At 45.4% G+C, this 142,839-nt stretch overlaps 2 protein-coding genes across 2 annotated transcripts; both read right to left on the bottom strand.

Moving 5' to 3' along the window:
* Positions 1-42,995: 42,995 nt before the first annotated feature.
* Positions 42,996-90,312, bottom strand: DDRGK1 (DDRGK domain containing 1). The gene is made up of 9 exons (XM_063135396.1): positions 90,203-90,312; positions 82,022-82,186; positions 71,601-71,707; positions 69,643-69,744; positions 62,407-62,529; positions 56,326-56,364; positions 47,117-47,173; positions 46,008-46,056; positions 42,996-43,321 (listed from the first exon to the last, which is right to left on the bottom strand). The coding sequence occupies exons 1-9, from the start codon at positions 90,288-90,290 to the stop codon at positions 43,149-43,151; spliced, it is 903 nt and encodes a 300-aa protein (XP_062991466.1). The 5' UTR covers positions 90,291-90,312; the 3' UTR covers positions 42,996-43,148.
* Positions 90,313-113,912: 23,600 nt separating this feature from the next.
* LOC134405011 (vomeronasal type-1 receptor 92) lies at positions 113,913-114,920 on the bottom strand. The gene has a single exon (XM_063136069.1). It carries the CDS (start codon positions 114,918-114,920, stop codon positions 113,913-113,915), a length of 1,008 nt encoding a protein of 335 aa, XP_062992139.1.
* Positions 114,921-142,839: the final 27,919 nt, after the last annotated feature.

Raw genomic sequence — 142,839 nt, 5'->3', positions numbered from 1 at the left:
TGGGCCCCAAATCCCCATGAATTAACTAACTGCAACACTGCCCCCTTCCTGTAACTTGCAGAAGAGGTTGCAACGTTCCAAGCCGTGCATTCCATGCACAACCTGTCATGTGCCATGGACTCACGCTCACCCCCTGGCCATCCCTCTTCCTTCGATGTGGGCTCTCCCACACTAGAGGCCTTCAAGAGGCAGCTGGACAACCATCTGTCAGGGATGCTTTAGGGTGGATTCCTGCACTGAGCAGGGGGTTGGACTCGATGGCCTTATAGACCCCTTCCAACTCTGCGATTCTGTGATTCTATGAGAGAAGACAAAGATGTTCTTTCAACATTAAAATGAGTATACTCTGAATAAGTTCAAGCCATGATTCATTATCCACTGTTTATGATAAGAAACAGTAAACAAGGGTGTGATGTGGTAATCTGACGGGTAAGAACAGGCTTGCAATTAGCCACTTGCCTGTTCACCTGTAGATGGTGGTTTCTGCATGTGCCTCCCTCCAGCAACTATGTCAGGGATGCTTTAGGGTGGATCCCTGCATTGAGCAGGGGGTTGGACTCGATGGCCTTGTAGGCCCCTTCCAACTCTGCTATTCTATGATTCTATGATGCACATGTGCGACACTGCCAGAGAATCAAAATCGAGTATCACCAGATGTCAAACCACGGCTAGAATCACACACTCAGTAAATATTCTCCAAACATCTGAGCTTTCAGAGAATATCTGCAGAATATCTGACATCAGTTTTGGGCACGGCGGGGAACTTTCCGAAGCCAGCGCCTCTGCCACTTCCGCGAACCCCCAAGTATAATGAATAAAAAGTCGTTGCAACTACCGGGCCTGCCTCTCCAATGCTCATTTAAACAGCTCATACTAACGAGGCGCCAGTTGCTGATCTTGTCTCTGCATTGTTCATCCATTCATACTTAGGCTTGATGGTGATATGGAGTGACAAGGCCTCCGAAGCAAAGAGAGACAGGACTGATCCTCCGTCATGATCTGGCTGGTCCTGGGGCCAGAGCGAAGCCAACGGAGGGCTCCACGGTGCCGGATGAGAGAGGAGGCAGACCGAGACCTCTGCTCTGCACTTCACTGCCTTGGTGACTTAGCGAAAGGGCGTTTCTGCCCCCAGTTCCACAGCCCCACCTGCTTCCCGTGAGAACTTAGCAACGGCCAAAAAACCCAGACTGGAACCTCTTAAATGGATTCTTGGCAGAATGGTGATTTTTCACTGTTGTCGTCTTTTGCAGTTATCATGAAACTCAACTGAGACTCAATCCAGACAAGACTGAGATGCTGTTAGTAGATGACTCCGCTGACAGGATGGGGGGGGGGTGTTCTGCCAGTTCTGGATGGGATTGCACTCACCCTGAAGGAGCAGGTTCGTAGCTTGGGGGTTCTTTTAGACCCATTATTGTCACTTGAGGCTCAGGTGACCTCAGTGGCATGGAGTGCCTTCTACAAACTCCGGTTGGTGGCCCAGCTATGCCCCTATCTGGACAGGGATAACCTGGCTTCCGTTGTCCATGCTCTGGTAACCTCCAAGTTAGATTACTGCAACACACTCTACGTAGGGCTGCCTTTGAAGACGGTTCGGAAGCTGCAGTTCGTGCAAAATGCAGCGGCCAAATTGATTTCGGGAACCAAAAGGTTTGACCATATAACACCTGCTCTGGCCCGCTTGCGTTGGCTGCCTATACGTTTCCAAGACCAATTCAAGGTGCTGGTTTTGACCTATAAAGCCTTACACGGCTTGGGACCACAATACCTGACGGAACGCCTCTCCCGACGTGGATATACCCGGTCACTATGTTCAACATCGAAGGTCCTCCTCCGGGTGCCTACTCCAAGAGAGGCTCGGAGTGTGGCAACGAGGGACAGGGCCTTTTTGGTGGTGGCCCCCGGACTATGGAACAATCTCCCTGACGAGGCTCGCCTGGCACCAACGCTGCTATCTTTCCGGCACCAGGTTAAGACTTTCCTCTTTGCCCAGGCATATGGCGGCACATCTTAATCACTCACACGTTTAGTTTTTTAACGGTTTTTAATGCTTTATGTGTGTATGTTCTGTGTTTTAGAATTTTAAATTTTGCATACTCGTTTTTATCTTAATTTTAGAATTTCTGTAAACCACCCAGAGAGCTATGGGGGCGGTATATAAGTGTAATAAATAAATAAATTAATAAATCATCACCATCATCATCATGGTATAGGCTGCCCTATAATGAAAGGATCTCAGGGCAGTTCACACAATAAACTACTATAAACAAACTTCTCCGTGAGCTAAAGGAATTGAGACAGGTGGCTACCAGGAGGAGGGCCTTCTCTGCTGTGGCACCCCGGCTGTGGAATGAGCTCCCTAAGGAGGTTCGCCTGGCACCTACACTATATTCTTTCAGATGCCAGGTGAAGACCTTTTTATTCCCTCAGCATTTTAACAGTCTGTAAACTTAATTTTAACTTGGCTGTCTTAAATTTGTATTTCTGCACTGCTGCTGATTTTATCCTGGTTGTGCTTTTATATTGTATTTGATATCATGTTTTATACTGTTTGTTTTATACTTTGAACGGTTTAAATTTTTGTGAACCGCCCAGAGAGCTTCGGCTATTAGGCGGTATAGAAATGCAAATAAATAAATAAACAAACAAATAAAATACTATTACCATAGTTTAACATTCGCCCACAATGTGCTGGTACCCAAAGCCAACCTGAAACATTATAAGCTTTATCACACCAGCGTTATACTGTGCAATCACTGCGAATTGCATGCAAAGGACTCAGAAGTTTTCCACCTTATAATCTGCTTTGATTGTGAAGTACTCCCATGCATCCTGCTTTAATTGTGCTTTAAAGCCAAAAGGTTCACCACATTTAGCCCCTAATTTCTCAGCGTATCTTCCGAGCCGCCGCTGGGGCACAGGAGCAGGATTTTAAAGAAATGCTTGCATCTGCAGCATTTATTTATTGTATAAATAAATATTTATTGTATAAATATTTATTGTAATAAATAAATAAATCTGCGTAAGCTTTAAAGATAAAGACACCAAAATTGGCACATTAATAGATATTAGGGAGAGCTTTAAGCATACCAAATTTGAATGGAATTGGGTCATCCGTTGATTTTTTTACATTTCCCCCCTTAAACTCACTTCCTGGTATGCAAAGGATCGCTGCCTCCCGGTAGCAAAAACAACAACAACCGTGAAAGCTTAGCGCTACGGGATAATCCGAGGGAAGCAGGTGCATGGGATGAAGCTCTATGCTGTCTGAGGTGAAGGGTAAGATGGCACCCTCTCCCCCCATTCTACATACAGCAGCTGACTGGACTTTGCAGCTGAGTTGTGCCTCAGCACAGGCTGACAGGACAAGGTCCTCCTCTGCTCCTGAAGTAGGGTGGCCATCTGTCCTCTTTTACAGAGGACGGTCCTCTCTTTAGAGGGCTGCCACAGGGCTGTCTCCTATATTGAAAGCATCCTCTGCTTGAAGGCCGGTCCGGTCCAATTCCAATTCAAAGATAAAGAACCGGAAGAACAGTGGATAATCAACAGCACCTGGACAGCAGGCAGAAGGGGCAGGCATCCAGATTACCTGGCCACAGTCTTTTGCACGATGGCGAGATTTACTGTATTGCTCTTTAAATTATCATAATTATTTATAAATTTGCATCTAAACATATACATTAAACTCCATCCGACGAGCGTTTTATTGCACGCTCGTTCCTGGGCATTCACGGAGTTTGCTCAGGTCCCTCACATGACGTCGTCTGCCTCCCGCACGCCTTCTGACCCTTCTGGCCTTCCTTGCATGACAAAAAAAACAAACCCTAATTAAGTCCGATGTTTTTTTAAACTGGGAATTGCTGCTCTCTCCTGCTGTGTGCAGGAGAAGCAGCGCCATTAGAACAGCAGACTCAATGGGCCCTCATGCTTGTTCTGTCCTTCCTCTTTTGAAAGAGGAAGTAACTTGAGGAACGAAAACACGGGCCGAGAAGCGACGGTAGGGAGCATGTTAACCCCGGTGTGATGGAGCTTATTAGCACCTGCAAGTTCGTGTCCTCTTTTTCGGTGCTTCGTAAGTGGTCGTTGTAACCTGAGGGCAGCGGGACTAGTTTATGGGGCTCAGACTAGCTTAGGGTCCCCTGACACTTGGCTGTCACTCACACACCCGTTCCCTTAGGCATCCAGTACATTTCATTTTGCCTAACGGTAGGGCTGGGACCGTTCTGATGCAGGGTTTGCAATTCATAGAACAGGGGTGGTAGACAGAGGCACTGGTAGAGCATCTTATTTATTTTTAATTTTCATTGTGAATACCAACAAACAAAACAGAAACACATCGTGAAAATGGGAGACACACACACACACACACACACACACACACACACACACACACACACACACACACCATAGATTGTATATATAAAATTATCATCATTTCCATCATATAAACTGGGGGGAAAAGGTGGGGAGAGTTATACAAAGGTTTCAAGAAAAGCAAGAAAAGTATATTTCTCCTCTTGCAAATTGCGCCTGTATAACACTCGTTCAAAAGTTGATAATGTTATTAGGTCCTCGATCCATTGCATTATAGGAGGTGTAAATTTGTCCTTCCACCCCTAAGACCCAAACAGCAGTGAGACAGACTCTTCAGTCTCCGAACGTCAATCAAACCTAAATCACTCATATAGGACTGAGAGCATCTTGCCGGGAGCCTCCTCCAACCTGGCTTTCTACTTCCATATTTGGAGAAATGGTTGGCCTCTGGTCCTGCTCCACTGAAGCCTGTAAATTTGGTACTTTTTAACTTAGAATCATAGAATAGCAGAATTGGAAGGGGCCTACAAGGCCATCCAGTCCAACCCCCTGCTCAATGCAGGAATCCACCCTAAAGCATCCCTGACAGATGGTTGTCCACTTCAGAACCTACACCAAATTGGTCCGGAACACCCTGGTGGGTAACCAGTGCTCATCCAAACAGACAAAATCTAATCCCAACCGACAAGCCGGAGGAAGAGCGAGCCGTTTGCATCCAGGTGTTTTTCTTCCACAACTGGTGCTCATATTCCTCCACCAGCTTTGTAGTTGGGGGTGCGGAGCAGGGCAGAGTAAATAAAATCAAGCCCCTGGACTGGCGTCATCGCCTGAAGCTGACGGCTGGGAGATTCAAGACCGTTAAAAGGAAGGAGTTCTTCACACAGCGCGTGGTCAAACTATGGAACTCACTACCACAAGATGTAATGATGGCCACCCATTTCGATGGCTTTAAAAGGGGGTTGGATAAATTCCTGGAGGAGAAGCCTAGCAATAGCTACTAGTTCTGATGGCTATATGCTACCTCCAACATCAGAGGCAATATGGTTTGAGTTTGGTTTAAGATAAGACCTTCACTCATAATTGAGCCTGCCTATATATGCCAGTTGCTGGGGAATATGGGTGGGAGGGTGCTGTTGCACCGTATCCTGCTTGTGGGGCCCTGGTCGACAGCTGGTTGGCCACTGTGTGAACCGAGTGCTGGACTAGATGGACCCTTGGTCTCGCCCATAGGACTCTGCTTATGTCTTTTGAGGATTTTGACACTGTGGCAACTGGCAGGCAAGAGAACGTGGTAGCCCACGTTACAACAAAGTTGAACAATCATTATCCTACCGAATAAGCTTATTGATACACGGAGACAGCTGTTGGGATGTTGTTCTGCATTCCTGAGAAATCCCAGATGTGTCACAGAGGCATCTGCTAAATTTGGTTGCATAACCACATTAAAAAAACATCTAATATGCACTGGTATTTTTAGCTCTCTTATCCAGAAAGCACATACAGGAAGCATATGGTTCTTTCCCTTAGCAAAGTGCTCCTGGCAATCGTTGGGAAACTCCAAACCTTCCATTCCTGTTGGTGGAGACCTAGCATGAGATGGCATTGAAATTTGATAATGCCCCCTCATTGAACCTAAGCAAGGCAGAGGGAAATGTATAGAATCATAGAATAGCAGAGTTGGAAGGGGCCTACAAGGCCATCAAGTCCAATCCCCTGCTCAGTGCAGGAATCCACACTAAAGCATCCCTGGCAGATGGCTGTCTAGCTGCCTCTTGAATGACTCTAGGGTGGGAGAACCCACAACCTCCCTAGGTAGCTGATTCCATTGTCGCACTGCTCTAACAGCCAGGAAGTTTTTCCTGATGTCCAGCCGGAATCTGGCTTCCTTTAACTTGAGCCCGTTATTCCGTGTCCTGCCCTCTGGGAGGATCGAGAAGAGATCCTGGCCCTCCTCTGTGTGACAACCTTTTAAGTATTTGAAGAGTGCTATCATGTCTCCCCTCGATCTTCTCTTCTCCAGGCTAAACCTGCCCAGTTCTTTCAGTCTCTCTCCATAGGACTTTGTTTCCAGACCCCTGATCATCCTGGTTGCCCTCCTCTGAACACGCTCCAGCTTGTCTGCATCCTTCTTGAATCGTGGAGCCCAGTTCAAGAAGGACGCAGACAAGCTGGAGCATGTATCTTTTCGTGGCTCTTTATAAAAAGTGAAACCGCTGCATGGGGCTTCCACAGCTGCAGCATTAGGTCAATGCGTAGGTGCGTGGAGGCATCCTTTCACTGCTACGGAGTTGAGCAGCAGAAGACAAAATACTTTCACAGCAATCCCACCTTGAACTGACACACAATTCCTGGACATGAGAACCACGTACCCACGGGCCCTCTGTCTGGTTGTGAGTCATCCATTAATTTGCTCTTTCTCACAAACACAAACCCCACACCCCATTCACTCATTCACACACACACGCAGCCCGTCCATCCATTTCCATCCAGCATCCATTCATTCTTTTATGAACACGCGCACACAGATACTTATACTCCTGCTTCTCTTCACTTTCTATTCCCTCTCTGGACTGTGGCCACTGCCTCCGTGAGTATTAAGGAAAACAACGGGAGATGCTAGAGGCATTGGTAGGCCACACAACAACAAGGCCAAGGGCAGCGAGAAAACGGTTGTGCTCCTGGGCCTCTCATAGTCATGTAACAGTGCAGGACACAGAATAACGGGCTCAAGTAACAGCAAGCCAGATTCCGGCTGGACACCAGGAAAGACATACTGAATTTAACAATTTTTATTATTTTCTACAGAACAAAATGAAACAAAACTTCACAAACAATATAATACAATACAATACAACTTGTGAAAGCATACATACAAAACATATACGGCCATATTCCATTTAAGGCATTCTTCACGGCAGACATATGGGCTATCTATTCTTACTAGTTAGTTCCCTAAATACTGTAACTTTATATCATTCTGACTTAGAATCATAGAATCATAGAATCATAGAATAGCAGAGTTGGAAGGGGCCTACAAGGCCATCGAGTCCAACCCCCTGCTCAATGCAGGAATCCACCCTAAAGCATCCCTGACAGATGCTTGTCCAGCTGCCTCTTGAAGGCCTCTAGTGTGGGAGAGCCCACAACCTCCCTAGGTAGCTGATTCCATTGTCGCACTGCTCTAACAGTCAGGAAGTTTTTCCTGATGTCCAGCCGGAATCTGGCTTCCTTTAACTTGAGCCCGTTATTCCGTGTCCTGCACTCTGGGAGGATCGAGAAGAGATCCTGGCCCTCCTCTGTGTAACAACCTTTGAAGTATTTGAAGAGTGCTCTCATGTCTCCCCTCAATCTTCTCTTCTCCAGGCTAAACATGCCCAGTTCTTTCAGTCTCTCTCCATAGGACTTTGTTTCCAGACTCCTGATCATCCTGGTTGCCCTCCTCTGAACACGCTCCAGCTTGTCTGCGTCCTTCTTGAATCGTGGAGCCCAGTTCAAGAAGGACGCAGACAAGCTGGAGCATGTATCTTTTCGTGGCTCTTTATAAAAAGTGAAACCGCTGCATGGGGCTTCCACAGCTGCAGCATTAGGTCAATGGTTTTCAAATGATGAACTGGGGGCAAGCGGCATTCCTTTGAAGCCTGTGTATTGGCGCTCAAAGATGAGAGCAGTAAGGGCTGACTGCAGGAGCCTCATGTGATTCAACCGTCATGTCAGCTGACCTAGAGAAGCACCATGTAAGTGTGTTGGGTGACCCTTTGAAAAGGAGGACAGGGCCCCTGTATCTTTAACGGTTGCATAGAAAAGGGGATTTCAGCGGGGGTCATTACGCCCGTCCTTTTCCAGCTTCATTGGCTGCCAGTCCAGGTCCGGGCCTAATTCAAAGTGCTGGTATTAACATTTAAAGTAGGGGTGTGCACGGACCCCCCGCTCCGCTTCACTTGCAGATCCGCCATTTTCCGGTCGGGCCGCTCCGCCCCGCCCCTGCTCTGCCCACTTCCGCTCCGCTCCGCTCGGCGCTCCGGATCCGGATCCGGAGCTCCGTTTCCCCCCCCCCCATAGGCTTGCATTGAAAGCTAAAAAATTATACAACTTTTTTTCTGTTCAAGTTAGAAACCTCATGTTTGGCACCATGACACCTCATGGGGATATACACACGCACGCCAAGTTTCAAAGCAATCCCATCATCCCCTGATTTTTGGCGAATTTTTGAAAATCGGGCACCCCACACACAACATCCCTGCGAGGTGGGCAGGGGAGGAGGGAGGGAAGGCAGGCAGGCATGCAGCTGGCATTTCTGGGGGCATAAGGAAGTGAGCCAAGGATAAGCCAGTAATGCATATAAAATGGAATAAATCAATAAATAAACAAAGGAGGGGTGGAATTAAAAGCAGCAGTGTTGCTCAATAAACAGCAAGAAGAATTTTTTTTAAAAGGCTATATCTGTCTTTTACCAGCAATAGGGGGACGTGCCCGGGGGAGGGGGAAGTAGCTGCCAGTTCAAGACAGCCACCAACAGCTCTGAGAAGAAGTAAAACGCTCACTTCAACTCATAACAGGCATTGCTCTACCACTGAAAAGTGACCATTCACTTCAACTCATGATAGGCATTGCTCCACCGTTTTACTCTCTTTGGAAGGCTCTAATGGCCTTCCAGTGCAGGAGAGAGTGGGGGCACGTCCACGATGAGATGCCCTAGGGGAGCTCATCCCCTTGCACCACATCTATTCAGTTGTTCACCAAGGTTAGGGTGGGGAGCAGTGCTGTGTTTCTATCTCTTATTCTTGGCTTAGTATATGATTTCAGGTTGTGTTTGTGCATTTGGTGGGGCTACTGTGTTAAAAAACACGGGGAAAAGCCCGTTCAGATGAAGAAAGAGAAGTTTCCCAGAATCCCAAGTTACCTGTTTTGCCTATGCCCTCCTCCAACTTTGGGATCATCATGACCGGGAGCTGACTCTGCCCCTCAGCCCTTTGAAAAAGGTATTTTTCCCGCCGATTTTTTAAAAACTTCTAGCGCGCGACCCGTACGATGCAGAAAGTTGAGAGTAGTCTCAAAATGACCCCATCCACGACTCTCTGTGCACAAGAATTTTCAGAATGATAGCTTAAACCGCCCCCCAGTTATCCCCGATTCTTTCCCTCAATGCAATCCTATGGGCGAAAAGCCGAAAACGCCGTTTGAGCCGCGCGGTTGACCCGATTTTCACAAAAATATAGCACGCGACCCAGACAACGCAGAGAGGTGAGAGTGGTCTCAAAATGACCCCCATCCACGACTCTCTGAGCACAAGAATTTCTAGAACGATAGCTTCAAAAACAACCTAGTTATGCGCGATTATTTGCCGCAATGCAATCCTATGGCGAAATGTTTTCAAGATGGCGACCGGAGCGCTCCGCCTGAACTAGGAGCTCCGAAAAATGGCCGCTTCTCTTCGCCTTGCTTCTAGGGGGTCCGCGGTCCGCTCCTACTCCACCTCTGGGTAAGGCGGAGCAGGCCAATCCGCTACTGCTTCTACGCTCCTAATCGGAGCGGATCACACCCCTAATTTAAAGCCCTAAACGGCTTGGGGCCAGGCTATCTGAAGTAGGGTGACCATATGGAAAGGAGGACAGGACTCCTGTATCTTTAACAGTTGCATAGAAAAGGGAATTTATGGAAAACCTGGTGAAATTTCCTCTTCATCACAACAGTTAAAGCTGCAGGAGCTATACTAGAGAGGAAATTTCACCAGGTTTTCTATATATTCAAATGACACCTGCTGAAATTCCCTTTTCTATGCAACTGTTAAAGATACAGGAGCCCTGTCCTCCTTTTCATATGGTCACCCTATCTGAAGGAACGCCTCCTCCCGTACGTACATGCCCAGACCCTAAGGTCATTCTCAGGGGTCCTTCTCCACTAGCCCCTGCCAAAGGAAGTGAGGCAGGTGGCTACCAGGAGGAGGGCCTTCTCTGCTTTGGCACCCCGGCTGTGGAATGAGCTCCCTAAGGAGGTTCGCTTGGCACCTACATTATATGCCTTTAGACACCAGGTGAAGACCTTTTTATTCTCCCAGCATTTTAACAGTCTATAAATAAATTTTAACTTGGTGTTTTAAGTTTGTAATTTTGCATTGCTGCTGTTTTTATCTGGTTGAGCTTTTATATTGTATTTTATATTATGGTTTTATACTGTTGTTTTATACCTTGAATGTTTTTAATTTTTGTGAACCGCCCAGAGAGCTCCGGCTATTGGGCGGTATAGAAATGTAATAAATAAATAAATAAATAAATAAATAAATAAATAAATAAATTTGTAGGCTTGCAGCACCTGGTGAAACCCCCTCTTCGTCACAACCATTAAAGCTGCAATGAGCTACACTAGAGTGACCAGATAAAAAGGAGGGTGGGACTCCTACAACTTTTAACTGTTGGGATGAAGAGGGCATTTCACCAGGTGCTGCATGCATACAAAGGACACCTGCTGAAATCCTTTTAATGCAACCCTTAAAGATACAGGTGCCCTGCCCTCTTTTGTATCTGGTATGCTAAGCAAGAGCAGTTGGGTTAAGTTCTTTTTTTAAATTAGGTCTGTGGGTTCCTCAAGGTGCTCCGGCTTACAACCCCCCCCCCCCCATGCACCATGGATGTGCAAAGGTATATGCAAGAAATGACCTTAGCGGCATGTGCTGTGTTAGCTGCAGCTAAGCAAGCCATTAAACGTGCATGCAACAAGGTCCTTTTCAGCGTCGCTCGTTGCCACCCCCCTGACCCACACATAAAAAGATCTCTGACTCCGGTGTGTGATTATAGATTTCAGTGGCCCCAGAGTCAGGGCAACCCTTTCATTTTGCACAGCGATGGCAGCTGAAAGGGTAAACAGAGCACAAAAGCACCACGAGGTGGGTGCAGAGGGCTGAATTGCAGGCCCGCCGTGGTGAAATAATGCACACAGCTGCCGGCGGCATAATTTAATTAGCCTTTTCTAGGCATTGAGCATAGAACACGGCAGACCTCCACCCGAGCCGTTGTGGCTAGCTGCGGAAAGTCAGATGTGAAGAGGGACCCATGCTGAATAATGCGATGAATTCATGACCCCGGAGTTAAATATAAGCAGGGCTAAACTTAGGGACCAGGCTGTGGTGGCTGTCCCTCCTCCCAAACTGCTCCTCAGCCAATCAAAGCACACCTATATGGTGGATTTGCATACTCCTTTCGGTGCCTCCTGAAAACGTCATTATTCCATTATTCTCTTAATGACCAGTCATGGTTCACTGTACATTTTGCTTCTTTTAAAATCTATTTTAAAGTGTTTTATTCTGTCTTAATTTTATTTTATCTCATATGCCACTCCAAAATTTTGAATGGGGAGCGGTACATAAATATTGTAAATAAATAAATAAATAAATAAATAGAATCTCGACATCAGTTAGCACCAAACTTCCGAAATCTCAAGAACGCCATGATTGGGTAGGGTGACCCTATGAAAAGGAGGACAGGGCTCCTGTATCTTTAACAGTTGCATAGAAAAGGGACTGCCAACTGCCCCAGGCAGCAGGGCCATTGATAAGGGATTATGGGAGTTTAGAGAGCCAATCCTGCCAAGAGCAACAGTATTCAGCTAGACGGATCAAAAGGTCTGACTCTGAATACGGCAGACTACATCCCACCTTGTACCACAAGTGAATTTGTTGACAGCACAGCCGTGTCCATATATCCCATACACCAAGGGGTTGGAGCAACTCCACTATGGGTAGGGTGACCATATGGAAAGGAGGACTGAAATGATTGTGTGCTGATTGGGTTCATTGACTTGAGTGAGTGTTCTAGTGATTTGTATAAATGCATTCACCTGACATGGGAGAGGCAGTTTTTGAATGTATCGTGACTCACTTGAAATAAAGGTTATTCTTCATTTGCTGGCTGTAGGAAGTTCTTCAGATATATGAAACCATAAATACTACATGGTGTCAGAAGTAATCAAATGGATCAGCCAAAGCCTCCAGAAAAGCTTTTGTTTGAAGGTAATGTGGCTGAAAAGTGGAGAAAGTGGAAGCAAGCATTTGAATTGTATTGTATAGCAAGTGGAGCTGATAAGAAAAGCGAGAAGCTTCAAGCTGCTTTACTTTTGCATGTGATAGGAATGTAATTAAAAGGGCTCCTGTATCTATAACAGGTGTATTGAAAAGGGAATTTCAGCAGACGTCCTTTGTATGCATGCAGCACCTGGTGAAATTCCCTCTTCATTTCAACAGTTAAAGCTGCAGGAGCTATACTAGAGTGACCAGATACAAAAGAGGGCAGGGCTCCTGCAGCTTTAACAGCTGTGATGAAGAGGGAATTCCACTGGTTTTTGTATGCATGCAGCATCTGGTGAAATCCCCTCTTCATCACAACAGTTAAAGCTGCAGGAGCTATACTAGAGCGACCAGATACAAAAGAGGGCAGGGCTCCTGCAGCTTTAACTGTTGTGATGAAGAGGGGATTTCACCAGGTGCTGCATGCTTACAAAGGACACCTGCTGAAATTCCCTTTTCAATACAACTGTTAAAGACACAGGAGCCCTGTTCTCCTTTCCATATGGTCACCCTATTCCTATCTGTTGGGACTTAAGTTTCCCGCCCGTGTTAAAGGATGTGCTGGAAAACAGGCCTATATATCCATATCCCTTTATAAAAGCCAGAAGATTGAATCCCCACATTTCCAGGGTATGTGTTATTAAATATATTATTTATGATTATATTGATAGCCCACCTTTTTTCCTCTTCCAAGGAACCCAAGGCGGCCTACACGGTCCTCCTCCTCCTCTTCATTTTATCTTGTTCTACACAACTAATAACAGCCCCAGAGAGTATAGTGGCCAGATGTCTTACTTCACAGAGGACACAGGGCTCATCTACACCAAGCAGATATTCCACTATGAAAGTGGTATATAAAAGGCAGGAGCCACACTACTGCTTTATAGTGGTATTGAAGTGCACTGACAACTGTCGGGGCCCATTGACACATGCCATATTCCGCTTTCATACCACTTTCATAATAGAATATCCCACTTGGTGTAGATGAGCCCACAGTCTGCCATTTGAAGGGTTGTCTGGCTCAAGTCCAGTTTAAAGATAAAGGCCCTGTTCGGACAATGGTGGTTAAGCAGTTTTGAGCAAAACATGATGGCTGAGGGTGTCATGTGATCCATGGCTTACGCAGCCATCCTCAACCTAGGGCGCTCTAGATGTGTTGGACTGTATCTCCCAGAATGCCCCAGCAGGCTGGGGCATTCTGGGAGTTGTAGTCCAACACATCTGGAGCGCCCCAGGTTGAGGAAGGCTGGCTTAGAGTGTCGTGTGAACCATTCCTAACCATGGTGGCTGCATAACCACAGTTTGAACACATTCACTAGGGTGACCATATTTTGGAAACCAAAAAGGAGGACAACATGGTCGCCCCCAAGGGGGCGTGTCCAGTACCAAGGGGGCGTGCCCACCTGAACATAGCCTTGGTCATATGTCTGATTTTACAGCACATATTTAAGACAAATCTGTTCTACATAACATCTTAATGTTAAAATCACTGAAATAAAGAACAAGTGAGAGATTCATCACTCCTACTTTTGTAGGTTTTGCTGTACTTTGAAGCTTTTGCTATACTCTGTTACATTCTCCCCTTCCCTCAAATATCTTTTCTGACTGTATCTTCACTCATTGCAAGCTGCTGTTGTTGTTAACAGGGTTTGCTACTGGCCCCAGATCTGTTTCAAATTTGGTATGGCTAAAGCTCTACCTAAAAGCTATCATGGTGCCAACTTTCAGCTCTTTATCTTTAAAAATGACAGCTTAAAAATAATAATTTTAAAACCTCATTTTTTAAAAAATTCCTAAAAAATCAATGGATGAATGGATCTGTTTCAAATTTGGTGTGGCTAAAGCACTACCTAAATCCTATCATGGTACAAAGTTTAATCTCTTTATCTTTAAAAATGACGATTTTAAAAATAATAATTTTAAAACCTCAATTTTTAAAAAATTCCTAAAAAATCAATGGATGAACGGATCTGTTCCAAATTTGGTGTGGCTAAAGCTCTACCTAAATCATTTCGTGGTGCAAAGTTTCATCTCTTTATCTTTAAAAACGACGATTTTAAAAATAATAATTTTAAAACCTCAATTTTAAAAAAAATCCTAAAAAATCAATGGATGAACGGATCTATTTCAAATTTGGTACGACTAAAGCCCTTCCTAAGAGCTACCATTGTGCCAAGTTTCATGTCTTTATCTTAAAAAATGACGGAGTTATAAGCATTTTTGTTAATTCCCATTAGAGCTGCTCTTTGAACAAATATCCGGATTTCCCCTCCCCCACCCGGATTTGCCACAGATCAAAAACCCGGACAAATCCGGGCAGATCCGGTCATATGGTCACCCTAAACTTGCCGCAAAAGGGTTAGCGGTCTAACCATGGTTTTCTGAGCAGGTCCATAGACATGTAAGAAAGGAGGAGGGGCATTGGTTGCCCATCAATAGAAAACACCTGGATAGTAGATTGAGCAAGCATAGAGATCACCTGGTGACAGCTTTCCCCACTACGGTGAGATGTATTGTATTTATATTTATAGTAATTTTGGCTAAATTTGCTCCTATGCATATAAATTAACATATTATTACTATTAATATTTATTTATACAGCGCCATCAATTTTCATGGTGCTGTACAGAACAAAATAAAACAAAATACAAAACGCCCTGTCCTATGGCTTACATTCTAAAGTCACAGTAACAAACTAACAGGGAGGGGAAAGCTAACCAGCATGGGGGACAACAAAACAAATACCGTATTTCTTCGATTCTAAGACGCCATCGATTGTAAGACGCACACTAATTTCAGTACCACCAACAGTTAAAAAAGCTTTGATTCTAAGAAATAATAAACACACCCGCGATTCTAAGACGCACCCCGTTTTTAGAGATGTTTTTATGGGGAAAAAGGTGCGTCTTAGAATCGAAGAAATACGGTAATAAAAACTAGTATCGTCACACTACAGATTATAAGCTTTTGAGAAAAGAAATGTTTTCAAATAAGATTTAAAAACTGTGATCGACGTCGCGGTTCGCAGATGCGCTGGAAGAGAATTCCAGGCCTAGGGGGCAGCGAGCGAAAACGGGCAAAGACGAGCGAGAGAAGAAGTAGAAACTCTTGGGCGAGTAAGAGACATAGTGTTATTAGAGCGAAGGGTGCGAGCAGGACAGTAAGGTGAAATAAGAGATGAGAGATAGGGAGGAGCCAGACCATAACAAACTTTAAAAGTCAAAAGGAGAAGCATGTTTTGAATTCTGTAGGAGATAGGGTGCCAGCGAAGGGATTTTAGAAGCGGGGTGACGTGATATGCACCTTTTATGCAGGTTGCTGTCCTCTTTCATAGAATCATAGAATAGTAGAGTTGGAAGGGGCCTATAAAGCCATCGAGTCCAACCCCCTGCTCAGTGCAGGAATCCACCCTAAAGCATCCCTGACAGATGGCTATCCAGCTGCCTCTTGAATGCCTCTAGTGTGGGAGAGCCCACAACCTCCCTAGGTAACTGCTTCCATTGTCGTACTGCTCTAACAGTCAGGAAGTTTTTCCTGATGTCCAGCCGGAATCTGGCTTCCTGTCACTTGAGTCCATTATTCCGTGTCCTGCACTCTGGGAGGATCGTGAAGAGATCCTGGTCCAACTCTGTGTGACCACCTTTTAAGTATTTGAAGAGTGCTATCATGTCTCCCCTCAATCTTCTCTTCTCCAGGCTAAACATGCCCAGTTCTCTCGGTCTCTCTTCATAGGGCTTTGTTTCCAGACCCCTGATCATCCTCATTGCCCTCCTCTAAACATGCTCCAGCTCGTCTTCATCCTTCTTGAATTGTGGAGCCCAGAACTGGACGCAATACTCTAGATGAGGCCTAACCAGGGCCAAATAGAGGAGAACTAGTACCTCGTGCGATTTGGAAGCTATACTTCTATTAATGCAGCCCAAAATAGCATTTGCGTTTTTTGCAGCCATGTCGCACCATAGTCAGCTTCCCAGAAGGGCCTAATTCCTCTGCTCCAGCTTTCTCACATCCAATCAGCCCTCACCTCTTTTGGGGGCAACTCATAAGTGGTCACCCAACTGGAAAGACCTCTTTTCCTTTGGATCCGGCCATCCTATGGCCTTAAGTCAGAACCTGGTAAGGCATGATGAAATTCCTTCCAGCTCTGTGATTCTGTAACTGCCTTACGATCTCCCATTCAGGCAAGTGAGCTGCTGCACATCAAAGATGAGAGGGAAGAAAGATTGCCATAGCAACCCTTCCTTCTGTGACTTGATGGTTTGCATCACAGGGTTAGGTGAGTGGGGTCACACAAGACGTGGCACCTTATTTTGCCAACAGCCCCCCTCCCCTTTTAGAGACCTTCCTTTCCCAGTCCCGGCAGTATCAACAGGCGATAACAGCAGCAAAATCACCCATTAGGAGGTAATAATTTTGCCACCCTTCCCTGCCAAAACCAAAGGAAAAAGACAGCTCAAGTTCTGCAAATACTCAGAAATCAGGTTTGAGAAAGGAGGTGGGGGAGTCATGCAATATGTACCAAATTTACACAATTGCATATTAAATGTTTTTATACGGAGCTGCTTCGGACATTTCCTTGCTGTACACCGACCTTGCCGTATACTAGGGTGACCATATGAAAAGGAGGACAGCACTCCTGTATCTTTAACAGTTGCATAGAAAAGGGAATTTCAGCAGGTGTCATTTGTATATATGGAGAACCTGGGAAAATCCCCTCTTCATCAGAACAGTTAAAGTGCAGGAGCTATACTAGAGTGACCAGATTCAAAAGAGGGCAGGGCACCTGCAGCTTTAACTGTTGTGATGCAGAGGGAATGTCACCAGGTTCTCCATATATACAAATGACTCCTGCTGAAATTTCCTTTTCAATACAACTGTTAAAGATACAGGAGCGCTGTCCTCCTTTTCATATGGTCACCTTACCATATACCAGCCTTCTCCTGCTCCTTGCAGATTCTGCATTAGGAAAGCTCAATTTCTGTATTTCTAAACACACACGATGGAGGGGAGACAAGCAGTTTCAGATCAGGACCAGCACCAGGCTTAATGCAAATCTTAAAGCAGTGTGGTCTAAACACCCACTGGTGGAGCTCATACCCACCGCACCCCACCCAGCATGGCCTTACTTCGGGTGACCATATGGAAAGGAGGACAGGGCTCCTGTATTTTTAACAGTTGTATTGAAAAGGGAATTCCTGCAGGTGTCATTTGCATATATGGAAAGGAAAGGAAAGGAACCTCTCGTGCAAGCACTGAGTCATTACTGACTCTTGGAGGGACGCCAGCTTTTGCTGACGTTTTCTTGGCAGGCCTTATAGCGGGGTGGTTTGCCGTTGCCTTCCCTGGTCGTTATTACCTTTCCCCCAGCTAACTGGGTACTCATTTTACCGACCTCGGGAGGATGGAAGGCTGAGTCAACCCGAGCCGGCTGCCTGAAACCAGCTTCCGCTGGGATCGAACTCAGGCCGTGGGGAGAGTTTCGGCTGCAGAAACTGCTGCTTTACGGTTCTGCACCACACGAGGCTCTTGTATATATGGGCAACCAGAAATTTCCTCTTCGTCACACCAGTTAAAGCTGCAGGTGCCCTGCCCTCCTCTAAATCTGGTCACTCTAGTATAGCTCCTGCACCTGTAACTGTTGTGATGAAGAGGGAATTTCACCAGGTTCTCCATATATACAAATAACACTTGCTGAAATTCCCTTTTCTATGCAACTGTTAAAGATACAGGAGCCCTGTCCTCCTTTCCATATGGTCACCCTACCTTACTTGGCTCAAAATGATGCTTACAATGGGCCAGAATGATGCTATGTTGGGGCACGGTGAAAAATTTAAAATGGCAGGTTGCAAATCCAGCTTATTAAATGATTTACACACCCACCCTATTGGTCATTGGCTCTCCTGACTGGGAATGATGGGAGTTGAAGTCCAAAAGATCTAAAGGGCCCCAGCTTGGAGAAGGCAGCCACTAAGCAATGGCATCTGCTCTCCCAGCGGAACCAAATAAAGAGGACAGAAGAGGCTATCAATTTGCATAAAATTAGCTCATTGATAATGAACGCAAAAAGCATTACAATAATTTAAATAGAAATATGATCACTGCCGTGGGGAAAACTAGAACTTATGTGCCTGCTCAGTCTGCTGTCGGGGTGCTGTTGATGGGGAATTTCAATATGGTTCTTGATCTTTAAACTGGACTTGGTCTGTCCAGCTCCCCAAATGGAGGACACCTTCAAATCGAGGACTGTCCTCTGTAAAATAGGCCACCCTATCCACATTCTTCAGATCAGTTTTACTAGTCTTACAGAAGTCCTTTGGTTTCTCCCCAAATTTCTCTGCTGTCCTATTAGAGCAAGACCCTCGAAATTCGTCTACCTAGTGAAATTTTAGAATGTTTTTAGAATGTTTCTAGGATGTTTTAATCATGTGTGCTATGCTTTTAATCAGTTTTTAGTGTTTTATATTCATTGTTGTTCCCCGCCTCGATCCAAGTGGAGAGGCGGGTAAGAAATAAATTATTATTATTATTATTATTATTATTATTATTATTATTATTATTACCATGTTAAGGTGGAAATGTGGTGGCAAACATACCTTTACAATGCTCCTCACCTCCCCAGACATTTCAGAAGTCTTGTTCCAACTCCCCCCCACCCCTTATAAACCTGCTTTTAGAACTACTTTGCTAATAATATTTGGCTAATTAGTTCCTGCCCAGTATAAGAAGATGGAAGCAACTTAAGGCTGTGCAGGGACGACAACGAAATGAATAAAAGTTTAGGAATTAGTAGGGTGACCATATGAAAAGGAGGACAGGGCTCCTGTATCTTTAACAGTTGTATTGAAAAGGAAATTTCAGCAGGTGTCATTTGTATATATGGGGAACCTGGTGAAATTTCCTCTTCATCACCACAGTTAAAGCTGCAGGAGCCCTGCCCTCTTTTAAATCCGGTCACTCTAGTATAGCTCCTGCACTTTAACTGCTGTGATGAAGAGGGAATTTCACCAGGTTCTCCATATATACAAATGACACCTGCTGAAATTCCCTTTTCTATGCTACTGTTAGATACAGGAGCCCTGTCCTCCTTTTCGTATGGTCATCCTAAGAATTAGTGACATGTGATACTTGGGCCTAGTCCTTCGCTATGCATGCCATTGCTCCACTTTGCTTTTTAACCGGGTTATTGGGGCTGTTGTTAAATATCTCATCTTTCTACTTTCTTTTTTTTTTCATTGCTCCATTGTTTAGGGTTATGGCTCAGTCCCACCATGCACAATGACTCTATTCATGGGAATCGTTTGCTTGACAAAAGAAAAAAGAAAAGAAGAAGAAGATAAAATAAAAGTGAATGAATAACCCTGAATGGATAAAGAGATCCGGAGACATGCAGAGAGAGAGAGAGGGACAGAGAGACAGAGATCATTGCCTTGTGGTGGGTGGTTGAATCATAGAAAAGCAGAGTTGGAAGGGAACTACAAGGCCATCGGGTCCAACCCCCTGCTCAATGCAGGAATCCACCCTAAAGCATCCCTGACAGATGGTTGTCCAGCTGCCTCTTGAATGCCTCTAGTGTGGGAGAGCCCACAACCTCCCTAGGTAACTGGTTCCATTGTTGTACTGCTCTAACAGTCAGAAAGTTTTTCCTGATGTCCAGCCGGAATCTGGCTTCCTGTCACTTGAGCCCATTATTCCGTGTCCTGCACTCTGGGAGGATCAAGAAGAGATCCTGGCCCTCCTCTGTGTGACAACCTTTCAAGTCTTTGAAGAGTGCTATCATGTCTCCCCTCAATCTTCTCTTCTCCAGGCTAAACATGCCCAGTTCTTTCAGTCTCTCTTCATAGGGCTTTGTTTCCAGACCCCTGATCATCCTGGTTGGGTACTGTGCATGGGTTTAAAGGAGATATTGAGGGGAGAATATGCAATGAAAGTTTGGAAGTGGCACAACTCCGAGTGAGTAAACCAGCTGTTTGAATTAAAGTCATGGAGCATCACGTAACCTTGCTGTTGCCCTCCAAAATTCCCCTACCATGGTTGTGCACGGTTGCTATAGTGACATGATACAGAAATAGGCGACCCGCTGCTGCCATCCCCTGGGCAAGTCACAGACTGCCCTTGTTTTGGGCCACAGTTTAGCACACAGCAGCCTGTTTGAGAGGGGCAATCCGTGCTTTAGCTCAGTGCCGCTTTTTTAAAACTGGGGTGAGACCAGCTCATTCCTTGACCTGTCACCCCAAGGGCTCTTCTGGACCGAGTGTGGCTCTTGACCCACCGCTTCCCAAGACCTCCGGTGTGATGCTGCAGCATAAAAACGTAAGAAGAGCCCTGTTGGATCAGAGCAAGGGTCCATCTTGTCTTGCGTTCTGTTCACACAGTGGCCGACCAGCTGCCCACAGGAAGCTCACAAGGAGGACGTTGCTGCATTGATGTGCGTAGGCTAACTGCCTCTGATACTGGTAACTTCCAAATTAGATTACTGCAATGCCCTCTACATGGGGCAGCCTTTGAAGACGGTCCGGAAGCTGCAGCTTGTGCAAAATGCGGTGGCCAGATTGATAGCTGGAACAGGGAGGTCTGAGCATATAACACTGATTCTGGCCTGCTTGCATTGGCTGCCTAAATGTTTCCAAGCCCAATTCAAGGTGTTGGTTTTAACCTATAAAGCCCTACATGGCTTGGGACCACAATACCTGACGGAACGCCTCTCCCGACATGAACCTACCCGTACACTGCGCTCAACATCTAAGGTCCTCCTCCGAGTGCCTACTCCGAGGGAAGCTCGGAGGATGGCAACAAGGGAGAGGGCCTTTTCAGTGGTGGCCCCCCGACTGTGGAATGATCTCCCCGATGAGGCTCGCCTGGCGCCAACATTATCTTTTCGGCGCCAGGTCAAGACTTTTCTCTTCTCCCAGGCATTTTAACAGCATTTAACAATGTTAAGTTTGTTTTTAATGGACCCCAGAATTGTTGTTTTTAAATGGATACTGTTGTTTTTATACTGTTTTTATGTTTTTGATGGTTTTTAAATTTTGTATACTTTTAATGTTTACTATTTTTAATTGTTGTAAACCGCCCAGAGAGCTTTGACTGTGGGGCAGTATATAAATGTAATAACATAAATAAATAAATAAATTAGCATACATATCCACCAGAACTAGTAGCCATTGCAAAGCTGCAGGAGCTATATACTAGAGTGACCAGATACAAAAGAGGGCAGGGCTCCTGCAGCTTTAAATGTTGTGATGAAGAGGGCATTTCACCAGGTGCTGCATGCATACAAATGACACCTGCTGAAATTCCCTTTTCTATTCAAGTGTTAAAGATACAGGAGCCCTGTCCTCCTTTCCATAAGGTCAACCTAATCTAGCCGAATATGGTTGGTGCTGCATGGCAGGAATGGCTCTCGAAGGTTTCAAGAACTCCCATGGCCCTGCTGGGTAAAGCAGATGGGAGTTGTAGTCCAAAACATCTGGAGGGCACCAGGTTGTCTACCCGTGTGCGAATCAGACAACTGACAAAGTAAACTCCAGTGCCAAAGTGCCAAAATTGGAATCAAGCAATATTGTCCGAACCAGTTGGCTCATAGCAAGACCTGCCTATTCATCCAGTTAGTAGGGCACGTTGATACGTGGATAAGTCTGAAGAATTAGAAATGGTGTTTTATTTGTTTAATTGAATTCAACATTATATTTGATTTGCTCTTAATACATCTACTTGCTTAGTTAAAGCAATCTAATGTCAGTCTGTTTATCTTTATCCTTTCAATAAAATGTCACAACAGAAAGTAATTTATTGTGTTTCAGTCTGAGTAGATTCTGAGCCAGTATATCTCACTTCATGTTGCTTCTTTGGGCTTCTCTGCCAAGGCACTGGACGGGTATGTATTGACCTAGGGAGGTGGTGGGCTCTCCCACACTAGAGGCCTTCAAGAGGCAGCTGGACAAGCATCTGTCAGGGATGCTTTAGGGTAGATTCCTGCATTGAGCATGGGGTTGGACTGGATGGCCTTGTAGGTCCCTTCCAACTCTGCTATTCTATGATTCTATGATTCTATGACCCTTTAAGGGAGCTGGGTGGGCAGGGATTGTGAGCTGGCAGAGGGATCATTCAGTTGAGAATAAAACTGCTAGTATCTTACTGCCTTTATACAAATCTATGGTGCGACCACACTTAGAATACTGCGTACAGTTCTGGTCACCACACCTAAAAAAGGATATTATAGAGCTAGAAAAAGAGCAGAAAAGGGCCACTAAACGATCAATGGGCTCCTATGAGGGAAAGTTACAACAGCTGATATTGTTTAGCTTGAAAAAAAAGTAGGCTAAGGGGAGACATGATGGAGGTGTACAAAATTACGCATGGTTTGGAGGATATGGATAAAGAGACTTTTTTCCCCCTTTCTCAAAATACTACACCCTGAGGTCTTCCCATAAAGCTGATTGGTGGGAGATTCAGGAAAAATAAAAGGACTTCTACACACAGCGCATAGTTAAATTATGGAACTCACTACCACAAGATGTAGTGATGGCCACCAATTTGGATGGCTTCAAAGGGGGGTTGGATAAATTCCTGGAGGAGAAGGCTATCAATGGCTACTAGCCCTGATGGTTATGTGCTACCTCCACTATCAGAGGCAGTAAACCTGTGTGCACCAGTTGCTGGGGAACATGGGTGGGAGGGTGCTGTTGCACCATGTCCTGCTTCATTGATCCCTGGTCGACAGCTGGTTGGCCACTGTGAGAACAGAGTGCTGGACTAGATGGACCCTTGGTCTCGTCCAGCAGGGCATTTCTTATGTTCTTATGTACCTCAGTCAGGTTTTTCTCCCTCAGGATTCTTATGAATCCTGCTGCTCTGTTAATTCAGTTGGTTCTGGCAGCAACTAATATGTTGGGATACTTTAGAGTAGGTTTATTTTTAGCTAGGGCAATCCCAAACCCATTGAAATGGGCTTACCTAGTGATCCCTTTCGAGGGCCAGGTTAAGGAAATGGATAACGGCTCTTGGAAGAACTGTGGGGTACATCACGGCCAGAAATAGAGAAAAACCAAAAGAAGAGACAAAGTAAAATGGATTTTTTCCTAGTTTATGACAAGGAGAAAGGTGGGGTGTTGTTGTTCCATTTTTATAATGAGGAAACAAGACACTGATGTATGCACATCTCTCTCTCTCTCTCTCTGAATTAAGTAACAGCCCTCATTTTAATGTACAACACAGCCTTCGAAAGAAGATGACAATTAGGTCATTTTGAGATGCAAAACAATAGGCAGAACAGCAGAAATCAAACATTATTTCAAAGGAATGGCACCATGGTACATTACCAGACAGCTTGATTGCCAAGATACCTGAAGTAAGAAGAGTTCTTTGAACGTTGCCCCACAGGTAGTCCAGGTGGCCTCTCACAATGTCTCCTTTCCCCGGGTAAACAGTGAACTGGAAGCAGGGGCTGCATTTCTTGAAAGCCCTGATTTCCGCTATCCTTCCTCTTCTTCCTACTGATCCCGAGCCGTGCTGGGCTGCCATGGGAATGTTCCCCCAGCCATGAGGGAGCCATGTATCTGTGTGCTGATCCCACACAGCTGGGCAGTGCATCATAATGGCCCAGCCACAAGCGGGAGGAGGACTGGTTTTATGGGTTTCTTGTGGGAATAGCCATGTGATCATCCCAACCCACATGGTGGCGCACATCCCAGCTCTGGGAGAATGCTGAAAGGGCACTGGAAAATGTCAATATTAAGAGCGCAATCCAGCAGCCACATCCCCCCATGCAAGGAAAGTGAGCAAGGGTTGCCCCCAAACTGGTCTTAAGTGCTTTCCCTCCTGCATGGCTCAAAGGGAGGTGAAACCTTTTGAAATTGCGGGCAGGGAGAAGAGCTGGAAGCAATTTGGAGTGGAGAAGCTGCAGTCAGGAATGGGTTAAGCACGTTCCTCCCCACACTCATGGCTTCTCTACCCCACCTTCCCTAGTCCTGAACTTTTCCTCGTTTCATGACATGGGGCTTCAGTCTCTGAATTGGCGTGCAATGTGCGCTTAGTCTGACTTCCAACAGAAAGAAGAGCTGGTCGGAGCTGATTTTTCTTGCTTCAATGCGACCTTGAGAGACCAGTTCCCCCCATCTCCACTGGAAGCTGCAAACACCATGCTACTTGATATAGACCATGGCCAAGGTTAGGGTGACCCTATGGAAAAGAGGACAGGGCTCCTGTATCTTTAACAGTTGTATTGAAAAGCAAATTTCAGCAGGTGTCATTTCTATGCATGCAGCACCTGGCGAAATCCCCTCTTCATCACAACAGTTAAAGCTGCAGGAGTTATACTAGAGGGGTTAGATACAAAAGAGGGCAGGGCTTCTGCAGCTTTAACGGTTGTAATGAAGAGGGAATTGAATTTCGCCAGGTGCTGCATGCATACAAATGACACCTGCTGAAATTCTCTTGTCTATACAACTGTTAAAAGATACGGGATCCCTGTCCTCCTTTTCATAGGGTCACCCTAGCCAAGGTTGCATCACAACAGGGTAGCAAGACGGGCTCCTGCCTGCTTCTGAAATGTTAAAGGCATAGGAACCTTTTGCCATTTGGGAGATGGCAACCTACACTGACTCCTGGTTGGATGAGAAAGAGTTACTACGACAGCCTAAAGCTGTGAAAGTGCATCTTCAATAGCCTCCTTCGCCTCACCCACCTCTCACTGGGTAGGATTTGTTGCCAACATTGCTCTTGGCTCCAGGAGGTGAGGGTATATAAATCTGGGAACTGGCCATTTTGGAACAAAATACCTTTGCTACAGGTGAGGACTGGGGTAGAACTGGCTTAAGAATTATTTTTGTAAGCTGCCTTGAGAGCCTTTATTGGCTAAAGGGTGGAGTAAAAGTGCTATAATAAATAAATAAACAAACAAACAAAGTTTTTTGCTTTATAGTGGCTTATTGTCTAGGTTTTATTTGTACACACTTTATTGAGAAGGATTGTGGTTTGCATACAGATCATAATATTGGGCTGGTCTGGATGTAAAGTTCTCACCTTTATAAGCCAGTTTTTATAAAGGGCTATGTTCTCCTCCCTTGCCCTTCCCTCTTCATTGACATAGGCTTTGACACTTAGATCCTGGTTTGTTTAAACCAGAATTCCTCATTATTTCCAAAACAGAGAATTGTGGCTTGATACTAATGTACAACCTTGCCTTAATATCTTGGTTAGTAAGCCAACATCAACCCAGGGTTGCTTACTAACCAAATAAAATGGGGGATTCTGGTTTAAACAAACCAAGATCTCCACATGAGAAGAGGAGTGAAGGAGTACGTGGGCCCAAGACTGGTTCCTGGCTTCATAAATGAAGCAGGGAACATTACATCCACACTGGCCTATTCTCCTGGTGTTTATGTATTGCAGGAGAGAGATACAAAGGAACGTGTATTTCTCTCTATTGTTTTCTGTGCTGCTGCTCTCCTTTTCCGCTGAGTTTCATAGACCAAACACTTAGCATGATAGCTAAGATGATGAAAGCAAAGGACATTAAGATGACATAAAAACTCTCTCCTAGGGCAATATATAACGGGAACTCCTTCCACTCTTCCTTGTCGAGCTGTTCCTTAGACTTCACGAAGCACCAAATACATATCGCTATTAAGGCTATAATAAAGATGGCTGCAAAGGGGGGGAGGGAGAGAAAGCATTAAAATGGTGTTTTAGGGTGGAATCCCTCCTAAAGAAACAGAAAGCACCCAACAAGTCCACTGGTTGTCATGACCTTGCAGTGCAAGAGTGACCCAGACATTGGGGGCAGATCTACACCAAGCAGGATACAACGGTTTGAAAATTGTATATGCAGTGGCCGTTGCTAGACAAGGGTTTAGCTAGACAATTGTATAGACAGTGGCCGGGGGCAGACTATTTTGCACCCTAGGCAAGGTGAGCTACTTTCAACTCCCCCCCCCCCCCCGCAAATCCCAACTTTGATTTTTAAGAACAGATGTTTCCTGGAAAAAATAAGAAGCACAAAACTTGAAACTGCTAAATTTATTTTAAAGTGCAAGAAATACGTCATGCCAATTATAGCAAACAAATTGGAAAGGAACGTCTATGGGTCTAAAATGCATTATTTAATAGGAATATCACCTCCAAATCATCCCCCCCAACTCACACACACGCGCGCGCACACACACACACTCAGCATCAATCACTCCAAACAAACACACGCATGAACACAAGCATTCACTCAAAGACCCCATGCATGCACCCCATTCACCCATACATTTTCTCTCTCTCTTCCGGGCGCGTTCTGGAAGTCTGAACATGGAGCCGTCCCACCCCAACCCCAGCGTCCCTGTCTTTGCTTCGGCTAGGTGGGCGCAGGGCGCCATCTCGCCCGCCCAGGCTCAGCTGAATCCTCGGGCCGGGCCGGCTCACAGACAACACACGTGAGTGCTGCACTGTGCCCGGTGCCCCTCTTAGCTTGGCGCTCTAGGCGGCCGCCTGAGTGGCCTCTATGGTAGCACCGGCCCTGGGTGTGAGGCCCGGGCTCCCTGCTGTGCGTGCAGATGACGCACAGGGGATCCCGGGGTCAGGCCAGGCTGAACCCTCCCTCGACCCGGGATAACCGGATCTGCTTGTGGTCCGGTCTATGGCTGAGCCCGGGGCTGCGGAAGGTCTAACTAGTTCCGTGGCTTTTCCCGGCTGCTCGCTTACTCACGAGTAGCCGGGAGAAGCCACGCACTGGGCACAGCGCTCTGGGCACAGCGCACTGGGCACAGCCATAGGAGCGCTGTGCCCATTGGGCCTGGTGGGGGACATCACGGATGGGGGGAGGGAAGGTGGCATCGGACATGGTGAGCGGGCAAGCAGGGGGGACATGTCGAGCGGGGGTAGACATGGCAAGTGGGGGTGTGGACATGTCGAGCGGGGGGTGGACATAGCGAGCGAGGGGACGGGTGAGGGAGGGGGTGAGCAGGGGGCAGTCTTCAAGGGGCAGCTGGACAGCCATCCGTCAGGGATGCTTTGAGGTGGATTCCTGCACTGAGCAGGGGGTTGGACTCAATGGCCTTAGAGGCCCCTTCCAACTCTACTATTCTATGATTCTAAGAGTTGTCAGGCTTGGAGCCATAAAAGAATTCCGATGAGAAGATGCTGCCTTCAGAACTAGGGTCTCTGCTCTCTGGGTTTTGTCTGGTGTTCTGAAAGAAGCCCTTCCTGTCTTTTGACTGTCCAGTCCCATTGTTCTAGGCTGTAGCCTCAAGTCTTGCCCATGTACTTGTCTATCAGCATAAGGTAGGGTGACCATGTGAAAAGGAGGGCAGGGCTCCTGTATCTTTAACAGTTGTATTGAAAAGGGAATTTCAGCAGGTGTCATTTGTATATATGGGGAACTTGGTGAAATTCCCTCTTCATCACAACAATTAAAGCTGCAGGTGCCCTGCCCTCTTTTAAATCTGGTCACTCTAGTATAGCTCCTGCACCTTTAACTGTTGTGATGAAGAGGGAATTTCACCAGGTTCTCCATATATACAAAGGACACCTGCTGAAATTCCCTTTTCAATACAACTGTTAAAGATACAGGAGCCCTGTCCTCCTTTTCATATGGTCACCCTAGCATAAGGTAACCCCCCCACCCCCAGGCAAGCGATAGATAAACTAGAATATTACCTGACAAAATGTGTAGGAAAGTGACCAAGGCGATTTGGAATTTGCCCAGCATCTGCAACTCCACGAAATCCAATAGGAAAGCCGCGAAGCCGAAGAACACGCCCAGGAAACAAAGGATGATCATAACTTGCGTGATATCCTCAGTGTTCACATCGTAGAAAAAAATCTTTCCTATCATAATAGAAAGGAGACTGAATACATGCCACCACAAATGACCGGCCATTTTTCATTTACTTTAAACATGGTAAAAGAAAACCATTGTAAACAAACAGATATAAAAGTGCAAAATGTTCCAGCATAAATCGCCAGCTGTGGTCACAAATGAGAGTACGCTACAATACCACTTGTGAACTGAGGCTGAACCAATCAGGAACAGCCCAGAAACAAGCCTCAGAAGAGAATAATAGTTAATAATTAGCACCTGTATTAAACAATCCATCAAGCTGCATTCATAAATGTCATGGCTTTGTTTCATCTGAACTTTCCCATGGATATTGATTTCCAATTGATCAATGAACATTGCCTCCTTAATCTTTCTCCTTTAAGAGCTCTGTGCAATTCCCAGCACAGAGAACTACAGATGGGCTACCAGCCCACTGCTCCGTCATATGAAGAAACCACAGTTGAGCACGTGTTTCATTATGCTGAATATCAGCCAGTTGCTCCCAGGACTACTCTACGATCATAAGAGGATTAGACCAAAGATCCATCTAGTTGAGCCGTCAGCGCCTGCAGGAAGTGGCCCTCTCCCACTGTTCTCCCCAAGCTACTGGTATTCAGTGGCACAAGGCCTCGGAACAAGGAAGGCTGACAGCTACTTTCCAGCGACTTGAGCTGGATCCTTGGTACCTGGGATCTTTTGAACCGGAGATGTCATGGTTTGAACCTGGGGCCTTCTGTCACAGAAATACGGTTCCTAACCTGAATATCATAGAATCATAGAATAGCAGAGTTGGAAGGGGCCAACAAGGCCATCGAGCCCAACCCCCTGCTCAATGCAGGAATCCACCCTAAAGCATCCCTGACAGATGGTTGTCCAGCTGCCTCTTGAAGGCCTCTAGGGTGGGAGACACCACAACCTCCCTAGGTCACTGGTTCCGTACTGCTCTAACAGTCAGGAAGTTTTTCCTGATGTCCAGCTGGAATCTGATTTCCTTTAACTTGAGCCCGTTATTCCATGTCCTGCACTCTGGGAGGATCGAGAAGAGATCCTGGCCCTCCTCTGTGTGACAACCTTTGAAGTCTTTGAAGAGTGCTCTCATGTCTCCCCTCAATCTTCTCTTCTCAAGGCTAAACATGCCCAGTTCTTTCAGTCTCTCTTCATAGGGCTTTGTTTCCAGACCCCTGATCATCCTGGTTGCCCTCCTCTGAACACACTCCAGCTTGTCTGCATCCTTCTAGAATTGTGGAGCCCAGAACTGGACGCAGTACTCTAGATGAGGCCTAACCAGGGCCGAATAGAGGGGAACCAGTACCTCCCGTGATTTGGAAGCTATACTTCTATTAATGCAGCCCAAAATAGCATTTGCCTTTCTTGTAGCCATATCGCACTGTTGGCTCATATTCAGCTTGCAATCTACAACAATTCCAAGATCCTTCTCGTTTGTAGTATTGCTGAGCCAAGTATCCCCCATCTTGTGAATAATTGGTTGAATAATTGGTTGGATAATTGTGAATAATTGGTTAGTTAAATTTGCCACTGAAGAAGACTTCAAAGTTGACATGCATCTGGCAATCAGCAAACAATGACATTGCTTTTAAACAGACTTTTTGTAATCTGATGTTGACATACATTAAGAGTCTTGCAGTACTTTTTGCATATTATTGCATGGTGTGGAAAATGTGGATGAGGAGACACGTTTCTCCCTCTGTCGTAATAGTAGATCCTGGGAGTTGCTGTTGCACCGTGTCCTGCTTGTGGCTTCCTGGTTGACAGCTGGTCGGCCACTGGATGGGCCCTCGGTCTGATCCAGCAGGGCTCTTCTTATGTTCTTACGGTATATGACGACTATTTTGGAGTAATTCATCCAATGTCTATAGAGTTTTACATGATTGTATCCTTTGTTGCGGGCTCTTAATCATTTTAGTTAACTTCAGGTGTAAAAACTGCAAAGTTTTCCTGATTGCCTGTTTGTTCTTAGTGAAGAGTCTCGTCTGCCCTTTGCAAATGCAACGTTCAGGGTTGTGTCTGCTCTACTAAGAGGGGAAAGAAATAACGTTCCTTCTGTGGTGAATACAATTTCCACCCCCACCCCCCAAGTTGTGTAATTTTCTGCAAATACAGCCTTTTGTAGCAAGCAAATGTCTGCGGGTGGGAGTGGAGCTTTTCAGAAGACTGCATGACAGTAGTCTTGTAAGCAATGAAGTATAACCTCATGGCAAGTATCCCCCATGCGCCAGAGGAATGGGACTAGAACCAATGAATGGAATTTGCAGGGAAGCAGATTTTAGCTAACTACTGGGAGAAACTTCCTAACAGTGTTTGGCAGTGGAAAAGAATCGGAGGTGGCTGATTCTTCTACCCTGGAGGTATTTAAGCAGAGGCTGGATGGCTGTTTGTCAGGGATGCTGCACTTGTATCCTGTATCGAAGAGCTTGTATTGAGCAGGGCAGTGGGGGAGGTTGGACTAGATCAGTGGTTCTCAACCTGGGGCACTCAAGATGTGTTGGACTGCATCTCCCAGAATGCCCCAGCCAGCAGAGCTGGCTGGGGCATTCTGGGAGTTGTAGTCCAACACATCTGGAGCGCCCCAGGTTGAGAAAGGCTGGTCACTAGATGATCTTCAAGGCACCTTCCAGCTCTATGATTTTGTGATATATGAGCCTTGTTTACACACGATACTGTGAAATCTGATGCCATTTGGCTTAGAAATCATCTAGAGGTCATATAATTAGACACTGTGTCATCATTTAACAGAGAAGTGCCAAATACGTATCTATTTAAACTTAATCTTTCCCCAGATGTGGCTCAGGGTGCATAAGTAGTAGAAGCATATAATAAAAACATATTTTAAAAGGCCATCTGTTCCTGTGGCTTGCCCTTATCCGTATGGAAAATCCATCCGTTCCTTTCAAAAGATACTCAGTTCATAGTTTCGATGGCAGGTTCCAGGATTGTGAGGTTTCCATTTCCATTCATTTATTGCATTTATATCCTGACTTCTTTTCCTCCGAGGAACCCAAGGCAGCCTACATAATCCTCCTCTCCATTTTATCCTCCCAACAACAACCCTGTGAGGTAGGCTGGGCTGAGAGTTAACGACTGGTCCAAAGTCACCCAGTGAGCTTCCATGGTCGAGTGGGGACTAGAACCCAGGTCTCCCAACTCCCAGCCCAACACTCTAACCACTACACCACTGATTTTGCATTTATTTATTTTATTTATTTATTACATTTTTATACCGCCCAATAGCCGGAGCTCTCTGGGCGGTTCACAAAAATTAAAACCATCATAAAACAACCAACAAGTTAAAAATACAAATACAAAATACAATATAAAAAGCACAACCAGGATAAAACCACGCAGCACAATTGATATAAGGTTAAAATACAGAGTTAAAACAGTATAATTTAAATTTGAGTTAAAATTAAGTGTTAAAATACTGAGTGAATAAAAAGGTCTTCAGCTGGCGACGAAAGGAGTACAGTGTAGGAGCCAGGCGGACCTCTCTGGGGAGCTCATTCCATAACCGGGGTGCCACAGCGGAGAAAGCCCTCCTCCTAGCATAAGAAGAACCCTGCTGGATTGGAGCAAAGGCTGTAGTTGGGGAACATGTGGCCCTCAAGATATCGTTGGACTGCAACTTCCATCATCCCTCACCATTGGCTGGGCTGGCCAGGGCTGATGGAAGTTGCAGTCCAAGAACAATTGGTGGGCTACACCTTCCCCTGATGTAGTCCAACTTCCTGCTTTGCACAGTGGCCAACCTGATGTGTCCAGGAAGCCCTACAAGAAGGGTTCAAAGATACGAATTCTATTGCCTTGTAATAGTAATTTATATGTATAAATAACATTATTATTATTATTATTATTATTATTATTATTATTATTATATTTATTTGTATCCTGCCTTTTGCCCAATGCTACGCCTCAAGGCGGCCTTACAAAGTTTAAAATATACATGCGGGCGGGGGGAGGGTAACAAAACCATAAACAATTAAAAAATACACAACAAAATTATAAGACATTAATGTAGATAGAGGGCTGGATTATTCTCCAAAGGCCTGCTTGAACAAAAAAGTTTTAGCCTGCTTCCGAAAGCCCATCAAGGAGGGAGCCAGCCTAGCTTCCCCGGGAAGAGAGTTCCAGAGCACCGGAGCAGCCACCGAGAAGGCCCTCTCCCATGTTCCCACCAAGCCTGCCTGTGAAGAAGGTGGGACTGAAAGAAGGGCCTCTCCAGAAGATCTCAAAGCACGGGCAGGCTCATAAGGGAGAATACGGTCTTTCAAATAACCTGGACCCGAACCATATAGAGCTTTATAGGTCATAACCAGCACTTTGAATTGTGCCCGGAAACAGACTGGAAGCCAGTGGAGCTGTTTTAACAGGGGAGTTGTCTGCTCCCTGTAACCAGCCCCGGTCCACAATTTGGCTGCAGCTCTTTGAACCAGCTGGAGTTTCCGAACACTCTTCAAAGGCAGCCCCACATAGAGCGCGTTACAGTAATCCAATCGGGATGTAACTAAGGATGTAACATATGATGGGACAGCCCACCCCACCCCCTGGATTCAAACCAGCCACCCCTGCAGTAGTGAGCAGAAAAGAACAGCTTAAGCACTCTTCAGGCTGCAGTTCACAGGTTCTTATTCAGGAGTGGTGGAATCAAGAAGGCCAAGGATGGGAGCAAGCCCTTGGCTGGTGCTGCAATCTTTGGAGTTCTAGTGAAGGGGGCAAGAGTTGCACAGAGAAGGGAGAACAATTCCCACCGTGGCTGCTGCCAATCCTATCCCTTGGTATTCCTTTTTTTCTAGGGTGACCATATGAAAAGGAGGACAGGGCTCCTGTATCTTTAACAGTTGCAGAGAAAAGGGAATTTCAGCAGGTGTCATTAGTATATATGGAGAACCTGGTGAAATTCCCTCTTCATCACAACAGTTAAAGCTGCAGGAGTCCTGCCCTCTTTCGTATCTGATCACTCTAGTATAGCTCCTGCACTTTAACTGTTGTGCTGAAGAGGGAATTTCACCAGGTTCTCCATATATACAAATGACACCTGCTGAAATCCCCTTTTCTATGCAACTGTTAAAGAAACAGGAGCCCTGTCCTCCTTTTCATATGGTCACCCTATTTTTTTCAGAGACCTTGAATGCCGTGCTTCATGTGAACTTCAGTGACTACTGAGGAATCACACCCATGCATGCTGCCACTCTACAGGAGGCCTAGCACATTGCTGCACATGCACAGAGCACAGAAATCAAGCATGCTTGATGTATATCTTCCATAAGTTCCTGCCCGATTGCTAAAATTGTATGATGGGTGGCTACCAGAGAAAGAGCCTTTTCTGTAGTGGCCCCTGTCTCTGGAGTGCCCTTCCCAGGGAGATATATTTATATATTTATGTTATGTATTCATATTTCTTATGCCCCATCTTTCCTCCAAAGCAGAGCAGCTTGCAAATATTAACAATAGAAATACCAATAGAAATACTAATAGAACAACAACAAAAATCTCTCTAGTACAGCCTTCCTCAACCTGGAGCGCTCTAGATGTGTTGGACTGCAACTCCCAGAATGCCCCAGCCAGCTGGCTGGGGCATTCTGGGAGTTGCAGTCCAACACATCTGGAGCGCCCCAAGATGAGGAAGGCTGCTCTAGTACAACAAGATAGTGAAAACATGACCATCTATGCTTCTGTATGCAGAAATTTACATTTTCAAGTATTCACCATCCATGAGAGGTGGCTGTCCAGCCTCTTCTTAAAAACCTCCAGAGATGGAGAACCCACAACCTCTGAAGGTAGACAGTTCCACTGTTGCACAGTTCTTACCATCGGGAAGATTTTCCTTACATTTAATTAGGGAAAACATGGCCCGTTATGTTAGGCCTAGTCGTTACAGGACAGAAAACACCGGGTGGAAGTTAGTCCAGTGGCACGACCAGCGATGAGGGTACACATGGTTGGGCATATGGTTTGAAAGACCATATTCTCCCTTATAAGCCTGCCCGTGCTTTGAGATCTTCTGGAGAAGCCCTTCTTTCAGTCCCGCCATCTTCACAGGCGCGCTTGGTGGGAACATGGGAGAGGGCCTTCTTGGTGGCTGCTCCAGTACTTTGGAACTCTCTTCCCGGGGAAGCTAGACTGGCTCCCTCCTTGATGGGCTTTCGGAAGCAGGCTAAAACTTGTTTGTTCCAGCAGGCCTTTGGAGAGTAATTTGGTCCTCCATTTATGTTAATGACTTGTAATTTTGTTGTGTATTTTAAACGTGGGTTGTTTTTTTTTTGTACATTTCCCTCCTAAGTTTTATAATGTATGTTTTAAACTTTGTAAGACCGCCTTGAGGCCCAGTATTGGGCAAAAGGCAGGATACAAATATAATAATAATAATAATAATAATAATAATAATAATAATAATAATAATAATATTCCTGGCCGTCTTGACTGTATAGGTTGAGACACCAGGTTAAGACCATCCTCTTCCAACAAGAATTTAATTTCTAATCTGATGATCTGATTATTAATTTTACTGCTGGCCCTTTAATATTTTAATATATCAATATTTTCCTTGTATCTACTGTTTGTTATTGTTGTTGTTGTTTTTTAAATGATTTTAACTGCCCTGAGGATACCTGCCAGTAGGATGATATATAAATTTAATAAATCAACAATGCAAAAACTATTCTGCTAGCTTGAACGCAAACACATTTTGGCATCCAGCTCTAATTTCCAGACTTTACACAAGATCGTTGTGGCAACGGGCCCAGACTTAAAGGAAAGAGCTCATCTCCCCCAAAGCCCTAGAAGATTGAGGGGAGACATGATAGCACTCTTCAAATACTTAAAAGGTTGTCACACAGAGGAGGGCCAGGATCTCTTCTCGATCCTCCCAGAGTGCAGGAAACAGAATAACGGGCTCAAGTTAAAGGAAGCCAGATTCCAGCTGGACATCAGGAAAAACTTCCTGGCTGTTAGAGCAGTACGACAATGGAACCAGTTCCCTAGGGAGGTTGTGGGCTCTCCCACACTAGAGGCCTTCAAGAGGCAGCTGGACAACCATCTGTCAGGGATGCTTTAGGGTGGATTCCTGCATTGAGCAGGGGGTTGGACTCGATGGCCTTGTAGGCCCCTTCCAACTCTGCTATTCTATGATTCTAAGATCTTGCCTTATGGCAAATGTGTGGGCTTTATTTCTAGTTATAGCCAACCCCCTTGGGGTACTTACCATTGGGGTAAGAAGCAAAGCAAAAATCAGCCCGTCTCCCAAGAGAATTTCATCTAAACCAGTTAAATTTCCCCACCTTTTCCCTGGGCAGGTATATTTTATAATGCTTTCAACCTAGTGCATAGTTTTCCAATTTCATAAATCAACATCGAAACATAAGAAGAACACCTGTCAGTTATCTGTGGCTATTTCCTCCCCCAAGGGACAGATGTCTGAATGAATGAATGAATGTCTCTTCATGCAAACTCCCCATTTGCCCAATGCATCCTCTTACGTGTTTCCATGTCGATGGTGATGTTATCCGAGATGTACACATCCATGTGGTGAGGGATTCCAAAGCTATAGGTCACCCAAGGTCTTGGCAGGTGGTAAAATGGCGACAGAGTCACTGAAACCCACTTGAGCAAGGAAATGGCCACACAAAGGCTTCCCAGGCTCAGAACCTGCATCAAAGCCGCCAGTAGACTGTAGATAGTGGATAAGGAGAGCTCATCTAACTGCTCATGGTCGGAGCGGGGGCGCAGGCCTGCTGCCGGAAACACGATATTAAGTAACTGCGAAGAATGTGTCTGCATCTGCTGTAGAGGTGATGGGGTGTTCTGTAATGAAGGAAAAGTACCAGATCAGACCAATACCTTACATATGTACTAGGCTGGCCATGCTCTCTAGTCCTCTATTTACAGAGGTCAGTCCTCTATTCGAAGAGCTGCCGGAGGACTATCCTCTGTTTTGAAGGCATCCTCTATTTGAAGAGTTGTCCAAATCCGGTTTAGAGATAAAGCACTTTCAGAAGGAAGAGCTATAATAATTATTTCTAAATTTCCATCTATACACATAAATTTGCATTTGCAAATCTTATGCAAATCGGAGTCTCTTTTGGGTAGGGTTGCCATGCATCCCGGAAAACCGGGAATGTCACGGTTTCCAAGCATTTCCAAAATGTCCCGGCCAGTCAGTCAAGAATCCCGGATTCCTGTTCCATCTGGCCGGAGAAATTCCAACCTCCGAAATGGTGCCTTGAGTCTACTCAGTGGTGTGTAAGTCTCCATATTGAAGTCTCCTCTAACTTTTGAGAACTAGTGGAGAAATGTAATTTAGTCTCTCTCTCTCCCCCTACCCCCCCCCCCCCCGGTTTGTTTGCTTAAACTCTTCTTTGCCTATTATTTATTTGCAGGTGCTTAAGTACTTTAGGCTGCAATCCTATGCATACTTCTCTGGGAAGAAGTCCCATTTAACTTAATAGGATTTGTTTCTGAGTAGACACACATAGGATTGCAGCTTAGATAGCTTTCTTTCTTTCCCTAGACTTTACATATTGCTCAGTTTTTTTAAAAAAAATCCTAGCCCCGCCTCCCTCCAAAATTGTCCCAGTTTTGTGGATTCAGAAAACGGCAGCTCTACTTTTGGGGCGATTCCCAACTGGCCACCCTAGTGTGCTGCCCTGCACGGCTGTCCATTAGCTGACCTCTTTTTCACTGTGACCAAAGGCCTACTTCTCATGCTAAATCCCAACTGATATTTGGCACAACACTGGCCCTCAGTCCTGCCTTCTGCCGATTCTTCCTCAAGATCCTCATTTTGTAGGCAATTCTTACTTTTCTCACACAGTGAATGTTCCTTCCCCACAACTATAATTCTGGACTTCTCAGGAAACTCCTCGCCCTGCCACCAAGTGCTAATGGCTGGCCTTCACTCTGAGTCTCTCGGTTACAGCTACTAGGCCTCCTGCGATTCAGCCCCACAGAAACTACATCGTGAGAACTTGAGGGTGGCTTCTAGTGGATTCGCATGCGACATTTGGTCAAGAAGAAGGCCACGTCTCATGGCACCCTGACATCTGGCAGTGTGTGGTGGCTGCAGGTGCCAATGCAGCCCAGGACACCTTCTTACCCTCCCCAATTTTTATTTAAAGAAACAACCATTTTCTTTCGGGCCGCAGGGACTGCTTCAAGGCAAACTGAGAGCACCACCTAGCCATTGCTTGTCTTCGTTTTCCATAAATGTCTCTCATGGGCGGGGAGTGTCAGGAAAACCAATCCAGGAAGGATTTAGAGAGGGGAGATTTTGGAGGGACCCTAAGAGGGTATGTGTTTTTGTGTGTGTGCGCACACACACAGAGGGATAAATGGATGACGAGTACATGGCATGTATGGGTGTGTGTGCGTACAGGTGATTTGACGTGTCAAAGAGATGGAGAGAACGAGGTGGGAGAAGCCTTCCCCACCTCCACCTTGCACTCTGTCTTCGGGGCAGGTTACTTGACCTTTGTGACTAGCCACACCATTTTGTGCAGGCTAGGGTGACCATTGGCACTGGGAAATTCCGGAAACCTCCGGGGAGCACGCGGGAACCGGAGGAACCGGAGTGGGCCACCAAAATACCAGGACGGGGAGGTTGCAGGTTAATCGGCTGCCGCCCAGAATAGTTTCTCAAATATCCAAAAATGTCCCTAGATCCAAAGCAAACAAATGCCGGAGATATTGCAGGTTACAAGTAGAAGTTGATGGCCAAATGGTAGAGCAAAAAGCAAATACTCAAGCCACTTTGATAATGCGTTTAGCACCCAGCGTTCGTCACAGAGACTTTTTCTTAACATAAAAACACAAGAAGAGCCCTGCTGGATCGCACCAAGGGTCCATCAAGTCCAGCATTCTGTTCACACAGTGGCCAAACAGCTGTTGACCAGGAACCCACAGGTAGGACACGAGTGCAATAGCACCCTCCTACCCATGTTCCCCAGCAGCTGGTGTACATAAGCTTACTGCCTCGGCTACTGGAGGTAGCACATAGCCTTCTCCTCCTCCAGGAATTTATCCAATCCCCTTTTAAAGCCATCCAAATTGGTGGCCATCACTACATCTCGTGGGAGCGAATTCCATAGTTTCACTACGCATTGTGTAAAGAAGTGCTTCCTTTTACCTGTCCTGAGTCTCCCATGGGATTTTTAGCCTTCCTCTCTTTTGTTGTTCTTCAAGTAAATTTGAAAACGTTTCCTATTTACATATTTTCTACAATGGAGCCTGTGGATAGGAATCTATTCATTTCGTTTTTGTACAGCGTGTCATATATTTTAGGTGGCATTATGAATTATCGTAAATTATGAGATAAACCCCAATACTAAGAAATGGTGTGTCATACAGTCAGCATAGGAACATAGGAAGCTTCCTAATACAAAGTCATGCCTTTGGCTTAGTACTAGGCCTAGAACCGTAGTATTCTACGGAACGGCAGTAAAGCATAGAGATGGGTCCCGAGGGAAATCGCTTTCCTCTTTTGCTTCATTCACCCTGAGATGTTACTCCCTTGGCTGGAGATGCCTAGGAGACGGCTCAAGCCCTAAAACCTATGGCCAAATCTTGAAACCTGTCAACCTGTTGCTATGGTTCTCAATGCCCAGTCCTCCAACCCTGCTCTGTCCCAGCCCTGCAGTGAAACCCACACTTACTAGGGTGACCATATGGAAAGGAGGACAGGGCTCCTGTATTTTTAACAGTTGCATAGAAAGGAATTTCAGCAGGTGCCATTTCAATGCAGGCAGCACCTGGTGAAATTCTCTCTTCATCACCACAGTTAAAACTGAAGGAGCTATACTAGAGTGTGCAGATACAAAAGAGGACTCCTCCTGCAGCTTTAACTGTGGTGATACAGAGGGAATTTCACCAGGTGCTGCATGCGTACAAATGACACCTGCTGAAATTCCCTTTTCTGTACAACTGTTAAAGATACAGGAGCCCTGTCCTCCTTTTCATATGGTCACCCTACACACGACAGGTCACATATACTGGGCCCAAGGGCCCAAATCACATCCATTGTTATGCAAGTTGTAGCCTTGTTTTGGGCCCAACCTGCCTATGACGTCAGCAGCCTCAGGGCTAGGGTGACCATATGAAAAGGAGGACAGGACTCCTGTATCTTTAACAGTTGTATAGAAAAGGGAATTTCAGCAGGTGCCATTTGTATGCAGGCAGCACCTGGTGAAATTCCCTCTTCATCACCACAGTTAAAGCTGAAGGAGCTATACTAGTGTGCGCAGATACAAAAGAGGACTCCTCCTGCAGCTTTAACTGTGGTGATACAGAGGGAATTTCACCAGGTGCTGCATGCATATAAATGACACCTGCTGAAATTCCCTTTTCTGTACAACTGTTAAAGATACAGGAGCCCTGTCCTCCTTTCCATATGGACACCCTACACACGACAGGTCATATACTGGGACCAAAACATGGCCATTGTTATGCAAGCTGTAGCCTTGTTTTGGACCTAACCTGCCTATGACGTCAGCAGCCTCAGGGCCCAGCCTGACACTACTAGGCCCTTGCTGGTTCCTAACATTCCTTTGATATCAGCCTTCACAGCTTAACCCGTATCAGCTCACTCTAGACTTAAAAATAGTCTTGGCTCAGCCTGCCCCTCATAACCCCCTTCACGCACTGAGGCCTAAGGCCTGGCCTTCTGCTATAAACCCACCCTCTGCCACATCCCCAATAATGCCACAGGCATTCCAGGCTCACCCCTCACGCCAAGCCTCAACTGTAGCTCCTTAGCAGTTACGCTCGCATAGGCCGCATTCTTCGGGCCCAATCCCGTCCCACACTTGCCTTAAGCCCTTTCGCATTATCCCCCTGCCTTTGCGCCTTCATTGACATAATTAGCTACGCACTGCCTTCCAGTCCCAATGCGTGTGGCGTAAATGCTCGGAATCGATAGCAGCGAGAGAACCTCTGTGACATGGTGTGTTGTTGAGGGAAGAGTAACTGTTCTAACTGGCATAGCCACCAACATTTAGCGTAGTAACATATAAATTCTTCTTCTAATCAGCATTAAGACACAAAGTCGGTTCTCAGAAGGCTATTGGTATGGAAAACCTGATTTCCCTGAGAATCTGTGGTTGACCCCTCCACACCCATGGAATAATTATGACAACACTTCAAATGTTCCTTCCCCTAGCAACTATAGAACACATAGCCATTAGGGTGACCATATGAAAAGGAGGACAGGGCTCTTGTATCTTTAACAGTTGCATAGAAAAGGGAATTTCAGCAGGTGTCATTTGTATATATGGAGAACCTGGTGAAATTCCCTCTTCATCACCACAGTTAAAGCTGCAGGAGCTACACTAGAGTGACCAGATATAAAAGAAGGCAGGGCTCCTGCAGCTTTAATTGTTGTGACGAAGAGGAATGGGATGGTTTGCATAACTGCTGGCTTTGAAACAATCCTTGGCTCACTTCCTTGTGCCCCCAGAAATGTCTGCTGCCTGCCTTCCCTCCTCCCCCTGGGTGCTGCTGTGGTGGGGCATCTGCCGGGACTGACTCCCCCAGAGATCTATGGCATATCTCTGCCTGCCTGGTGCCTGGGAGCTGTACTACATGATGGGCTTTGTGGTTCGTGCCCACAAGCCTCCAGCATGCTTGCTCCCAGTGCTGCCTGTCCTCCTCCTCTGTGCCCGCCTCGCAGAGAGGGTTTGTGTGTGTCTTGCTTTGACTCAGGGGATAAGTCCTTCCTGCGCTCACTTAGACTTTTTGAAGTTCCAAATAAATTTCTCAAGTGTGGAAGAAGATTCATATGTAGGTTTCTCTACTCCCCAATTCATGGCATATTGGGATTTCCATTGAAATGGTCATCTGCAGCTTTAAATCCCTGAGATACTGGGGTGTCCGATTTTCAAAAATTCCCCCCAAATCAGGGGAGGCTTGGATTTGTTTGAGGCTTGGCATGCATGTGTATACATGCATGAGGTGTCATGATGCCTAATTTGACGTTTCTAACGTGAAAATTGATGGAGTTCTAGCATGGGACTTGAATTGGGTGAGTTAAAAGGTTAAACCCCCGCCAAAAATCAGGGGATGATGGGATTTGCTTGGAACTTGCCATGAATGTGGATCTAGATGGCATCTGTGAGGGTGCCTGCTTCAAAGTTTTTTATCTGTCAAAATATCGGAGAAAATCCCATGTCTGAAAATGGGGTGTCCGATTTTCAAAAATTCCCCAAAAATCAGGGGAGGCTTGGATTTGCTTGAGGCTTGGCATGCATGTGTATACATGGATAAGCTATCATGGTGCCGAGTTTGAGGTTTCTAACGTTAACAGAAAAAAAGTTGTAGGCTTTTTTGGATTTCAATGCAAGCCTATGGGGGGGGGGAAGCGGAGCTCCGATCCAGATCCGGAGCTTCGCAGCGAAGCAGAGCAGACCATAGGCGGAGCGGAGCGGACCCGATCCGGAAGTTGTGAATCTGGAAAAGAAGCGGATCGGGGGGTCCGTGCACACCCCTACTACTGGGTGGAGATGGAAGTTGTTCCCCAATTCAGAAAGTTTGGATATCAGTTACAACCTGCTGGTAAAGAAAAAGTTGCTTACTAAAACCCAAGGGCCTCTTCTCGTTGGCTCCAGTTTAGTTTTGAAAGCAGCTGATGTAGGTGGGTGCAATTCAGCTTACGCATTGTAGTCTGTTAAGATTTGGATAGCCAGTTTTAAGATCTTTACATATAAGTTTTTAGGCATGGTATAAAATAGGAAGATCACCAAAACAAATTCAGGTGCCTTCTCCCACTGTCAGGTATTGCAGGTTCAATAAAGGAAGCAGAGTTTCTTTTTCAAAATGTATCTCTAACAAGGTCTCTTCCAGACAATGTCGTAGCTCTAGAGTGTATATGTCTGGCACAGAACCTATCATCCAGAATGACCACCCTTTATGAAAACTTTGGGGGAATGTATTCCTACTGGAGAATTTTTTGGTTTTAAGTGACAGTAAATTCTTGTTTGTAAATAGGGAAAATAATGCATGAACTTGTTCTAAACCTCAAGTATCATAAATGTAAATGTTAAAAAAGACACACACAGTCTGCAAAGATGGTGTGTTTATTTTACTCCAAACATTCACATTTATTCAAAGTCTTAAATGGAGTTAAGCTGAAAGTGTCGACATCTTTCAAAGCTTTACATTTACAAATGTCTCAGCTCTTGCAACTTTTCGTGTGCGCGGATTAGCATTTTTAACTGTGGTGAAAAACTCAGGATCAAAACTGAAATTGGGATCAACCTTTTGAACTCATCACGCATTGTATGTAAATGGAAAAAACGTCTAGTTTTGCACTCATTAAAAAGGCATATTATCATAAGATTACCCCCTTTCTGATTACAGCATGTACATCACAAATAGAGGGACTTTAGGTTTCATGTGGAGGAATCAAGTTTTTGAATACTCTCCTACACAAAAAGCTCCCTGAAAAGTAGAAAGCTAGCATGGCAGGGAGAGGGCTAGTTAGAATTTTTGTCCATAACATGGTAGATGGATTTTTTAAATTATTATTTCAGGACGTTTGTTACATGGGGAAGCACTCAAAACTGCATCCCTTTACTTGCAGAATGAAATAGAACAATCCAAAATTCTACCAGATCCTCATTCTCCTCATCTCCTGCGTGTGCAAATCATGCGTTTCCAAAGGTGACACTGAAAGGAAACAGGGTGTACATGTAATGCAACAAAAGTAGGAGAGCCACAAGTCTCTTTGACCCAAGAATCTTAGCCCTGGACATGTCTACATTTCTGTCCATTTATTTATATTAATACTTTCGTTGAGAAGAGAGAATAATGTAACCAAAAGACTTTTCCAAGCATTGTTTATATTGTATTCCGGTTGTTTCTATCATCTGAATGTGAGTATGCCGTTGCAATTTTAGAACACACACGTCTTTCTACTGTTCTGGAGTTACGTGGCGAAGTTACCCGCCCACCCCCCTGCAGAAAGAAAGTGGGTTCTCATGCCACCCCCTTAGTGACTGCTCTGGCCTCCGGTTGTAAGTTGATAAGAGAATTGCTTTGTTGAGCCAATTCTGTAATGGAAACACGTCCCCTCCGGCGAATGAAGTCAGCCACGGCGGTCATCTCCTCTGGTGTGATGTAGATGAACTTGCCTCGGTCATCGATCACGCCTAGAGAAAAGGCCGGACTAGAATTAAACTCCACAGCTTGCAGTTCATTCATTTAAAGGCCTAATTAGGACTTCCTAATCAGTCAGTCTCCAAGGTTTGGGCTGGGTTACAAGCTCTGAACACTAGGGCCGCAACCTTTAACTGATTAATGGGTACCCTTAGGGTTTTAAATGCGGCTCTAAGTGTCCCACTAATTAATTTTGGGTTGAGGCTTTTACTCTTACTTGGCAGGTTCACCTGCATCACTCTATCGTTGCTGGCCATGGGTAGAGCAAGGTGTGTGGACCAGAACATGCCACTCAGAGGTGGGAGAAGGAACGAATGGCCTCCGAATATTAATTCATGGATTAAAATGCGTAAGATTAATCGTTTAAAGAGAATCAATTGACTTCCCTAATGAATATGCGCAACGTATTTAAGAAAATCGGGCTAAATAAAACAGATGCTAAACCTCTGCTAGGAAGAATGCTGCTGGATCAGTTAGAGTCCATTTAATACTGTTTTAAATTATGGCCAGGAAGTTGTTACTGGGAAGCCCACAGCCAAGCATGAAGGCGTTATTATTATTATTATTATTTGCATTTTTATACTGCCCAATAGCCAAAGCTCCCTGGGCGGTTCACAAAAACTAAAACAATTCGAAGTGTAAAACAAACAGTATAAAAACATGATATAAAATACACATTAAAACGAATTAAAACATACCATACATGATTAAAACATCCTGAAAACATTCTAAAATTTCACTGGATAGGCCTTCCGGAATAGATCAGTCTTTATTGCTTTTTAGCTCTCATGCTGCCCCCTCCTCGTCCCTCCCAATATAACTGCTATTCAGATATTTGTTGATTTATTACATTTCTATCCTGCCTTTCCTCCAAAGAGCTCAAGGCGGCACACACGTTTCTTCCACTTCCTTTTTACCCTAACCACAACACTATGAAGTAGATGACATTGAAAGATGCCCCCTGGCCCAAGGTCTCCCAATCATCATCATGGCATAAGAACATAAGAAGAGCCATGCTAGATCAGACCAAGAGTCCATCTAGTCCAGTGGTTCCCAAACTTTTTCTGGTAACCGCCGCCTTGGTTCCACAAACTCATGCCCAGTGCCCCCTTTAAATGGGAAGCACCCGCCGCAGGCTTGCCAAGGGAGGGAGGGAAAAGAGAGTGAATGCCTCTGTTTTGCAGCCGGCGGGGCGGGGCACACCAAGCAGGGTATGTCTCTTCATTAGTGTTTTGGTGCTTTTGAAACATTTCAATTCACCGTTAAAAGGACTCTTCTTAAACGGTATTAATACATGTGTGGATTCTTCCCCTATATGACTTGGGACCAAACTACCTTCTCCCATAAAAATGTCCCTGGGTCTTAAGACCTTCTGGAGAGGCGCTTCTCAGAAAAGGCCACCTTGAGAGGCCCCCTGCTGTCCCTTTGCCTTTTAGCGCCCCCCTGCCTCTTAATGCCCCCCCCCATGCAATCCCACCGCCCTCAAGGGGGCAGTATTGCCCACATTGGGAACCACTGATCTAGTCCAACCAGGTATTGACCAGGGCCCCAAAAGCAGGTCGCGGTGCAACAGCACCCTCCCATCCATGCTCCCCAGCAACTGGTGTATGTAGGCTTACTGCCTCTGATACTGCAGGTAGCACATAGCCATCAGGACTAGCAGCCATTGATGGCAGAGGAGTTGGAATATGAACTTAGGTCTTGCCAGTCATAGATCGACACTCATTAGACGGAGCCTAGACTGTCAACGGGGCAGGCCAGGAAAGGAAGCACTTCAGAGAACGTTGTGCTTCCCTCCCAGGAAACCATCCACCCCGAAAGAGGTAGAAAGACCAGCTGGTCCCAGTTGGCCACATGGGCAACCCTGTGGGAAAAGTGAAGGGTGATGTGATTCTGTGTCATTCGTGTCACATTTGTTGCAATGACCAACAAATTTGAGTATTCTCTGAAGCAACTTTTTAGATCCCCCCTTAGTATTAGATTCTAAGTATTTAGATTCCTCCATGCAGACAAGCTGGAGCGTGTTCAGAGGAGGGCAACCAGGATGATCAGGGGTCTGGAAACAAAGCCCTATGAAGAGAGACGGAAAGAACTGGGCATGTTTAGCCTGGAGAAGAGAAGATTGAGGGGAGACATGAGAGCACTCTTCAAATACTTAAAAGGTTGTCATACAGAGGAGGGCTAGGATCTCTTCTCGATCCTCTCAGAGTGCAGGACATGGAATAACGGGCTCAAGATAAAGGAAGCCAGATTCCAGCTGGACATCAGGAAAAACTTCCTGACTGTTAGAGCAGTACGACAATGGAATCAGTTGCCTGGTGAGGTTGTGGGCTCTCCCACACTAGAGGCCTTCAAGAGGCAGTTGGACAACCATCTGTCAGGGATGCTTTAGGGTGGATTCCCGCATTGAGCAGGGGGTTGGACTCGATGGCCTTGTAGGCCCCTTCCAACTCTGCTATTCTATGATTCTATGATTCTGTTTGTTTAATCCATCTGCAAATATTTTTACCCTAACGGCTGACATTTGCAATTCTGGGATGTTATAAATTGAAACTGCAGCTGAATCAAAACTCGATTTAAAAATCAACAGAAGATGCTCAGGTGGTGCAGATATTGTGATTCAGACATCTGTTTCAATCTAAACAAGGCGATCAAACCCCATAATGTTTTCACTGTTACCTGTTAGCGTTCCATCTGCCATCAGGTCTTGCACTCTATTAATTGCATCCTGTTGAGGGAAAACAAATCAATCAAGCAGCAAATTTCACGTTTCCAGGTGCACTGGCATGCTTTCAGACAACACACCGGCATTTCTTTGTAGGCCTGGCAAGGGTGCGTGTTTTTGGGGACGCAGAGGAAGGACCAACGCCAACCAAGATAGGAACAGAGGAACCTGCTTTACATCAAGTCAGGCCAATGGTCCACCAGACTCAGCATTGCCTACACCAGCTTTTGCCAACCAGGTCCCCTTCAGACATGATAGACTACAACTCCCAGCATGCCTGGCTTGGACATGCCAGTGTTGTGTTTCTCAGAACATCCCGCCTTCTTGGGAAGCACTAACGAGGCCTGCTAAGTAATCCACAAAACTTTATTCAAGCAATAAACATGTCTTCCCACCTGAAGGGAGCCTAATCTCTAGGAACTTTCTCCTAAGCAAAACTATGCAAGCTAAGCGAGACAATTGTCCTTTCAAGAAGAATGGAAAGCCCTTTCCCAAGACGCATTAACTTCAGAGAGACTAGTTGTGATGTGGCTTCTGACAGGATGCCAGACGGGTTGACTTTCTCTCACCTTCCTTTAGCTCCGCTCATTTTAGTCTGCGGCGTACTCTAGGATCAGCTAACCTCTCCATGCTCTCCCCCTTGGAAGAATGTTGGCTTCCCACTGACTGTGTATTGTTTGTTCTTGAGGAGATAAGCTCTGGAGAAGGTTCATTCCCAGCTGGTGAAGAGCCCGTGAGTGCTTTCTCCCTCACTGGTATAGGCTGGCCTGTTTCTGACACCGACTCCTCTACTTCAGTGTTTGATTGATCACCTGAAACACTTTCTTCCAGCCCAGGGGGAGCAGGACTAGACATGACAGCCAGGAGTTGCAGTCCAACATATCTGGTAGGCACCAAGTTGTGGAAGGCAGGTTTACGCTGACTTGCAGCAGCTCGCCAGGATTTCAGGCAGGGCTCTTTCCCCCTGCTCAATCTGGAGACATCAGGGGTTGAACCAGGGACGTTCTCTGCACGGACAGGAAGTGCTCTAATGTCACCTACGGCTTAGCATGCAAACACATACCTGTGTCCTTATGCCCAGGTGGGAAGCCAAGTCTTCCAAAAGAACCACTTTGGCACTCTGTGGGGAAAAGGCGAGATCTGAAATTAGATAGCCGAACTTGCATGTGGTGCAGGTTTATTTGAACACCAGCTGGACTGAAATGCATTGACACGTGCGTTGAGATTTGATTAATGAAACACATTTATAACCTTTATCACAGAAGATCACAGGGGTGGGCAGATTCTGGAATCGTCTGATTTATTTGTTATCTACCAGACTCTGAAGGTCCATCGAATACAGCCAAGTGCAAAATACTAGCTTGGGGTGGAGCCCAACGCAAAATAGCTCAGGGCAGGAACCAACACACAGAGATAACTTGCATATGCAAGTACAAATCTGTATCTGAGTTACCACAGATCAGGGATTCTAACTCCTTAATTGAGAAGAAGATGGAGTGCTGTTGGGTTGCTGTTTCATTTGTTCAAATGGATTGTCGTTTCATTTGTTTTAAGATTGTTAATAAATATAGCGAGTCAGAAACACTTGCCCATCTACTGCAAATTATCCAGTGATCTACCAACAGATCCCAAGTTACCTTCTTGGGATCTGCATCCAGTTCTGGGCACCACAATTCAAGAAGGATGCAGACAAGCTGGAGCGTGTTCAGAGGAGGGCAACGAGGATGATCAGAGGTCTGGAAACAAAGCCCTATGAAGAGAGACTGAAAGAACTGGGCATGTTTAGCCTGGAGAAGAGAAGATTGAGGGGAGACCTGATAACACTCTTCAAATACTTAAAAGGTTGTTACTCAGATCAATTCTCCCAGATCAATTCTCCCAGAGTGCAGGACACGGAATAACGGGCTCAAGTTAAAGGAAGCCAGATTCCAGCTGGACATCAGGAAAAACTTCTTGACTGTTAGATCAGTACGACAATGGAATCAGTTGCCTGGTGACGTTGTGGCCTCTCCCACACTAGAGGCCTTCAAGAGGCAGCTGGACAACCATCTGTCAGGGATGCTTTAGGGTGGATTCCTGCATTGAGCAGGGGGTTGGACTCAATGGCCTTGTAGGCCCCTTCCAACTCTGCTATCCTATGATTCTCTTCACCACTCATGTACAGAAAGAGTGGGCAGAAGATAGATCAGAGTCTACCGGTAGATCCCTGGGTGATCTGTGATATAGATCAGCAAGGACTTCTGACTTCAAAAAGCTGAAAAACAGCAAGTACAAATGAAAGTAAGAAGAATTCCTGGGATTGTGTGTTCTCACCTGTAAAGTTGTGTCTTTGACCAGGTCTTTATGCAGCTCTGCAGGGCAGTTTTAGAGCTGCATAGATTTGTATATGATTGATATAAACTCAGGTGTAGATTTGTAGATGTAGGTCATTCCAGACTATGGCTAATGGATTGCTGTAGATAAATGGTTCTCCTCTCTTAACCAGCATTTTGTATCTATTCCATACACACGCACACACCCTCTCCCAATGTTTTGTATCTGGCTTTGGCTGACGGATTTGGAGTTTTAGTAAGAAACAAACTAGACCTCACAACCCTGAGGTCTGCCTACCTCTGATACAGAGAACAGCCAATGTTTACCATATCTCGAGGTATTGTAAAAGATCAGAATGGTAATAGGTACTGCTGTGCCGAAATGCAACACTACATAATCAATCCACTTTGGGCTCAAAGTCCATCTCCTCTGGCTGTACCCCCCAAGTGATTTTTTTCTGTGGGTCAATGGCCTTTCATAAGAAAAAATAGCCCAATGCAAAGAAAAATAGCTTTAAAATGGAAATTGCAATGGATTTAACAGCTTGAAATAGGTGGAAAATCTATAAAGAGGGAAACCACTACGTTATTTCAAAGCTCTAGACATATCAAAAGCTGAAATTCGATTTTTAGCAGCATAAGAAAGTGGTTATATATTGAAGGATGGTGTTGGGTCTAATTTGTAAAATATTGCAATTTAAAGTGGACCAGTATGCTTTTTAAACTTTGTTTAAAAATTGTGTCCTGTTAAGAAAAACTACGTCCAATTTCACGTTAGCTAGAATCGCTTATGCAAAAACATGGAAAGCAATCAACGGTCTAGTAAGCTTGAACTGTTACAAAAAAATATGGAAAAATATAACACCAGACAGAAATAAAATTAAAAGTGATAGCGTTTTTAAAGAACTCTTAAAAACTGCAGGAAGATTCTAAGGATTTGGGATTGCCAATATACAAGGTTAAAATTGAGGTTTGAAGAAATTAAATGTGGATTATATGCTACCGTATTTCTTCAATTCTAAGATGCACTTTTTCCCCCATATAAACATCTCTAAAAACGGGGTGCGTCTTAGAATCGTGGGTGTGTCTTAGGGGTTTTTTTTTTCTGTTGGTGGTACTGAAATGAGTGTGCGTCTTACAATCGATGGCGCCTTACAATCGAAGAAATACGGTAGAAAAGTATTGGCTGGGAACTAGACAGCAGTTTGAGGCGTGTGATATATTTAAAATTTGTCCAAACACATTCAACTGTATGTGTTTGAGCAATTGTGTAAATTTTGTTGTAAGCTGTATTTACGAAATAAAAAAAGGGAAAAATGTTCCCCAACTGTGCTGCACAATCACACTGTTACATATATAAAATACCTCTTTATTATCTTCTAGGAAAGGAAAGGAACCTTTCGTGCAAGCACTGAGTCATTACTGACTCTTGGAGGGATGCCAGCCTTCGCTGACGTTTTCTTGGCAGGCCTTATAGTGGGGTGGTTTGCTGTTGCCTTCCCCAGCCGTTATTACCTTTCCCCCAGCTAGCTGGGTACTCATTTTATCGACCTCGGGAGGATGGAAGGCTGAGTCGACCCGAGCCAGCTGCCTGAAACCAGCTTCCGCTGGGATCGAACTCAGGCCGTGGGGAGAGTTTCAGCTGCAGAAACTGCTGCTTTACCGCTCTGCGCCACACGAGGCTCTTTATTATCTTCTACCCTAATAAAATATGTTCAGCTATGGACACATATAGTGGGACTGTTGATTCATCTAGCCCTGCACTATCGTCCATTCAGACTGGCAACCCTCTCCAGAGCCTCAGGTAGAGGAAGGTTTTTCACATCACCTGCCTCACCTGGAACATCCCGTACAACAAAGCAGGTGTGCTCTACCACTAAGCTATGGCTCATCTCCCAATGAAAGTAACTCTCATCCTCTGGAGTCTATGGGTGCCCCTGAGCAGGGCTTCCTGATGTGCCATGGGAGAGCATCTAATCCCTGAAACCTCGAAATCTAACAGCGTTTGAAGAAGAGCGTTATGTGGCTGACACCCAAGAGCTGAGAAAGCACAGACCGGCACCTATGAGTGTGATCTGGGAAGTCCCTCACTTCAAATTCTCTCTCAGCCGCAAGCATATCACCCGCTCTCTCACAACTGTGCCATGCCACCTCCGTAATAGAGGACAATAACACAGGCCATGTACGGGAAGCAGTTTGAACATGCGCCATAGGAATGTATTTATTATTTAGAGTATTTTAATCCCGCACCTCAGCCAAAAAGGCTCCTGGAGCGGCTTACAATAAATCAGTAAAAAGACAGTCCCTGCCCACAGGCTTACATTCTAAAAAAAAAAAAAAAAAAAAAAATACACGACATGCGAGGAAAAGGGGATGAGGAGGGAAGAGGGGGGGAAAGAAATTAAGGAGACTGTTTAGCAAGGCCCTGCTCCTCCCTCTCATCTCCCAATGGAGGGCAGACCAACAGCTCCTTCTTCCCCACAGGGTCAAGATGACCGTTAACCCTGGAGGAGGGGGTCGAACTGAAACAGGCCCTGATGTTCTCTGCCTGCTCTCATGTCCCTCGCTGTTGCTGCTTCCCCAAAGGGTCAAGACGAGTGTTAGCTCTGTGTGTGGGGTGTGTGTGTGTGTCCAACTGGAGCAGCCCCTGATTTTATGTATGGTTGTTCTTATACCTCAAAGCCCAGGGGCATGTGTGGAGGTTGTGACAGATAATGTGAGGGAAAACACCTTGCCCACCCCGAAATGGGCTCTTCTTACGATTCCATGTGTTCAAGAGCTGAGGGCTAAAAATGGATTTGGAGACTGAGTCCTGGTTCAACTAGAGCTCTCTGGACTTTGAGAATATAACGCTGGAACTGGGGATGTCTCCAACCAACAGGGATGTCTGGGAGTCCTAACCCGAGAAAGGTCTCAATGCCATGTCTTCGGGGAAAGTTGTTTAAATCGATTTTTATACCCAGGTGGAAAAAAAACACCTTTTTTAAAAAACAAGAAATAAAAGATAGGCTAGGGAAATAAGTCCATCAACATCTCATTGGGTAAAACCCAATCCCACAAGTCCCTTAAGTTATGACGTCAGGTGCAGTCAAGCTAGAGAACTCAGTATTATGGACTGAACATGTTGAACTGGAACCAGTCCATGAAAACCAGTTCTCAGAGCTTGGAACTGCCAGGGTTCTGCATATCTTCTTTTTAAAAGGATATGGGCTAAAACATAAAGGACAGGCCATCGCTATGGTCCGAATACACCGGGCAGAAGTTTTGCCAGGACTACCGCCATCATAACGTAGTCAGGATCCTATGTACCTGCCACGGAAAAGTCACCAGCATAACAATGCCCACAGAAGCAGACACGGCACGCCTAGCAAGCCCACAGCCAATCAACTATCAGCACTCTTCAAATACTTAAAAGGTTGTTACACAGAGGAGGGCCAGGATCTCTTCTCGATCCACCTAGAGTAAAGGAAGCCAGATTCCAGCTGGACATCAGGAAAAACTTCCTGACTGTTAGAGCAGTACGACAATGGAACCAGTTACCACACTAGAGGCATTCAAGAGGCAGCTGGACAACCATCTGTCAGGGATGCTTTACTAATGGTTACTAACAGGGACTGGCCGACGAGACCACATCACGCCAGTCCTTTTCCAGCTTCGTTGGCTGCCAGTCCAGGTCCAGGCCCGATCCAAAGTGCTGGTATTGACATTTAAAGCCCTAAACGGCTTGGGGCCAGGCTATTTGAAGGAACGCCTCCTCTCGTATGTACCTGCCCGGACCTTAAGCTCATCTACAGGGGCCCTTCTCCGTGAGCCCCTGCCAAAGTGAGGCAGGTGGCTACCAAGAGGAGGGCCTTCTCTGCTGTGGCACCCCGGTTGTGGAATGAGCTCTCTAAGGAGGTTAGCTTGGCGCCTACATTATATGCCTTTAGATGCCAGGTGAAGACCTTTTTATTCTCCCAGCATTTTAACAGTCTATAAATAAAATTTAACTTGGTGTTTTAAATTTGTAATTTTGCATTGCTGCTGTTTTTGCCTGGTTGAGCTTTTATATTGTATTTTATATTATGGTTTTATACTGTTGTTTTATACTTTCAATGTTTTTATTTTTTGTGAACCACCCAGAGAGCTCCGGCTATTGGGTGGTATAGAAATGTAATAAATAAATAAATAAATAAATAAATGCTCTAAGGTAGATTCCTGCATTGAGCAGGGGGTTGGACTGGATGGCCTTATAGGCCCCTTCCAACTCTACTATTCTATGATTCTATGATATTGCCCTCTGACAATGCCGCTATAGTAACTGCAGGGGAAGCACCATTCAACACATGGCAATGGCTGGAACAATGTCACCTTTCCGTGCACACAACATCCCCAGACATATAATCCAGCAGCCAGGCAGGTCACACAGTGCCTTAAAAGACTCCTGCGGACTAAGGAAGATTTCTGATGTTGAAAAATAAAATAAAATAAAACCAGGATAATTCCCTGAGAAAAAGCTGTATCCAACTCCTCCCTGGGTTGTGTCCCTTCGGTGTTTTATGTTCAGTTAACCCCCTCACCACACACACAAACTTTTTATCCTCTTGGGAGGAGCTATTTGTTAGCAAAGATTTTTACAAAAGTTATGGTCTTCGCTTTTCATTTGGACGGCGTGGGTGGGATCGTTTCAAGTACTAACTTGGGTGATTCAGATTTTCAGGTTTGAAAACATGAAGGGCAGGAGCATGAAAGAGGAAGCAGTGTGAAAGGTTTGTGTGACCTTTATCTTGTAAAATGTGCTTTGAGAGGGTGGAAAACACACACACAGAGACAGACGCTGAAAACATAGAATACAGATTAATTCTCTGTAGAAACGGAGCAACATGATATGAGGTGATGTTGAGACTCCCATCTCTGTGTTAAGCATGTCCACCTGTTTTGCCCAACCCTGAAATATGTCACTGCCGATATAATGTGTTTTTAAAAAATCCCTTTTCAATTGAGTTTCTCTCTCTCTCTGATACACACACACAAACACAGGTGTCCTCAAACAAGATTCTACAGAGAGGGGTCTATGTGTTGTTTTTCTGCTATCGGCCCCGTCAGAAGACACCTTAAACCATGGTTTTAACTACGGTGGTAAAGCCAGAAAGCAGTGCCATGTTCAGAAGACACCTTAAACCATGGCTTTCAGCCCTTTTCACAATGGTTAAAGCCGTGGTTTAAGGCGTCTTCTGAACGGGGCCATTGAGTAAGCTCAATGCACCCCTTGACTTTGCCCCTCAAATTCCACACGTACTTATTTTCAAATCCAACATAGATTTCCTCTTTTTCTTTGTCCGTCTTGTCGGCCTTCAACGTTTTTTTGCCAAGCACATTACGTGCCTCTCCGATTAAAAACTTCTTCGGCACCTTGTTTAATCATAGGCACACAGGAAGGGGCCTTAGACAGAGCCAGGCTATTGGTGCATCTAGGCCAGTATTGCTGACACTGACTGGCAGCAATGGCTTTCCCGGGTTTCAACCAGGAGTCGTTCCTAGCCCTAACCTGAGACCTTCTGCATGCAAAGCGGGTGCTCTACCACACTGAGCTACAGCAACTGGATTTCTTAAGCCTGAAAAAACTGCTCTGGAGGGACTACGTGAGGGAGGGGGGGCGGAGGGGGGGTTGCGCTTGTCACACGGGCAATCAGTGCAACGTGAAGTCCCTTCAGGTGTAAACAGGTAAAACTGGCTTCCTCAGAACTTGGTAGTTAAGAGAAAGGTGGCTAAAATGGGATGCATTTTGCAGTGGGCTTATTCTTGTGCAAAGTATATAGGTCTGGATACACCCATTCTTCCCCTTCCCAACTATGTCCCCATGGAAACCAATAGCCGTACCCATGTTCTTGGATTCTTGCTATCTCCATTCTTTCATCCTTCTAGCACCTGCGTATACACATACTCAGGATACCTGAGAGAGGGCCTTCTCCCTTACTAACCTGCCTGATCACTGAGGTCATTAGAGGGCATGCTCCTGGTGGTTCCACATGGCCCTATGGCCCAACTGGAGTCCACCAGGAGAAGAGCCTTGAGTGTGGTGGCCCCCTTCTCTGTGGAACTCTCTGCCCCTGGAGGTCAGGCAGGCGCTAACGCTAGGCTGCTTCCGGTGCCTCCTGAAAACAACTCTGTTTCGAGAAGCTTTCCTCAACTGACTAGCCACTGTTTTTTTCCCCTGGTCCTTTATTTTAAATTGAACCATTTTAATTTTCTTTTTTAGTCTTCTTTCTTTTTACTGTTTATACCTACGTTCACCGCGCTGAAATCTTTTTTAGATTTGTAGTGGTATAGAAATATTGAAAATAAATAAGTAATAAATACCGCCCAGAGAGCTTCGGCTATTAGGCGGTATAAAAATGTAATAAATAAATAAAATAAATAAAAATAAATACTCGGCACTCATTTACTAAGATGACCTCAGGCCACGGAAGTTTAGTGCCAAGAATATTTATTTATTATTTATTTAGAATATAAGAGAGGTCCGCCTGGCGCCTACACTGTACTCCTTTCATCGCCAGCTGAAGACCTTTTTATTCACTCAGTATTTTAACACTTAATTTTAACTTAAATTTAAATTTTACTGTTTTAACTCTGTATTTTAATCTTATATCAATTTTGCTGCATGGTTTTATCCTGGTTGTGCTTTTTATACTGTATTTTGTATTTGTGCTTTTAACCTGTAGGTTGTTTTATCATGGTTTTCATTTTTGTGAACCGCCCAGAGAGCCTCGGCTATTGGGCGGTATAAAAATGTAATAAAATAAATAAATAAATAAATAAATTTATATACTGCTCCCCATTGAAAAATTTCGGAGCGGTGTACAAGGTAAAATGAAAATAAAAACAGAATAAAAACAGTTAAAACAAAATTTAAAAGAAGCAATAACAGTAATCCAAGGCTGCATGTTAGAGAAAAGCTTTGTGGAATAAAGATGTTTTCAGGAGGCGCCGAAAGGAGTACAAGGTCGGAGCCTGCCTGACCTCCAGAGGCAGGGAATTCCACAGGAGGGGGGCCACCACGCTGAAGGCTCTTCCCCTGGTGGATTCCAATCGGAGGATGGATCTATGTGGAACCACCAGGAGCAGGCCCTCGGATGACCTCAGTGACCGGGCAGGTTGGTAAGGGAGAAGGCGCTCTCTCCTGGTCCAAAGTTGTTTAGGGCTTTGTACACAAGTACCAGAACCTTAAACCTGGCCCGTTAACAATAGGCAGCCAGTGCAGCTCCCTCAGCAGAGGAGTTACATGCTGGAAAGGGGCAGCTCCAGACAGCAGCTGAGCTGCAGCATTCTGCACTAGCTACAGCTTCCGGAGCAGCTTCAAGGGCAGGCCCAAATAGAGCGCGCTGCAGTAATCCAATCTTGAATATGCTCCACAGCTTGGGTTAGGCTTAGAAGGCTTGCAGTCTATGGATACTGATGCCAGTTATGCAACTGCAGAGGAACGAAAACGGCTGAAGGTGCAGCAGCATCCCGAGTAAAGCCATCACAGGGCCATCGAGAGCCACCAAACTGAGGAGTGAGGATCAGTTACAGGAAGCCAGATTCCTCTTTCAACGTCCTCACTGTTAGAGCAGTACGACAATGGAACCAGTTACCTAGGGAGGTGGTGGGCTCTCCCACACTAGAGGCATTCAAGAGGCGGCTGGACAGCCATCTATCAGGGATGCTTTAGGGTGGATTCCTGCATTGAGCAGGGGGTTGGACTTGATGGCCTCGTAGGTCCCTTCCAACTCTACTATTCTACGATTCAATGATTCTACGCAGCGTAGATATCTGCTTAGATGTGACATGTCTCTTTGATGTAACATGTCTCTTTGAATTATAGCAAGATGCTTGGACAGCCAAGGAATACATCTTAGCTGTCCGAGTATCTTGCTAGTTATTCTTAAAAAAGAAGAAGCAAATAGTTAGGAAAAGAGTAAAATAAGAGAGAATAACATACCTTAATGTATTCGAGAAGTTCCGTTAAGAAGCTTCGGGACTGAGCATAATAAGAGAAACAACTATTAATTCAAAGGAATAAGCAGTAGAAGAAACTGCAATTGTGAAAACAAAGCAGATTAGAAAATCCGATTCTAAATCTACTCGAAATCTAAAGGACAAGTCGTGATGTGGCACATTTCAGTATACTCCGCCTTTGCTTGGCTATGAATCGGCGTTTCCAAGGCTGGTATCATCATTAGGAATGGTGGGATGGATATTTCTGCCTTGGGAAAAACATCCAACTACCCACCCATCAGTATCTTATGGATTTTTCTGAAGTGGCTTAAAAACCCTCCCAACACCTCCGAGAGCCGTGCAAAACATAATGCTTTTGACACGCCATAAAATTGGCCAAGTAATTCTTGGATTGGACTCACAAGAAAATAACGAAATGGGGGGGAAAATGCTAATCAGCACACAATTGCTAAAATGTTAAATAATATCAAAGCAGCTGGGGTGGTAAACAAACATTTTATATAAATTTATCATAAATGAACAAACATGTTCTATAATAACGATCAAACGTAAGTACTTAATGAAACTGAACAAATTGCTAGCAGAACCAAAATCAAGTAGTTTACAATAACAAAGTGATAACTGAATACTTGAGCTACAGGGCCTCTGGTTTTAATTCTGCCTGTTTCACAACAACTGCTTCGTCTGGATCAGAATATCACAAACAGCTTAATGTTGCTTAGGGTTGGGGACAGAAGAGGATTTGCTGAGTTATATTCCTCTTATTTCAACAACGTTTTTAAGTCCAAACAAGGATTGACTTGGATCTCCAGCCAAAAACACTCGAAACTCCAGGAGTGGTGGGTTCTAGCTGGCCATATTATTATTATTATTATCATCATCATCATCATCATCATCATCATCATCATCATCATCATCATTATTATTATTATCATTTGTATACCGCATAGCCGAAGCTCTCTGGGCAGTTCACATAAGATAAAAACACTTAAAAAACAATACACAAAGATTAAAAACCACAAAAACAAACAAAATACACATATGTTTAAAACCACTATAACAACTTTAAAAACAATGAGCCAAAAAACAGACCCACGGTCATTACATATTGCTAAATGCCTGGGAGAAGAGAAAAGTCTTGTTCATTTATGATAAATTCATATAAAATGTTTGTTTACCACCCCAGTTGCTTTGATATTATTTAAAATTTTTGCAGTTGTGTGCTGATTGGCATTTTTCCATTTTGTTAATTCCAACTGCTGCCTTCTGCATTGTCGCATGTGAAAATATCCTGCATTCTGAGAGCTCCGTGTGTGTGTTAAAAAAAACCTGTGCTGGTTTGCAATCTTTCAGACCCCTATGTAACACCACCTCCCAATCCCTCCTCCCAACACACCTTTTCCATGAAATCTTAGCTGATAACTGAAACACAGTATGTGTACTTGAATCTGTGCACATTCACCCTCTCATTACTATTCCCTCTTCTCCATCTGCTGGCTTCTCACGGGTAACATTTAGATTGTAAGATCCTTGGGGCAGAGATGTTTTCTGTGAGCACACGTTGCTTTGTAAAGCACCATGTATACTAATGTCACTATATAAAATAAGTATTGGGATCAACACTATAACCTGGAAAGACTGGTGTTTTATGTGTTTATGTAATCAACTGAATTTTTAATAAAATAATTAAATGCCTATCAATCTAAAATTACTCCTAGGCCAACTTTAAGGGTGGAACCTCCTCAAGGTGGTAGATTTAGTTGATTATATACACACAGAACCAAAACCTAACAGCCATCTTTATAGATAGCCCTCTTTAAAGATTAGATGTATATGAAGATATGATTGTATTCTGTGATGAATACATATCAAAAAGGATACCATCTTGGGCTCCATATTTGTAACCATTAATTTAGATCAGATTCTATAAAACCGATGCATCTGTTAGTGTAAACCTTTATATGTCTATTCAAAAGCAAGTCCCATTGAACACAATTGGACTTACTTCTGAGTAGATATGTATAGGATTATATTGTGTTGAAATTGCAACAGTAATAAATACTCTCTCTCTGGCCCTTTCTACACCTAAGGATTATCCCAGGAAAATGGAGGGATGGTGCTATATAAATAAATAATAATAAAATAATAATAATCCCTGCCTGATCCCAGGATCTCCTGTGTGTCATTTGGATGCACAGGGATGATCCCGAGGAAAAAGGCAGGTGTAGACATGCCCGCTCTCTCTCTCTCTCTCTCTTTCTTTTTTCGGAGGCCACTCGTTGAATGCTCAATGGAACTGTATATAATAGGGTGACCAACTGTCAGGATTTCCCCGGATTTGTCCTGGTTTTTGTTCTTTCCATGGTGTCAGGGGGGATTTTCTATAATTTTCAATAATGTCCTGGAATGACACACCTTCCCCTTTAAGGCTGCCATTAGCATGGCAGGAGGGAGTGACATGCTTTCTTGAGGCATGTCATTCCCCCACCCCGAGCCCCAATTGAGGTCTTAAAGGGGAAAGTGGGTCATTCATGGACATTATAGAAAAGGCCCCAATTGGAGTGGATGGTGGTGGTGCAGAATGAAATCCTTTCCCCTCCTCCACTCCAATCGGGTTCTTTAAGGTGGCGGGGGAATAACGTACTTTCTGCAGGACTCAGAAAGCTGCTTCCCCACACACACACACTAGGTGTCCTCTTTTTTGGTTTCCCAAATATGGTCACCCTAGTATATAAGTTTATAAATATTGGCCAAAAGCACTACAGATCATCTACACATGTGAAGATATGAGACTCCTCTGTATTCTAACATTTGGTCTTGAGATTCTAGTGATGGAAACTTTGGGCCAACACCCTCCTCCGTCAACAAATTTGCTAAATACTAGAAATCATCAAAGATGCCAGATATATTTTACAGGCTACCCGCATGGGAAACCCCGACTTATTCTAATCTTCTGCAGAAGACTTAGTAATAATGGGAGTGTTGATATTACACGGCCATGTTTCCTAGACCTCTGGAATCAGAAATATGACGACAACATGGTCTCTCATCACGTACTTTCTATTTTAGAAATTTCTTTATAAATGCACTATGAGTAAAGGGGGAACCGCTTGACCTATAAGCAGGCAGTAAACAGGGATGGGGGTGGGTGGGGATGAAGCCACTTTGATATACAAGGAGGCGGCAATTCATGCAAAGTGACCGCGGGAGATTTTCACACATTCATGTCGGTGCGTTGCTCTTTTATGGCGGAAGCCATTTCTCACCCAGTACACTCTGCAGGTGTTGCACCCAAGGGCAGAATTTAGCCTGAAATATTAATGAATTGCAACGGCCAACATAAAAGACGACTTGGCTAACATTACGCCTTTTGTTCAATGATTCAACAGCAGTGTCCACAGAATAACTAAGGCACTGTGGATGCTGAATATTCTGGGCTCCTAATGCTTTTTTAAACCAACATATAGACCAGCCTTCCTCAACCTGGGGCGCTCCAGATGTGTTGGACTACAACTCCCAGAATGCCCCAGCCAGCTGGCTGGGGCATTCTGGGAGATGCAGTCCAACACATCTGGAGCGCCCCAGGTTGAGGAAGGCTGGTATAGACTAAGCAGAAGTTGGTTCAGAACAGGGTGGGGCATTTGGCTAGTCAGAAAAGTTTTGGACAACTGGTCTGTCAAACAACAGTCAAGGATTTTTAAAACATTAACATTGTGAACTGCCCAGAGAGCTTCGGCTATTGGGCGGTATAAAAATGTAATAAATAAATAAATTGAGAACAAAGATGATACTCATCAACAGGTTTTAATACTTCTGCTACTTTAAAAAAATAGATAACCATTATTATGAAAAAACAACATTAAGCTATTTTATTATATCCTCTCCTGAAGGAGGTCAGGGACTGCACCCCCATTTTATACTCACAACCACCCCGTGAGGTAGATTAGGCTGAGATTAGCCCAACTTCACCTAACGAGCTTCATGGTTGAGGATTTGAACCTGCATTTCCCTGGCTCTAGTCCAAAACTCTATCCACGACACCAGTGGTGAGGAAATGGTGCCCTTCCAGATGTTGTTGGACTATTATTTTATTTATTCATTTAAAGCATTTTTATAGCGCCGCCTCACCGTTTCTGGCATCAAGGCGCTTTACAATCACATATAAAACAATTCCATTAAAAACCCTCAACCTACATTAAGACAATTCCATTAAAAACCCTCATCCTCAATCCATTAAAAGCCCTCAACCCAGTTTAAACCACCCCCTCCCCAAACTCTTGTGAAAATAAAAACGCCTTACAAAGGCGTTTGAAAGAACTGAGAGTGGGAGCCTGTCTGATCTCCAGTGGCACATTGTTCCATAACTGGGGGCCAGCCACTGAAAAAGCCCTGGCCCCCGCACATTCCAGTTTGTAGCGGGGGACAATCAGGGCGCCCTGCTCCTGAGAGCGAGTCTGCCAAAGGTGAGACACAGGAGAGAGTTGAGTGCTCAGGTATCCAGGACCCCAGCAATGCAGGGCTTTATACATGGTCAACAAGACCTTGTAGCGCACCCTAGCAGCCACCGGCAGCCAATGGAGCTCTTGAAGCACCAAAGTGATAGAAGACCACTTTGGGATCCCCTCGACCAACCTGGCTGCTGCATTTTGTACAGCCTGTAGGCGTTGGATTTGCTTCAAGGGAAGCCCTGTATACAACAGGCTGCAATAGTCCAGTCTGGAAAGAACCAGGGCCTGGACTGTGGTGGTAAGATCAGCCTCTGACAGAAAGGGGCGAACTTGGCGGAGCACATGGAGTTGATAACAGCAACTCCGAACCACGGCCCCCACCTGTGATGACCTAGTTAGGGACTGGTCAAGAATAACACCCAGGTCCCGCGCCTCAGTCACAATCCTTGGTTGGATTCCTGAAATAGGCAGATCTACGAGCTCCTGCCTCAAATCTGCCAGCCGCTGACCTCATCCAATCACCATCAGCTCAGTCTTCTCCGGGTTAAGCTTTAGTTTACTCCTAGACATCCAGTTACAGATCTCAGCCAGGCACCAAGACAAGAGTAGCAACTGCCTCGCTGAGGTCAGACCCCACCGAGATGTAAACTCCTACAACTCCTATCAGCCCCAGCCAGCATGATGCAAGTCACAGCCTAACAAATTCCAGAGGGGCACAGGTCCCTCACTCCTGCACTGCACAACAGCCACAGAAGAATGCTTACATCCCTGAGTGGAGATGCCTGCAGGCATCAAGGCAGCCTTGGGGGGGGGGGAGACACTACAGGAAGGACGCTGCCATTACTTCTGACACCACAATGAAATAAAAAAAAGTTAAGCTGCCACCTACGTATTCTTGAAATATCAACTGTGGTCAAATAATAGCTGGCCAGCTGACTAGTCAATTAACAATATCTGACTAGTCCTTTCGCTGGTGCGCCAGAGGTCGCTGAGAGCCATTCAGGGCAAAGCTTCTCTGTGGTGCCCTCCCCCCCCCCCCAAACTGTGGAACAATCTCCCTGACGAGGCCCGCCTGGCGCCGACATTGTCATCTTTTCGGCGCCAGGTCAAGACTTTTCTGTTCTCCCAGGCATTTAGCGATACGTAATGAGCCTGGCTCTGTTTTTTTGGCTCATCGTTCGTAAAGCTGTTACCGGGGTTTTAAACGCATGTGCATGTTGCACGTTTTTGTGGGTTTTAATTTTTGTGTATTGTTTTTAAATGTTTTATCTTATGTGAACCGCCCGGCTACGGGGCGGTATACAAATGTAACAAAATAAATAAATAAAGCTGGTCTATTTCGCATATTCTTTGTTTTTGACGCATTTGATTTTTTCCTAGCACAACGCCGCGGCGCTTCATGCAATGGGGCATTTTGGACATCCGGCGATGCCGAGTCCTGCGGCTGTCTTCCCCACCTGCCTGCACTCCCTGTATCACACACACACAATTTTCAGAGCCATTTTTCCCCAGACAACGAACCCTCACAGCCCCTGTATTCTCGACTTCTCTTCTAGCAAGCCCTACAGCGACCACTCCTCAAAGCCCTTCACACACCAGCCAGGCACAGCCCGTACCTCGTCTTCTGTCATGGCTTCGTCCAGCCCTTCTTCTTCCACCACAAAGCTCTCCTTCAGCTTGAGATACTCCTCATGCTCCCGCTGTTCCTCCTCTTCTTTGGCCTTCTTCTTTTCCTCTTCCTGCAAGAGGGAAGGCGGGAGAGAACGGCAGTATTTAATCGTTGTGAGCCGCCCAGAGAACTTTGGCAGTACAGAAGTGTAATAAACAAGCACACAAACAACACTGCTTGTAACATCCCCCCATTTGTTTGGTCATTGTTATAAAACAGGGGTGCAGAACCTGAGCCCCAGGGGCCAAATCTGGCCGTCCTCAGTCCCCCGGGACGGCCGTACCTCTTCCCCATTCCCTGACCACCCAATCGTCCAGTGGGTACCCCAGCTTTCGTGCACTTTCCCCCCTAATTCTAAAACTCTTTTAAGGCGCAGTTGCTGGCAACCAGAGCTTTTCCAGCCCCGCCCCTTCTGCCTTCAGCCCCGCCCACCACTGACACGTGGCCCACGAGAACGTCTCCAAAATGGAACGTGGCTGAAATTTGGTCCTCCATCTATGTTAATGACTTATTATTTTGTTGTGTATTTTAAACTTTTTTTTTTTTTACATTTCTTTTCCTAGGTTTTACAAAGTATGTTTTAAACTTTGTAAGACCGTCTTGGGGCCCAGTATTGGGCAAAAGGCGGGATACAAATAAATATAATAATAATAACAACAACAACAACAACAACAAATCTACAAGCCACTGGAAAAAAAACCTCCACCAGATTAAAAACCAGCATTCAAACGATCTGTTTCAATGTTCAGCAGGGACAGGTCAATAATAATAATAATAATAATAATAATAATAATAATAATAATAATAAAAAACAAACCACAGGTCAGAACCCCCAAACCCCAACCTCCAAAGGAAAAAAAAGGTTGTCAGGCAATTGGGGGGGCTGTGGCTCAGAGCACATGCTATGCACACAGACGGTCCCAGCTTCAAATCAAGCCTTCTCAAGGTAGAATAATATTAATATAATAATAATAATAATAATAATAATTCTTTCCCCAAACCCCGGGGAGCTGCCGCCAGTGGGTGTCCTCTACACAATACACAACACGTCTCTTGGATTGACTTATCTCACGAGCCAGGGTTTTCACTTAGGGTCAGCGCGTTGCCTGCTTACCTTGCCGTGGGAACATCACTGAAGCCTGCCAGGAGAGAATGCTCCCCTGAGTTACACTGCTCATTTGACAAGCTGCCTGTTAAGCAATTCTGTTGCTAGAGTTGCTCACCAAGAGGAAGCCAAAACGCCCGCAGCGTCTGCTGGCTTTTGCAGAGGGGAAGGCAGAAAGGTCTTATACAGCGGCAAGCAGTTTTGCCAATTTGCGTACACCCCAGAGGATAGGACGTCTCTGCCCCTCAAGCCAAGCTATCCTTTTTTTCAGTTATCAGATTCAACCATGGTCTGGTGCAACATGTAGTGATGGCCACCAATCTGGATGGCTTTCAAGGTGGGTTGGATAAATTCCTGGAGGAGAAGGCCGTCCATGGCTACTTGTCCTAATAAGCTAGGTGCTACCTCCCACATCAGAGGCAGTAAGCCTGTATACACCAGTTGCTGGGGAACATGGGTGGGTGGGTGCTGTTGCACCATGCCCTGCTTTGTTGGTCCTTGGTCGTCATGCACTCCCTGAGACCAATTCTTAAACCCAAACTTCCCCCTACCTCGTTCGTTTTAAAAAAACACAGAACAAAGAAACACACATCTACGCCCACACCTGGGGAATGTTGCCTGGCTGTTCATTGAGCAAATAAGGGGTATACAATTAAAGATAACTTCCCTCCCAGCTTGGGAAGGCAGCTAAGAGAATATAAAAATAACATCTTGGATCACATCAAGTCCAGCATTCTGTTCACAATGGGCAACCAGCTATTGAGCAGGAACCGACAAGCAGGACATACAGTGCAACAGCACCCTCCCACCCATCACTAACCCTAACCCTAACCCATCACTACATCTTAAGAACATAAGAAGAGCCCTCACGCTGGATCAGACCGAGGGTCCATCTAGACCAGCACTCTGTTCATACAGTGGCTGACCAGCCATCGACAGGGATAAACAATCAGGACACGGTGCAACAGCACCCTCCCACCCATGTTCCCCAGCAACTGGTGCACACAGGCTTACTGCCTTGAATACTGGAGATAGCACCCAACCATCAGGGCTAGTAGCCATTGATAGCCTTCGCCTCCAGGAATTGATCCAACCCCCTTTTAAAGCCATCCCAATGGGTGGCCATCACTTCATCTTGTGGTAGTGAGTTCCATAATTTAACTCTGCGCTGTGTGAAGAAGTCCTTCCTTTTATTTGTCCTGAATCTCCCACCAATCAGCTTCATGAGATGACCCTGGGTTCTAGTATTTTGGGAGAGGGAGAAAATGTCTCCCTATCTGCATTCTCCACACCATGCATAATTTTGTACACCTCTATCATGTCTCCCCTTATCCTCCTTTTTTTCCAGGTTAAACAATCCCAGCTGTTGTCACCTTCCCTCATAGGTGAGATGCTCCAGCCCCTTCATCATTTTAGTTGCCCCTTCCTGCACTTTTCCCAGCTCTATAATATCCTTTTTCAGATGTGGTGACCAGAACTGTACACAGTATTCTAAGTGTGGTCGCACCATAGAGTTGTATAAAGGCGGTAAGATACTAGCAGTTTTATTCTCAATTCCTTTTCTTATAATGCCTAACATAGAGTTTGCCTTCTTTACAGTGGCCGCACACTGGGTTGACATTTTCATCGAGCTGTCCACCACAACCCCAAGATCTCTTTCTTGTTCGGTCACCGCCAGCTCGGATCCCATCAGGTTATACTCGAACATGGTTTTTTTTGCTCCAACGTGCATCACCTTACACTTGCTTCCATTGAACCGCATCTGCCATTTGGACGCCCACTCTCCCAGCGTGGAGAGATCCCTTTGGAGCTCTTCACAATCCCTTTGTGTTTTAACAACCTTAAATAATTTGGTGTCGGCGACAAACTTGGCCACTTCACTCCTCACTCCTAATTCCAGATCATTTATGAACAAGTTGAAAAGAATTGGTCCCAGTACCGATCCCTGTGGGACCCCACTATTGACTTCCCTCCATCGGGAGAATTGACCATTTATTCCTACTCTCTACTTTCTGTTCTTTAACCACTTACTGATCCATAAGAGGACCTCTCCTCTTATTCCATGTCTACTAAGTTTGTTCAGGAGTCTTTGGTGAGCGCCTTTATCAAAAGCGTTTTGGAAGTCCAAGTAAACAATGTCCACCGGATCACCCCTGTCTACATGTTTGTTGACATTCTCAAAGAATTCTAGTAGATTAGTGAGACAGGACTTGCCTTTGCGGAAGACGTGTTGTGGTAGCAAATTCCATAGTTTAATTATGTGCTCTTTATCTGTCCTAAATCTCCAATCAATCAGTTTCATGGGATGTCCTATTATGATGGAGGGAGGGAGAAAAATGTCTCCCTGTCCGTTTTCTCCACACCATGCATAATTTTGTACACCTCCATCACGTCTCCTTTTATTTGACGTTTTTCTAAGCTAAACTGTCTGAAAGGTTGTAAGCTTTTCTCATAGGGGAGTTACTCCAGCCCTATGGTCATTTTAATTGCCCTTTTCTGCACTTTCCCCAAATCGACAATATCCTTTTTCATGTGTTGTGACCAGAATGGTACACATATCTAAACAAGCATTTATTTAGCATGGAGCCTAGCTTTGGTGCTGTCCCCGAATTGCAAAGGAAGAGGACAGGAGGAAAGACTAAGAGAAAACATGGATAGATGAAGCCTTGGTTTTAAACAAGTACAAAATACAAGACTATAAAATATCTTTACTGCTTACATGGCATGCAAGTTAAGGCAGAAGCCTTAATTTACTGTTTCCATTTGGGGGTGCGTGAGTGCATTTGTTAGAATCTTAGAATCATAGAACAGCAGAGTTGGAAAGGGCCTACAAGGCCATCGAGTCCAACCCCCTGCTCAATGCAGGAATCCACCCGAAAGCATCCCTGACAGATGATTGTCCAGCTGCCTCTTGAAGGCCTCTAGTGTGGGAGAGCCCACAACCTCCCTAGGTAACCGATTTCATTGTCGTACTGCTCTAACAGTCAGTACGTTTTGCCTGATGTCCAGTTGGAATCTGGCTTCCTGTAACTTGAGCCCTTATATTCCGTGTCCTGCACTCTGGGAGGATCAAGAAGAGATCTTGGACCTCCTGTGTGTGACAACCTTTTAAGTATTTGAAGAGTGCTCTCATGTCTCCCCTCAATCTTCTCTTCTCCAGGCTAAACATGCCCAGTTCTTTCAGTCTCTCTTCATAGGACTTTGTTTCCAGACCCCTGATCATCCTGGTTGCTCAGGATGATCCTGGGCAACCTTAATCCTTAAAATTCTCTCTTCAGTGGAAAAGCCATATTCAAATGTATCCATCTAAAGTTAGGCTGGTTACAATGGAGAAAGCTTGCAACGCAAAGGAAGCACCATGCAATGGAAGGCAGGATATTATTTTTTTTACATTAAAGTACCGGAGGCCCCTTGCAAGATGTCGATCTCAAATGTGCGACATTTGCTCTCGCTGATCATGTATGTGTGGTAAACCATTTCCTCCACCGAAAAAACTCCGCAGGCAAAAGGGAAATTCCCAGGGCCGTGCAAGGCGGAGGCAAAGAGTCCTTGCAGGGTTGGAGCATCTATTGGGGCCGCTGGGGCTTTTGAGAGGAAATAAGCTCAATTAAAATATATATGTTTGAGTTTCCAATGACAGAAGTAGTCAGGGCACTTGACCGGTTCCTTCTCCTTCTAAAATTATAACCAAGAAAATGCAACGTTTGCGCCCAGAAAAAAACTATGCCTAGCCTAGCAAATAAGTACAAAATATTGACCAGCCCACACAATCAACAACAAATCCTTATTCTAGTTCTGTTAGTGTTGCAGCTCAGGAAGTGTGGAGAAACAAAGGAGGGCTGGTGAAAATTGTCCCTCTCCAAGCAAACGGCACTTAGCGTTCCGCCCTTTCTGCCCTATCACGGGCATCTTTAATCAGAAGTAAGCCCAGCTGAGTTTTCTTATAAATAAAAATATATACATACATAAATTTGTATATATCCATTTAAAAAAAAACACTCAAAAATAAATAAAAAGAGAGGTAAGCCCAGCTGAATTAGACAGGCTTTTCTCATAGGACTGCAGGTCTTAGTCATTTAAGTGAGGCCAAGTTTGGGGATTTCAGAATAAGACAGGTCCATAGAAAACAGATGTTGCATTTCAGAGAAAGAAAGAAAAAAAACCGGATCGCTGGCACTTTGCTAGAGCAAGAAGCACCTCTCCAGAACGGATAGATCCGACTGGCTCCCAGGCTAGCCATGTGAAAAATTACGTTTATCTTCCTTGGCACGACCTCATATATTTTATTATTGAGGGGAAACCTGATAGCACTCTTCAAATACTTAAAAGGTTGCCACACAGAGGAGGGCCAGGATCTCTTCTCGATCCTCCCAGAGTGCAGGACATGGAATATAAGGGCTCAAGTTCCAGCTGGACATCAGGAAAAACTTCCTGACTGTTAGAGCAGTACGACAATGGAAACAGTTACCTAGGGAGATTGTGGGCTCTCCTACACTAGAGGCATTCAAGAGGCAGCTGGACAACCATCTGTCAGGGATGCTTTAGGGTGGATTCCTGCATTGAGCAGGGGGTTGGACTCGATGGCCTTGTAGGCCCCTTCCAACTCTGCTGTTCTATGATTCTATGATTCCATAATTCAATACATTCCTGCCCCGTGTATAACTTTCGCTCCTCCATCTCCATCACTCCCAGTTCTTGGGAAGTCTTAAATGCCTTCAACTTTTTCTCCCTCGCTGTCCCTGATGCCTAGGATTCCCTCCCAGAACATCTGCATCCTGCCGCCTCCAACCTCCATTATCCCCAGCCAGCATGCCAATTGACTGGCATGATGGGAGTTGTAGTCCAACACATCTAGCAGGGCCCAATTTGGGGAAGGCTAAATTTCATGATTCCACCTCTCTCTTCTTTTAACTCCCACCCCCACAAAGTCCCATCTTTTCCATGAAGCTTTTGGAAAACACCTAAACACACCTACTAGGGAGTAAGCTCCAATGAACACAGTGGGACTTACTTCTAAGTAAACATGATTGCGATTACATTGGTAATATGGTGCAATTGTACTCCTTCCTCCCCCTCCTGTGTTGAATTTTGCTTGGCTGAAAGATGTAGTGGTGAAATGGGAAAAGGGGTGGAAATACTGGTGACTGTATCTCTGTCAATAGCCACACAGAGATAAGGGCAATGCTTAAGATATCTTTAATATAATGAGCACGAAAGCTATTCCGTATACTTCAAATGAATCTGAACTATATAGTGTTACATAAAACCAACAGTAAAAGCAATAAAACCAAATGCGTTTCGACCATGCAAGGTCTTCTTCAGTGGTATAATACATGCAAAACAATATTTTTGAATCATCTTAGCCGCTTCACACTGTTGCTTTCTGAAGGCTGAAAATAGCCTACTGAATTCTAGATGTTATAAAGCTTATAGCTTTCGAATAGGCCTTCAGCAGCCTGAACAACACACTGAAAATTACAAGCTGTGCTAGACCTGCAGCATAAAGAAAACAGCTCATTGTCACTTCAAAACGACCTTGCCAGGTGGGACATGAGGACCTATTCAAAAGCTATAAGCTTCATAACATCTAGAATTCAGTAGGCTATTTTCAGCCTTCAGAAAGCAACAGTGTGAAGTGGCTAAGACGATTCAACATTTATTTATTTTTGCATTTTATGTGTATGTATATATTGTATTATACCACTGAAGAAGACCTTGCATGGTCGAAACGCGTTTGGTTTTATTGCCCCAAGCCTGAGTGCTGGTGAGGAGGGGGAAAAGGAAAGGCAGCAGGAGAGAGAGGGGCGGGCGGGCGGGCGGGCGGGAGGGAGAAGGTGGTGGTGAGGCGGGTGAGGGGAAGCTAAGGGATTGAATAGAGGGGCGGGGAATGTGGAGGGGTGTGTGAAAGGAAGAGAGGGAGGGAAGGGGAGGGAAGGGTGGCTCTGGCCCCATCCACTTTGTGTCCAGCCCCATGGAACACTGACATGAAGCCTCCGGAATGTTTCTCCAGCAGGGCACGGGAGGCCTCTGGCCGAAAAGGCTTCCCCGCCCCTGTTCTAGCCCAAGGCCAACGCCCACCTCTTTCTCCTCCTCCTGCCGCAGCCGCTCCTCCTCCTTGCGCCGCTCCTCCTCTCGCTTCTGCTCGAGCTTTTTTCGTTCTTCCCGCTCCGCTTCGTCAGCCTGTGGAAGTTTAAGAGCGGGGCGATCAGCCCAATGTTATTCTTCGGAGGTTCTTATGTTAAACAAATGAATCATCTCTGGAGGCTGCACAAGTTGGTATACCAATACCCAAGGGTATCAGAACTCAACCAGTATTAGCAAGTGCTTTAAATCCATTCTTCCATCTAGACATAAGAAGCAAAAGTTCTACGGCAAAGGAATACCGAAGCGGGAACCAGCAGTACGCAAAAATATACAAAAAATAGAAGAAATTGTAGGAATGGAGATTGAAGAGACACCTATAGTGGCATTGTTATCATTATATGGAGAATTAAACTGTAATAAAGAGACAAAAGAATTGATAACGAATTTGCTGACGGCAGCAAGGTTAATGATACCTCGGAACTGGAAGGTTCAAGGGGATTACCATATAGAAGATTGGTATAAAGAGATACGGGACATTGCTATTAATGATAAATTAACATGTAATATAAAAGTGAGAAGAGGAATAACAAAAACAAATGATTTCGAAGGAATATGGAAACAGTTTCTAGAATTTGTTTTATCTAAGGGGAGTGAGAAACCACCTCCAGAAGAAACAATGAGATTTTGGAAACAGGAATAGATCCCGGGGTGGGGGGTGCACTTTTATGTTAAGTATGATTATGTTAACAGGTTAAATTAGAAAATAGGCTATTAAGGTTATTCAACATTTATGTATTATATTGTTTTCTTATTGTATTGATGTATGTTTAAAAATATATATATACATACACACAAAAAATGTATAAAAACGACCAGATGCCTGCATGCATACACTTCTCTCACTCTAATATCCAAAGACGACAGAGAAGCTATGGAGAAATCAGAAATTTGGGGGAGGGGGGAGAAACTGAAATATATGCAATACTTAACTTGTTTATCAGACCTACCTACTTGCATCACTGATAACACATGCACACACAAATAAAAATGGTACTATTGGATGTATTCATGGAGCAATTCAATGTCCCTGTTCAGAAGTCACCTTAAATCACGGCTTTAACCATGGTGGTTAAGCCAGAAAGCCGTGCTGTGTTCAGAAGACACTTTAAATCATGGCTTTAACCATGGTGAAGAAAGCAAAAAGCCTTATTCACCGTGGTTAAAGCTATGGTTTAAGGTGTCTTCTGAACAGGCCCGATGTATGTTTTCTCGGAGGTTAGACCCACTCTGTGCAGTGTAGCTTATTCCCAGATAAGCACGCATAGGATTGCAACCTCAGAAGTATAAGTGTACATGTATAAGTTTAGTACATGTGAAATGGCAAATAAATAATAATAAATATACTAAATCTTCCCAAAAGTGGGGGGGGGAGAAAGGTGTAGCTGTCTTAGGGATCTCCGTTCCCAGGAAATCTGTTCCTTTTTGGGCCTGCTGGAGTCCCGTCGTGTGCTTGACTAAGCTTGCATTTGTGAACGAGCGATTTGCGTAATTTGCGGAAATTACAACCAGAATCTGCACAAATTGCTGCTGTAATTTGCACCAATAAAAAAAAACCCCACCGGAAATCCACTAGCTGGCCCGACTTAGAAAGTGGAGGAGTAAGCTGACCACTGTCATTTAAAGATGTAATAGAGAGGGGATATTGTTACCAAGATCACATGGAGCAACCAGCAGTGTTTTTCACTGCTCTTGCCAGGTGGCTCTCTTGCCGTTTTAAACAACCCCACATGCTGAAGCAACTCTGCCGCGTTTGGACAACACAACAAGCCACGCTAAATAATCCTACCACAAGCCATGGGTTCTCAGGGTGGCTTGTTTGCGAAAAACAACCCATGACAGAACCAGCGCCCCTTCCTCTTTATGTTTTGTTATAAGCGGCAGAGAACACTCACCTCTCGTTGAGATTTTCTTGCTTGCTTCTCCTCTAACTTCCGCTGTTTCTTTGCTCCAACCTTCCCAGAAATCTGTGGCTCGGCTGCTTCGGTTTCATCGTTCTCCTCTGCATTATTTATTTTAAATGGTTAAAAAGAAGGACAAAAAGAAAAAAAGAAAACGGAGAAGAGAAACAGTCCATTATCAAAAAGATCTCACCACAGTGAGATCCACTGATACCTTCCTTATCTTTCAGAAAACTTCTTAAGTCTTTCCAGACCAGAAGGATTTTTGATAGTGAGGCTGGTGCAATTCACGTAAGCAATCCTGTTTGGATTTTATTATGTTTATCCATAATAGTTACTAATTCCTCACGTATGTGAGCGCACACTGTATTCTTATTTAGTTGCTGAGAGAACCCTTTGCATAGGGTTGTATTCTTATTTAGTTGCGTATCTAGCTTGGGAAATGAATGTAATGCATAAAATACTGGGGTTTGGATGCAAACCTGCATGCCAGAAGATGACAAACTCATGTTCAGGTAGGATAGGAACACAAGGCAATGAACTGAGTCACAAGGCATAGGAAAACTACAAGCCCCATCCACCCCTTTATTTATTTATTTATTACATTTTTATACTGCCCAATAGCCGAAGCTCTCTGGGCGGTTCACAAAAATTAAAACCATAGTAAAACAATCAACAAGTTAAAAGCACAAATACAAAATACAGTATAAAAAGCACAACCAGGATAAAACCACGCAGCAAAATTGATATAAGATTAAAATACAGAATTAAAACAGTAAAATTTAAATTTAAGTTAAAATTAAGTGTTAAAATACTGAGTGAATAAAAAGGTCTTCAGCTGGCGATGAAAGGAGTACAGTGTAGGCGCCAGGCGGACCTCTCTGGGGAGCTCATTCCACAGCTGGGGTGCCACAGCGGAGAAGGCCCTCCTCCTAGTAGCCACCTGCCTCACTTCCTTTGGCAGGGGCTCACGGAGAAGGGCCCCTGTAGATGATCTTAAGGTCCAGGCAGGTACATACGGGAGGAGGCGTTCCTTCAAATAACCTGGCCCCAAACTGTTTAGGGCTTTAAATGTCAATACCAGCACTTTGAATCGGGCCCGGACCTGGACTGGCAGCCAATGAAGTTGTAAAAGGACTGGCATAAAATGATCTCACCAGCCAGTCCCTGTTAGTAAATGGGCTGCCCTGTTTTGTACCAGCTGAACCTTCCAGACCGTTTTCAAAGGCAGCCCCACGTATAATGCATTGCAGTAATCCAAACGAGAGGTTATCAGAGCATGGATAACTGTAGCTAGGCTATCTCTGTCCAGATAAGGGCGTAGTTGGTATATCAACCTAAGCTGATAAAAGGTGCTCTTTGCCACGGAGTTCACCTGTGCCTCAAGTGACAGTTCTGGATCCAAGAGCACCCCCAAACTACGGACCCAATCCTTTAGGGAGAGTGCAACCCCGTTCAGGACAGGGCAAATATCACCTCGCCGGACAAATGAACCACCCGCTAACAGTACCTCCGTCTTGTCTGGATTGAGTCTCAGGAAATGATGCTCCTGAACAGGCCCATGTGAATCCGGGGCACGTTGGAATAAGCTCATGAGGATCCCTCCTGCCTTCAATAAGCCCTCTCTGCTACTGTCACCCTACAGCTTCTTAATGGTACATTGGCTTAGGAAGCAGGGAAGGGAGAGGGTGAGTGCCCCATGACCCCCATCATGACCCTCCCTGGACCTGAATTCAGAGGACTTTGGAACCGACTCATAATGGGTCTAGCTTTCTGAACCGGGGGGAGTTCATAGCCTTTAGTTAAAGCTCAACTAAAAAGTTTTCTTTTTCCTAAAGCTTTTAAAACTTGATGTTGTGCAGACTTTATACTGTTAGTTTTACCCTACCCTGTGCCTGCTTACCCTACCCTGTGCCTGTTTGCATTCTCTTCCCCTCCTTATTGTTTTACTATGATTTTATTAGATTGTAAGCCTATGCGGCAGAGTCTTGCTATTTACTGTTTTACTCTGTACAGCACCATGTACATTGATGGTGCTACATAAATAAATAAATAAATAAATAAATAATAATAATAATAATAGCCTAAACCCTCAATTTTGAAATTTGCCCCAACCTACTTATTCATTATTTATTTATCACATTTATATCCTGGCTTTTTTCCTCCAAGGAACCCAAGGAGGCGTACATAATCCTCCTCCTCCTCTCCATGTTATCCTCACAACAACAACCCTGCAAGGTAGTTTGGGCTGAGAGTCTGTGACTGGCCCAAAGTCACCCAGTGCGTTTCCATGGCTGAATGGGGACTAGAACCCGGATCTCCCAACTCCCAGTCCAACATCTTTGCCACTACACCACACTGGCTCTACACATATGCCTGCAGTTTTTTTCTGACCCTGGTTATCTGGAAACAAAGCCCTATGAAGAGAGACTGAAAGAACTGGGCATGTTTAGCCTGGAGAAGAGAAGATTGAGGGGAGACATGAGAGCACTCTTCAAATACTTGAAAGGTTGTCACACAGAGGAGGGCCAGGATCTCTTCTCCATCATCCCAGAGTGCAGGACACGGAATAACGGGCTCAAGTTAAAGGAAGCCAGATTCCAGCTGGACATCAGGAAAAACTTCCTGACTGTTAGAGCAGTACGACAATGGAATCAGTTACCTAGGGAGGTTGTGGGCTCTCCCACACTAGAGGCCTTCAAGGGGCAGCTGGACAACCATCTGTCAGGGATGCTTTAGGGTGGATTCCTGCATTGAGCAGGGGGTTGGACTCGATGGCCTTGTAGGCCCCTTCCAACTCTGCTATGATTCTATGTGCTGTTGTTCCTGTTCAAAGATGCTGGCAGTTATAACACAAGACCAAGAGAAGATCCTCGGCCAACGCGTGGCTTTAATTGTGTGTGCCTGCTTTTAAATGAGGAGTGTATTCATGTCATCCTGACTCTTCCACAGTCTGAGTGGGAGAGTCCCTCTCTCCTGCCATGACTGTCATCAGATGACCCCATGCTGCAATCAATACGGTAAGGTGTTATTCACACAAAGACCTTTTCCAGACATTACGAGCATAAGATGCTTTTCGACTAACCACAATCCATCTCTATGCCCAAACTGGGAACTACCATTCTTTTTAAACTATGGTTTATCTAAACAAGCCAGGATCAGAAGCCACAGTTCAAAGGTGGCCTGTTCAGACAAACAGTATTCAGAACAAACCAGTTTATCTTGGTTTGGACATAATGACAAACCATGGTTAGGTGAAAGCGGCAACAAATGCTTTTGATCTTTTCTTCGGCGCTGCACCGGAGAAGAGTGGAGGGGGAAATGCATGAGCCTGAGGCTTGTCATGTAGCACTAACCCAGTGATCTTCACTATTTCCCAAGGAGAAATCATTTTGGCACTGAGGCCAGCTTTTCCAGGGCATTTGGGGTGGGGGAAAAACCCTTTTCCTCTTGCCCTGGCAGGCAAATTCTGACAAACTCGCTTGAACATTCCCTTTTCCCTCCACCTCTGTCGCCTGCGCAATGCACCACTGCAGCTAGCCAATCATGCGCCTCTTTGCCTCTTGGGCTCCTCCCCCACTGTAGGCTGACTTATTTAATATTGCATTTATACCCCGCCTCTTTTCCTCCAAGGAACCCAAGGTGGCGTACATAATCCTCCTCCTCTCCATTTCATCCTCACAACAACAACCCTGTGAGGTGGGTTGGGCTGAGAGTCTGTGACTGGCTCAAAGTGTCGAGGAAATGTGTGAATGGGCTGTTTTATCTGTGCCCACCCTGTTTTGGCTGCTTCATCGTCGTTTGAAACTTAATATGGCAAAAACTGAACTGCTTGTTTTTCCTCCTAAACCTTCTCCTCACCTCTCATTCTCTCTCACTGTCAACGATGTCACGCTTACTCCAGTCAAGGAAGCTCGTAGTCTTGGCTTTATATTTGATTCCTCGCTCTCCTTTATTCCTCATATTGAGGCTGTAGCTAAACCCTGTCGTTTCTTCCTGTATAATATTGCCAGGATTCGATCATTTTTGTCTGTCTCTTCTGCCAAGACTCTCGTTCACGCACTGGTTATCTCTCGGTTGGACTACTGCAACCTCCTTCTCTCTGGCCTCCCCTCGTCTCACATCAGTCCGCTGGTCTCTGTCCACCACTCTGCCTCTAAGATCATCTTCTTGGCCCGCCGCTCTGACCATGTCACTCCACTTCTGAAATCTCTTCATTGGCTTCCAATTCACTCCAGAATCCAATATAAACTTCTCCTGTTGACCTTCAAAGCTTTTCACAGCCTAGCTCCTGCCTATCTCTCCTCTCTCATCTCACACTATTGCCCCGCTCATGCTCTCCGCTCCTCTGATGCCATGCTTCTCGCCTGCCCAAGGACCTCCACTTCCCTTACTCGGCTTCGTCCTTTTTCTTCTGCTGCCCCTTACGCCTGGAACGCTCTTCCAGAACACTTGAGAACTACCAACTCAATCACTGCTTTTAAAACTCAGCTAAAAACTTTTCTTTTCCCTACAGCTTTTAAATATTGAGTTTGTTCTGACTCTATACTGTTAGCTTCACCCTACCCGGTGCCTGTTTACACTTCCCTGTGCCTGTTTGCATTCTCCTTCCCTCCTTATTGTTTACTACAACTTTATTAGATTGTAAGCCTATGCGGCAGGGTCTTGCTATTTACTGTGTAATCTGTACAGCACCATGTACATTGATGGTGCTATATAAATAATAATAATAATAATAATAATAATAATAATAATAATAATAAAGTTCTATAGCAATTTGACCCAAACTGTAGCTGAAAATATATTGAGCAACACTTGCTCAGCCAACAAGAAGTGTTGACATATTAGTCAGAGTGTGAGCCTCCCAGCGAGGACAGGAAGAGTAGTAACCACAAAGGAACAGATGTTCCAGGATTGCAATACCCATCTATGTATTGTTTTTCTAGTCTTAGAATTATCTGCACTCTACACATGCATAAATGCCTTGTTTATCATTGGTTACTGTATTGCAAAACTGTATTATGATTGGTTTATTATATGAGGAAGTTCTGTTGTTGCTTCTGTTACTTATAAGTATCTTAGCTTTGCCTGCAACTAGTGGGCAGTCCTTCAGATCCTCTAGGGCAGCCTTCCTCAACCTAGGGCACTCCAGATGTGTTGGACTGCACCTCTCAGAATGCCACAGCCAGCCGAGCTGGCTGGGGCATTCTGGGAGTTGTAGTCCAACACATCTGGAACGCCCCAGGTTGAGGAAGGCTGCTCTAGGGTTTGCCACCTTGCAGCACTGCAGGCTGCTCGTAATAAAACTTTTCCAAGATGAGAGAAATGGTGTCTGGAGAGTCTTTGACCGCCACTCAGCGAACCAAGGGAACCTGCCCTTTCGGTTTCCTCCACAAAAGTCACCCAGTGGGTTTCCATGGCCAAGTGGGGACTAGAACCCAGATCGCCCGACTCTCAGTCTGACACTTTAGCCACTACACCCGTGTTTCCCTCTATCCTGCACCAACCACCTTACAGCAGACAAGCGGCAGGTCTCCTGACTCCCTACCTCCAAAGCTTCCTTCGGTAGCCCAGATCACAGCTGCTGCTGCTGCACCACAAATGCAAAGAACAAGGAGAAGCTAGAGACCCCCTGATGGCACTGAGCAGCCTCTCCAAAGAGAGAGAGGCGCGCACACATGAAGTGCCACATTTGAAGTATTTTGGGGCTGCCAGTGGCCCTCGGGCCTTGCAAAAAACAGCACTGCACTAAACTATAAGACTGAAAGCAAAGTGTTCCCAACTTCATTTCACAATACGAAGCTGCCACGGTCCAGCCACGGTCGAGTGGCAATATCTGACCAGGCAATTGACCAGCACCCAAAGCCTAATGGATCCTTGACTCATTCACCCAGTGTGCACTCCTTTGCTGAAATGGAAGATTCAACACCAGGCCTTTGAGATTACTTCAAGGGGGTTCAGTTCTTTGACAGAAATTATAAGCAGCCTGGCCTGAAAAAAACATCAAAAGCATTTTTCTGATTTCGTTCTTTTTGAAATGCCTTCACACTTCAAAGAGATACACCCGAAGTTGAAAAGTTCAGGGTTGTCAATTTGCCATCTGCACGCTGCTAAATGCAATCACGAATTCAGCCGGCGCACAGTCGAGGCAGAACAAAGAGAAAGTTCTCCCATTTTCAAAGCGGAAACGCACGGGCCCCCCTATCAAAAAGGAAGGCATCCAGAGGTCACATGCTTATTAGGAGCTGGCAATTTCTCAGCAAAGAAACATCCTTGGTGTAAAATTTATCCTGACGGGAAAGAGTTGCAGCAGACCTAGCTTAGCACAGGGCCCAAACATGAAAGTTGCAGGACCAAATTACGCACAGTGATTTGCATACCGAAGGTCCCAGGTTCAAACCCTGCCCAGTTAAAGTATCTCAAGTGTCACCAGCTGGGAAGATCTCCGGGGAGCTCCTTCCAGGAGGCATAGATATCTCTGGGCTGGAGAACTACAGCTACGAATTCACCACCACGAGTACCACTTCCGCAAAAGCTTATGCCATAAGGAATTTGATCATCTTTAATGTGCCACGAGAGTCTTCTTTGTTTTTACTACCATTGGGTGATGTGATGGTCACCAACTTGGTCAGCTTTAAAAGAGAACTAGACGAATTCACAGCGAATAAGGCTATTTATCTGCATCATGTACATGACAGCTGCACATTACCTCCAGTATCGGAGACAGCATGGCTCTGTAGACCAGATGCTGGGGAATATTTCTTCATCTATCTATCTATCTATCTATCTATCTATCTATCTATCTATCTATCTCACTTATATACTGCCCCCATAGCCAGGGCTCTCTGGGTAGTTTACAGAAATTCTAAAATTAAGATAAAAACGAGTATACAAAATTTTAAATTCTAAAACACAGAACATACATACATAAAGCATTAAAAACTGTTTAAAAACTAAACATGTGGGTGATTAAGATGTGCTGCCATATGCCTGGGCAAAGAGGAAAGTCTTAACTTGGCGCCAGAAAGATAGCAGCGTTGGTGCCAGGCGAGCCTCGTCAAGGAGATCGTTCCATAGTCTGGGGGCCACCACCGAAAAGGCCCTGTCCCTTGTTGTCACACTCCGAGCCTCTCTCGGAGTAGGCACCCGGAGGAGGAACTTAGATGTTGAACGTAGTGACTGGGTATATTCACGTCAGGAGAGGCGTTCCGTCAGGTATTGTGGTCCCAAGCCGTGTAAGGCTTTATAGGTCAAAACCAGCACCTTGAATTGGGCTCGGAAACATACAGGCAGCCAGTGCAAGCAGACCAGAGCAGGTGTTATATGGTTGAACCTTCTGGTTCCCGAAATCAATCTGGCCGCTGCATTTTGCATGAGCTGCAGCTTTCTTCTTCTTCTTCTTCTTCTTCTTCTTATTTGCATTTGTATACTGCCCCATAGCCAAAGCTCTCTGGGCGGTTCACATAAGATAAAAACACTTAAAAACGATATACAAAAATTAAAAACCACAAAAACATGCAAAGTGCACATACATTTAAAACCACTATAATACTACAATACTACAAACGATGAGCCAAAAAACAGACCCAGGCTCATTACATATTGCTAAATGCCTAGGAGAAAAGTTTTGACCTGGCGCCGAAAAGATGACAATGTCAGTGCCAGGCGGGCTTCGTCAGGGAGATTGTTCCACAGTTGGGGGGCCAACAGAGAGAAGGCCCTCTCTCTTGTTGCCACTCTCCGAGCTTCCCTTGGAGTAGGCAGCTACAGGAGGACCTTAGATGTTGAACGTAGTGTTTGGGTAGGTTCATGTCAGGAAAGGCGTTCTGTCAGGTATTGTGGTCCCAAGCTGTGTAAAGCTTTATAGGTTAAAACCAGCACCTTGAATTGGGCTCAGAAACATACAACATAATTGCCACTTGCTGTGGGCTTCCTAGAGGCATCTGGTAGGCCACTATGGGGGAAAGGATGCCAGACTTTGGTCTGATCCAGCAGGGCTGTTTTTGTGTTCTGACTCGGTGTAAGGGGCTTGGTGTCCTTAAAAAAATCAAAAGACTCCATATAAATCTCGTTAGAACCAGAAGATAAACCGCATCTCTAAGTCTGGGGTAAGTAATGTTGGTATTGCTGTAAAACCGGTTTCTGCCGAAAACTGTGGGCTCTGCTGAGTTGTTTGATTTCTGGAGGCTCATACCTCCGCCTTATATTTTTGAACAGGTTACTTGTCCGTTGCCCTGCCTTCCACGGCAGGCATTTTGTGGTGGTGCCCAGGACAGTTTCTTAAATTGGTTAAGAAGTCCCAAATGGTTACCTACTCCTGCTCTAGGTTTTGCAGAGCTAGGCGATCTATGAGCGAAGTCAAATTCATCAGGAACAAACAAACCACACCCAGACTAGATTCTAGATGTGCTGATTTCCTGGGGGGAAAACACCCTACCAATTTCTGTCCAAGCGGCTGGGAAGAGGCTACAATACTATCACGGCTAAAGGAGAGTGCATGCATCACAAGGGGTGACCATGCGATGGTTTACAGAAAATGGCTTTTGATTGCCTTCCGACTGATTATGTTGTTTGTTGTTTATTCGTTCAGTCGCTTCCGACTCTTCGTGAGTTCACGGACCAGCCCACGCCAGAGCTTTCTGTCGGCCGTCGCCACCCCTAGCTCCCCCAAGATCGAGTCCGTCACCTCCAGAATATCCTCCATCCATCTTGCCCTTGGTCGGCCCCTCTTCCTTTTGCCTTCCACTTTCCCTAGCATCAGCCTCTTCTCCTGTCTTCTCATTATGTGGCCAAAGTACTTCAGTTTTGCCTTTAATACCATTCCCTCAAGTGAGCAGTCTGGCTTTATTTCCTGGAGTATGGACTGGTTTGATCTTCTTGTAGTCCAAGGCACTCTCAGAATTTTCCTCCAACACCACAGTTCAAAAGCATCTATCTTCCTTCACTCAGCTTTCCTTATGGTCCAGCTCTCGCAGCCATAGGTTACTACGGGGAATACCATTGCTTTAACTATGCGGACCTTTGTTGTCAGTGTGGTGTCTCTGCTCTTAACTATTTTATCGAGATTTGTCATTGCTCTCCTCTCAAGAAGTAAACGTCTTCTGATTTCCAACAAGCAAAAGGATGGGACTGAGCACAAGGGCTGGCTTGCAACAGGATTGCACATTTCTCCAGGACAAAATGTTGGCTGGATCAACAGCAGCCAGATGTGGCACAGCAGTGCTGTGTTACTCCCTTGAACAGCAAGTGCAGGAGAGGTGGCAATGTGGCAGGAATGGAAACATGAGCCACTGCTTTAAGCCACCTGCCTCAACAAAAATGAGCAGCCCTGACTTAGCACATGGCTCTGCCACCCTTCTCTTTGCGCCCCCGTGCACATCTTCAGCCAACTCAATATACATATGCCATGAGCCTCACATGCCTTCCCCACACGCAAATGGTGGCAGAGTTGGTAATGGACTACTCAGGGCCGGTGCTACCATAGAGGCCACTCAGGCGGCTGCCTAGAGTGCCAAGCTAAGAGGGGCGCTGGGTGCAGCGCAGCACTCACGCGCGTTGGCTGTGAGCCGAGCCGGCCCGGCCCAAGGATTCAGCTGGGCCTGGGCGGGCGAGATGGTGCCCCGTGCCCGCCCAGCCGAAGTGAAGCCAGGGATGCTGGGGTGGGGGTGGGGCGGCTCCACGTTCAGACTTCCAGAACGTGCCCGGAAGAGAGAGAGAGAGAGAGAGAGAGAGAGAGAGAATGTATGGGTGAATGGGGTGCATGGGGTCTCTGAGTGAATGCATGTGTTCATGCGTGTTTGTTTGAGTGAGTGATGCTGAGTGTGTGTGTGAGTTGGGGGGGATGATTTGGAGGTGATATTCCTATTAAATAATAAATTTTAGACCCATAGACGTTCCTTTCCAATTGGTTTGCTCTAATTGGCATGACGTATTTCTTGCACTTTAAAATAAATTTAGCAGTTTCAAGTTTTGTGCTTCTTATTTTTTCCAGGAAACGTATGTGCTTAAAAATCAAAGTTGGGATTTTTTTTTGCGGGTGTGTGTGAAAGTAGCTCACCTTGCCTAGGGCGCAAAATAGCCTGGCACCGGCCCTGGGACTACTACAACACGGTCCAAACCAAATCTGTGTGATAGAGCTTACGTGATCCTACATGGAGCTGAAGGCGATATTCCAGGAACACTTAACGTTTTGTTTGGCTGCTGCGTTTGGTTTGTGATTTTTCTACCGCTGGATATTGAATCTAGTATTATACTGTTCTTGTGTTTTATTGTTTTTACTGTTCTTGTAAGATGCCTTTATTATTTAATGTACATGGTGCTGTAAATCCTGAGAGGTAGGATAGCAGCTCCATAAATGAACCAATATCACCAAGCAATATCTGAAGTGAATAGGAGCGTCATCTTGCGCCAGTTACCTTCCACCGCGTCTTCTACCTGCTGCGCACGTCTCTGCGCCCGCATCCTGTTCCCCAAATTCCTCCGGTGCCTGGGCATCCCATCTCCCCGCTCACTGGTGTGGGGCTGAGGCCGAGGCCTGGCTGCTGCAGGCGCCACCACATTGTGATGGTGCTCCTCATCACCTAAAGAAAAGGCACATGTTTTAAGTGGGTGTTTTTCCAACAGCAAGTTCTTTTGCTTCAAGAGGCGCAACTGAAAATACAAATGTCAAGTAATAAGAACGCTTAGGACTGCCTAAGGAATTTGAAAGCAAAACACATCCCACCTTAACATAGGTTTGACATAGTAGCAGTTGCTAAGCACAGAGCAAAACACTCACATCATTTGGGGCTCACTGGCCCGATCCACAGGACATGTTGCATGCATGCACATCCACTAAGGAGTAAGCCTCACTGAGCTCAGTGGGATTTATGTGTGTATAAGATTGGAGTATGAAAGCACCATGAAGCCGCTGCACACACTCAGTAGAGACTACAGCGACGGTGCATGAAATAACCTGATTTTCCGTTCTAGCTGCGAGACTAAAAGAAGTGGGCATGTTTAGCCTGGAGAAGAGAAGATTGAGGGGAGACATGATAGCACTCTTCAAATACTTAAAAGGTTGTCACACAGAGGAGGGCCAGGATCTCTTCTCGATCCTCCCAGAGTGCAGGACACAGAATAACGGGCTCAAGTTACAGGAAGCCAGATTCCGGCTGGACATCAGGAAAAACTTCCTGACTGTTAGAGCAGTACGACAATGAAATCAGTTACCTAGGGAGGTGGTGGGCTCTCCCACACTAGAGGCCTTCAAGAGGCAGCTGGACAACCATCTGTCAGGGATGCTTTAGGGTGGATTCCTGCATTGAGCAGGGGGTTGGACTCGATGGCCTTGTAGGCCCCTTCCAACTCTGCTATTCTATGATTCTATGATTCACAGGACGCAAAAAAAATGGAAAGCTGGCGTGGTAAACATTTGGTATATTGGTTACCAAAAAAAAGCCAGAAAATGGAAATATTGTTCAGGGTTGCTCAGGGTTGACACCATCAAAGAAAGTCAGGATGCCCCAGGGGCAAGTTACATGAAGACTTTAGGGCAGGGATTGGCAACACCTGGGCAGTACAGACACCCCTGACCTACTGGGGAGGGGGGGGGCTGCCTCTCACCACTGCACTTGTCATGGGGGAAAACCCCAATGGTTTTGCTTGAAAACAAGGCATGTGGGGGAGCATGTGGGGGAGCACGTGACTTGTTTGGGAGAAGAATCGTTCTCCTAAAAGCCTCTCATGTTTTGCTACCATTGTATTGCCTCCCGGCCTGGTGGATCGGGGGCCAATACAGACCCCCCCAACGCCTGCATGTTGCCCTCGCCTGAATTAGCCTGTTTACCCTACCCAGTGCCTGTTTACATTCTCTTCCCCTCCTTATTGCTTTACTATGATTTTATTAGATTGTAAGCCTATGCAGCAGGGCCTTGCGATTTACTGTTTTACTCTGTACAGCACCATGTACATTGATGGTGCTATATAAATAAATAAATAAATAAATAATAATAATAATTACTTAGAATCATAGAATAGCAGAGTTGGAAGGGGCCTACAAGGCCATCGAGTCCAACCCCCTGCTCAATGCAGGAATCCACCCTAAAGTATCCCTGACAGAGGGTTGTCCAGCTGCCTCTTGAAGGCCTCTAGTGTGGGAGAGCCCACAACCTCCCTAGGTTACTCATTCCATTGTCGTACTGCTCTAACAGTCAGGAAGTTTTTCCTGATGTCCAGCTGGAATCTGGCTTCCTTTAACTTGAGCCCGTTATTCCGTGTCCTGCACTCTGGGAGGATCGAGAAGAGATCCTGGCCCTCCTCTGTGTGACAACCTTTGAAGTATTTGAAGAGTGCTATCGTGTCTCCCCTCAATCTTCTCTTCTCCAGGCTAAACATGCCCAGTTCTTTCAGTCTCTCTTCATAGGGCTTTGTTTTCAGACCCCTGATCATCCTGGTTGCCCTCCTCTGAACACGCTCCAGCTTGTCTGCGCCCTTCTTGAATTGTGGAGCCCAGAACTGGACGCAATACTCTAGATGAGGCCTAACCAGGGCCGAATAGAAAGGAACCAGTACCTCACATGATTTGGAAGCTATACTTCTATTAATGCAGCCCAAAATAGCATTTGCCTTTCTTGCAGCCATATCGCACTGTTGGCTCCTATTCAGCTTGTAATCTACAACAATTCCAAGATCCTTCTCGTTGCTGAGCCAAGTATCCCCCATCTTGTAACTGTAGAACTTGGCATTTATCTCTATTAAATTTCATTCTGTTGATTTCAGCCCACTTGTGCAATGCATGTAAAAACCCTTTAAACTCTCTACCAGCACTGGCCAATTTGAGGGATACAATCGAAGAGGATGACCAATGTGTCCATATCTACTTCATTACTATATTTTTACCACCGTGGTGAAGGTGACTGGTTGGCCTCCATTTGGATTTTTCTTTCTTTTGTTTTGCTTCAGGCACCGTCTGTTCCCAAAGGGCTATATAAATGCTAACCATTCTCAATAGCGACGTTTTAAAAAGGATAAATTGTCCTTTCTCCTACGTGGTTCTAACTATTTTGTGACCCAGAGGGTTGATCTCTTAGCTCTTAAAGCAGCCAGTATAAGGAAAAAAGAATTAGAAAAAATGGATTAATTAATAAGTTTTTATCAAATGTTGTAATATATGTGGGGTTTTATTAACTGTTAGTCATATATAATGTATTAATTATGAACTGTATATTGCTTTAGAATTTTAAATCATAAATTTTAAGTATCTGTTTGTTTTTAATAATATGTGATTTTTTGAAATGGTCAGTAGACTTATTCAATAAAGGTATTCATTCATTCAATAGCGACGTTTTAAAAATGTGAAAATGGGCCATCAGTTATGATATGTAAAAAATTGCCAGAGGGTGATGGTATAGCACCCATATTACTACAGCATATAGGGTGACCATATGGAAAGGAATACCGGGCTCCTGTATCTTTAACAGTTGCATAGAAAAGGGGATTTCAGCAGGTGTCCTTTGTATGCATGAAAACAAGGAAGTTAAGGAAACAGGTTAAAAAATGCAATTTTATATACTAAAATATAATGTTAAAAGTAACATACACAAAGCATTTCACAAATACAATAATACAACGAGACAATCAAAATGCTGGACAGAAAATGCTCAGTAACCATGATCCATTTGGCGAGCAGTGGCTGTTTGGAATACCTTCCACGGGCTTCCTTTGAATATTTGGACTCATACCGTATATTGCGGGGAGTGACATCTGATTTCGTTTAATTTTTGGAACTTTTAAGTCAACCTTGGGAGAAAATAGCCCACAGTACTAATCAGCTTGGCAAACCGGCCAATGAGGAAGACCAAGGGTCGAAACGCGTCTGGCCAAATGGATCAAGTTTACTGAGCATTTTCTATCCAGCATTCTGGTAGTCTTGTTGTCTTGTTGCATTTGTGAAATGCTCTGTGTATGTTATTTTTAAAATTATATTTCAGTATATAAAATTGCATTTTCTTTACCTGTTCCCTTAACTTCCTTGTTTTCATTTATACTGTGTTAGGTTAAGGTTATCATCTCTTTGTTCCAGTCATTTGTATGCATGCAGCACCTGGTGAAATTCCCTCATAACAACAGTTAAAGCTGCAGGAGCCCTGCCCTCTTTTGTATCTGGCACCTGCTAAAATTCCCTTTTCTATACAACTATTAAAGATACAGGAGCCCTGTACTCTTTTACATATAGTCACCCTGTACCTTAGCTGTGTTAAGTGATTCTTAAACTAGTCCCTGTTCTTGAGATACATCAAGGATACTTTCTATTTGGATCCCTTTCTAACTATTCTAAGAGATTGTTCCAAGGACAGTTTTGCATGATTCCATGGGACAATTTGATTTACACTCTGTGGGTTGATGGTGGCGGAATATCTTTCCAATTATTTATGTCCCTTGCCTTTTGTACAACCACCACACAACAATCTGCATTTGAATTAAAATATTTACCACCCTTCACACAAATATATCCCAGCTTACAACAAGAGATTTAAAATAACTCCGTCCCAAAAAACACGACAAAAGCAATCTCCAATTTCAGCACTATGTTCCAAACTTCAACTTGTGTTTGGGCATTGGCCATGCTTACTGGGGAAGATGGGAGTTGTGTCCTCCAGATGAATTAGACTACAAGAAGGTTGGTTTAAACTATAACTTCCTTTTCTATCAGATCTAAACATTTAATTTAAAATGCCTGAGAAAATAAAAATGCCTGAGAAAACAAAAATGTCTCAACTTTTATTTTTAGGATTTATTGGCACAAAAACATAGGCAGCAGATGAACTTCCTTGCATAGGGAATTCCGTAACCACCAGTCCCACCAATGAAAAACACTGTTATGGAAAATTTGAATTTAAGATTCAGAAAGACTATTTGAAAATAATGTAATAACAGAGAGCTGTGATTATGATTATAATATATTCTTTTCCGCAGTAAGCTTTATGTAAAAGAAATCATATATTTCTAATCTGTATGCTTTTCATCTTATGCTTTATGGTACTTAAACACTTGCTGTTCAATTGATCTTTGTATAGGCCATTACCTACACTATAAATAAAGTGATATTGCAGAACAGCTAGAATTAGATGGGAAAATGGCATGAAAAATGCAGTCCAAAAGAGCGAAGGGGCAACAGTAATATAGAATTACAGAAAATTGTGCATGTCCAAAAGATGCAATTCACTGCAGTTAATAATGATCCACAGATACACTTTACTAGGATAGGGGTCAACCACTAAGCTTGCAATGAGTAGGGTGACCATATGAAAAGGAGGACAGGGCTCCTGTATCTTTAACAGTTGTATTGAAAAGGGAATTTCAGCAGGTGTCATTTGTATATATGGAGAACCTGGTGAAGTTCCCTCTTCATCACCACAGCTAAAGCTGCAGGTGCCCTGCCCTCTTTTAAATCTGGTCACAGTATAGCTGCAGTATAGCTCCTGCAGCTTTAACTGTTGTGATGAAGAGGAAATTTCACCAGGTGCAACATGCATACAAATGACACCTGCTGAAATTCCCTTTTCTATGCAACTGTTAAAGATACAGGAGCCCTGTCCTCCTTTTCATATGGTCACCCTAGCAATGAGCTACCGTCTTAAGGCAGCGATTCAGAAAACACTTCTGTACACTGGTGAAGTGGGAAAAGGCTGGCTGGGAAAAACAAACAATTATTATCTCTGTCCTTTTGAAAATAAAAAAGCCAGGGGTTATTTGCATCTATTCAAAGATGAATTGGAATTCGTGGAGCCCTTCCAAAACAAAAACAAACAAATTAGTGGTTGTAAGGCTGGAGATGAATTTTAGATGACACACTATGTGGAAGCAGTAGAAAAAGCAGGGAGTATTAGCTAGTGACTGGAGAATATTTTTCTCCTCCCACCCACCCACTTTAGATGAAGTCTCATCAGGGCCGGTGCTACGATAGAGGCCACTCAGGCGGCTGCCTAGAGCGCCAAGGTAAGGGGGACGCCCACCCCACCCCAGCGTCCTGGCTTCGCTTCAGCTGGGTCGGTGCCCAGCCGAAGTGAAGCCAAGGTAAGGGGGACGCCGAACGCCACACTTGGAAGCCGCTCTCCCACAGTGGCTCTGAGAGGGTGGCTTCTGGGTACGCTGTTCCGAAGCTGCCCGCCTGCCCCAGCGTCCTGGCTTCGCTTCAGCTGGGCGTCCCCCCCAGCTGAAGTGAAGCCACGCTCGCCCCCCACTCCAGCATCTCGGCTTCACTTTGGCTGGGTGGGCGCCGAAGCGAAGCCACAACACTGGGGTAGGGGGGTGGGTAGGCGGTTTTGGAATGGCGCACCCAGAAGCCACTCTCCCAGAGAGGCTTCCGGTTGGGCGCGCTGTTCTGAAGCCGCCCGCCCGCCGGCCCACCCCACCCCAGCGTCCTGGCTTCGCTTCGGCTGGTTGGGCGCCCAGCCGAAGTGAAGCCAGAACGCTGGGGGGGGGGGCAGGCAGGCAGCTTCGGAACGGCGCGCCCGGAAGTCGCTTTCCCAGAGCAGCTTCTGACCAGGCGCACTGTTCCAAAGCTGCCCCCCCCACCCCAGCGTTCTGGCTTCACTTCAGCTGGGCGGGCGAGATGGCGCTCCGCGCCCAGGTACGCTGGGTGGGTGGGTGGGTGAAAGCAGCTCACCTGCCTAGGGTGCAAAATAGTCTGGCACCGGCCCTGAGTCCCATCATTACATAACAGAAACTTATTTTCTTCCAGTTCTAGGATCCACTCCTGGACACTCTCTAAAGCAAATGAAAATATAGCTAGCTTTATATCCCTTAGCAAAAAAAATCCAAACAGCTATGCTATTATAATACATTTATTAGGACCAACTAAAAGCCACAAAGCAGCGAGCTAGCTTTTGAATTTCACAGAACTCTTCTTCAGGCTCAATATTAAAGGGAAAAGAGTCTTTAATAATCCTGTTTTTCTTTTTAAAGGCAAGCTTTTTATGCTTTGGAGATTCCTTTACTAAAGAGAGATTACGCAGTGAAGTTGGAGCTGGGATACGTGCAAAAGATCTCAAATGTGTATAAGTAGGGTGTGTGCTAGAGGACCGGAGAAACACGGCATTCTGCAACTGTGCTTAAAAACAAAGCAACTGCCTGCTCTACCACATCCTGTAGCGCCTCAGATTTAACTACTAACCCAGCCCTTCTCAGCTTGTGAAATGTCAGGTCTGACGTGGGACAGGGTGGTTGGAGAAAGTGCTAAGAAGCAATCAACGATCAGTCGTGAATTACATACTTCAAGAAAGAGGGAATGCTGGGTTTACCATAAATCCCACAGACAGGGTGATAAATCTTACAGATAAACCCATGCATGGGGGCACAGGGGTCCTGCAGCTGGGACATAACTTAGTCTTGCTGACATTTTCTTTCTTTCTTTCTTTCTTGTGACCATACCCAATGCGGCTAAAGTAGAATGAGATATAGAGCCCTGTTCCTTGCAGTTCTGTCTACTGCATGCTTATAAGCCCATGAGCACATGTCTAGGGTGGCAGCAGATATTCCAAGTTAATCTGGACCGAACCTTACGAGGCACACCAAAATGCTTAATATCCACAAGCATCAATTGGGGGGCAGAGAAAGTTCCTCTGCCAACTCTTTCACGCCCTCTTTTTTCTCCCAGACATATGAAGCACTGGCTATGATTACTTGCTGCGTAGCAGTGAAAGAAAGGCACTCTAGACATGGTCAGAGGCACTTGCTTATAGTAACATGTTTCCAGAGAGCAAGACCCCTGGGACAGTGAAAAGTAGTTTTAGCTGTAGCCATACTATGAAAGGTGGTTACTCCTGGGTAGCAGCGTAGGAAACAAGGGTTCATAGCAGGCCTGAGAAGACCCTGCCTGAAACCTTACCAGTCAGCACAGATGGGCAATACTGAGCTATAGACTAATCACCGGATCCTTATATAGGGTGGCAGTCCTCTCTTTGAAGGCATCCTGTATTTGAAGAGCTGTCTAGTCCAAGCCCAGTTTAAAGAGTTTTAAGGAGAGCAAGCCCAGCGCCTTCACGTTGCCTCTTAGTATGACAGCAAACTGACGAGATACACAGGTCATTTGGTCAGTCTTCCCCACTACGCTGAAACGTCTTGTATTTGTTTAAATTATCAAAATTATTTCTAATTTTGCACCTATAACATACACCAGCATATGCAAATTTTATGAAAATCAACATCCCCTTCTCTGGTAGCACGTTAAGTGTCTCCCTTACTTTTATAAGGCAGCTTCCGACCTAAGCCACTCTGCACATGGTCAGAGGCACCCAATTATCTTGGGATACTTCCCGAAAGCAAGTCCTTGGCCACTGAAGAATAGATTCCGGGACAACCCCACATTGTGAAAGGCGATCACCCCTGAGGGCTGAATGGGAAAGCACTCTGCCTAAGCTCAGAGGCACTCTCTTCTGTTGACATGTTGCAAGAGCAGAGGCCTTAGACGGTGGCAAATAGGTTCTGGGGCTGCCACAGCTCCTTTTTAGCCCCTGCAAACAGACATGTCCCTCTCCCTTTCCGTCCCCCCAAGCCCCAATTAGAGAGTGGCCCCCTTAATGATGATGATGACGACGACGACGCGCCCACCCTACCGGCGCGCGCTTGTCCCCTGACGCGGCTGACGAAGAAAAGGAGCGCCGCCAACAGCACCGCCGCCAAGACGTAAAGCACCGGGTCCATCTTTACCACGTGACCTCCCTCCCTCCTGCCACGCCTCCTCTCATTCCTCTCCTCTGGGGTACCCGACCAATCCAAAGCGAGTTCGGAAGGGCGATGGGGAGGAGCCAATGAAACCACGCCCACGCTTTTACCCGGCAAGGTCGGGAGGCTCCAAAGCGGACCGCGGAAGGGAACGTTTGCTACGTTCTCTCGCGGCGTAGCCTAGCAACCGGAAAGGTCCCGCTCTCTGACAGTTGGCCCCCTCCCCAACGTTTTATAGCGATCTAATAAGGTGCCTGAATGGAAAGATGCCTTCCCACCTTGCCGAATAGAATTAAGCCTTTATAGAGAAGAGCACTGACGAATTAGCGAAGCTTTTCTTTTTTCTTTTTTAAAAAACATTTTATTATAGAACTTTTAAAGCATTTTTTTTAAAAAAAAGGTCCTTTTATTCCTTAGCCATATGCATTGAAATGGGCTTTATATGGGCCCATGAGGGTGGCTAAGTCGTTGCCTGCAGAAAAGTGCTGAGGAGCAGGTGAATTTTGGCTCTTGGAGATGCAGTTTTGTTAGGAAGCCAATGTCCAAGTGTCTTTCTCCCTCTTTTTCTCTCACATGCACAATTGCTAAAACTTCTCTTTATTAATTAAACTGATAAAAAATATACAGCTTTTTAAAACGCACTTAAATCATCTTCCTTTCTATTCAAAAGTATATAATATTATACACAAAAATTAAAAGCAATCCTAAACAGTACAACAAATGAACTGCAGTAAAAACAGCATCATAATGGAAACATATCACTAGACAGCGAACTCAAAATGGACCTTTTGTCAGTTTATATTTGTGTGTCATTTGCTTTTCATTTATAGAAACATTTCTATACCATCTATTGAGCTCTGTGGGGTTTCCCATGGCAGTTCTTAACAAAACAATCTGGATACAATACAATTACCATAAAACAAAATAAAAATAGCTCTCCGCAAAATTAATATAAAATTAAAAAACATTAAAAGCCTGGCAAAATATAAAAAATAAAAAGTCTTGCCTGCTGAAAACCATCAGCAAAGGGGCCAGGCGATCCTCTCTTGGAAGAGAATTACACAACAGAGGTGCAGCTAACCGTTGTTGGAAAAGAGCCCAGCTCTGAACCAGAGTAACCTACAGTAGTTGCCATGCTTAGTTGCTAAGGAAATGTTGTAAAATGTCCAAGAGAAGCCATTCTTAAGATAACCCAAATCAATTGAACGTTCTCCAGGGAACAGTGAGTACTGTGGATTTTTGCCAAGAAAATGTATTTCCATGTCCTTTCTTTTCAGCTAGAAATTTCCTGTAAGATGGTGCCTATGGATGCAGCACCAGAGAAGATAGTGTATAAATACCTAGCTACCTCCCTTGCAAGGTAGGCACATTATTATTATTATTATTATTATTATTATTTATATAGCACCATCAATGTACATGGTGCTGTACAGAGTAAAACAGTAAATAGCAAGACCCTGCCGCATAGGCTTACAATCTAATAAAATCATAGTAAAACAATAAGGAGGGGAAGAGAATGCAAACAGGTACAGGGTAGGGTAAGCAGGCACAGGGTAGGGAAAAACTAACAGTAGAAAGTAACAGTAGAAGTCTGCACAACATCAAGTTTTAAAAGCTTTAGGAAAAAGAAAAGTTTTTAGTTGAGCTTTAAAAGCTGTGGTTGAACTTGTAGTTCTCAAATGTTCTGGAAGAGCGTTCCAGGCGTAAGGGGCAGCAGACGAAAATGGACGAAGCCGAGCAAGGGAAGTAGAGGCCCTTGGGCAGGCGAGAAACATGGCATCAGAGGAGCGAAGAGCACGAGCGGGGCAATAGTGTGAGATGAGAGAGGAGAGATAGGAAGGAGCTAGACCGTGAAAAGCTTTGAAGGTTAACAGGAGAAGTTTATATTGGATTCTGAAGTGAATTGGAAGCCAATGAAGAGATTTCAGAAGCGAAGTAACATGGTCGGAGCGGCGAGCCAAGAAGATGATCTTTGCGGCAGAGTGGTGAACAGAAACCAACGGACTGATGTGAGAAGAAGGAAGGCCAGAGAGAAGAAGGTTGCAGTAGTCCAACCGTGAAATAACCAGTGCATGAACAAGCGTCTTGGCAGAAGAGACAGACAAAAATGATCGAATCCTGGCAATATTATACAGGAAAAATCGACAAGATTTAGCTACTGCCTCAATATGAGGAATAAAGGAGAGCGAGGAGTCGAAGATAAAGCCAAGGCTACGAGCTTCCTTGACCGGAGTAAGCGTAACATCATTGACAGTAAGAGAGAATGAGAGATGAGGAGAAGGTTTGCAGCAATTAGCTCCTTGTGTCTCTTTATTCTGCAGAATAAATGCTGTTTGACCCATACTTCATCTTCTCTCCTCCTTGTGTGCTGAACTGGACTTGGTACACCAGGGAATGTGTTATTTTTGCAACACTGTGAAGGCCCTGTCTTGTGTTACTGCTAGCCACAATTGCCTCAGTGATGGAATACAGACAAGGGCCTCCGATGATGATTATAGTTGATCATAATGCTATGCCTGAGAGCATTTGCTTCAAAAGCCCTCTTTTTATGGCTGAATCCCATTTAAATTGATGAGCGATAGCAGCTGGAGAAGAGTTCACAATTTGGGTCTCCCTCCATACCCATATATGCCAAGAACATGGATTCCAAGGGCCTATAGATGTGATATATTTATTGGATAGATGTATACTCTTTCTGTTTGGGATGCTGAACACGGCTAACAAGATGTAATTGTGTTTTCTGAGCTGGACGATTATTCTGGTGTGTTCTGCTTAGCTGAGAAAAAGAATCTCAAAGAGGGTTGTGTATCATCAACAAGTGATAAGAATGCAGCAAACAGATATAATCACACTTTAAAAATGCAAGTACACCAAATTACCCCAAAGTACATGATGTAACCACCTGTATTATACCAGGAAACTCAAAGCCTTTCTAAAAACGAATATTTTAGGGCACAATTCTATGCATGGTTAGACTGAAAAAAGTCATACAACCAGCATTCCCCAGCTGATAGGATTGTGCATGTAACCAAGCTTATTTTTTAAAGACAACAAGAGATTCAGCCAGATAGGGGACAGAAACGTCCAGAAAATGGGACACACAGCCAAGAAAGTCTTAGACTTTGGCCATGGCTAGACCAGGCCTATATCCCGGGATTGTCCCAGGATCATCCCTGTGCATGCAAATGACACACAGGGGATCCTGGGAGCAGGCAGGGACAACCCCTCCATTTACCTGGGATAATCCTTAAGTCTAGCTAAGGTCTTTGTCTCACCACACATCCTGAGATGGAAGGACACACAATAGGACTTATTTATTTATTTATTTATTAGATTTTTATACCGCCCAATAGCAGAAGCTCTCTGGGCGGTTCACAAAAATTAAAACCAAAATTAACCCAACAGGTTAAAAACACAATTATGAAATACAGTATAAAAGGCGCGACCAGGATAAAACCACACAGCAAAATTGATATAAGATTAAAATACAGAGTTAAAACAGTAAGATTTAAATTTAAGTTAAAATTAAGTGTTAAAATACTGAGAGAATAAAAAGGTCTTCAGCTGGCGACGAAAGCAGTACAGTGTAAGCGCCAGGCGGACCTCTCTGGGGAGCTCGTTCCACAACCGGGGTGCCACAGCGGAGAAAGCCCTCCTCCTAGTGGCCACCTGCCTCACTTCCTTTGGCAGGGGCTCACGGAGAAGGGCCCCTGTAGATGATCTTAAGGTCCGGGTAGGTACACAGGACTTCCATGGTTCTTCTTACTGTGCAGAGGGCAGCGGGGAGGTATGCATTTTATGGTCAATGGTTCTATAAAACATTTAATTCAAGGCAGGAACTAATCTCCTCTTAATAATGTTGGAGGGGTTTAAAGCATTATTTTGCTGGACAAACTAACCCTCCTTACCTCGCCAGAGGACAGGGTCCATAGAAAAGTTGCTACCATCTCACATGTGAAGCGTATATAATCAGGTATGGTGTTAAATAGAGAGCTTCGGCTGGGGGGCGGTATATAAATGTAATAAAATAATAAATAAATAAATAAATAATACTGTTACAAATTACTCCATGTCTCTGAGTGGTGACAAGTTCCAGGAGTGCAGTGCTTACCAGTGTTGGGTTTCCTTTTTGTAACATTTGAGTTCATTTACAAATAGACCAACATACCAGCTCTGTACATTTTTTTTTGTCTTACCTACCACCAGAGGTCACTACAGTTCGTAACATGATGCACTAAAGAGGAAGAGAAATTTAGACCACAGCTTAAAGTATATTGAGGGTGCAATCCTATGCATGTTTAGACAGGGAAAAAAAAATTCCCTACAACAGCCAATATTCCCCAACCGGCTGACTGGGGAATTCTGGGAGTTGTAGGCCTTATTTTCTGTCTAAACATGCATAGGATTGTGCCCTTAATGTCTCAGTTCATTAAGGTATGTGACGCCCGAGGGACGACCCTGGAAGTGGAAAACTACGCTGACACACAGCTCTACTACTCCTTTTCATCTTCATCAGGTGTGGCTGTGGCTGTGCTGAACTGGCCGCGACAATGGACTGGATGAGGGCTAATAAACTGAAACTCAATCCAGACAAGGCTGAGATGCTGCTGGTGGATGGTCCTTCTGACCGGAGGGTGTGTGTGTGTTCAACCGGTTCTGGAGGAGCTTCTTAAACAAGCAGGACATTTGTCCTGGGAAGTAGCTTGCCTTGATTTTCAATAGAATTTACAATGGCATATATATAATATTTATAGTCCAGCACATTTTATTTATTTTATTTCTATACTGAAATAAAGACAGAGGTGCTCCTGGTCAATCGAAAGGCAGATCAGGGAATAGGGATTCAGCTTGTGTTGGATGGGGTTACGCTCCCCATCCAACTACCACTCAGAGACATGGAGTAATTGGATGGGTTATGGTTGGGTGTACTTCTGGATTCAGCCCTGAGCCTGGATGCCCAGGTTTTGGCGGTGGCCAGGAGTGCATTTGCACAGTTAAGGCTAGTGCGCCAGCTGCGCCCGTTCCTAGAGATGTCGGACCTGGCCACGGTGACACATGCCTTAGTTACATCCCGATTGGATTACTGTAACACGCTCTACGTGGGGCTGCCTTTGAAGAGTGTTCGGAAGCTCCAGCTGGTTCAAAGAGCTGCAGCCAGATTGTTGACCGGGGCTGGTTACAGGGAGCAGACAACTCCCCTGTTAAAACAGCTCCACTGGCTTCCAGCAATTCAAAGTGCTGGTTATGACCTATAAAGCCCTATATGGTTCGGGTCCAGGTTATTTGAAAGAACGTATTCTCCCTTATGAGGCTGCCCGTGCTTTGAGATCTTCTGGAGAAGCCCTTCTTTCAGTCCCACCTTCTTCAGAGGCATGCTTGGTGGGAACATGGGAGAGGGCTGTGGCGTTACACCCCACAAGTCAATTCCAAATGTATGTCTGCAGTTTGAAAGTCTGTGGTTTTTAGAATGTTGGCCTGAGTGGGCGGAGTTAGAATGTCTTGGGAGGGGGGGAGGAGTGATATATAAGGGAAGGACGGAGGGGATTGAGAGGACTTTTCAGAGGTTCTTTTGGAGAGAACCTTTTCAGGGAGACTTGTTAGGTACTCTTTCAGTCTATAGTGCTCTCTGTATTTATGGTACTTAAGTTCTGGGAAATTTGAGAGTCAGTGTAGTGAGTGGTGTCTTTAGGGTGTGGTGTGCACGTAGTTTTAAGATCCAAAGCTGAGGCACAAGAAACCTCTTTTAGTAACACTCAGAAAGAACAGGTTTTCTGGGATCGGGGACTCTTATACCAAAAGTGGTTGCCCAAGAAGAAACAAGGAAGTTGGGGGGCTGAAAAGCAGCTTGTGGTACCAATACCAGATAGAGACCAGCTGCTGAAATCAGATCACGACTCCTTTTTGGCAGGCCACATGGGGATAGGTAAAACCCAGAAAAGGTTGATGACTAATTATTACTGACCTAATATTTCTAGGGAAGCCACAGAGTTTTTCAAGTCCTGTGAGAGTTACCAGAGGGTGGGGAAAAGTAGGGACGAGGTCAAGGCTCCCCTAAATCCCCTACCACCTACCAACCAACCCTTTTTAAAAATAAGACTGGACTTGGTAGGACCCTTCCCTAGACCTACACAGACAAGAAAAATGTTTCAATTGACCAGTATAGACTTTGCCACAAGGTTCTCGAATGCTGAAGCCCTATTAAAAATCTTTTGTTGCTGGGTTTTTATCCATAAAATTTGGAGTGATCAAAGATCAGTTTTGTTCTCTAATGAAATGAGATGTTTGTGGAGGTGTTGTGGTATCAAACATATAACATCCACTGCTTTCCACCCCCAAACAAATGGGCTAGTTGAAAAATTCAATGACAAGAAAGAAGTTGTGGAACTGGCACACACGAGTTTGGCTAAAGCCCAGACCGAGCAGAAAACTTGGTGTAGTGAAAAGTCTAGAGACCAGAACTTTGGAATGGGAGTAGAAGTTGTGGTCTTCTTTCCCAAGAAGAATAGTCAGTTCGATGCTGTTTGGGAGGGACCTTACCTTATTCAAGATAAGACTGGAACCCATCCCCCTATTAAGTCATCTGCTTACAGGGTGGATAGAAGAGTACCAAAGGCAGTTAAAGAGAAGTTTGTTCTGACCTCAGACGCTTCGGAGGTCAGAGTTGGAGCCATGCTGATGCAGACAGTGGACAGTGTGAAACATCTCATGGCCTACTCCAGCGGAGGGTTGGCAGAGAGAGAGAGAGGCTGTTCTGCTGTCCAAGAGAAGTGTCTGGCCATCATTTGGGCTGTAGACAGGGTCAAGCCATGCATAGAGGGACAGCGGTTCATCTGGCAAGTGGGTCATCGGGTGCTGTTGTGGCTGCAACCCATAGAAAGCCACAACCAACTTTTGCAGCAGTGGTCGTGGCGGATCCGGAGCTTCAACGCGGAGATCCAGCATGTGGCAGGTCGGGAAAACATAATCGCGGATGGACTGTCTCGCCAGGAATCGTCCAGTTCACCAGTAAAGTGAGACTTTGTTGTGGACATTGTGATGCTCCTGGACTTTAAAATTGGAGCCAAAAGGTGGACTAATAAAAATGTGGTTCATTTAACTTGTTGAGGTTACAAAAGGTTTGTATGTTTATATATATTGTTATTGCTATTAATTGTATATATAAATGTTTAACCATTTTATTTCCCCAAACCCTATGTACAGGTCCAGGTATTAAACCAGCCCCATACTCAGGTTTTTTAAAAAAGGGGGGGGGAATATGTGGCGTTACACCCCACAAGTCAATTCCAAATGTATGTCTGCAGTTTGTAAGTCTGTGGTTTTTAGAATGTTGGCCTGAGTGGGCGGAGTTAGACTGTCTTGGGAGCGGGGAGGAGTGATATATAAGGGAAGGACGGAGGGGATTGAGAGTTCTTTTCAAAGGGGCTTTTCAGAAAACCTTTTCAGGGAGACTTGTTAGGTAGTCTTAGAGTCTGTAGTGCTCTCTGTGTTTATGGTACTTAAGTTCTGGGAAATTTGAGAGTCAGTGTAGTGAGTGGTGTCTTTAGAGTGTGGTGTGCACGTAGTGGATGTATATTAATACTGATAATAAAGAAAGTTCAAGAGTGATTGTGTGAGAAAAAGGAAAGCGTGAATGTGAGAGTGAAAGGATTGTATGGAAGGTTTCAAAAAGGTTTTTAAATGTTGTTATTTGAAACAAAGCTTATGAACTTTTCAAAATAAATTTTGATTGTTTGTTTTAAAACTACCACAAAAATCCCACGTGTCTGTTTGGCATTTATCATCTTAAGTTTACACATTCAGCACCCACTCTGACAATCATTCACCTAAGCAGATATAACTCACAGCGCATTATTATATATATTAAAATCCATTCTCCATTTTAACCCCTTTCTCCACATAGTTTGGAGGAAGGTGGGTTTTATCCCTTGCCTCAGGCGTATCAAGCGGTGGTGCTTGGCTTGAGCAGGGAGTAGCCTCGGCCAGGTCAGGTGTTCAGAGCCTGTATTGCCCCATAAGAAGTGGTGGCAGACGTGAGGTCTGGTGTTCAGAGCCTGTGTCATGGCAAGGGCCTTCTTGGTGGCTGCTCTGGTGCTCTGGAACTCTCTTCCCGGAGAAGCTAGGCTGGCTCCCTCCTTGATGGGCTTTTGGAAGCAGGCTAAAACTTTTTTGTTCCAGCAGGCCTTTGGAGAATAATCTGGCCCTCCATCTATGTTATTGTCTTATAATTTTGTTGTGTATTTTAAATGTTTATGGTTTTGTTTCCCCCCCCATGTATATTTTAAACTTTGTAATGAATAATAATAATAATAATAATAATAATAATAATAATAATACTGCCCCAAAACCAAAGCTCTCTGGGTGGTTCACAGAAATTAAAAAACAACAACATTAAAACACTTTATACAAAGTACTTTTAAAAAAAAACATACACCATAAAAACAGCACACACAGACAATATATACCTAAAACAATTTATTGAATAATCAACCAAGGACTTAATTAAAACTCATTATATACTGCCAAATGTCTGAGAGACGAAAATAGTTTTAACCTGGTGTTGCAAAGATAACTACATTGGCATCAGGCAGGTCTCATCAGTAGCAGCCTAGACGCTATTCTAGGACGGCGGTGATCAAAATAACTTAATTTCTGCTGGGATTGTTTTTAGCACTGCTAATTACTGTTGCTTTACTGATTATTGTTGGCTTTTAAAATTGTGTTCTCAAGGCTTCGTGGTAAAGGATCCTGAAAGTTTTTAAATGAAGAATGGCATAGAAATGTTTTCAAGCAGTCAACAAACAAAGATGGCTTTGGCAAACACAACAAGGGCCACATAACTGCTACAAAAACCTTTAGTTTATTCCAATTGTCAATTTGATATTCTGGAAGTAAACAAACCTTTAACAGGGCAGCATCAACACTGAATTATCAGAACAAGTTCACCTTGGAATCTAACTTGTGAAGCACCTTGAAGAGCTTCTTTGGGGTTCTGACTGAATCCCGGAGTGGATTCACACCCCACTGACATCAGAGCCATTGCCGGATAGTCTCAGATCTCTGGTTCTTCATCGTGGTCTCTATGCATTCACACATATGGGCTCTGCGCCTGCGCTGAGACCTAGATCGGAACCTCCAATAGCTAAGCGACACGCTTTTGGGCGGGAACCCCTCCCCCACGCCACTGCGCATGTACCGTGGGTTCCCGCCCTTATCTCAGTTTTTTTCCGTCCGCCATCGTGCTAGACGCTAGTTTCTATACCTCCAGAAAAAAACTATTTCAACCTCTTCTACTTAATACTTTATTACTTTATTATACTTACCTTTTCTTCTTCTATCTTTTTCTCCTAAAAAAAAAAAAAAAAAAAATTTAGTTAGTAGATATAGTACAAACTTTCAACGCTTCGGCTGAGGCGAATGGCAGTGAAGGCCCCATTTCGTAAATGCGTGTCCTGTGGGGCTAAACTCCCGCCTACGGACGGGCATTCTTTGTGTGTACTCTGCTTAGGAGAGAGCCACAAAGTTCAATCGTGCCACCACTGTATGGCGTTCACAAAGCAGACGCGCAAAAATAGAGCAGCCTATTCAACAGCAAATTGAGGCGCCCTCTTCACCAGACAATGACTACCCTTCGGATTCGGAATCTGCACTCTCTATCGCTCCATCAATCCCATCACCAGAAGACGCGGTCTACTCAACTGACCCAGCTTCGCCGTCTGATGACTCTGGGAGATTTGCTGAACACGTCCTAAGAATGGCTCAATCCCTAGGTTTAGATATTCAAAAACCAGAAGATCAGGTGCAAGACAAGATCTATGATGTCTTCCATACCGAAGATAATGCACCGGTAGCCATCCCATTGCCTCAAACGTTAATACAAACTGCCCAGCTAGCATGGAAGACTCCTACATCTAATCAGCCTAATTCTAGGAAATTAGAGTCTATGTACAGAATTCAAGACAAGGACGCGGGTTTTCTATTACAACACCCAAAACCCAACTCCATAGTTGTGGAATCGGCACAAGGCCGATCACAAAGAACCCACTCGGCACCTACCGACAAAGAGGGCAGGAAGCTCGATGTAACTGGGAGGAAAATCTATTCTTCCTCATCACTTGGCATCAGAGCAGCCACTTATGAGGCAACAATGGCCCGGTATCAACTATTTCTTTGGCAGAAGATAGGGTCACTGTGTGATCACCTTCCAGAAGATAAGAGGGAATTAGCCAGGGTATTTCAATCTGAAGCTACTGCCATAGCCAGGCAGCAACTGTCCACAGCGAGACACCAGACGGATTGCCATTCCAAGGCTATGATGGGCGCCGTAGCCTTAAGAAGACACGCTTGGCTCAGATCTGCTAATTTAACAACGGAGACCAAAACCAGAATTGAAAGCCTACCCTTTGACGGGGAAGGACTTTTCAACTCCAAGACGGACGAGGCACTAGATACCATCTATAAGGCCCGTACGACAGCTAGAAGGATGGGTTTCAATGCACCATCCCAACAATACAAACCGCGTCGTTGGACAAAACCACCTGCCCAACAATACCAAAACAGGCCATATTATCAACCCCATCCTAGGCAACAACAACAGCAATTGCAGAAGAAGAGACCCTTCCAAAGTCGATTCCAAGGGGATAAACGTCAACCTGACTTTAGCAAAAAACAGCGGGTTTGACTCCCGTGCCCCAAATCTACCACCATTTTTGAACCGCCTAGCACCCCATTTCCATCAGTGGGAGTTAATAACAACCGACTCCTGGGTGCTCACTATCATCAAGCAGGGCTACGCCATCGAATTCGATGTCCTTCCTCCTCCTTCGGGACCGAAAGTAACAGCACCGTCCGCACCTCTTCTCCTAGAAGTCCAAACCCTACTATCGAAGGGAGCTATCTCCCCGGTGCCACCACATCAAATCAACCAGGGATTCTTCTCCCGCTACTTCACGGTCCCGAAGAAGGATGGCGGTCTTCGACCTATCATGGACCTAAGAAATCTAAACAACTATATCAGCCCCAAGAAGTTCCGTATGACAACGGTTTCTTCGGTACTCCAACTCCTTCACGCAGGCCTTTGGTTCGCGGTGGTAGATTTGAGGGATGCTTATTTCCATATAGCGATCAGGGAATCACATCAACCTTACCTGCGATTCGCCATTGGAACTCAACAATTCCAATTTTCCGTTCTTCCTTTCGGACTTTCGACGGCGCCCAGGGTCTTCACGAAGACGATGGCAGTCGTCTGCGCCCACCTAAGACAAAAACAAATTTTCATCTATCCATACCTGGACGACTGGCTGCTGGTAGCGGAGAACAAATCCACGCTACGAGACAATATATCTACGACCCTCAATTTATTGAACTCGTTAGGCCTCTGGGTCAACGAAGAGAAGTCCATTCTAACGCCTCAAAGGAAGATAGACTTTATAGGGGTGACCTTATCATCCCTGGATGGCAAAGCTTTCCTTCCTCTGGCCAGAGCAAAGACGCTTCACGACTCCATCGTCGATATCGAGAAGCGAACAAGACACTCAGCCTGGACAATTCAAAGGCTACTGGGCTTGATGGCAGCCACTACGGCCGTCATCACGTTTGCGAGGCTTCGCATGAGAGTTTTACAAGGATGGTTCCTGAGAACGTTCGACCTTCGCCTCAACGCTCACAGAACTTTTCTCTCCATCCCGAAACAAGTACGGGCATCGCTGAAATGGTGGCGCTCGATGGGGAATTTGTTGGAAGGCGTCCCGTTTCAACGACCATCGCCTTCGGTAACGATCGCTACCGATGCCTCCATGGAAGGCTGGGGAGCCCATTGCAACAACCTTACTGCACAAGGGCGATGGCCCCCCTTCTTGAAGGAAGAGCATATCAACCACCTAGAACTCTTGGCAGTGGAGTATGCGATAAAGACTTTTGCCCGGATCATCGAGGGCAGAAATGTCCTGATAGCCACAGACAACACCACGGTAGTCTGTTATATCAACAGACAGGGTGGAACCAGGTCGTACCCGTTGACTCGATCTGCAACCAGAATATGGAATTGGTGTATAAAGAGGGATACTTACCTTGTGGCGGTTCATGTTGCAGGGAAGGACAATGTCATCGCAGACTCACTCAGCAGGTCCTTCCACACCGACCACGAGTGGGAGCTCGACGTCGATACCAGGGAACACCTCTTTCGATGCTGGGGGTATCCAGCCGTCGACGTCTTCGCCACCGAGGGAAACGCAGCCTGCTCCAGGTTCTGCAGCAGAGCTGGAAAAGGAGAAAATTCACTAGGAGACGCATTCACAAGAACGTGGAAAGGAAATCTCCTATACATCTTCCCTCCGTTCCCTCTCCTAACAAGGGTCCTAGCGAAGATCAGGATGGACAATTCGGACTGCATCCTAGTAACACCGTGGTGGACAAGACAGGCCTGGTTTCCGCATGCTCTTCGTCTATCGAGACAAATTTACATCAGGCTCCCGTCGATACCGAACCTCTTGTCTCGACACCAGGGCAAGGTTCGGCATCCAGATTTATCCACACTGAGGATGACGGCGTGGAGGATAATCCCAACGCCTCTCTCGGTACCGTAAATTTAACAGTTGATCAAATATTGATGGCATCGAGGAAACCGTCAACGAGGAAATCTTACGCCAAGAAGTGGCAAAGATTCCTAATTTTTGCTTCAAGGAGCAATCAGCCAGCAGTTTCATGTCCTATTTCTACAATACTAGAATATTTGCTGTCGCTTTACCGACAAGGTCTAAGACTGTCCTCGATCAGGGTTCACCTAGCTTCGATAGCAGCGTTCCATGACGGTGTCGAAGGGTATTCGCCCTTCTCACACCCCCTCTCGAAAACATTCTTGAAGGGGTTAAAGAATACGATACCGACCATCAAGAACGTCGTACCTTCATGGAGCTTATCTGTGGTCTTACAGTCACTGACTGCTAAACCCTTCGAGCCCATGGCTACAGCCGACCTTAGACTTTTATCATTTAAGACAGTTTTCCTGATAGCCATCACCTCTGCGAGACGTGCAAGCGAGCTTAGAGCTCTCAGAATTGACCCACCTTTTACAGTGTTTCATAGGGACAAGGTCGTTTTACGCACTGACCCTTCATTTCTACCTAAGGTGGTGTCGAACTTTCATGCTTCCCAGGACATTATTCTCCCAGCGTTCTTCCCGAGCCCAACGACGGCAATCGAGACTTCTCTCCATACGCTCGATGTAAGGAGAGCCCTAGCCTTCTACAAAGCTAGGACTGAAAGTTTTAGGAAAACTAAGCAGTTATTTGTTTGTTATGGAGAGCCATCTAAGGGCTTGGCCGTCTCTTGCCAGAGACTATCAAGGTGGATTGTAGAGACAATTAATCTTGCCTACTCTCTGTCAAAATTGGAACTGCAACAGTCAGTTAAGGCTCATTCCACTAGAGCTGTAGCAACATCAGTTGCATTCAGCAGGGGAGTCTCCCTGACAGATGTCTGCAAGGCTGCAACGTGGTCTACTCCATCCACGTTTGTCAGGCACTACAACGTGGACACTCGAGCCCGTCAGGACTGCACCTTCGGGAGAGCAGTGCTCTCGGAAGTCCTGAGATGACAGCTAACCTAAAGAGCTCTGAGGCTGGGACATGATGCACCAACCCACCTCCAAAGGTATGTCAGCTTGCTACTCGCCCATATGTGTGATGCATAGAGACCACGATGAAGAAATGCAGGTTGCTTACCTGTAACTGTAGTTCTTCGAGTGGTCATCTATGCATTCACACAACCCACCCACCAACCCCGCTTGGTGGCATATGTTATTCTTTATTAGAGCACTGTATACATGTGTTATGATACATCTGAAACTGATTAATTATATTCATGTTTATGGGAGCACGATGTCAGACTCCTATGAACTGAGATAAGGGCGGGAACCCACGGTACATGCGCAGTGGCGTGGGGGAGGGGTTCCCGCCCAAAAGCGTGTCGCTTAGCTATTGGAGGTTCCGATCTAGGTCTCAGCGCAGGCGCAGAGCCCATATGTGTGAATGCATAGATGACCACTCGAAGAACTACAGTTACAGGTAAGCAACCTGCATTTGTTTGGCATCTTCAGATTCCTCAGTCAAGTATAAACCTGATTCCACCCTTCTCTTTTCAGAGAGAATTGTTGATTCTTCCAGTTGTCAAGAAATTGACCAGGGTTTTGACCTGAGCACGGCACTGAGCTTATAGCCTTGGTCTCTGTGCTGAGGTGGGAAATGGCCATTTCACCAAAGAATCCTGTTAGATCATAGAATAATAGAATCATAGAATAGTAGAGTTGGAAGGGGCCTACAAGGCCATTGAGTCCAACCCCCTGCTCAATGCAGGAATCCACCCTAAAGCATCCCTGACAGATGCTTGTCCAGCTGCTTCTTGAAGGCCTCTAGGGTGGGTGACACCACAACCTCCCTAGGTAACTGGTTCCATTGTTGTACTGCTCTAACAGTCAGGAAGGTTTTCCTGAGGTCCAGCCGGAATCTGGCTTCCTTTAACTTGATCCCGTGATTCCGTGTCCTGCACTCTGGGAAGATCGAGAAGAGATCCTGGCCCTCCTCTGTGTGACAACCTTTTAAGTATTTGAAGAGTGCTATCATGTCTCCCCTCAATCTTCTCTTCTCCAGGCTAAACATGCCCAGTTCTTTCAGTCTCTCTTCATAGGGCTTTGTTTCCAGACCCCTGATCACCCTGGTTGCCCTCCTCTGAACACGCTCCACCTTGTCTGCGTCCTTCTTGAGGTGTGGAGCCCAGAACTGGACGCAGTACTCTAGCTGAGGCCTAACCAGGGCCGAATAGAGAGGAACCAGTACCTCACGCGATTTGGAAGCTATACTTCTATTAATGCAGCCCAAAATAGCATTGGCCTTTCTTGCAGCCATATCGCACTGTTGGCTCATATTCAGCTTGCGATCTACAACAATTCCAAGATCCTTCTCGTTTGTCGTATTGCTGAGCCAAGTATCCCCCATATTGTAACTCTGCCTTTGGTTTCTAGTTCCTAGATGTAGAACTTGGCATTTATCCCTATTAAATTCCATTCTGTTGTTTTCAGCCCAGCACTCCAGCCTATCAAGATCACTTTGAAGTTTGTTTCTGTCTTCCAGGGTATTAGCTATCCCACCCAATTTTGTGTCATCTGCAGGTTGTGTCGTCTGTCGATTTGGGGGGGGGGGGGTTAAGGGACCTTGAATACAGGATCTGCCAGGCGTTTGTGGTTGGCCCTTTTCCTAGCAATAAGGTCACCCAAGATTGTGGTATATTTGCTCAGTCCGCCTAAATGTGCTCAGAGGGGCTGTAAGTTTATATGTGTGCGTTTTGTGTGGGAAGATTTGGAGTGTGAGATTTTGAGAGTGTGTTTCTAATGAGTTTGGGCCCCAGAATGGTGCCTCATCTCCATATTCTTTACAGTTGAAAAGTATGTTACTATCCGGAGAGAGGAGTTATTTTCATTTAGGACAGAATGGTGATTTAGATCTGTTCTGATAAAATCGGGTCCATCAGCAACGGTGCCAGGAGGGAAACGTTATTTTTCTGTCAGAGAGATAGAGAGAGAGAGAGAGAGATAGAGAGAGAGAGAGAGAGAGAGAGAGAGAGAGAGAGAGAGAGAGAGAGAGAGAGTCTGCACTTGGCTTTCTTCTAGATTGAAATGGGGGGACGGACCCTCTTTCGTTTGCATTTCTGTATATCTATATTAGTCTTCCTTCTGAACATACAAGAAATTGACAGTTATTCTTGTGCAGGAAAACTGATGATATTACAATCGTGTGATTGATGAGGGAGCCTGAAGTTCTTTCTGTGCCTGGTAAACATGCAGGAAGTGGGACGGAGAATGCTATCTGCAGATAAGAACGCTGTAAGGCCTAATATCTGTCAGTTTGCAGAGCGCTTTCCTGCCTGCCTGCTTGAATGAGGTTCATACACTGAGCCGGCAACCTTTTGATGACAGCTAAACAAAGCAGCAAACCTCCATTAAGTCCACCCAGGACGTGTTTGCTTTTCAGCTTGAGCCGCTGATTTGCACAAAATGCGGAGTGCAGCGGAGAAGTGTGCCTTTGACGGTGTGCTGCCCTCCTTCTCTTACCTGCATCCCTGCCACTGCTCCTGGAAAAAAAAATCCAAATGATTTCCTAGAAAAGGTACAAATAAGTGGCAGAAACCATGAAACGTTGATTTGCCGCTGTGCAATTCTTGTGGGACTTTAGGAGCCTTACATGAGCATTGCCTACGCGGGTTCAAAGAACAACCAGATGTTTTTCCTGGGGAAGGCAGAGGAGTTACTTTAGCTTCAGGCCACCTACAGATGGATCTGGAATTTGCCCCCCTCCCTCTGTTGTGGCTGCCCCGTCCATTGGCAACCAAGAATCATAGAATCATAGAATAGCAGAGTTGGAAGGGGCCTACAAGGCCATCGAGTCCAACCCCCTGCTTAATGCAGGAATCCACCCTAAAGCATCCCTGACAGATGGTTGTCCAGCTGCCTCTTGAAGGCCTCTAGTGTGGGAGCGCCCACAACCTCCCTAGGTAACTGGTTCCATTGTCGTTCTGCTCTAACAGTCAGGAAGTTTTTCCTGATGTCCAGCCGGAATCTGAAATATTTCATAGAATCATAGAATAGTAGAGTTGGAAGGGGCCTATAAGGCCATCGAGTCCAACCCCCTGCTCAATGCAGGAATCCACCCTAAAGCATCCCTGACAGATGGTTGTCCAGCTGCCTCTTGAAGGCCTCTAGGGTGGGAGAGCCCACAACCTCCCTAGGTAACTGGTTCCATTGTCGTACTGCTCCAACAGTAATCTACATTACAGTAATCTAACCTGAATGTAACCAAGGCATGTGTCACTCTGGATAGAGCTGCCGCTGCTGAGTTCTCCTGCGTGCAAAGCATGTGCTCTGTTCTCTGAGAAATGGCACCTTCCCATGAAGGCGGGTACCCCATGAGGTGGGATACCGCAGGGCTCGGTCCTGGGCTCAACATTTTTATTAATGATTTGGACGAGGAGGTGCAGGGAACGCTGATCAAATTTGCAGATGACACAAAATTGGGTGGGATAGCTAATACCCTGGAAGACAGAAACAAACTTCAAAGTGATCTTGATAGGCTGGAGTGCTGGGCTGAAAACAACAGGATGAAATTTAATAGGGATAAATGCCAAGTTCTACATTTAGGGAATAGAAACCAAATGCACAGTTACAAGATGGGGGATACTTGGCTCAGCAATACTACAAACGAGAAGGATCTTGGAATTGTTGTAGATAGCAAGCTGAATATGGGCCAACAGTGCAATATGGCTGCAAGAAAGGCAAATGCTATTTTGGGCTGCATTAATGGTTCCTCTCTATTCGGCCCTGGTTAGGCCTCATCTAGAGTATTGCGTCCAGTTCTGGGCTCCACAATTCAAGAAGGACGCAGACAAGCTGGAGCGTGTTCAGAGGAGGGCAACCAGGATGATCAGGGGTCTGGAAACAAAGCCCTATGAAGAGAGACTGAAAGAACTGGGCACGTTTAGCCTGGAGAAGAGAAGATTGAGGGGAGACATGATAGCACTCTTCAAATACTTAAAAGGTTGTCACACAGAGGAGGGCCAGGATCTCTTCTCGATCCTCCCAGAGTGCAGGACATGGAATAACGGGATCAAGTTAAAGGAAGCCAGATTCCAGCTGGACATCAGGAAAACCTTCCTGACTGTTAGAGCAGTGCGACAATGGAATCAGTTGCCTGGGGAGGTTGTGGGCTTTCTCATACTGGAGGCCTTCAAGAGGCAGCTGGACAACCATCTGCCAGGGATGCTTTAGGGTGGATTCCTGCATTGAGCAGGGGGTTGGACTCGATGGCCTTGTAGGCCCCTTCAACTCTGCTATTCTATGATTCTATGATTCTATAAGGCAACAGGAAAGAGAAGAAAAGGAGTCCTATCTCCAACCAAAGCCCTTCCATTATCTCTTCCCTGTACTTCCTGAGCCTCTCCAAAAAGTTTTCCGTTAAGATGCTTCAATTCACACTGGTGCCCCAGTGGATTACACAATTTATTTATTTATTTATTTATTTGCAATATTTATATACCGCTTCCTATTGAAAATTTCAGAGCATTGTACAAGATAAAATAAAAACAGAACAAAACACCTTTAAAATAGATTTTAAAAGAAGCAAAATCTACAGTGAACCATGGCTGGTCATTTAAGGAGAGGCTTCCTGGAATAATGACGTTTTCAGGAGGCCACCAAAAGGAAAACAAGGTTGGCGCTTGTCTGACCTCCAGAGGCAGGGAATGACGGGACTCAATTTGCTGCCAGTACATGTTGGAGTTACCAATCAATTTCTGGAAATTCAGAAATGGGATAGCATTGCTCAAGAATAGAACAAAACAAAACTCTTGCCGTACATGCCCAGTGTCAAGATGTTTCTATACCGCCAAGATTGATGATTTTGTCTTTAATATAGGAATAGAATATGGTAGGATAGATTTGGGGGGGGGTAGGGGATGGGGGGGGCATGCCTGCTACCCTTATGTTGGAAATGTACTTTTCATGTGCTTTGCTTCATTTCTGAAGGAGCTTGTCACACGTGTACGTGGCAAAGTCTTACCAACCCCCAGACAGCCTGTGACAGTCATTTTTTTACTTGTCAGTCTTCTTGTGGTGAGCTGAACGTCCTTTTTCATTTTGTAAAAAGGTAACAGAAAACGTACATTTCAACGCTCAAAGGTCAACGATGCCTTGAGCTTTTGTTCTAACGTTCCCGATACGACGGTAACACTTGGAGCCATCCATTTACCTTCACTTAAGCGGAGGCAAATGTTTACCAACCCTTTCCCCGGGCAAAGGAGCTTCACTTTTCCAAAGTATGCATTGTACAGTCAGCCGCCAGGAGTGGCTTGGTTTGGTCCACGTAGCTGCCTCCCTCAGGGCAGAAAACCTCCCAACGAGGACTTGACTGGAAATTTCACAGACGCAGTTACAGGACTAAGAGTGTAAGAGCTGTTTTAATCATGCAAAAAAATGGATCAATTGCAAATGTAAATGCAGGTTTGTCTTTCAACGTTTCCCAGATAGATAGCTTCATGACACCAGGGTTATACTGTGCAATCACGGTGAATTGCGTGCAAGGGACTCTGAATTTTTCCAGTTTATAATCTGCTTTCACTGTGAAGTACTCCCAGGCATCCTGCTTTAATTGTGCTATAAAGCCAAAAGAATCGACCTATTTTGCTATCTGTTTAGGAGTGAATAATTTGTTGTTTTCCGAGCGGCCACTGGGGGCGCAGGAGGAGGATTTGATATGGAGGGAATCTACACGTCATTGTGAGGGCGCTTGCATGCGCCCCCAATGCTCCCCCAAAACGACTTTGTAGAATGTGCCCCTGAAGAGACGGAGGAAGAGGCGGAGGAGGCGGCAGCTGGGGAATCCGTCCGCGTCCTGCCGCCGCAGCCACCCACCTCCCCGCCAGCCTCCTGCTCCTGCGACCCGGCCGGCGGGGAGGTGGGCAGTGGCAAGGACACGGCCAGATTCCCCAGCCGCCTCCTCCTCCACCTCTTCCTCCGTCTCTTCAGGGCCGGCCGGGTCGGAGAGCTCGGCAGAAGAAGGCAGGGGGGGGGAGCGGAAGAAGCTCTCCAACCCAGCTGGCTCTTCCGCCGGCAGCAGGAGGCCGGCGGGGAGGTGGGTGGCGGCGGCGGCAGCAGGACGCAGCCGGATTCCCCAGCCAACTCCTCCTCCGCCTCTTCCTCTGTCTCTTCAGGGGCACATTCTACACAGTCGTTTTGGGGGCGCACTGGGGGCGCATGCAAGCGCCCTCACAACGACGTGTAGATTCCCTCATGGTTAAAGTACAAATTAAACAAACGCTTACATCTGCGTAAGTTTTAAAGATAAAGACATCAAAATTGTCACAGTAATAGATATTAAGGAGAGCTTTAAGCATACCAAATTTGAATCGGATTGGGTCATCTGTTGATTTTTTAATGATTTTTTACATTTCCCCTCTTAAACCCTTTTCCTGGTATGCAAAGGACCTTAGGAGCGCTGTCGCCCGGGGTGTGATTTAGCTAACAACAACAGCTTTGTGCTGTAGTGGATAATTCGAGGGAAACAGGTATGTGGGATGAAGCCCAGCAATAGGGACACATTCACAAATCCCTGTTACTGTACCAAGGATAATAACCTCACCCCACACAGCCAAAGGTTAAAGCCCTGCAGATATGTCGGACTGCATCTCCCATCATTCCCAGCTCACACTCTGTCGGCTACCCAGTTGGGGAAGGCTCCTCTACTCTGTCCACTGACTTCTGAATGCTAGGTGATTCAGAAAAGACAAAAAGGACGCATTTCTTCACACTCTTAAGGGCACTTGAGTTACCTTGCCAGATCAAGCCAAGGTCCCTCTAACCTTCCCACAAACAACCCACAGTTCAATAACAACCCATACTCAACCACTGAGTGTGGGTTAGCATGTTGTGTGACAGTCCCTGTTGGGTTGCTGTTGAACCGTGGGTTGTTTGTTGAACTGTGGGTTAGTGTGTTGTCCGAACTGAGAACGTTTTCTGCAGGTTGGCTTTTAAACCATGCAGTGTCGCTTGTCAACCACCCTGAACAACATCATCATCATTTATTATACGGTCACAGACCCAATGAGAAGCAGTGACAGACATCATTAAGACAGTAAAAACACAATCATGCTGAAGGCAGAGAAATTATTAAAACACACGCATACCCTGAACAACCCAACAACAAACCCTGGGTTCTCAAGGTGGCTTGTTCAAGAAAAATAAGCCACCCTGCATGGTTAACAAACCACCCTGCAAAAAATGTCCTGGGTTCAGACAACCTGCAGTTCAACAAACAACCCAGATTCAACAGCAACCTATACTCAACCACTAACTATGGGTTAGCATATTGTGAGAACCCAGTCACTGGCAGGAAGAGGGGTTGTATTTCGGAACCATCCCTTTTACTCTCAGCCCCCCCTTTCTCTTCAGCCCTGCCCACAACTGGAATTCAGCCCCCAAGGCCTTCTCCAAAGTGGAATTCAGCCCATGGGGTGAAAGACGACTCCCGGTTCTGCCCTACAGTCCATCTCAACAGTTCCAAAGAAGACTCATCACCTTGTGAAACGGGAGGTTGCGTATTAAAGGTTGCGTCTTCAAGTTGATTGCAGTTTACACGTAGGTGTCTTGAAAGGAAGTTGCATCCATGCTTTGAACCCTCACCCAAATTCAGACCATAGTTCCTGGTAGTATGGAAGGGGCGGTGAGGGATTCCCCAACTATTCTCACCAAGAAGGACTAAAGGGCTTGCAGTCTCCTCTTGAAGTGCTTCTCCGCAGTCCAACAGCACTGTGGCATCCAGAGGAAATCTTAAATGTAAAACTGCCTTCAAGGGGCCTGTGGATCCACTTGGACACAGTCGGCAGGGTTTGATACAGGGCTGGAATTCATGTCAGAAAAACCGTTGCTGCTGTGCTAACCATGCCATCTTGCAGGCAATATATATACACTTCTAGGGTGACCATATTTGGGAAACCAAAAAAGAGGACACCTAGTGTGTGTGTGGGGAAGCAGCTTTCTGAGTCCTGCAGAAAGTACGTTATTCCCCCGCCACCTTAAAGAACCCGATTGGAGTGGAGGAGGGGAAAGGATTTCATTCTGTACCACCACCATCCACTCCAATTGGGGCCTTTTCTATAATGTCCATGAATGACCCACTTTCCCCTTTAAGACCTCAATTGGAGCTCGGGGTGGTTGAATTATGTGCCTCAAGAAAGCATGTCATTCCCTCCTGCCATGCTAATTGCAGCCTTAAAGGGGAAGGTGTGTCATTCCAGGACATTATTGAAAATTATAGAAAATCCCCCCTGACACCATGGAAAGAACAAAAACCAGGACAAATCCGGGGAAATCCTGACAGTTGGTCACCCTAACACTTCCCCAGGTTATGAGGTTGTCCTCACCTTCCTTTGCGGTATGCCTCCCACAGTGCCACCAAGCTGAAAATTCTGCAAAGTCCTCGGGTGTGTGTGCACATGCCCTACAAAGGACAGTCCTCTATTTAAATGGCTATCCAAGGACTGTCCTCTGTTTGGAGGTGCCTTCTACTTGAAGGGCTGTCCAGTCCAAGTCTAGTATGAAGATGCAGAACCACAAGAAGGGGGAGAAAGCTGGGCCTTGAAGCGGTCCATTAATGGTTAGCTCCTGGACAAGACTGAGCAAGCTCAGAGGCCACTTGGACACAGTCTTCACCCCTAAGGTGAGATGTAGGGCCTGTTCAGACAGCACACTAAGCCATAGGTAGCCCGCAACCCTTTTGCAGCAAATGGTCAGTGAGCGTATTTAAACTGTGGTTATGTAGCCACCCTGGTTAGGGATGGTTCACACCGCTCACTAAGGCCATGGCTAGACCAGGCCTATATCCCGGGATCATCCTGGGATCATCCCTGTATGTCCATATGACGTACAGGGGATCCTAGAAGCAGGGAGGGATGATCCTTCCCTTGGCCCGGGATTTCACCCTACCGTTATAGCCCGCTTTTTCCGCGGTCTCGGGATGATCTCGAGACCGTGGAACGTGTGGTCAGGCGTTGCGGGTTGTCCCAGCTCCTCATGAGTAACCGGTGTGTGTGTGTTTGTTTTAAAAACAACAACAACAAATTTACCTGGCGTTCGAATGCTCCTGTGCTCATTTTCTTTTAAAAAACCAAAACCAAAATGGCGGCCGCGATGTCACGTGCCACGTGTAGACCAGGGTGACGATCTCGCAACCATAAAATCGTGAGATCGCCACCCTCCTACCCCCTCGTCTAGCCATGGCCTAAGTCACGGTTCACATGACGTGCTAAACCCTAATGTTTAACTCGAAATGCTTATCCACTGTGGCTTAGCATGGTATCTGAACAGGGTTGTACTAAATTTGTATTTAAATTATAATAATTATTTCTACATTTGCATCTGAATGTAAGTCAGCATATGCAAATCCATGTCTTCTCCCTTTTGGGTGAGGCATTTCCCGTTGGAGGTGATGCATAAGTGGCTACTCTGCATAGTCTTCAATCAACTTGGTGCTCCTCCTCTGTCAATATTCCTGAGCTGCCATTGGCTCTCTTGCTTTCCCCTTTCTCTATGTTATGGGTTCAGCTCACTTCTTTCTTCCTCCCTTGCACTAATGGCTCTGGTTTGCCTTCCTTCTCCCCATTTCTCTGGTCCTGGCGGTCTGGCATCCTCCCCCTCCCCAAAGCCCATTATTAGGCTACCTGAAACGAGCCAACTGGGAAGGTGGAGGTGGCCCACCTTCCACCATTTGAAGGTGGAAGGTGAGAAATCAATGAGCTTTCAACCTGTGGAGTTGATCCAGAGGCAGTAACGTAGGTTGGAGTGCAGCAGCTTTGCACTCTAAGCACGTCTGATGGCCATCCTTCTTGTGGAATCTTCTTATATCCTCTTCCACCAATGAGAAAGCTGGAAATGTCAACCAATTAGGATCCAGGAGGTGGAACATAGATATTCCAAGGGAATAATGGCTCCAGAGACGCACACGATTTCTTCTGAAGTTGTGGTCTTCTCAGCCAGGGGTCAGAATTTCATGGTTTTGAGCAAGGCAGCTAGCGATCCTGGGTGTCGGAAGTTTGTCGTTGGGGTGCCTCTTCCTGGGACATGCTCTGAACCGTGGTGGGCCTCGCACATCTCAAGCACCAGCAGGCTTCCAGCAAGTACTCCCTGACTTTTCTATAGCCAAACAGCACAACGTATGAACTGGCAGAGTAATAAATGGAAGACAGGATGCCGTAGAGCGCGTAGAGGACGTCGTTCTCAAAATTGCTCTTGATGTATCCCGAGACAACGGCAATCCAGGCCACATCGTTGGAGATCCAGCAGACCACGTATATGGAGAGTAGCGAAAGCAAGACCTTTGTGGCCTGGGCGGTGTGCTTGTTCCAGCCACTGCTGGCGATGGAGGTGGTGGCCTTCACCTTCCGGCTGTGCTTATAGAGGAGGTCAATAATGAAACCATTGAGAACAATGACTAGTATGATGAAGACAAAGTCCAAGCAGACTGACACATACGTGGTGAACATTATGATAAAACTCCCTGTGTATCTTAAACAGGTTGATATTGCCAGGAACGCTATGGTGTTGTTACTCTTTCCCACTGTTTTCTCATACTGCATATAAGGGATCTGTAAGAGGATACTGCATACCCAGCAGCCGGCAAGGGTGCCGTTGACATATTGCCCCTGGTGCCTATAGATGAACTTGGACCACCGGTGGTTGGGCCTTCGAATCTTGATGAGGTGGAGGAAACTCAAGTTCTCCACGGACCAGATACTGATCAGCCTTAGCGTATGGTACGTATAGAGAAGAATCCTGCAGCCCAGTTCGCTAAAGACTTTGTTGATGCTCAAAGTGAGGAGCCCAGGGATTGTCTTGTAGCAGCAGAGAAAGAAGTTCACCAGAGCCATGTTGACGATGATCCGGTCCAGAGGCTGAAGCACCTTGTGCCGGATTGCGTTGCTGATGAAGGCGAAAAGGACCGTGAGATTGCCGATCAGGCCGACGAAGGATAACAGGTATATGAAGATGGATGTGATGCAAATGAGGTTGCACACCATGGTGACGCCAGTCCTCTTCCATGCATTCCCCAACTGGGTGGCAAAGGTCTTTCGCCCCTTGGCTTTCTTTCAGAAGCGCCAACGGCTCCTGCGTCCTCCTGCACCAGCCTACCAAACTCTGGACGCCTTTTCCCTCCCAGCTCTTTTATATGCCACCTCTCTCTCCTCTCCATCCACTCACACCCCTTGAGTTACTCAGGGCCATGATTACTCTGTTATTTGTCTAAGCATTGTTATCTTATTTGGCTGGAAAGGGTCGGGTGTAAAGCAGATTAACCAATGACTGATATGAACTGCACTAAAAGGAGAAGAAAGCCAGCAGTGAGGGAGGGAACCCAAGACTGTATGGACGATCAGAGCTGTTTTCATCGGATGGATCAGGTACTGGATGCAATCTCTCCTTCTCCTTTCTTTTTCTTCGGATGTATACCTTGCCCCTGTCCTGTCAGGGCAAGAAGGCTGGACTGAGAGAAGTGAGAGGGAAATGCAGGGCCGTTCCACCAGCTCAGCTGTTTAAGAGTTAATTTCCCCCCTCTTCCCTTCCCTCTTCCTTTTTCCTTGTGTTTCCTCGCATCTTCTTAGATTGTAAGCCTGCAACCCGGGACTGTTTAGTTTTACTGATTAAGTCAACCTTAATTAGTAAAGCCTTTTTGTTGGAGGAGCAAGATAAAAACAACAACAATAAATAAATAAACCAATAGATCTACAGCAGTTAATGGGGGCGTGGGCGTGTTGATCCATTCTCCCACTCCCATAATACTAGAACCCGGGGTCATCCCAAGAAGCTGATTGGTGGGAGGTTCAGGACAAATTAAAGGAAGTACCGTATTTCTTCGATTGTAAGACACCATCGATTGTAAGACGCACACTAATTTCAGTACCACCAACAGAAAAAAAGCTTTGATTCTAAGAATAATAATCACACCCGCGATTCTAAGATGCACCCCGTTTTTAGAGATGTTTATATGGGGGGGAAAGTGTGTCTTAGAATCGAAGAAATACGGTACTTCTTCACACAGTGCATAGTTAAATTATGGAATTCACTACCACAAGTTGTGTTGATGGCCTTTGGATGGCTTTGAAAGAGGGTTGGATAAATTCCTGCAGGAGAAGGCTATCAATGGCTACTAGCCCTGATGGTTATGTGCTACCTCCAGTATCAGAGGCAGTAAGCCTATGTACACAAATTGCTGGGGAACATGGGTGGGAGGGTGCTGTTGCACCATGTCCTGCTTTGTTGGTCCCTGGTCGACAGCTGGTTGGCCAGTGTGTGAACAGAGTGCTGGAGTAGATGGACCTTTGGTCTGATCCAGCATGGCTCTTCTTATGTTCTTATGTTCATTACTAAAAATAAATAAAAAATAATTTCATAGAATCATAGAATAGCAGAGTTGGAAGGGGCCTACAAGGCCATCGAGTCCAATCCCCTGCTCAATGCAGGAATCCACCCTAAAGCATCCCTGACAGATGATTGTCCAGCTGCCTCTTGAAGGCTTCTAGTGTGGGAGAGCCCACAACCTCCCTAGGTAACTGATTCCATTGTCGTACTGCTCGAACCATCAGGAAGTTTTTCCTGATGTCCAGCCGGAATCTGGCTTCCTATAACTCATTATTCCGTGTCCTGCACTCTGGGAGGGTCGAGAAGAGCTCCTGGCCCTCCTCTGTGTGACAACCTTTGAAGTATTTGAAGAGTGCTGTCATGTCTCCCCTCAATCTTCTCTTCTCCAGGCTAAACATGCCCAGTTCTTTCAGTCTTTCTTCATAGGGCTTTGTTTCCAGACCCCTGATCATCCTGGTTGTTTGGGACCAACTAAAATGGGGCTTACTTCTGATTAGACATGCACAGCCTTGCTAACCCGATCTTCTCCATTCCTGCCCCCCCCCAAAAAAAAACCTGGCAGGAGACACCTTTTAAACCATTTAGTTTTTGAAAACATACACATTATATGTAATTAATCTGAATGTTAAAAGCGGGTTGAAGGGAAGTCTACATCTTTAACAAGCCTGGTGCTGTCGTTGCCCCTTTTTTCGGAGGGGTATTTAACGTTACACCTCTCAAGTCAAATGAGCTGCTGGAGAAGTGATCACTGTGTAGGGTGACCAACTGTCAGGATTTCCCTGGATTTGTCCTGGTTTTTGTTCTTTCCATGGTGTCAGGGGGGTTTTCTATAATTTTCAATAATGTCCTGGAATGACACACCTTCCCCTTTAGCATGGCAGGAGGGAATGACATGCTTTCTTGAGGCACATCATTCCCCCACCCCGAGCTCCAATTGAGGTCTTAAAGGGGAAAATGGGTCATTCGTGGACATTATAGAAAAGGCCCCAATTGGAGTGGATGGTGGTGGTGCAGAATGAAATTATTTGTAAATGTTGCAACATTGGAGCTCCAGCGGGAAATGCAAATTAAGACCTCCCCGAACTAAGTGATCCTCTAGAATATATAGACTATGATTACATCACCAGTTAGAAGACATAATTGGTCAGTTTGCTTATCTCTAATGGACTTTACTGGCCCATGCTCTATTAATCAAACAAGGTTACATTGCTAATACAAGATAAGGTGAATACAATTCATACATCACAGCTTACATTCGACACTGATTGGTTGAAAGTTTTTCCTTTGTCTAAGATGCACTTAGAATCCGCCATGAAGGAATGTTGGGGGGGGCAGTTCTTAACCTTTCACCTGGAGGATACACTTATTTCACAGAATGAAATTCCCTTTTATACACATAGAATCATAGAATCATAGAATAGCAGAGTTGGAAGGGGCCTACAAGTAGGGTGACCATATGAAAAGGAGGACAGGGCTCCTGTATCTTTAACAGTGAAACTAAACTAAACTTTAACAGTGAATTAAAGATAACAGTATCTTTAATTGTGAACCGCCCAGAGAGCTCCGGCTATTGGGCGGTGTAGAAATGAAATAAATAAATAAATAAATAAACAGTTGCATAGTAAAGGGAATTTCAGCCAGTGTCATTTGTATATATGGGGAACCTGGTGAATTTTCCTCTTCATCACTACAGTTGAAGCTGCAGGAGCTATACTAGAGTGACCAGATTTAAAAGAGGGCAGGGCACCTGCAGCTTTAACTGGTGTGATGAAGAGGAAATTCCACCAGGTTCTCCATATATACAAATGACACCTGTTGAAATTCCCTTTTCAATACAACTGTTAAAGATACAGGAGCCCTGTCCTCCTTTTCATATGGTCACCCTACCTGTCCCTGCCATAAGATTTATTTAGGAAAAACATCAAGGCCACTGAAGATCAGGATAGGTGAACATTTTTACAATTTAAGACATCAAAAAACAGGGACACCATTGGTAAAACATGGGCCAGAATCCTTGGTTTTTTGGGCAATAGAAAAAGTGAGAGGGGGCGAGGCATTACTAAATAAAAGAGAACGGTTCTGGATTCTTTTCTTTAAAAGCCTGGAACCCAGGGGATTGAACAATTCTCTGGATCTGACCTCATATAAATGATAAAAGAATCTAAAATAGGGTGACCATATGAAAAGGAGGACAGGGTTCCTGTATCTTTAACAGCTGTATTGAAAAGGAAGTTTCAGCAGGTGTCATTTGTATATACGGAGAACCTGGTGAAAATCCCTCTTCATCACAGCAGTTAAAGCTGCAGGTGCCCTGCCCTCTTTTAAATCTGGTCACTCTAGTATAGCTCCTGCACCTTTAACTGTTGTGATGAAGATGGAATTTCACCAGGTTCTCCATATATACAAATGACACCTGCTGAAATTTCCTCTTCTATGCAACTGTTAAAGATACAGGAGCCCTGTCCTCCTTTTCATATGGTCACCCTATCTAAAATAAGTTTGCAGCGCTGGGAGCTGTAGATACGTTGAGTCTCCCCCACAAAAAAACCCTTATAGTAAAATACAGTGGAAATAATATAAGACGACACTTCAAATGATAATAATGTGTGGTTACAGCTAAGTGTTGACAGGATCAACCAGAGACAAGGCAATTAAGCTTGCTGGCTGTTTATGGATTAACTTAAATTGCTCTCAACTCACTTTGGCTTCCAAGTAGATGAAGGAGATTCTTTGAGTTACTACAGACCTTGGTGGGGATGCCTGACAAGTCAAGAACTGCTTCCCCCCCCCCCTTTGCATTAAGGTTTTGTTGTTTTGATTATTGTGCGAAGGTTTGTTAAATCAGTCGAGTGCTTTTCCCCTCAGGTTAGTTCATTTGTTGTGTTTCCAGGTGAATGGGCAAATGTTTAGTTCTAGTGTTTGATGTTAGCAAAGGATTTTAAAAAGGTCATTTATTATCGGATATGGGTGTTGTTCAGATAATAATAATAATAATAATAATAATAATAATAATAATAATAATAATTTATTTCTTACCCGCCTCTCTGATTGAATTGAGGCAGGAAACAACAGCAAGCATAAAATACATAAAATACTGATTAAAAACGTAGTATACACTGTTAAAAGCAAAGCATCCTAAAAGCTATCTATGGGATAGCTTGACCACGGTGGTACAGGCATTGGTAGCCTCAAGATTGGATTACTGCAACGCACTGTATGTGGGGCTGCCCTTGAAGCTGCTCCGGAAGCTGGAGCTAGTGCAGAATGCTGCAGCTCGGCTGTTGTTGTTGTGTTGTGCAGCTCGGCTGTTGTTGTTGATGTTGTGCAGACTTCTACTGTTACTTTCTACTGTTAGTTTTACCCTACCCTGTGCCTGCTTACCCTACCCTGTACCTGTTTGCATTCTCTTCCCCTCCTTATTGTTTTACTATGATTTTATTAGATTGTAAGCCTATGCGGCAGGGCCTTGCTATTTACTGTTTTACTCTGTACAGCACCATGTACATTGATGGTGCTATATAAATAAATAATAATAATAATTGTCTGGAGCTGCCCCTTTCCAGCATGTAACTCCTCTGCTGAGGGAACTGCACTGGCTGCCTATTTGCTACCGGGCCAGGTTTAAGGTTCTTGTCCTTGTGTACAAAGCCCTAAACAACTTGGGACCAGGATACCTGAGAGAGCGCCTTCTCCCTTACCAACCTGCCTGGTCACTGAGGTCATCCGAGGGCCTGCTCCTGGTGGTTCCACATAGATCCATCCTCCGATTGGAATCCACCAGGGGAAGAGCCTTCAGCGTGGTGGCCCCCCTCCTGTGGAATTCCCTGCCTCTGGAGGTCAGGCAGGCGCCAACCTTGTACTCCTTTCGGCGGAAACATCTTTATTCCAAGAAGCCTTTCTTTAACATGCAGCCTTGGATTTCTGTTTTTGCTTCTTTTTAAATTTTGTTTTAACTGTTTTATTCTGTTTTTATTTTCATTTTACCTTGTATACCGCTCCGAAATTTTTCAATGGGGAACGGTATATAAATATTCTAAATAAATAAATAAATAAATAATGAAAGCATACCTAAAATTCCCCTGGATAGGCCTGCCAGAAGAGATCAGTCTTGATAGCTTTCTTGAATGCTAAAAGACTGTCAAGCTGACGAGTCTCCTCCGGCAGGCCATTCCACAGTCTGGGAGCAGCAGAAGAGAAGGCCCTGTGGGTAATGGTTGTCAGCCTAGTCTTTGCTGACTGAAGTAGATTCTTCCCAGAGGACCTGAGTGTGCGGGGCGGGTTGTACGGGAGAAGGTGATCCTGCAGGCAGCCTGGACCCAAACCATGTAGGGCTTTAAAGGTGATAACCAATACTTTATACTTCGCCCGGAAACTAATTGGCAGCCAGTGAAGAGATTTTAAGACTGGTGTCTTAAACATTTCATCTTAAACTGTTAAACATTTCATCTTTAAGTTCTTGCTTTTCTAATTTGTAGGTATACTTGTTTGCATGTAGGATGTGTTTTCGAAATGGGTAGAGCAGACCGAAGAACTCATTCAAGATGAAAGCAAAAGCTCAGCTCTCTTCCCCCCACCTCTGCCATGCATAAAAATGAGACCTGCTGAAATTTTCTATGCGGCTGTTAAAGATACAGGAGTCCTGTCCTCCTTTCCATAGAGTCACCCTAGCGATTAGACAGAGCATTGGTGTGATCCAGCAGGGCCTGTCTTATGTTCTTGTGACTCATAATGCACAATTAGCACTTGATCTTTTTAAGATTGGTACGTGGCAGTGGTTTTGATGGTGCTGGTAGTGAGGCTGTGTGCTGTTCAGCCTAACTACTTCTTGCCTGCCTCCTCTGGTCAATGCTGTGAGAACACACAGCTGGCTAGTGAATTGTGGACAAGAACCATACATTAGATCTCTTGGAAACAGCTGCAGCATCTTTGTTGGTGGTTGCTGGGAAATCTACAGGGCACGGAAATCGTTATTCAGAGGGCAACGTCCAGTACAAACCCACGTCACTCCGCCATTGTTGCAAGGAAAGAATAGCCCAGTAATTCCTCATCAGTCATCCCCACCGACTGTTCTGTTCAATGCTGAATTTCTCCAGATTGGGGAGTGGAGAGGGGGAAACTGTTCTGGGAGGGTGGTTTAAGTCGAGATAATGATTAGCCAAAGATCACAAATGAACTACATAGCTGAGCAGGGATTTGAACTCAGGGACCCCCACCCCACCCCCCCATGGCATTCGTTCTCCGCACAATAAATCTTTATTCCCATTCATAGTTTGGATTTGGGTTAGCCATTCTGTTTTAGTCTGTCCCGATATTCAGGGCTGGCCCTCCCATGAGGGAGAGTGAATAAGCTGTCTCAGGTGGCAGATCCGGAAGGGTGGTGGGTCGTGCACCCTACCACTAGGAGGGCCATATGCCCAGCCGCTGCCCTATGGCTCACTCTGAGGACCTTCTGCTGCCCCTTACGCCTGGAACGCTCTTCCAGAACATTTGAGAACTACAAGTTCAATCGCAGCTTTTAAAGCTCAGCTAAAAACTTTTCTTTTTCCTAAAGCTTTTAAAACTTGATGTTGTTCGGACTTTATACTGTTAGTTTTACCCTACCCTGTGCCTGTTTGCATTCTCTTCCCCTCCTTATTGTTCTACTATGATTTTATTAGCTTGTAAGCCTATGTGGCAGGGTCTTGCTATTTACTGTTTTACTCTGTACAGCACCATGTACATTGATGGTGCTATATAAATAATAATAATAATAATAATAATAATAATAATAATGAGGCATAGGGCTTGTGGCCACTTCGGAGACTCCTGTTGGCAGCTCCTGCTGTGGCAAATGTTGCAGCATGAAAGCAACTGGTGCAGCTTTCCAGTGTGACCACTGCCACTTGTATTTGCAGCAATCTGGCAGCAGCCAGATTGATAATTGGGAGCTTCGTTCTATGTAGCTGTTTCCCTTGATTAATCCTCTACAGCGCCAAACTGTCACCATTGCTGTTGTTGTTGCTACCGGGCGGCTAGATCCTTTGCATACCAGGAAATGGGTTTAAGGGGGGAAATGTAAAAAAAAAAAAAAAATCATTAAAAATCAACAGATGACCCAATCCGATTCAAATTTGGCATGCTTAAAGCTCTCCTTAATATCTATTGCTGTGCCAATTTTGATGTCTTTATCTTTAAAGCTTACACAGATGTAAGTGTTTGTTTATTTTTTTTCTTCAAATCCTGCTCCTGCGCTCCAGTGGCCGCTCGGAAAACAACAAAGGATACGCTCGAAAACTAGAAGCAAAATATTTCACTTCTTTTGGCTAAGAAGCGCAATTAAAGCCGGATGCATGGGAGTACTTCACAATAAAAGCAGATTATAAGCTGGAAAACTTCAAAGTCCTTTGCACGCAATTTGCAGTGATTGCACAGTATAACGCTGGTGTGATAAATCTCTGGAACATATAACACCTATTCTGGCCCTCTTGCATTGGCTGCCTATATGCTTCCGAGCCCAGTTCAAGGTGCTGGTTTTAATCTATAAGCCCTACATGGCTTGGGACCACAATACCTGATGGAGCGCCTCTCCTGACATGAACCTACCTGTACACTTGAGCTCAACATCTAAGGTCCTCCTCTGAGGGAAGCTCGGAGGATGGCAACAAGGCAGAGGGCCTTTTCAGTGGTGCCCCCCCCCCCCCATTATGGAATTATCTCCCCGATGAGGCTCGCCTGGCACCAACGTGGTTATCTTTTTGGCTCCAGGTCAAGACTTTTCTCTTTACCCAGGCATTTAACAGCATTTAACAACGCTAAGTTTGTTTTTTAACGGACCCCCAGAACTGTTTTTAAATGGATACTGTTGTTTTCATACTGTTTATGTTTTTGATGGTTTAAAATTTTGTATACTTTTTAACGTTCACTGTTTTTAACTTTTGTAAACCGCCCAGAGAGCTTTGGCCATGGGGCGGTATATAAATGTAATAAATTGAATCAAATCCTTCGGAGCAAAGTGTAGGACAGGTGGGCGCTCCGGAGATCTGTGCCAACTTCTCTCTTGCATCAGCAGGTGAGTTGCTGGTGCAACACCCCAGAATGATGGGCCGATGTCACACTTTGAGAAGTCCTCAGAGTGAGACACATTGGCCCACCTGGTGCTCCGGAGAGCATTATGCACCAGGATAGTGCTCAGTGTAGCTTTCTGGAACACCACCCATCTGATGCCTTACTCCGAGGACCCCTGATGCAATGTGATAACTAATCATTTTTACTCCTAGTGCAGTTCTATGATCCTCCTGGGGAATTTGGTGCTGGGGTGAGTTAAGAATGGTTGTTTGTCTTTAAAAGTACTACATTAGGAATTTCATCTTCTCACGGCTCAGGTGGAGTGAATTACCTAGGGAGGTTGTGGGCTCTCCCACACTAGAGGCATTCAAGAGGCAGCTGGACAACCATCTGTCAGGGATGCTTTAGAGTGGATTCCTGCATTGAGCAGGGGGTTGGACTCGATGGCCTTGTAGGCCCCTTCCAACTCTGCTATTCTATGATTCTATGAGTGCTCCTGATTGAAGCTGTTGTGAAAATATCCTCCCGCCCACTGTCCAATGCCACGCCTCAATTTCCCCTTCTCCCATCAGCATTATTTTAACGACCGAATGGGCTTCACTGTGTTAGGCTGTAGGCACAGGGGCCGTGAGAAGCTACCATGGCTCTATACTCTACTTTGGTTCTCCACTGTCTCAAAACCCCTGAGCAAGGTGATTCTCTGTCTTTGGCATCTGCCATCTTGAAAACTATGCTCAGATACTCCATACTAAAAGAAGAATTATTGTCGTACTTTATTTCTTCATAAAATTTGTACACTGGTCCATATTTTAAACAGATTCCAGAGTGGTGAACATAAGGGGGGGGGGGAAGAACAGTAAAAGAAACAAAGATTAAAACACCATTAAAATTATACTTTAAAGAACAACAACAGAACGCCAATAAAAACCATAGCTGTTAGTTAAGGAATGCTTCCTGTAATAGAGTTGTTTTCAAATGGAGCTGGAAGCAACCGAGTGTTGGCACCTGCCTGACCTCCAGGGGCAAGGAGTTTTACAGAAAGGGGGCCACCACGCTGAAGGCCCTTCTCCTGGTGGACTCCAATCGGGCCATAGGTCCACGTGGAACCACCATGTGGAATCAGCAGGACTACTTCAACATTACTTTAAGAACAGCAAATGATGGGGGATACTTGGCTCAGCAATACTACAAATGAGAAGAATCTTGGAATTGTTGTAGATTGCAAGCTAAATATGAGCCAACAGTGTGATATGGCTGCAAGAAAGGCAAATGCTATTTTGGGCTGCATTAATAGAAGTATAGCTTCCAAATCGCGTGAGGTACTGGTTCCTCTCTATTCGGCCCTGGTTAGGCCTCATCTAGAGTATTGCGTCCAGTTCTGGGCTCCACAATTCAAGAAGGACGCAGACAAGCTGGAGCGTGTTCAGAGGAGGGCAACCAGGATGATCAGGGGTCTGGAAACAAAGCCCTATGAGGAGAGACTGAAAGAACTGGGCATGTTTAGCCTGGAGAAGAGAAGATTGAGGGGAGACATGATAGCACGCTTCAAATACTTAAAAGGTTGTCACACAGAGGAGGGCCAGGGTCTCTTCTCGATCCTCCCAGAGTGCAGGACACAGAATAATGGGCTCAAGTTAAAGGAAGCCAGATTCCGGCTGGACATCAGGAAAAACTTCCTGACTGTTAGAGCAGTACGACAATGGAATCAGTTACCCAGGGAGGTTGTGGGCTCTTGCACACTAGAGGCCTTCAAGAGGCAGCTGGACAACCCTCTGTCGGGGATGCTTTAGGGTGGATTCCTGCATTGAGCAGGGGGTTGGACTTGATGGCCTTGTAGGACCCTTCCAACTCTGCTATTCTATGATTCTACGACAGGTACTTTTGACATTCTAGTCTGTGCTCCTTTAAGATCTCAGGCCTTAATACCTTTGTTATGCTCATAGGCGTGCGCAAGGGGTGTGCGGGGTGTGCCCAGGCACACCCTAATGTCCCAAGCAATAAGTGCCAAATTGAGGGGGGCATTGAGTAGGGATCCAGACACAGCGGGAATGGCCCTCAGGCTGCTAAGGCGCCATGTCGAAGAACCGCTGCCTCCGAGAGAGCGTCATTGCTGGGGCTTGAAGAATGTCTCACCCCCACCCCACCCCGCAACGGTTTCCCCACAGTCAGGCAAGCTTTTCATAAATAAACGAATAAAAATAATGTCCATTATTACTGTGTATTCAATAAATATTTGTCTTTAAAAAAAATTGCTGGGTGCACATCCTAATGAAATGTGCTGTGCACGCGTACCCCCCGCTTTGAGGAAACTGGTCTTATCTCAATCAAAACCTTGGAGTTGTGAAAAGAAAAGACATGTTTAGTTTTGGACCTATTTCTGAACCCCCACATTGTACTCTCATCGTCTTTCCATGTACCCCTCCCCGCACTGCACACTCCCAGTTGTGTTGAGATCTGCCTGTGTCATGCAAAGCTAATTACTTTGCGTTGGGCTGCTTTTCGAAAATGTGGTTTTAATTAACCAAGTGTGCGTCTCGAAAACATATGGGAGCAGCCAGGACAACATTAACACATTAGCGAAAGGCGGAGAATTGTTGCCAGGCGAGAAGCATAGCTGGCATCAAGCAGAAACTGGCCCACGCGCCGATCGCTTCCTTGCATGAATGAATCCGGGATACAGCTGCAACCTTTAATCGGTGAGACTGATATATTTTTGAAACGCCCTTTTAATTGACCAAGAAGATGCATCTGATGAACCAGGCCACAGATGATGGTGATGATGATTTTTTAAAAAGGAAAACAACATTACTTTTAATGCACAGTTACAAGATGGGGGACATTTGGCTCAGCAATACTACAAACGAGAAGGATCTTGGAATTGTTGTAGATCACAAGCTGAATATGAGCCAACAGTGCGATATGGCTGCAAGAAAGGCCAATGCTATTTTGGGCTGCATTAATAGATGTATAGCTTCCAAATCACGTGAGGTATTGGTTCCTCTCTATTCGGCCCTGGTTAGGCCTCATCTAGAGTATTGCGTCCAGTTCTGGGCTCCACAATTCAAGAAGGACACAGACAAGCTGGAGCGTGTTCAGAGGAGGGCAACCAGGATGATCAGGGGTCTGGAAACAAAGCCCTATGAAGAGATACTGAAAGAACTGGGCATGTTTAGCCTGGAGAAGAGAAGATGGAGGGGAGGCATGAGAGCACTCTTCAAATACTAGAAAGGTTGTCACACAGAGGAGGGCCAGGATCTCTTCTTGATCCTCCCAGAGTGCAGGACATGGAAGAACGGGCTCAAGTTACAGGAAGCCAGATTCCGGCTGGACATCTGGAAAAACTTCTTGACTGTTAGAGCAGTACGACAATGGAACCAGTTACTAGGGGTGTGCACGGACCCGACGATCCGCTTCTCTTCCAGATTCGCAACTTCCGGATTGGGTCTGCTCTGCTCCACTCCGCCTATGGTCAGCTCCGCTTCCCCCCTCCCATAGACTTGCATTGAAATCCAAAAATGCCTACAACTTTTTTCTGTTAATGTTAGAAACCTCAAACTCGGCACCATGATAGTTTATCCATGTGTACACATGGATGCCAAGCCTCAAGCAAATTCAAGCATCCCCTGATTTTGGGGGGATTTTTGAAAACTGGACACCCCATTTTCAGACATGGGATTTACTCCGACATTTTTACAGATAAAAACTTTGAAGTGGGCACCCTCAGAGATGCCATCTAGATCCACATTCATGGCAAGTTTCAAGCAAATCCCATCATCCCCTGATTTTTGGCGGGGTTTTTAACCTTTAAAGCATCACCCCTAACCCCAATTCACACCCCTTCTGATATCTCCTTCAATTTTCATGTTAGATATGTCAAATTATGCACCATGACACCTGATCCATGTATACACATGCATGCCAAGCGTCAAGCAAATCCAAGCATCTCCTGATTTTTGGGGGATTTTTAAAAATCTGACACCCCATTTTCAGAAATGGGATTTACTCTGACATTTTGACAGATAAAAACTTGGAAGCAAGCACCCGCACAGATGCCATCTAGATCCACATTCATGACAAGTTTCAAGCAAATCCCATCATCCCCTGATTTTTGGTGGGTTTTTTCCCTTTTAACTCACCCCAATTCAAGTCCCATGCTAGAACTCCGTCAATTTTCATGTTAGAAATGTCAAATTAGGCACCATGACACCTGATCCATGTATACACATACATGCCAAGCCTCAAGCAAATCCAAGTCTCCCCTGATTATTGGGGGATTTTTGAAAATTTGACACCCCAGTATCTCAGGGATTTTTAAAGCTGCAGAGAAGCTCAATGGGCTTTATTCATGGCCATTTCAAAGGAAATCCCAGCATGCCATGAATTGGGAAGTAGAGAAACCTAAATATGAATCTTCTTCCACACTTGAAAAATTTATTTGGAACTTCAAAAAGTCTAAGTGAGTGCAGGAAGGACTTATCCCCTGAGTCAAAGAAAGACACACACAAACCATCCCTGCGAGGCGGGCACCGAGGAGGACAGGCAGCACTGGGAGCAAGCATGCCAGAAGCTTGTGGGGTTGAACAACAAAGCCCATCATGTAGTACAGCTCCCAGGCACCTGGCGGGCAGAGAGGCAGGCAGAGATATGCCATAGATCTATGGGAAAGTCAGTCCCAGCACATACCACAAAACAACAGCACCCAGGTGGAGGCGGGAAGGCAGGCATGGAGCAGACGTTTCTGGGGGCACAACGAAGTAAGCCAAGGATTGTTTCAAAGCCAGTAGTGCAAACCATCCCTGTGAGGTGGGAGCAGCACAGAGAGATGCCTTTTCTTTTGCATCCCATAACTAGGAGGCTAGGAGGATAAGAGTAAAGCTTTGTGATCCTTGCTTCAGAGTTGATTGACTGCATTGTGATCACAGCCATTATTAAACAACAACAAAATAATAATGTTAATAATAGCAGTACTAATTAATATTAATAGCAACAACAACAAGGAGTTGAACCACAATGAAAGCCTGCCTGACTTCACTGAAGAGGAAGAGCCAGGAGAGCTTGGGCTATGGGGTGTATAAATGTAATAAATAAATAAATGAATAAATAAATAAACTAAGGAGGGGTGGAATTAAAAGCAGCAGTGTTGCTGAATAAACAACAAGAAGATTTTTTTTAAAAAAGGCTATGTCTGTCTTTTACCAGTAAGAGGAAAGTGGACATGCCCAGGGGGAGGGGGAATTATGCCAGTTTGACTGGCCCTAAGTAAGTACCAGTCTTTAAGAATTACCTGACACTTCAACTCATGACAGGCATAGCTTCTCCACTCCAGTCTCCACTGGTTAATCTTTGGAGGGCTCTGATGACCCTCCAAGGGCAGGACAGTGTGTGTGCACTGGGCACGTCCACATGCCCTAGGGGACCTCATCCCCTTGCACCACATCTATTCAGTTGTTCACCAAGGTTAGGGTGGGTAGCAGTGCTGTGTTTCCTATCTGTTATTTATTTGCTTAGTATATGATTTCGGGTTGTGTTTGTGCGTTTGGTGGGGCTACTGTTCAAAAAAAACACTGGAAAAAGTCCGTTCAGAGACCAAGAAAGAAAAGTTTCCCAGTATCCCAAGTTATTAAGTATTCCATTTTGCTTATCCCCCCTCCAACTTTGGAATTGGAGGATGCATCATCAGGTGATCATGATTGGGAGTTGAATCTGCCTCTCAGCACTTCAAAAAGGTACCTCTTCCGCTTTTTTTACCCTATTTTTTTAAAAAAAGTAGCAAGCAAACCGCAGCACGCAGAGTGCTGAAAATAGGCTCAAAATGACCCCCACCCACGACTCTCTAAGCACAGCAAGTTTCAAATAGCTTGAAAAACAAAAAAGTTATCCACTAATCTTTTCCGCAATGCAATCCTATGGGCGAAAAAATCCAAAATGGCGGGTGGAGTGCTCCGCGAAAAGAGAAGCGATTCGCTTATGGTCGCTTCTCTTCGCCATGCTTCTCCAGCCCCCCCCCCGTTCGCTTCTCCTCTGCCTCAGGCGGAGGCGGATCACCCCAGTTCACTGTTGCTTCTCCGATTCTAAGCGAAGCGGATCACACCCCTACCAGTTACCTAGGGAGGTTGTGGGCTCTCCCACACTAGAGGCATTCAAGAATCCGGCATTCAGCTGGACAACCATCTGTCAGGGATGCTTTAGGGTGGATTCCTTCACTGAGCAGGGGGTTGGACTCGATGGCCTTGTAGGCCCCTTCCAACTCTGCTATTCTATGATTCTAATGAAAGCATCAACCCAGTGTGCAGCTGCTACAAGAAAGGCAGATTCTGTACTGGAGATTTTTATTTATTTATTTATTGCATTTTTATACCACCCAATAGCCGAAGCTCCCTGGGTGGTTCACTAAAGCTAAAACCAGTCAAGGTATAAAACAAACATATAAACAGCTGAAGACTTTCTTTTTTTCTCAGTATTTTAACACATAATTTAACTTAAATTTAAACTTTGCTGTTTTAATTCCATATTTCAACCTATATCAATTTTTGCTGTGAGGTTTTAATCCTGGTTGTGCTTTTTATATTGTATTTTGTATTCGTGTTTTTAAATTGTTGGTTGTTTTTATGCTCCTCATAGTTTTAATTTTTGTGAACTGCCCAGAGAGCTTCAGCTATTGGGCAGTATAAAAATGCAATCAATCAATCAATCAATCAATCAAAAAAACACCATATAAGAGCACAACCAGGATTAAATCAGCAGCACTGCAGAAATACAAATTTAAAATACAAATTTAAAACAGCAAAGTTAAAATTAAATTTATAGACTGTTTAAATGCCGAGAGAATAAAAAAGTCTTCACCTGGCGTCTTAAAGAATATATTGTAGATGCCAGGTGAACCTCCTTAGGGAGCTCATTCCACAGCCAGGGTGCCACAGCAGAGAAGGCCCTCCTCCTGGTAGCCACCTTCCTTACTTCCTTTGGCAGGGGCTCACGGAGAAGGACACCTGAGGATGACCTTGGGGTCCAGGCAGGTAGCATTTTCAGAAAGGATCTGAAAACAAAACTGTGAAGATCATACCGCCCTTATAGCAGGGCCGGATGAAGGCCAGCTGATGACCTAAGCACAGCCCCATAATGGTGCCCCCTTGACCCTTCCATTGCTTAGTCGGCAAGACATCAAAGACTCAATAAGTGCTGAAGTTTTCTCTTTTGTGCACCACTTAATTGAACATGTTTCATCTTGGGGTCTGAAAAGTACAGAAGCAAAAATTAAAACACACACATGGGCCATAGTTAGACCTAAGGTTTATCCCTGGATCGTCCAGGGGTCAGACCTGTTCATCTAGGTGACACACAGGGGATCCAGTGCTCAGGCAGGGGCGAACCCTGGATGATCCCAGGATAAACCTTAGGTCTAGTTGTGGCCACATGCACACACAAGAATATGTATCATATATATTTATAATGCTTATAAAAACATGCAGAAAATGAATAATAGAATACTAGAGTTGGAAAGGGCCTATAAGGCCACCAAGTCCAACCCCCTGTCTTGGTAAGACAGTCAAACATACTGAACTCTAGGTATATGTTGAGACCGTGGCCTAATCTACACCAAGCAGAATATTGCACTATGAAAGTGGTATATAAAAGGCAGGAGCCACACCAAGCAGGATATAGCGGTATGAAAGCAGTATATGGTATGTGTCAATGGGCCCCAATAGTTGTCAGGGCACTTTGATACTGCTATAAAGCAGTAGTGCAGCTCCTGCCTTTTATATGATGCTTTCATAGTGCTATACCCTGCTTGGTGTAGATTAAGCCAAAGATTGTCAGAAAGTTATCTCAGATGTCATAGAGCCTAAAGCTGGTTGATTGGGTGTAATAAAATAAAGCACAAATAATTAAAAAATGCCGCTCTTAGAATACGCCGCGAGGCCCTTTCTATGAATCTGGAATTCCTTAAAATTAGATGGCTACAGCTATGGTACCGGTCGTCTGTGGTGCCCGCCTTCCCTTGGTGCCCTAAGCACGTGCTGATATTGCTTAAAGGTTAATCCAGGGCTCCCTTATAGAGATCTGTGGTGCACTCGGAATACAATACGCGGCAGGTCTGATCACTGAACCTCAAAAAGGTTATTATAGAGTTGGAAAAGGTGCAGAAAAGGCAAATAAAAATTATCAAAGGGCTGGAGCAACTCCTTTATGATGGAAGGTTACACCATCTGGGACTGTTTACTTTAGAGAAAAGCCGAGTGAGGAGTGGGGCATGATAGCGGTGTACAAAATGATGCATGGTATGGAGAATGTGGATAGGGAGACATTTTTCTCCCTCTCTCATAATACTAGAACCCAACGGGGTAATCCCATGAAGTTGATGGGTGGGAGATTCAGGAAAAATTAAAGGAAGTACTTCATCACACAGTGCAGAGTTAAATTATGGAACTCACTACCACAAGATGTAGTGATGGCCACCAATTGGCTTCAAAAGGGGGTTGGATAAATTCCTGGAGGAGAAGGCTATCAATGGCTACTAGCCCTGATGGTTGTGTGCTACCTCCAGTATCCGAGGCAGTAAACCTGTGTGCACCAGTTGCTGGGGAACGTGGGTGGGAGGGTGTCATACCATGAAGCTGATTGGTGGGAGATTCAGGACAGATCAAAGGAAGGACTTCTTCACACAACGCATAGTTAAACTATGGAACTCACTACCACAAGATGTAGTGATGGCCACCAATTTGGATGGCTTTAAAAGGGGGTTAGACGAATTCCTGAAGGAGAAGGCTATCAATGGCTATTAGCCCTGATGGCTATATGTGTAGTATGCCTATAGTGGTGGCCAAAATTGTGGACACTTTTTGAAATTTTCATGTTTTGCAACTTTGCACGCTTATAGAAAATGTTCTGTTTCACAAAATTCAAATGTCTATATATCAATTGAAAGAGAATTTAATGCTGAATTCAGTACAAAAAACCAGAATGCAAATATCTGCAGTACAAAAAAACAAACAAAGGCGTGATTGAGTGAAGAAGCGGATTGGAATTGCAACCCCTCCTGGCCAATCACAGTCCTTGTTCTTCTTCGTGGTCTCTGTGCATCACACATATGGGCTCTGCGCCTGCGTGGAGCTCGTTTCGGAAACTTCTATAGCTGAGGCAAACAGTTTTGGCGGGAACCCCTCCCCCACCATCAACTGACTCTGGGTCTCCGCCCTTCTCCTCAGTTCTCTTTCAACCGCCTTGCTGAAAGGATGTCTCGTTGGGAACTTCTGTCTTTCTCATGAGGAGAAAGCTTTAGACTGCTGAGGTTTTTAGTTCTTTTAGTTTGTTTTCAGTTTTTGTTAAGTCTTAATTTATTATTGTAGTATTTTTTGCTATTTCACCCTCCAGCGATCTGGGATCGCATCAGGGAGGGCTCGCATGGCTGTTAAGGCCTTTTTTTCTGAAGATGTGTCAGCAAGCTTCCCCAACAGACAGATATTCTCTCGATTTGTTTGGGAGAGGCTCTCATCATCGAGACCTATTGCTTAAGCCTTCTGAGGGCTAAACACGTAATGACGATTCTGAGGAAAAATGCTCTAGAAGCCATGGATTCTCCAAAGCAATCAATGCAGCCACTCATAGCGGAGGCTCCTCAACCTATGTCCCCTCAGCGTCCTCAGACCTTGACTCTAACCATGGGTCATTCCGATCTTCAAATACTGGACGCTCTCTAGCTGTATCTGCAGCAAAAGAGATATCTAAGAAGGCCGGATCACTTAAGCCTTCTGGGCCTGATCGCTTGAGGCGATTCTGAGGAGAAATGCTCTGGAAGCCACGGATTCGTCAAAGCAATCAATGCAGCCACTCATGGCGGAGGCTCCTCAGCCTATGTCCCCACAGCGTCCTTGGACCCTTACTCTAACCATGGGTCATTCCGATCTTCAAATACTGGACGCTCTCTAGCTGTATCTGCAGCAAAAGAGATATCTAAGAAGGCCGGATCACTTAAGCCTTCTGGGCCTGATCGCTTGAGGCGATTCTGAGGAGAAATGCTCTGGAAGCCACGGATTCGTCAAAGCAATCAATGCAGCCACTCATGGCGGAGGCTCCTCAGCCTATGTCCCCACAGCGTCCTTGGACCCTTACTCTAACCATGGGTCATTCCGATCTTCAAATACTGGACGCTCTCTAGCTGTATCTGCAGCAAAAGAGATATCTAAGAAGGCCGGATCACTTAAGCCTTCTGGGCCTGATCGCTTGGAGCGATTCTGAGGAGAAATGCTCTGGAAGCCACGGATTCTTCAAAGCAATCAATGCAGCCACTCATGGCGGAGGCTCCTCAGCCTATGTCCCCTCAGCGTCCTTGGACCCTGACTCTAACCATGGGTCATTCCGATCTTCAAATACTGGACGCTCTCTAGCTGTATCTGCAGCAAAAGAGATATCTAAGAAGGCCGGATCACTTAAGCCTTCTGGGACTGATCGCTTGAGGCGATTCTGAGGAGAAATGCTCTGGAAGCCACGGATTCTTCAAAGCAATCAATGCAGCCACTCATGGCGGAGGCTCCTCAGCCTATGTCCCCTCAGCGTCCTTGGACCCTGACTCTAACCATGGGTCATTCCGATCTTCAAATACTGGACGCTCTCTAGCTGTATCTGCAGCAAAAGAGATATCTAAGAAGGCCGGATCACTTAAGCCTTCTGGGACTGATCGCTTGGGGCGATTCTGAGGAGAAATGCTCTGGAAGCCACGGATTCTTCAAAGCAATCAATGCAGCCACTCATGGCGGAGGCTCCTCAGCCTATGTCCCCTCAGCGTCCTCGGACCCTGACTCTAACCATGGGTCATTCCGATCTTCAAATACTGGACGCTCTCTAGCTGTATCTGCAGCAAAAGAGATATCTAAGAAGGCCGGATCACTTAAGCCTTCTGGGCCTGATCGCTTGAGGCGATTCTGAGGAGAAATGCTCTGGAAGCCACGGATTCTTCAAAGCAATCAATGCAGCCACTCATGGCGGAGGCTCCTCAGCCTATGTCCCCTCAGCGTCCTTGGACCCTTACTCTAACCATGGGTCATTCCGATCTTCAAATACTGGACGCTCTCTAGCTGTATCTGCAGCAAAAGAGATATCTAAGAAGGCCGGATCACTTAAGCCTTCTGGGCCTGATCGCTTGGAGCGATTCTGAGGAGAAATGCTCTGGAAGCCACGGATTCTTCAAAGCAATCAATGCAGCCACTCATGGCGGAGGCTCCTCAGCCTATGTCCCCTCAGCGTCCTTGGACCCTGACTCTAACCATGGGTCATTCCGATCTTCAAATACTGGACGCTCTCTAGCTGTATCTGCAGCAAAAGAGATATCTAAGAAGGCCGGATCACTTAAGCCTTCTGGGACTGATCGCTTGAGGCGATTCTGAGGAGAAATGCTCTGGAAGCCACGGATTCTTCAAAGCAATCAATGCAGCCACTCATGGCGGAGGCTCCTCAGCCTATGTCCCCTCAGCGTCCTTGGACCCTGACTCTAACCATGGGTCATTCCGATCTTCAAATACTGGACGCTCTCTAGCTGTATCTGCAGCAAAAGAGATATCTAAGAAGGCCGGATCACTTAAGCCTTCTGGGACTGATCGCTTGGGGCGATTCTGAGGAGAAATGCTCTGGAAGCCACGGATTCGTCAAAGCAATCAATGCAGCCACTCATGGCGGAGGCTCCTCAGCCTATGTCCCCTCAGCGTCCTCGGACCCTGACTCTAACCATGGGTCATTCCGATCTTCAAATACTGGACGCTCTCTAGCTGTATCTGCAGCAAAAGAGATATCTAAGAAGGCCGGATCACTTAAGCCTTCTGGGCCTGATCGCTTGAGGCGATTCTGAGGAGAAATGCTCTGGAAGCCACGGATTCTTCAAAGCAATCAATGCAGCCACTCATGGCGGAGGCTCCTCAGCCTATGTCCCCTCAGCGTCCTTGGACCCTTACTCTAACCATGGGTCATTCCGATCTTCAAATACTGGACGCTCTCTAGCTGTATCTGCAGCAAAAGAGATATCTAAGAAGGCCGGATCACTTAAGCCTTCTGGGCCTGATCGCTTGGAGCGATTCTGAGGAGAAATGCTCTGGAAGCCACAGATTCTTCAAAGCAATCAATGCAGCCACTCATGGCGGAGGCTCCTCAGCCTATGTCCCCTCAGCGTCCTCGGACCCTGACTCTAACCATGGGTCATTCCGATCTTCAAATACTGGATGCTCTCTAGCTGTATCTGCAGCAAAAGAGATATCTAAGAAGGCCGGATCACTTAAGCCTTCTGGGACTGATCGCTTGAGGCGATTCTGAGGAGAAATGCTCTGGAAGCCACGGATTCTTCAAAGCAATCAATGCAGCCACTCATGGCGGAGGCTCCTCAGCCTATGTCCCCTCAGCGTCCTTGGACCCTGACTCTAACCATGGGTCATTCCGATCTTCAAATACTGGACGCTCTCTAGCTGTATCTGCAGCAAAAGAGATATCTAAGAAGGCCGGATCACTTAAGCCTTCTGGGCCTGATCGCTTGGAGCGATTCTGAGGAGAAATGCTCTGGAAGCCACGGATTCTTCAAAGCAATCAATGCAGCCACTCATGGCGGAGGCTCCTCAGCCTATGTCCCCTCAGTGTCCTTGGACCCTGACTCTAACCATGGGTCATTCCGATCTTCAAATACTGGACGCTCTCTAGCTGTATCTGCAGCAAAAGAGATATCTAAGAAGGCCGGATCACTTAAGCCTTCTGGGCCTGATCGCTTGAGGCGATTCTGAGGAGAAATGCTCTGGAAGCCACGGATTCGTCAAAGCAATCAATGCAGCCACTCATGGCGGAGGCTCCTCAGCCTATGTCCCCTCAGCGTCCTTGGACCCTTACTCTAACCATGGGTCATTCCGATCTTCAAATACTGGACGCTCTCTAGCTGTATCTGCAGCAAAAGAGATATCTAAGAAGGCCGGATCACTTAAGCCTTCTGGGCCTGATCGCTTGGAGCGATTCTGAGGAGAAATTCTCTGGAAGCCACGGATTCTTCAAAGCAATCAATGCAGCCACTCATGGCGGAGGCTCCTCAGCCTATGTCCCCTCAGCGTCCTCGGACCCTGACTCTAACCGTGGGTCATTCCGATCTTCAAATACTGGACGCTCTCTAGCTGTATCTGCAGCAAAAGAGATATCTAAGAAGGCCGGATCACTTAAGCCTTCTGGGACTGATCGCTTGAGGCGATTCTGAGGAGAAATGCTCTGGAAGCCACGGATTCTTCAAAGCAATCAATGCAGCCACTCATGGCGGAGGCTCCTCAGCCTATGTCCCCTCAGCGTCCTTGGACCCTGACTCTAACCATGGGTCATTCCGATCTTCAAATACTGGACGCTCTCTAGCTGTATCTGCAGCAAAAGAGATATCTAAGAAGGCCGGATCACTTAAGCCTTCTGGGCCTGATCGCTTGGAGCGATTCTGAGGAGAAATGCTCTGGAAGCCACGGATTCTTCAAAGCAATCAATGCAGCCACTCATGGCGGAGGCTCCTCAGCCTATGTCCCCTCAGCGTCCTTGGACCCTGACTCTAACCATGGGTCATTCCGATCTTCAAATACTGGACGCTCTCTAGCTGTATCTGCAGCAAAAGAGATATCTAAGAAGGCCGGATCACTTAAGCCTTCTGGGACTGATCGCTTGAGGCGATTCTGAGGAGAAATGCTCTGGAAGCCACGGATTCGTCAAAGCAATCAATGCAGCCACTCATGGCGGAGGCTCCTCAGCCTATGTCCCCTCAGCGTCCTTGGACCCTTACTCTAACCATGGGTCATTCCGATCTTCAAATACTGGACGCTCTCTAGCTGTATCTGCAGCAAAAGAGATATCTAAGAAGGCCGGATCACTTAAGCCTTCTGGGACTGATCGCTTGAGGCGATTCTGAGGAGAAATGCTCTGGAAGCCACGGATTCTTCAAAGCAATCAATGCAGCCACTCATGGCGGAGGCTCCTCAGCCTATGTCCCCTCAGCGTCCTTGGACCCTGACTCTAACCATGGGTCATTCCGATCTTCAAATACTGGACGCTCTCTAGCTGTATCTGCAGCAAAAGAGATATCTAAGAAGGCCGGATCACTTAAGCCTTCTGGGACTGATCGCTTGGGGCGATTCTGAGGAGAAATGCTCTGGAAGCCACGAATTCTTCAAAGCAATCAATGCAGCCACTCATGGCGGAGGCTTCTCAACCAATCCCATGGCAGTAGCTGTGAGACATCATGTTTCAAGTTGGGGAAAGTCAGTTTTGCTGTTTGTTCCGTAACTGAAGCGCAATTGGAGATTGTGTGAATATTTGAAATATTTTTCAAATTAAAAGTGTACGTACGTACATCATAAATAGAGCCATGGCACCAAAGAAAAGAGTTGATTGGACACCCAGGAAAAGAAGCAGGATGGTTGCATTACGTGAATCAGGTCTTTCAACTGATATATAAACATTTGAAATTCGTGAAACAGAAATATAGGACCCATAGGTGGAGTCAGGCAGGGGAGGAATTAGGACAGTTCCGGTATAAACTGTCGGGACCGCTGGAAGTTTCTTCTAGAAGGGTTTGAGAAATTACTAAGACGGAAATAAAACTCTAAAAACTAAACAGGGGAGAGAAGGCAAAATTCCTCACCGCAATTAGACCAGCTTCCCCAAACTTGGCAGTGCCCTCTGATCTACAGCTGCTGTTATGTGCAGGGGCATTGGTCATGGTGGCTGGGGGTGGTTGGAGTTGTAGCCCAATACATCTGGAGGGCATCAGTTTGGGAAAGGCTGAATTAGAGGGGAGGAAAAAGGAGCAAGTTGTCCTTGTGAGGTCCTGCCTACATGCGGTATATATTCTGCCATGGCTGCGCAGTTGCGCTCCGTTGTTTATACGACGTAGCCGCCAACTCGCAGCCCACATCGTGCACATTTTTTATGTGTCATTTTGCTGCAGGTTTTTACATTGCTCCAATTTGTGTGTGTCAGCAATGGCTTCAGTTTGGATTAAGGGAGTGGGCGTAGTTAGGGGGCGGATCCTGGTGCAGGTTCGGTGTGGGAATACAGGGCTGATGGGCGGGCTCCAGGTGAGTGTTTAGTAATGGCCGCTGTGGCGACATTGAAGTCTCATTCTGGAATGAAAGGAAGGAGAGTTATTCTGTATAATGCATGAATTCAATGAACGGTAGCAGCGCAGATGTGCAGATACAGGCTTTCAGGGCTACAATGTTGCGCAGAGTTGTCAGAAAACAACAAAAAAGAGGTTTTGGTGGTTTTTGGACACTTGCTGCCCATTACCTGTGTGACAACGGCACAGGGCCGGGCAAAGCTGGTAGTAGGCCCAGGCCAGATGGGAAATGTAGGCCCCATTTCAAACTGTTCATTAAGTATTTTTTAATCAGTTCGAAATACATAGGAACTAGAACGATTTGTAGAAAAGGTAACGGCGAGCACTTTTATTCAAGATGTATATAAGACATCACTTCTTCACATTCAGGAATGCTTTACGTGCTTTTCTTTGGGCAAGTTCATCATCAACAACAGAAAAATCAAGCAACTTTGCCCAAGGGGACTTGGAGTAGCCCCCCTCATCATCATAGGCCCATGCCAACTGGCCCCACTGGCCCCCCCTCTGCCCAGCCCTGTGGTTGGCTAGCCCACGCTCACTCCTGCCCTGTATCCCTATCAATGTAGTGAGTTTTTAGGGGGAATCAGTAGGTAAAGTGGCTCCATACAGGTTTTCCCCTATATTTTATTTCTTATAAGCGAGGCCAAAAAGCTGGTGAAAGGTGACCATATGAAAAGGAGGACCGGGCTCCTGTATCTTTAACAGTTGCATAGAAAAGGGAATTTCAGCAGGTGTCATTTGTATATAGGGGGAACCTGGTGAAATTCCCTCTTCATCACCACAGTTAAAGCTGCAGGTGCCCTGCCCTCTTTTAAATCTGGTCACTATTATTATTATTATTATTATTATTATTATTATTATTATTATTATTATTTATATAGCACCATCAATGTACATGGTGCTGTACAGAGTAAAACAGTAAATAGCAAGACTCTGCCGCATAGGCTTACATTCTAATAAAATCATAATGAAACAATAAGGAGGGGAAGAGAATGCCAACAGGCACAGGGTAGGGTAAGCAGGCACAGGGTAGGGTAAAATTAACAGTATAAAGTCTGCACAACATCAAGTTTTAAAAGCTTTAGGAAAAAGACAAGTTTTTAGTTGAGCTTTAAAAGCTGCGATTGAACTTGTAGTTCTCAAATATTCTGGAAGAGCGTTCCAGGCGTAAGGGGCAGCAGAAGAAAATGGACGGAGCCGAGCAAGGGAAGGAGAGACCCTTGGGCAGGCGAGAAGCATGGCATCAGAGGAGCGAAGAGCACGAGCGGGGCAATAGTGTGAGATGAGAGAGGAGAGATAGGAAGGAGCTAGACCGTGAAAAGCTTTGAAGGTTAACAGGAGAAGTTTATATTGGATTCTGAAGTGAATTGGAAGCCAATGAAGAGATTTCAGAAGCGGAGTAACATGGTCAGAGCGGCGAGCCAAGAAGATGATCTTTGCGGCAGAGTGGTGAACAGTCACTTTAGTATAGCTCCTGCACCTTTAACTGTTGTGATGAAGAGGGGATTTCACCAGGTTCCCCATATATACAAATGACACCTGCTGAAATTCCCTTTTCTATGCAACTGTTAAAGATACAGGAGCCCTGTCCTCCTTTTCATATGGTCACCCTAGCGAAAGCCTCGGAAGCCACTGTGGTTGAGGGCCGTTGCCTTGCTGAACGTTGTGCATTTGGTGGCCCTCTGGGTGGCCTGCCTCACGTGTGGGGTTCATGATGCAAACCACTTCTGCTTCCTCTCTGAGGGATAAACATGCTGTTAAAAGTGTAGTGGGTAGCAGCTCTTATAGGTAACTATTTTTTTTTTTACTTTAGTGTAAGCGCGCAGGACCCTGATCTGGATCAGGACTGCTGCACTGGATACAGGGGTGTTTAACCTTCCACCCAGCCATTTGGACCCTAAATTCCCTTCCCCTCTGTGTGGACTAAAGAAAGAAAAAAACCTGCATTAGCACCAATAGAATTTTCTTTCTTTCTTTACCCAACACAGTCGTCGTGTTTTGGAGTAAATTAAGTGGGAAATGTGGCTGGCTGGGAAGGTTTGACCCTCCCTACACATGCATGCTGATCCCAGTTGAAATCGGGCCCTTTTGCACCTACATTAAAGTAAAGAAAAGGTTAGGATCAGGTGCACACTGCATATTGACCGTAGCGTGAAGTTTAGCTCTCTGCCGGCTGTTGCACAAGAAAAGCCGGTGACACATTGAATAATGTGGGACAAATGCGTCATGTGTGTTCCATCCACGGCACAGGGATTAGGCAACTCGTAAGGCCAATTTAAAACCAACCCCGATTAAAGTTTTATGCAACCAGAGTCATGAAAAGAAAGAAACAAGCAAAAGAAAAGTCTGAACGCATGGTCTTCGAACAGACTTTGTTTCTGCTGCCATCTCATGGCCATTTATAGATTTCAGGAAAAGAACTGTGTAAGGAACTTAAGAACATAGGAAGTGCCATGGTGGATCAAACCAAGGGTCCATCTAGTCCAGCACTCTGTTCACACTGTGGCCAACCAGCCATCGGCCAGAGATGAAAAAGCAGGACATGGTGCGGCAACAGCACCCTCCCACCCATGTTCCCCAGCAACTAGTGCACACAGGCTTACTGCGTCGAACACTGAAGATAGCCCACAACCATCAAGGCTAGTAGCCATTGATAGCCTTCTCCTCCAGGAATTGATCCAACCCCCTTTTAAAGCCATCCAAATGGGTGGCCATCACTGCATCTTGTGGTAGTGAGTTCCATAATTTAACTATGCCCATTATGACGAAGTCCTTCCTTTTATTTGTCTTGAATCTGCTACCAATCAACTTCATGAGATGACCCCGGGTTCTAGTATTTTGAGAGAGGGAGAAAAATGTCTCCCTTTCCACATTCTCCATACCATGTCTCCCCTTATCCTCCTTTTCTCCAAGCTAAACAATCCCAGTTGATGTAACCTTCCCTTTCATAGAAGAAAGACGGGCAGATCGGGAAAATGACCATCAAGAGTGGGTTAGAAGTGTATCTTTTGATCCATCTGAAGGCAGAGATGCTTGAGGAATTCCATCTTTGTAAATTCCAAGAAGATCTAACCTGATGCACCATTCCTGAACTAACTGATAATTTGGAATGTAGCTAGCTAGCTAGCTGATGGATTCATCTTGTGACCCAGTTCTTGGCTCAAAAAATGTTTCTGCATCTTTTGAGAGAAAATACATTTAGAAGTGTGTATTCTAAATACATATAGATCAATGCAAATTTTCTTGTTGGTTAAACTTTTCTTTTTTAAATAGCAGATTAATGCAGAAACAGGATGGAACACATCTCAAAATTGAGCAGACCAAAACTTGGACTGATTCACTTTTGAAATTTGGAATTACTTAACGAACACGGTTTTAATAAGCTGGTGTCACGCGTGTTAGTATAATTAGCCATTCCTGGTGATTAATCTAATAATGAAGTAATTGCCTCTAGAAAAAAAATGTGTTCCAAAGGTTTTGCTCCGCCGTTTTAGACCTTCTAAGAATGCCATGCTATGGAACAGCCTCCCCCAAACTAGATGTGTCAGACTACAACCCCCATCACCCAGCCATGCTGACAGGGGATGATGGGATTTGTAGTCCAATGCATTTGAAGACCCCAGTTTGGAGAAGGCTGCAATAGACACTGACTTGGGATTATCACACATAAATCGGTAGGAATAACATCTGGCATCTGGAAAACTCCCAAGTATCTTGTGGTCATTTCACATATGAGGTCACAAAAGAGAGAAACACGTTCTCAGGATGCAAAATAGATTTATTGACAAGAAGCCCAACGTGTTTAGACCTGACTTTTATTTGGGGGCTGTGACATTAATAATAAAATAGAATACAGTGAAACAACTCATCGTATTAAAACATATTTTTTTTCAGAATAGGTTAATTAAACACATTACCACAAAGGCCTATGCGCATATATTGGCATTAAAAACCTTATAAATATGACAGAGTACCCCTAAGGCCTAATACATATGCAAGCATTCCTTTAAACGAGTGCTGTGTCGAAAATTTCTCCAACGATTTTTCTGACCATTCTCATTCAATCTGATAGAAAAGAAATTCAGTGTTGAAGAAAATTTCAGAGAAATTCTCATGGGTTGGGTTTTGGTCTCTTCTGCTTTCCTTACTTATGAGGTGGCTGAGAAGCGAGCATGAATGTCCTGTCTTTCATTGTACTGTACCCTTCTCAGCTTCCCACACTTTAATTAAAGCCCAGGGGGAGGCACGAGGCAATTCTTCCCATAGGACTTTTACAGATCAGGAAGTGCAGGCAGCCCGAGAGGCTGCAGAAGAGATGTGTAATAGAAAGGAAACACACACAGCACCTTCGGCTGCTGTTCCAAGGTGACCTTGGAAACAACACAGAAATAAATAACAACGTGCGTTGAGAATGAAACAGGACAACA

This window comes from Elgaria multicarinata, chromosome 10 (genome assembly GCF_023053635.1).
Source record: "Elgaria multicarinata webbii isolate HBS135686 ecotype San Diego chromosome 10, rElgMul1.1.pri, whole genome shotgun sequence".
Taxonomy (NCBI): Eukaryota; Metazoa; Chordata; class Lepidosauria; order Squamata; family Anguidae; genus Elgaria; species Elgaria multicarinata.
The sequence above is the reverse complement of the archived record's forward strand: the minus strand, read 5'-3'. Positions and strand labels throughout refer to the sequence as shown.

Excerpts from the sequence above, each read along its gene's own strand:
- DDRGK1 (XM_063135396.1), bottom strand. The coding sequence starts at position 90,290 with ATGGACCCGGTGCTTTACGTCTTGGCGGCGGTGCTGTTGGCGGCGCTC. Across the intron at positions 46,057-47,116 it reads ACCTGGGCATAAGGACACAG|GATGCAATTAATAGAGTGCA; the intron begins GTATGTGTTTGC and ends TTCCCTCAACAG. Across the intron at positions 43,322-46,007 it reads GGCAGATGGAACGCTAACAG|GCGTGATCGATGACCGAGGC; the intron begins GTAACAGTGAAA and ends CCTTTTCTCTAG.
- LOC134405011 (XM_063136069.1), bottom strand. The coding sequence starts at position 114,920 with ATGGTGTGCAACCTCATTTGCATCACATCCATCTTCATATACCTGTTA.